Source organism: Mustela putorius, unplaced genomic scaffold, assembly GCF_011764305.1.
Source record: "Mustela putorius furo isolate JIRA1106 unplaced genomic scaffold, ASM1176430v1.1 tig00000196_pilon_pilon_pilon, whole genome shotgun sequence".
NCBI classification, from domain to species: Eukaryota; Metazoa; Chordata; class Mammalia; order Carnivora; family Mustelidae; genus Mustela; species Mustela putorius.
The window spans coordinates 11,768,051-11,907,755 of NW_025421310.1; the positions used below are offsets into that span (position 1 = coordinate 11,768,051).

Here is a 139,705-nt window from a genome sequence, read left to right on the forward strand (position 1 = left end):
TATCTTTATATTATGCAAGTGTGTTAGCAGTTGCTTGTTAGAACAGTTTTAGAGCATTTCCTGTAACGTCTTTTTTAGGTAATGCCAACATCTGTGTCATCTCATTATCTGATGTCTATTGATTCTTAGTTTCTGTATAAGCGGAGACTTTTTTGGCTCATCCTCATATTTTGAATAAATTTGGTTTATGCTCTGGACATTTGAATGTGAGGTTACAAGACACTGGGTCTTGTTTATGTGCAATGAAGAATGTGGATTTTTTTTCTAAATATTTCATTTTTAAGGAAGGTTCAAATGTTCCACTGACTGAGCCAGCCAGGTGCCCCTGGATTTTTTTTTTTAATCTTACAGTTTTCAAAGACTGTGCAGTTCTCTTAAGATCTACCATATGTATGTGTCTATGGATTGGACAGAAGTCTCCCAGCTCCTCAGTTTTCAAAGTTCTCAAGATCCTAAATAGGGCCAGATCTATGTATACCCAGGTTGAGCTCAAGCAGAGGAGTTCATATGACTATGAGTCTTCATTCCAGAGCTTCTCTCTTTTCATTATTGTTCTAGCGGGGGCAAGGGTAATTTATGACTTTTCTTTTCAAAGATTTTATTCATTTGAGAGACAGAGTGAGTGAGAGAGAGCATGAGTGGGGGGGCAGTGGGAGAGGGAGAAGCAGAACTGTAACACTGCATGGTCCCAGTGCAATCAATCAGTTAGGTCTCCTCGGGAGAACACAGGCAAAGGGTCCTAGCTCTACCAGAGGACCCGGACGTAAGGGCCTCTTGCAGAATGTGTTTGCCCCAATGTCTCCAGTTAATAAACTCCCTCCTGACATACTGGATGGTAATTAACTAAGTAGACCTCCTCAGAATAAACCTAGGTTGCTGGAGGAAACACAGGGTGGGGTGCTGACTCTCTCTCTCTCTGTTCCTCCTAATAGATGTGGGAACTTCTCCCTTGTTTCTGGGTTAATGGCTATAATTGGAACCAAGTGTCTCTAATTTTTCTCCCCCAGGATGGGGACTTTCGGGATTATTCCCCAACAGCTGCCCAAACTCCCTTTCTTTCAGAGAAATTCCCTGTCTTCTCTTGCCTGACACAGACTCCTGATTCCACTTTGGAGGAAAAACAAATGTACACCATTCTGCGTCTGCTCATCTGTCTGGGCTGACAGGTTTTAGGACTGGGAACTTTCTTTTTCTGCCTTCTGGCAGCACTCTGTGCCTTCTGCCTCCTCCCCCCTCCTCTTCCTGTTTCTGCACCATCCTGTGTGCCGCTGGCCTTCGGGACACCGTTCACTTCAGATTTCCCCACCAGTGTCTCAGGTAAAAATCGACAAAGGGAAACAAACTGATCGGCTTTTAAAAGAGAACTCAGGACAAACATAATTTGGTGTTTAAACTAATTTAAGTGTGCTGGTTTAATTAAACATGTCTTGAAACTTATCGGCATTATATGTGAAACTTTTATTCTACCAAGATTTACTGAAAGTCAGATGAGCTCATGATATCTGTTGCAGTTTTTCGTTTGTTTGTTTGTTTGTTTGTTTGTTTATTTTCTAAGGTTTATTTGTTTGACAGAGACAGAGAGCATGAGCAGGGGGAGCAGGAGGCAGAGGAAAAGACAGACTACCCACTGAGCAGGGATCCCATGAGGGACTCAATCCCAGGACCTCAGCATCACGACCTGAGCCAAAGGTGGTCCCTTAACCGACTGAGCCACCAGGCATCCTAAAATGAATGGATTTTAAAGGTACACTAGTAGAAGATTGAAATTCTGCTTTCTCTCAGTTCAGAAGATTAAGTTTTCGTAAATTGTTGGTCTACTCTTGAAAATGGAAATGAATTTGTTTTTTTCTTTATCTGCCCAGGAAAACCAGTTTCTCTATTTTGTCTTTTCCGGTCTTTGATTACTTAAAACTTCTCAGTACTAAAGGAGCTAACTTTGCTCACAGCTATATGACCCTACATATTTGCCTTTGGAAACTTAGGTCATTTTGGTCAAATATGTAATTAAGTTTTGGGCTTATAATGATCTGTAATTCTACTCAGGTATGTGCTTTATAGCTGAGTTGTTTTTTTTTGTTTGTTTGTTTGTTTTTTTTTTAACAAACTTCCCCAAGGTTTAAATCATAAACAAAGTCTTTTTGACCAATTAGGCTTGTTTATTTGGTATCCGAAGTTACCTGGAAAACACCAGCAAACAAGTAATAAGCCTCGGGTTATGTTGTCTGGATAAATCTAGCTATTCTGGAGATGATATACAATTCCTAAAGTTGTAATAGGTTTTGGTAATTATGTCATCACTTAACACTGTAATTACTAAAATGTTTTATGTCCAGGGTGCCTGGGTGGCTCAGTTGGTTAATCATCTGCCTCTGGCTCAGGTCATGATCCCAGGCTTATAGGATGGAGTCCGTCATGGGCTCCTTGCTCAGCTGGGAGCCTGCCTCTTCCTCCCTCCCTGCCCCTCCCCCATCATTGCTCTCTCTATCCCAAATACATAAACAAAATCTTTAAAAAAAGTAACCTGAACAAGAATTAGTAACATGGGACTAAATGAACTAAGAAAAGGATTATAGTTTTGTGACTCTTGTTTAAAACATTGCCAGTTCTCTAATGTTTGGTCTTGTAGATTAAAAATACTTTCTCTTAAGAAAACTATGACTCCAGAAATGTAATAAAATATACGTTTGTAAACAAATGGAAAGAGTTTACTTTTCCATCAGAACCCTCTGAAATTCAAAAGGTCTCTCAATATTCTTTCTTCCATGGTAATTATAGTCATTTGCGAAAGTTCAATAAGATTCTGGTCTCCTGGGCTCTTGGGTGGCTCAGTCATTAAGCGTTTGCCTTCAGCCCAGGTCATGATCCCAGGGTCCTGGGATTGAGCCCTGCACTGGGCTCCTCGGTGAGAAGCCTGCTTTTCCCTCTCCCACTCCATCTGCTTGTGTTCCTTCTCTCTGTGTTTCTCTCTCTCTCTGTCAAATAAATAAAATAAAATCTTTAAAAAAAAACTTTGTTATAATTGGACTTGTTTCGCAAACAAATTATTCTTGATTAGGCGATCTCTACATATGAGGGTTATTATAGAGAGAAGTTATATTTCAATAATCCACCTTTGCCGATGTTCATTCTAGTTCTGATTGTCTTTAAAAGTTGCGTGTGGGGAACCTGGGTGGCTCCGTGGGTTGAGCCTCTGCCTTCAGCTCAGGTCATGATCTCAGGTCCTGGGATCGAGCCCCACATAGGGCTCTCTGCTCAGTGGGGAGCCTTCTTCCCCCTCTCTGCCTGCTGCTCTGCCTACTTGTGATCTCTGTCAAATAAATAAATAAAATCTTAATAAAAGTAGTGTGTGCCTAAGCTAGGCAACTTGATGTAAACTTCGGAGTAATGGCCACGATAGCTTTGGCTGCCTCTTTGGTGGGTCTCCAGGACTTCTGGTAGGACTACCACATAAAATAAACAAAACGGCATGTTTACCCAGAAGGACTCGAAATGATTCTTCCCAGGTGCTAAATGCACTTAACTGAAAGTTACGTGAGGTCAGAGAGGGACTTCTCGAAAGCCAGACCACTGTTGATTATCTCCTATTACCCCACCATTTAGGATGTGAGGCGTTTCTTTGCATGTGTTGCTTCAGCATGGCGCTTAACTCTTGCAGGGGACATAACTCTTAATAGGGGACATTTGTGATCAGTTAAATAACATCAAGGTATCACTGTTCTGTTCAATGGAATTGGTAACTGAGGCTCCTACCTAGGAGATGTGATCTCTTGAGCTTGACATTTCTTTTATGCTTATTCTTTTGCATGTGTGATATGTGGATCATCTGCTGTCTGTTATGACTCCCTGCACCCCAGAGCCATTCTGTGGACCCCTAGACCAAACCCTGGATAGATTCCAACAGCATACAGCACACTGCCCCATTTTGGCAGGAAGCAGCCAGAGCCCTCATCATCCTATCCCCTAAGGGCAGTTAAGGATTCTATTCTATTCTATTCCAAAGGAATGAGTGAAAAGGAAAGGGTTAAGGTATAGACAGGGAAGGTAGGGGATCCCTGGCTGGGCTCTGAAACTATTCTTGGCAGGCAGAGGTGCTAAGACACAGTGAACAAGAGAGAACAGAATAGACCAGAACACCTGGCTCCCGGGGTGTTAGGGAAGTAATATTCTTTGGTTGCTACAGTGTGATCACGAAAAATGACTCAACCTCAAAAAAAAAAAAAAGGAAGTCATTAAAGGTGTTGTCAATAGTCCTTGATCAAACCAAACTAACACAAGTATCTCAAGGTCATGAGCTGCCTTGTCAAGTTTTCAATAAAAGACCAGTCTTGACAGTGGTCAAGTGGTCCCACTATGTTGTTTCTCAGTGGAAACCCATTTGGGACCCCCTCACTCTAGAGAGCTTTTCCTGTCCTTTCTGGTCTCACCTTCACTTAAAAAACTTTCACTCCATTCACCCTTTTATATCTGCAAGATTCATTCTTCAACTCTGGGAGACAACATCCCTGCAATCCTACATTACTATTGTAATGAACCTTGCCCTTAGAAGACCATGGACTTAACGCATGTTGTGTGTGTTCTGACTGCTCCACTGTCCTGCCTCTCCCCATCTCTCTCCCTCCCCTTGGGCCTCCCTAGCCCCCAAGACACAACAATATTGAAATTGGGCTCATTAATATCCCGACAATGGCCTCTCAGTGTTCAAGTGAAAGGGAGTCTGAGAAACCAACTGAGGGTTTTATTTTTATTTTTTAATTAATTAATTAATTAATTTTTAAAGATTTTATTTATTTTATTTGACAGACAGAGATTACAAGTAGGCAGAGAGGCAGGCAGAGAGAGAGGGGAGGAAGCAGGCTCCCTGCTGAGCAGAGAGCCAGATGCGGGGGCTCGATTCCAGGACCCTGGGGTCATGACCTGAGCCAAAGGCAGAGGCTTTAACCCACTGAGCCACCCAGGCGCCCCCCCAACTGAGGGTTTTAGAGGGGAGGAGGGTGGGAGGGTGGGTGAGCCTGGTGGTGGGTATGAAGGGGGGCACGTATTGCTTGGAGCACTGGGTGTGGTGCATATCAATGAATGTTGAAACAATGAAAAAACAATACTGTCACAGTTAAGAGGAGCCCAAGAAAACAGGATGACCACGTGTAATGCGGTCTCCTGGATGGGATCTGGGGACAGGAAAGGGATGTTAGGTTCAAAATTAAGGATATCTGAATAACCTATAAAGTGTTAAAAAAAAAAAAAAAAAGGAAGTTAGAGTCACACGTCTCTCACTTTAAATCAAAAGCCGGAAATGATGATACTTATTGAGAAAAGAATGTTGAGAGTGGAGACAGGCCAAAAGATGGGCCTCTTGGCGCCAGTTGGCGAAGTTGTGAATGCCAGGGAAAGTTCTTGAAGCAAATGAAAGGTGCTATTCTGGGGAACACATGGACAATAAGGGAGGGAAACACCCTTATTGCTGATGTGGAGAAAGTTTAATGGTCTGGATGGAAGATCAAAGCAGCCCCAACATTCCCTTGAGCCAAAGCCTCATCCAGAGCAAGGCCCTGACTCTCCTCCATTCTCTGACTGAGAATGGGGCTGCCGAGGACAAGTCTGACGCTAGCAGAGGTTGGTTCATGAGGTTTAAGGAACAAGGTCATCTCCATAACTTAGAAGTTGCAAGGTGGTGTGTGCAAAATGAAACTGTTCTTCTTTTTTGTGTTTTTTTTTTCCTCCAGTTTTTTGGTCCCACTATGTTGTTGCAAAACTCTCCTATGGATTCCAGATGTCTTCCAGAGATGCTTTTGTTTGTGGATAGCTGGGTATTTGTTGATTTTCACCAGGGGGACGGAGGCTGGGTCTCTTCTGCCGCCCTCTCGGTGATACCACGTCTCTGATCTGGGAGTTATTTCTGTATCTCTTGTATGTGCACATAGAAGGTTACATAGAAAATAAAATAAAATAACTTTTTAAAGTTCATAATCTTCTGTGGGTCTCTCTTGTAAGCACCTAGCATTATGGAAACAAATCAACTGATCTATTTCTATTAAATGGACAATAGGCAATTTGGGCTATGGTGTGGAGATAGAACAGCTAATATTTATCTGCAAGTTCTTCCAACTTATCTGAATACAATAGTCTTTTATTTTCTTAGGATTAATAGAGACATAGCAGAGAGAGACGCACCGGCTGATCAACAGGAAAAGATACATTTAAGGAAGAGATCCAGATGTCCTCTGACAGATCCTGGAGATGCTGTCTGATATGGAGAAGGTATGTATCTATCCTTTGAGGGCTCTTGATGGCTTTTATTCCTCTGTATTTCATTGTTGTTCCATGAAATACGGAGTACTATGGCCTTTTTTTTTTTTTTTAAGAAAAGGCTGCTTGTATTTTTTAATAAGATTTTATTTATGACAGAGAGAGAGAGTACAAGACAGGCAGACGGGTAGAGGGAGACGGAGACACAGACTCCCCATCAAGCAGGGAGCCTGATGTGGGGCTCAATTCCAGGACCGTGGGATCATGATCTGTGTCAAAGGTAGATGCTTAACCTACTGAGCCACCCAGGCGCCCTCTGCTTACATTTTCACTTACTTGTTTTTTACTTATTCATGCATCTCATCAAACCAGAAGGGAAAAACCTGCCTGGGCACCCAGATGTATTACTTAGACTTCTTCTCTCCATCGTGAGGTAATATTACCTTGACTCTGACCACACGACTTCATACCTGAGCACAAGCAAGTTTATGGATGTTCCTCCAGCTCTTTCCCTGACACCATGGCCATGCTTTTGACCACCCCATGGCACCAGGCAAGCCCACTAAGCTCCATCCATGAGTCCTTCTGCTCCTCCCCATCAACATGCTTTCAGAGGCTCATGTCTCATCTGTGACCAATTCATGCACATTTTTGCGTTGTCTTAGAACTTGCAGTAAATGAATCGGACCAAAGATTCAGCTACTATTCCCACAGGCCAGGGAATAAGGAGGATCACTGGAGCGAGTTACTTTCTCTGGGAACAATGTTTTCTAGCTTGGGTACTAAGTAATATTACCCTTCTATGATTACTCATCACGAGGATTTGGGTTATATCCTTATTTAAAAGTTGGAAAACGGATACTTAATCCAGAGAGTGAAGCCACAATTTTGTCCCGAGTGTAAGTTCTAAGAAATGGCTTTGCCAGCCTGTGGATTTTTTTTTAAGATTTTATTTATTTATTTGACAGAAAGAGATCACAAATAGGCAGAGAGGCAGGCAGAGAGAGAGGGGGAAGCAGGCTCTAGATAGAGCAGGGGCTCTATTCCTGGACCCTGAGATCATGACCTGAGTCAAAGGCAGAGGCTTTAACCCACTGAGCCACCCAGGCCCCCCAGCCTGTGGATTCTTGTCTCTTTGGTCTCTGTAGTCACGACCAACTCACACTAAATATAGAGCTGTTGCTTTGGGGGAAGTATAATTCATCCAGTGTTGTGCAATTTTGTAAAAGTTCCCTCCTGTTTAGGACCAGTGAAGGATGGCATGAGAGTCAGGGACTTCTCACACCGCCTACATTACTAGTATGTGGTATCGTTATCCAAGTTATGTACGGGTCTGTAGCCAGTCTTCGCAGGTATTATATATAGATGTGATGGACTTAAAGGGCTGAGAGTCCGGTGAGGCATGCCCCCCGAGATGCCATCACTGTCTGCTGTGCCAGGACAGAGGAAGGGTTAACAGTGTGATGTAAGTGGATCCTGGGGCGAACATCAGAGAATGCCTCTCTGAAGATGGAACATCCAATTTGAGCTACTTCCTTTCCACCACAGCAAAGAGACCGTCCCATCACCAAGTTCCTTGCGCACAACCAAATTAAAACTCCCTTGTGTCTTCCCAGGCTGTGCAGGTGCTGCTGCTTTGGAAGCACAGAGGAGCCGTCCCCAGTGCCCAAGGACATGCCAGGAAATGTGAGGATGTTCAGGCACCGTTCTCGGGCCCAATATTTTCATTCAGGGTATAGGTAAGGGACACCATATTCAGTGGGGAAAAGTGAAAAACTTCGGATCTTGTCCCTCTGTCTCATAAAGATTCATGAAAAGCAAAGACATTTAGATTATTTGCGTAAAAATCAGTGTATTTCTTCCTTTTCATCATTTTAACTTTTTTTTGAGATAGTTTAAGACTCATGGGAAATAGCAAAAACAGTAAAAAACAGTAAGAACAGTATAATAGGAACAAAAAGTACACTCAGCTTCCCAAATGATAATATCTTTTATCACAATAGTCATTGTCAAAATCAGGAAATGTACATGATCCAGTACTATTCACTCAGATACAGACTCTGTCTCAAGATGATATTTGAGAGGCTGGAAAATGCTGCTGATGAACACAAGAATTCCTCAGTCACTTCATCCATCCACCCCTTCTCAAAGATCCCCTTTATTTGATTGAACCAATGCCAGATACTGCAGTGCCAGTCTCTAGTCAGCTGGCTGGAGCAGATGATTAAGGTCAAGGCCATCAACAGGATTCCTGCCATGAGAGACATATTTCATAACTATTTGTGGTGTTTGGGTACTTGTGGTACCACAAACAGTATTTGGTCATTTGTGGTGTTTGAGCACTTGAACGAGTGACAATCTGATTTTCAAATTTAATGAAAACTTAAAAATATTTTATTTATTTGTGAGAGAAACACACATACAAACAGGGGATGTGGCAGGCAGAGGGAGAAGCAGGCTCCGCACTGAGCAAGGAGGCGGATGGGGGACTCAATCCCAGGGCACTGGGATCATGACCAGAGCCAAATGTAGATGCTTAGCCAACTGAATCCCCCAGGTGTCCCAAAATTTAAGTTTAAATCGGCCATGTGGACTACTGGCTATCATGTTAGCCAGTGCAGGTGCTGGCCCAAAGGGCGCTCTCTGGCTCCTAACCCCAGTCTTGATCTCAGCAGCCAAAGGAGACCAGAGAACAGCTCTCAAGCATGAAGAAGAAATCCCTAGCTTAGGGCTTTCCAGTTCCATATCTGGATGAGGATCCCCAGTGAAAGAAGAAAACGAGACTGATATCCATCGTTTCCTTCCCTCTTAGCATCCTCATGTGTCTCTCACCACATGGAGACTGGAGGTAGAAGAGGAGCCTTAGTACTACGTGGGTCCTTACAACATATACATAATCTCACTGATGTCCTGGAATTTTAATCACAATAGAGTCCCATTCTCTTGGACACAGCGATGGATGAAGGCAGAATATAAACTAGGAATCTTCTCCTTACAATCTTCAACAAGGTCACTTAGATAAGTGGCCTATCATGAAAGAAAACCTTACAAGTACTAGAATTTGAGAATTGACTGGGTTCTGCTTGCCCCGGGATGGAGAGAGCAATGTGGAGTGGAACACAGAGACACAGCTGAATCAGTTATAAAGAGGGTGAGGTGGAGTCATGGGGGCTTGAGAGAAGGTTTTCCTAAAGATAAAACATGGGGTCTAGGGCTTTTAATGACATAAAGTCGTGCTACAGAGATCGTCCTGTCACCAGACTGCCATGCTGTATTCCTAACGTAAGTTCCTTCTGTTTTCCAGTGAATGTTATGATGAATCAACATACACTGGTTTTGAGACATGGGACAAGGACGTCCGGCTTTCTCTTTCCTCAGATTCTGAAGAAGTGATAGCAGGAGCGCCAACACCACGCAGGGCTGTTACTGAGTCTCTGTCTTGGGAGGGAGCTGTTTCCAAGTAAGGGGAATGATTTCCAAGTAAAGGGAATGATGGTGGTATTGGATTCCCTTCCTTGATATCACAGGGGCACAGAGAATCAGGGGATTTGGGCTATTGATACAGGAATCAGGGGAAGAATGAAAGAGCTTATCCAGTCTTACCAACAAACCCAGAAATTTCTGAAGGAGGACAACCCCCTCTTCCTTCAGGAGGGCGTCTTGAGAAGCTGCACACAGAAAGGCAGCAACTATTGCAAAGATCACTGTGTTGTTGGCTGAGCTGGGAATGAAGTCAAGTAACCAGCTTAGTGCCTGGGAAACTGACTGCTGATGAGGAGGAAGGGCGGGGCGGGGGAGGGGGTCATGAAGTGGTGTGCTGGAAAATGTTCAGGGGGAGGGGGGAGCCTTTTTACGTAGCATTTGCCAATTGCTGTGGGTGACTACTTACATCATGGTGGATTTCTAACTACCAACATGCTGTCCCTGAACAGGACATTGGAAATAGTTGTGCAGTAGCCCAACATTACAGAGTATTTTCACCACTCAGATACCATAGATGGAAATAACTTCAAGAGAGCAGAGTATGGTGGTGTCTTGCTGACTCAGTCAGTGGAGCACGCAACTTGTGATCTTGGGACCCTGAGTTCAAGCCCGACTTGGGTGTGGAGATTACAAAAAAATGAAAAACTAGACTTAAAAACAAAAGAGCACAGAGTATAGTAAGAGATAGTAAAATAGTTAGAAAGTCCTAAGTTTTCAGCATTTATTACCTTTGCTTGTAATATAGGTCTATTTAAATGAAAATTTTATATAATTTTTTTTAAAGATTTTATTTATTTATTTGACAGAGAGAGATCACAGTAGACAGAGAGGCAGGCAGAGAGAGAGAGAGGGAAGCAGGCTCCCCGCTGAGCAGAGAGCCCGATGCGGGACTCGATCCCAGGACCCTGAGATCATGACCTGAGCCGAAGGCAGTGGCTTAACCCACTGAGCCACCCAGGCACCCTATATAATTTTTAATAACCATGTTTAACAATTTACTCACAGAGTTCCTGGTAAATGTAACAGTCAGATCCCATGACATGGGATGGGCTGGCTCCCGCTCACCAATGGCTCCCTCCTACCTCCTAAATCCCAGCCTCAGCCACCCACTGGAACCAAGGGTGCAAAAGCACTGTAAGAGAGCAGAAGGCAGGGCACCTGGGTGGCTCAGTGGGTTAAAGCCTCTGCCTTTGGCTCAGGTCATGGTTCCAGGGTCTTGGGATCGAGCCCCACATTGGGCTCTCTACTCAGCAGGGAGTCTGCTTCCCCCCACCCCCCTCTGCCTGCCTCACTGCCAACTTGTGATCTCTGCCTGTCAAATAAATAAAGTCTTTAAAAAAGAGAGAGAGGGAGAGAGAGAACAGAAGGCAGTGTATTTCCTCTCAGTGTTTTCCATGGGGCTGACATAAAGCATGGCTGATTTTGTAGCCTCAGACAAACCACAAGACTTAAGAGGGCAGGTCAAGGTTCTCTCCCATGATTTGCCCAAACCCTTTTGAGAAAAGAGCTACGAATTCTTTCTTTTTACTCCATTTCTCTGAATATGCATTTTTATTAGCCTTAGTCTATGTATAGTTTCTCTGTGAATCCCCTTCATGCTGAAATGAACAGATATATCAAGGAATTTATGAGGAATTCATGGATCAAGGATTATACGTATAGAGCAAGAAATCAAGAGAATCTAAGAAAACATCAGTGAAAATAGATGACATTTCATGATCCCATGGCATTGATCATGCAATAACTACTGTACCCCCAGAAATCAGTGCTTCTGTCCTCTTTCTATTTTTTTAATTTTTATTTTTTCAACATAACAATATTCATTGTTTTTGCACCACACCCAGTGCTCCATGCAATCCGTGCCCTCTCCAATACCCACCACCTGGTTCCCCCAACCTCCCACCCCCCGCCCCTTCAAACCCCTCAGATTGTTTTTCAGAGTCCATAGTCTCTCATGGTTCACCTCCCCTTCCAATTTCCCTCAACTCCCTTCTCCTCTCCATCTTCCCTTGTCCTCCATACTATTTGTTGTGCTTCACAAATAAGTGAAACCATATGATAATTGACTCTCTCTGCTTGACTGATTTCACTCAGCATAATCTCTTCCAGTCCTGTCCATGTTGCTACAAAAGTTGGGTATTCATCCTTTCTGATGGAGGCATAATACTCCATAGTGTATATGGACCACATCTTCCTTATCCATTCGTCCGTTGAAGGGCATCTTGGTTCTTTCCAAAGTTTGGTGACCGTGGCCATTGCTGCTATAAACATTGGGGTACAGATGGCCCTTCTTTTCACTCTTCGATATCAGCCACAGCAACTTCTTTCAAGATATGTCTCCAAAGGCAAAAGAAACAAAAGCGAAGTTGAACTTTTGGGACTTCATCAGGATCAAAAGCTTCTGCACAGCAAAGGAAACAGTCAACAAAACAAAGAGACAACCCACGGAATGGGAGAAGATATTTGCAAATGACAGTACAGACAAAAGGCTGACATCCAGGATCTATAAAGAACTCCTGAAACTCAACACACACAAAACAGACAATCATATAAAAAAAAAATGGGCAGAAGATATGAACAGACACTTCTCCAATGAAGACATACAAATGGCTATCAGACACATGAAAAAATGTTCATCATCACTAGCCATCAGGGAGATTCAAATTAAAACCACGTTGAGATACCACCTTACACCAGTTAGAATGGCCAAAATTAGCAAGACAGGAAACAACATGTATTGGAGAGGATGTGGAGAAAGGGGAGCCCTCTTACACTGTTGATGGGAATGGAAGTTGGTGCAGCCACTTTGGAGAACAGTGTGGAGATTCCTCAAGAAATTAAAAATAGAGCTTCCCTATAACCCTGCAATTGCACTACTGGGTATTTACCCCAAAGATACAGATGTAGTGAAAAGAAGGGCCATCTGTACCCCAATGTTTATAGCAGCAATGGTCATGGTCGCCAAACTGTGGAAATAACCAAGATGCTCTTCAACATACTCTTTCATCACACCCCTTCTTAGGAGCTAGGACTCTTGCCCTGTGATTCCCCTGGTCTTGATTTGTTCCACCTTTACAACTCCCCAAGACAGAGATTGGATAGAGTTGGTTGTCCTCATCTAGAAAATACCACCTGCCTTACGGCAGATTTGTCCCAACCAGGTGCCAGCTTCATGAACTGCTAGCTCTCCTTATGGATCATGATTATCAACTTTGGCTACACATTAGAATTATTTGGGAAGTTTTAAAAGTAATGATGCTGAGGTCCCATCTCTAGTCCCCTGATTTCATTGGTCTGGGCAGCGACCCATGTATTGGGGCATGGTTAAAGCTTCCCAGGTACAGTTGAGTTTGGGAACCACTGCTATAGGGGCAATATTCTACCCATGAGTCAATTGCTAATTCAGTGTTTTTGTTCCAACAGTGATAGGATATCTGTCAGAGCCATTTATGTATGTATATATGTATGTATGTATTTAATTTTAGATTTATTTATTTTTACCAAATGGCCCCAAATGTTTATTTGACTAAATTCTATTTCATTCAAGGTCATTGAGCACAATGACCTTCCCTGTTTATTAGACTCCAGCAGTTAAAAAACACAAACAAACAAACAAAATAAATTAAAAAACGGCATCCTCATCCAGAACAGTTCAAATGCCAAGGGTGAGGGTAGTTTAGTTTTAATGTAAGATAAGTACATATTTTTTTAAAAGGCCTGTGTCTCTCTGGCCTTATCAACTCTCAGTTCTGATCACTAAATATAGACAAATTTTCCAAAAATCACTTATTTGCTTCTCCAAGGTCTTCAATGCTGTCATTATCTATATCTGCAATTGCAGGGTCATAGGGAAGCTCTATTTTTAATTTCTTGAGGAATCTCCACACTATATCTGGCCACTTTTTCCTTCTCCTCCTCCTCTTCCTCTTCTCATCTTTTTCTTCTTTTTAAAGATTTTTATTTAGCTGAAAAAAAGAGATTTTTGTTTAGTTGAGAGAGAGAGAGAGAGAGAGCACAGAGGGAGAATGAGATGGAGAAGCAGGCTTCCCACTGAGCAGGGAGCTTGATGAGGGCTTGATCCCAGGACCCAGAAATCATAATCTGAGCCGAAAGCAGATGCGTAACTGACCCAGGTGCCCCTATTTCATTTATTTATTTATTTATCTTTTTTTTTTTTTAAAGATTTTATTTATTTATTTGACAGAGATCACAAGTAGGCAGAGAGGCAGGCAGAGAGAGAGAGAGAGAGAGAGAGAGAGAGAAAGAGAGGGAAGCAGGCTCCCTGCCGAGCAGAGTCCGATGTGGGACTCGATCCCAGGACCCTGAGATCATGACCCGAGCAGAAGGCAATGGCTTAACCCACTGAGCCAACCAGGTGCCCTCATTTATTTATTTGAGAGAGAGAGAGAGAGAGAGCAGGATCCGGGTGAGGGACAGAGGGAGAGAATCTCAAACAGACTCCAAGCTGAGAGTGGAACCCAGCTTGGGGCTCCAGCTCATAACCCTGAGATCGTGACCTGAACCAACATTGAGTCAGATGTTCAACAGACTGAGCCACCCAAGCACCACTCTCTTTGCTTCTTTAAGATGAGTTTTGAAAGTCACAAGGTCATTGTGACTCCTGTTACAGCTTCTTCCTCGCTCTAGGAATTTGGGCGATCCTAAACTTTTGTGATACCTTCATCTTTGTTTGTTTTGTTTGGCTCCTTCCATATCTCTTCTGCCTTTTCTTCTCTTCCTCTTCCCCTCCTCTGCCTTGACCCTCACTAAGTGCAGCTTCTTGTTTCTGTGAATTTTCTGCAGTAAGTTTTGCAAACTCTTTTGGAACATTCTTCTCTAAGTGCTGTCTGCATTTAGCAACTTTGGGCAAATACACTCAGTTCACGCTGTTGGTAGTGAACAGACTGCATGGTAAAGGATTCGGGGTGGGTAGCGTGCATCTAACTTGCCTTCAGGTATAGTCCCTCAGATCTCCTTGGCCATGATGCCCACCAGATTCAGAAATCCCAGCAGTCATCTCCCAAACCCAGATGGGAGCCCAGTTCCCTGCTGCTTTTGCTTTTTGCACTACCACCAGCTGAAGTGACACACATCGAGTCAGGGCAACTTAAACAAGAAAAGTTAGGTGTGACCACTTTGGATGCTGGTTTAATAGGAGAAGACATAGAATGGCCAAGCCACATTTGATCTGAGAGATCCCCTTGGTTCTACTCTTCATATATCTGGTTAAGAAACCACTTTGTCCAAGTCATTTGTTTTTGAGAGTCTAATGGACTGTCCAGTAGAATTTTCTGTGATGATGGAAATGTTCTCTTCTGCATCAGCCAATATGGTAGCCATTTGCCACAGGCAGGTATTAAACACTTGAAAAGTGGATAGTACAGCTGAGGAGCTGGATTTTAACTTAATTTAGTTGAATTTAATTTAATTGAAAGTCTCAATGGCTCCTCCTGGCTAGTGGCCATTGTTTGGGAAAAAGAGCTTAGTTATTAATCACATGCCCTTCATTTCATTCAGTGAATTGATTTATTTGTTATTTTTAAAGATTTTATTTTTAAATAATCTTCCAACACCCAACATGGGACTCAAACTCATGTCCTTAAGATCAAGAGTCACGTGCTCCACTGACTGAGCCAGTCAGGCACCCCTTGTGAACTGATTTCTAATCATTTCCTTATTTTTGACACTCAAGGGCCCCAGGCAGCAGTGGATCAGAAAACCAGGAATCTTCACAGTTATTAGAACCAGGTAATTGTCTAATATAGGGTGAAGCCAGGGGTGTGTAGTGGGCTGATGGAAATGTCCTCTGGTCTCCAGGTTGTGAGGGGAAAGGCTCTCCCAGCTGGATGACGGAAACACTCAGGGAGCCAGGGTATGGTCTGGGTGTCTCAGGTTGGATTGTGGGTAACACCAGGGTGAAGGGATGTGCCTTTGCCCCTTCAGCTTTTGTGCTTGTTCCTTTTATGGACTTGCATTTCCCCTGACAACATTAGGTATTAGCTGTGCCTTGGGACCATGTAGGAATTTAGTTGCTGTGGTTCCTGCCTGAGGCGAATATTGTCCCCCCACCAAAGCCATGCAGCCTGGTTACCTTTTTAAATTGGGGGGTGCAGTTTCAGTAGTAACCAAGAACATTCTTGTGCCTTTGTCTGGATTCAAAGAACAATGCCCCTTTTCTTCCCCCTCATACCAGTCTCTCTGATGTCTGGGTTCCCAACAGGACATGTGCAATTTACAGGACACCTTCAGATCATGCCTTTTCTAGCAATCCACATCTGACACATGCAATGTATATTTTTCAGAAGATACTTTCTTGGAAGAGGAGACACTAGTGCCCCTCCAGGCTCCTAAACTTTGTTCTGGGGTTGAACCAGCTTGTCATAATTATTGGTTTCTCGGGCCTGAAGGAAAGGTGGATATGGAGTTGATTGATAAGAGTGCAAGCAAATACAGGTAAGAATTGAAGATGTTGATTGTTTCGAGAGAATTCTCATATAAAGGAAATACATGCTGTGTGATATTTACACGTATGCACCTACGTGATAGGGTACGTGATCTATCTCTTAAGACATCGGAAATTTTGTCAATATTCTCTGTATTCTAGGCACTGAGTCAGTATTTTCTACCTATGTAGAATACAGAGAAATTGGGGGCCAGAGAGCTTCATCAACTCCCCAGAGTTTTCAAATGTGGTGAAAGTCACAGATGGGTCTTAAACCCTATCCACCCCAAACTTCACATTCCTCTGTACTTTTATTCTCTAAATCAAAGTCCTGGTCTTCTCCCAGCATGACTATCACTCTGGCTCCTTTCAGCATCCACTTCCCCATGGCTGGCTTCTATTTGTGGCCAGCGACACGCCTCGGATTCTTGGTAACAGCCGCGGTGACCGTGAGGATAGCGTTGGATTCTTGGAGTCTACACATGAAGTTACAGCAGGAGGAGCAGTGGATGGTGGCAGGCCCACTGTTTGATATCTCCGTGGAGCCCCAGGGGGCCATCGCTGAAATCCACCTCCCTCATATCATCTCCCTGCCAGGTAAGGAGGGGAGAGGGGGCCGTGGGGCTGGTGGGATCATTGTCTGATGGCCTTTGCGGTTGTCTTTCAGCAAATGAGGTCGATATGTCTTGGTTCCACGTTGCCCATTTTAAGGATGAAGGGATGATCCTAGAGGTGCCAGCCCGAGTGGAGCCTTTCTATGCCGTCCTGGAAAACCCCAGCTTCTCTCTGATGGGGATCCTGTTGAGATGCGCCAGTGGGACTGGTGTTTCGGTCCCCATCACTTCCACGGCACTGCTCTATTATCACTTTCACCCCAAAGATACTAAATTTCACCTGTACCTTATCCCCAGTGACGCCTTGCTAACGAAGGTAAGGCTGGCAGATTTTGGAGAAGTGAGAGTTACATTTTCAGCTTATCACCTTAGGCCTTCTGTCTCTGTATTAAATAGAAAATGTAAGACAACGGCTTTCATTGGTAGAAGCATGACTCCCCCTCCATGTGGTCGATCGGCAGGTGCTGACTCTTGAGTCATAGGCAAGAATCTGCAATGGGAATTCAGTTCTACTAAAAATGGAGCTGCCTTTTCTGGCTTTTATGGAGAAGGAAAAAGGGAGATAAGACTTACACAGACTGGCAGAGGGAGTCATGCAGAGATTTCACTGTAGATTTTGAAGCTAATAGTGCCCAATTTATATGCTACCCACCTGCCCCCACACCCAGTACACATACACCCCTCCAGAGCCATCCTCCTCCTGTGCAGGGACATTCCCTCCAGCACATTCGTGAAAGACTCGGAGCCTCCCCACCCTTTCCTCGGTTACTGCTGAAGCAGAGGCGCTGGTCATTGTCACCACAGAGCTCATGGTTTCTTCGATTGAGTACCTCTTCTCTCCCTTCAGCCTTGGTAGAGAGGTTGTTGGTGAAGATTCATTTGATTTTCTTAAAATTGGTGAATTCTCCTAGAACCCAAGAAGAGACAGGTACATGCCTGCTGGTCACTAGCTTTGTGAGTAACTGCAAGTATTTAAAATACAAGAGAAAATATTTTAGTCTGGATGCCAAATATGACTGTTCCTGGGGTACACAGGGAAAGAAAACAGCAGAAAAAAAAAACAAAAAACAAAAAACAAAGAAAGTCATTTGTGGCTCTTCCTTTTGTTCTGGAAACTCCCTGGTTCCCAGCCTGGCCCATGCTGCTCCTTCTTTCCTGGAACCCGAATCTCACACAATCACTTGCTCCTACTTTATTGATTCAGTAGAATCAATGAGGTGGAAATGACCTCACTTTCCTGTCACCAACTTGTAAATCTAATTCTCTGCTGGACTTACTCCCCTTGGCTCCCTCCTGTGAGGACAAGGCTACCCTCTATTTGCATGAAGCCAGGGTTTGAGACATGTCCAGGATCCCTTTCTCTCTTGCCTTTCCCAGGAGGACACCACACCTGGACGGATCTTCTCTCATGTTCTTTGTCAGTCTCTCTTATCCTGGCATCCCATTTCCTTCAGCCACCCCAGATGAACGCTAGCTACCGTATTACAGAGATGCTTTCCTTCTCCTACAGTTTTCATTTTTCTCTTCTTCTTTTTAAAAACCTTTTCATTTATTTTATTTTATTTTTTATATTAACATACAATTTATTATTTCTTTCAAGGGTACAGGTCTGTGATTTATCAGTCTTATATATATAATACCCAGTACCCATTACAACACTTACCCTCCCCAATGACCATCACCCAATACCCCAATCTCCTACCTTTTCCTCCCCTCCAGCAACCCTCAGTTTGTTTGAGTCCCTTAGGGGGGCTCCTGGGTGACTCAGTGGGTTAAGCCTCTGCCTTCAGCTCAGGTCATAATCTCAGTGTTCTGGGATCAAGACCCACATTGGGCTTCTGCTCAGTGGGGAGTCTGCAACCTCCCACACCCACCACCCCTGCTCTCTGTCTGCCTCTCTGCCTGCTTGTGATCTCTGTCAAATAAATAAATACAATATATTTTTTAAAAGTGTCTTAGGGTTTGTCTCCCTCTCTGGTTTCATCTTGTTTCATCTTTTCCTCTCTTCCCCCATGATCTTATATGGTTTCTTAATTTCTACCTATCAGTGAGATCATATGATATTCATCTTTCTCTGATTGACTTATTTCCCTTAGCATAATACCCTCTAGTTCATGTTTTTGCAAATGACAAGATTTCATTTTTTTGATGGCTAAGTAGCATTCGTGTGTGTGTGTGTGTGTATAAATATATATTTGGATATATATGTCCTTCATCTGTCAATGGACATCTGGGCTCTTTCCTTAGTTTAACTATTGTGGCCATTGCTGCTATAAACATTGGGGTGCAGGTGCCCCTTCGGATCACTACATTTGTATCTTGGGGTAAATACCCAGTAGTGCAATTGCTGAGTCGTAGGGTAGCTCTATTTTCAACTTTTTGAGGAACCTCCATACTGTTTGCCAGAGTGGCTGCACTAGCTTGCATTTTAAGCAGCAGTGTAAGAGGTTTCCCTTTCTCCACATCCTCACCAGCATCTGTCGTTTCCTGACTTGTTAATTTTAGCCATTCTGACGGGTGTGAGGTGGGATCTCACTGTGGTTTTGATTTGTATTTCCCTGATGTCGAGGGATGACGAGCACTTTTTCATGTGTCTGTTGGCCATTTGGATGTCTTCTTGGCAGAAATGTTTGTTCCGGGTCTTCTGCCCATTTCTTGATTGGATTATTTTTTCTTTGGGTGTTGAGTTTGATAAGTTCTTATAGATTTTGGATAATAGCCCTTTATCTGATTAGACATTTGTAAATAGCTTCTCCCATTCTGTAGGTTGTCTTTGGTTTTGCCAACTGTTTCCTTTGCTGTGCAAAAGCTTTTTATCTTGATGAAATCCCAATAGTTCATGTAAAGTTTCGCAGGCAAGGTAAACACAACACCAGGCAAGGTGGGCACAAGGCAAGATTTATTAAAGGCGCTCTCCGGTGAAGTTTCAGGGCTCAGGAGAAGGGGAGCCAGGAAAGTCACGCCCGGAAGAGGTGGGAACCCTCTCGCGCATGAGGTTCTGTGACTCTGGGAAGCCCAGTAGGGGAAGTTGCACTGGGAGAGAGTTGGCAGGGGTCTTTTATTGGGCCAAGGTAGGGCATGGGCTCACATCTATATATGGTAGGGTATTTGGTGATCAGAGGGTATGGGGTGGGGGGTCCTGATACTTCTGTTTCCTGCATAGGTATCGGGTTACCTATGGAGACGTGACCTGGGCTTACATCCTTTAGGCGGGAGAGTCAAGGGTTAAGGAAAGGGGGGTGAGGAGGAGGCTGGAAGACCGGCAGCCCCAGCAGTCATTTCTATTGTTCCTCCTGCACTCCCAGAGCCACGGACCCAACAGTTCATTTTTGCCCTCGCTTCCCTTACATTTGGAGACATATGTCTAGCAAGATGTTGCTGCTGCTGAGGTCACAGAGGTTGCTGCCTGTGTCCTCCTCCAGGATTTTGATGGATTCCTGTCTCACATTTAGGTCATTCAAACATTTTGAGTGTATTTTTGTGTCCCGTGTAAGGAAATGGTCCAGTTTCATTCTTCTGCATGTGGCTCTCCAATTTTCCCAACATAACTGGTTGAATAGACTGTCTTTTCCCCCATTGAATAAAGGGGGATTGGGGTAACAGGGTGATGGCCATTGGGGAGGGCATGTGTTGTGATGAGCACTGGGAATTATATACGACTAATGAATCACTGACCTCTACCTCTGAAACTAACAATAATAAAAATAAGTAAAACTAAAAATAAATCCCCTCATGTACAGGGGCATATCCATATATATAACATATGAATATATATATACAACTCTTAACATCGGTTGAATCATATACATGCTACTTAATACAATAAACCAAGAGCTTGTGTGCCATTACTTTTACTTATTTACTTTAAGCTTTGCTCCCTGATTTGCTTCTACTGCTTCTTCCTCAGGCAATAGATGAAGAAGAAACTAAGTTTCACGGGGTGCGTCTGCAGACCTCACCCCCCGTGGACCCCCTGAATTTTGCTTCCCGTTACATTGTGTCCGGTTCAGCTCACCTGGAAATAATACCTGAGGTCAGTAGAATTCAAATATAACTCAAATTTAATTTGGGTTTCAAAATATTTTGTACTTTTGGAAAAAAACATAGAAGACCAGTAGAGGGTCAGTAGTTCAGGTGATTATTCCCTGAACCATATTCTGATAAGAGGAAAGGTAAGCTGAAGACTACCTTTCCTTCCATGGAATAATACTATTTCCTAGAATTTCCTAGAATCGTAAACTTAAAAGATCGTTGACCATTTACCTCTGTTTTTTTCTCAACCGGCCATGAGACTGTATAGTAAATGGGTAATATTTCAGTGGCCAGTTAGTTCACTGCAGGCAAACAGGCCTTTATACTCGCCCCACCAATCCCCTGAAGCTTTAAGTCAAATGGTGTCTTTCCTCTAGGAATTGAAATTATCCTACAGGAGTCCTGGAGAAATCCAGGTGTTCTCTAAAGTCTATGCTGGGAAGATAGAGGAAACAATTGAACTTGAAGTTACTGAGAAAAGACACAAGACTTTGGTCTGGCGTACTTTGGTGAAGCCAGGTAGGTAAAAATATGAGGCTGAAATTTGGGGAGGGGGAGGAAAAAATCATGCACCTCTCCCCTTGGTTGTAGTGAAGTGTGTCAGAGGAGAAGGTCTGTTTATGGTCCCAACCCAGAGAAGAAGAAAAATCTACTGCTGGTTGATAGTCAATGTTGAGTTGAAACAAGTGTTGGCAGTGATCATGGGTGCCTAGGATAGGGATTCCTTTCATGTCCAGAACTGGACCCTCTCATACCTAGCAGGTAGTAAATGGGAGATGCTAAGTATAAGAATCAGAAGGAGCAGAAGGTTGATTTAACTCTATCTTCTGGCCAAGTGTATAATTGTTGTCAAACACAGAGTCTAAGCAGCTGCTGAGGAAAGAGGGACACAAAATTTATCAAAACTTTAAACACGTCAGGGCTTCTAGAAAGAAAACGTGAGAGCATGTGGAAGGCTTCATGGTAAGCACAGTTTACTTATTTCCCAAATGGTGGCTCCAATCTGCAAATCTCCCCCAACTTATATGTGTGTTCAACGTATAAATTCTGCACTATCACAATCCCAGTATTATAGCATTTAAAGTATATCCTCAATTATTGTTCAAATGTACTCATTTAATGGTGGTATTTCGTGTCTAAAATACATTTGCCTAGATAATATATGTGGAGAAGTATGATAATTTTACTGTAGCTTTCACATTTCCTCACATATTTGCTTAGAAATAGAAATAGAAAGAATATTGGGAAAAAAGAGCTCCTCCCTTTGATGCATTTCCAGGCAGTGAGTGACCTTCTACTTATTTGGGTTCCATTAGTATATCCATGTACCAATGGGATCCCTAATATAGGAAATGGAATTAAATTATTTTCGTGTATCACATCAAAAACTAGAGAAACTACAGAAGTGCCTTGCTGGCTCATTCATAAGAACCTGGGCCTCTTGACCTACACATTGTGAGTTTGATTTCTATGTTGGGTGTAGAGATTACAAAAAAAAAAAAAAAAAACCTTAAAAAAAAAAAAGAGAAGAAAAGATAAATAAAGGTAAATGGTTTATTTCATTCTCCAACTTTCCCTTCTTTCCTAGTGGACCTCCACTTTTATGCTGCTCCCTCCCCTTCTCCCCCCTCAGGTGAGTGCAATGTCCACACCCAACATCAGAGGGATGGGTCTGATTTCAGGAGGTTTTGAGTGGTGTGAGGTGGCTCAGTGAGGGATCCTACCTTCTCTTCAGTTACAGAGACTGAGTGCTGTCGGACACAAAGAAGGAGTCTGAGCCACTTGAGTGAATTCATGGGAGGGTTTAATAAGCAGACTCTGAGCATGCAACCACGTCTTATTGGGGAAAATATCTTGCATCTGAGGAAGTCTCAGTGAAAGTAGTTTGATATGGCTGGAGATGAAACTTTAGAGGGACGGAGGACACATGAGACCAGAGGCAGGCAAGAAACAGAAGTTGGAAGCAGAAGGGTGATGGCTGAACTCTTTCGGTCCTTAGGCTGAAGGCAAAGGGGGACTTAGGAAAGGTGGGTAGCAATGCACTCACTGTTCTGAACAGTGTGGATGGCTGTGGGTGTGGAATGGACAGGAAGTGGGAGCCGGGTTAGGAGGCTGTTGTGAAAGTTGAGAACAGGGATTAGCTGGGAATTGGTTAAAGTTACTGGAGTTGATAGGTAGCAGAGAAAGAAATTATTCAAAGTAAGGAGTCAAGGGATGCCTGGCTGGCTCAGTCAGAAGAACATGTGATTCTTGATCTTGGGTAGTTGTGAGTTCAAGCCCCACCTTGGGAGTAGAGATTATTAAATAATAAGAAGAAACTTTAAAAAAAAAATAAAATAAAAGGAGTCAAGATTCAGAGGACGGCATTCTGCCTTCTGTGTTGTTGGCTTTGTCAGTCTCCACACAGTAAAAGTGACAGGCCTCCTGTCCCAAAACAGATCATCCAGGAGGAGAAAGGGAACATCCCCTGATCCCTCTTACTCCTCAGGTGTCACACTGGCTTGAAATGGCACAAACCCACTTCCTGGCCATTGGTATTATTGTCAGGGGGCCCAGAGAGGCAGATGAGCTATAGAAAATCAGACCCCACACCTAGAGTTGTAATTGAGTTCAAACCCAACCACAGATCTTGGTTAAGAACGAGATAAAGATGGGATAGGTGAGTGGCTCAGTCAGTTAAGTGCCTGCCTTTGCCTCAGGTCAAGCTCCTGACGTCCTGGGATTGAGTCCCACATCAGGCTCTTTGCTCACTGGGGAGCCTGCTTCTCCTCTTGCTTCTCCCTCTGCTTGTGTGCTCTCTCTCTCTGACAAATAAATAAAATCTTCTTTAAAAATAAAAAAAAAGTAAGCAGCCTGAAAAAGAAAAAAAAAAGAATGAGGTAAAGATGATTTCACAAAGGAAATTGAAAGGATTTATGTAGGTGGTGAGTGTGTAGCACCAAGAAGATGTTTCTACCCTTCCTCTTCTACAAGCTCTAGAGCGAGAGCTACCTGGTGTCAGAAGGATGAAACCCACCCTCATGTGCTCTCTCTAGAACACCCTTCAGAAGCTGCTGCCAGCCCACGTCTTGAGTCAGATCTTCATTTTGGCCACCATGCACTGTGAAGCCTGACATCTCTCTCCCCCTCTTTGCCCTTTGGCCTGGTGGCATCTTGTATTTAATACCAGAATCCTACTCCTCGAAATCCTCCTCTGATACTAACTCTTCTATGAAGACTTTGCTTGGAAGTCTAGTTATCCCCCTCAAAGTCTATGATTGCATTTTGCAAGAGCTGGAATTGTGGTGATAAAAATAATCATGATGATAAATGCATTTTGCTGAATGCCTGTAGCGTGCTAAATAGTCAGGGTACCTATATGTGTGCATTATACTCACCAGCTCTGTCTAATCTTGTCAATGCACTTTGGCTGGCTTCCCCAGAGAATCATGAAGGAGCATCAGAGCAAACATGGCAATGGCCTTGAAGTAGCAGTCCTGTATGGAACATAGCCTGAGACAGACACACATCCCGCACTCATGGGGTTTCTATTCCAGCAGGTGAAAACAGCAAATCTGATTTCAAAATACAGTGATGGATGTGTTCCAAAGGAAAATTAGAGAGATTTAGGAGAGGATAAGACAGAGGGCTCTTACCTTGAGGGAGTTGAAAAAGTTTCAGAGTACATCCTGGAGAGACAAAAAAAAAAAGTGAAATTTATGTCCATTTAGGAAGATTGAATAGAATTGCTAAACAAATGGGTGAGGTAAAAACAATCAAGGAAGAAAGAACAGGTTAAGCTAAGAACATTTCTGTGAGAGCAACTGAAGTCATTCAAATCAAGGAGTCACAGAATGTACACTTCCAATGACTTTTCAATAGAAACACCAAAACTTCATAGAAACCATATCGTTACATTAAGCTGTTTGGCTTGGCCACATATGACATTAATGATCTGAGCCACTGTTGTTTAGAACAAAAGTTCTAGAGGCATGAGTTGTACACAGAAAGCAGTCATGTTTTTGGGTGCCTGGGTGGCTCAGTTTAGGCATCCAGCTCTTGGTTTTGGCTCAGGTCATGATCTCAGGGTTGAGATATTGAGTCCCCTATCAGGCTCCATGCTGGGCATGGATCCTGCTTAAATTTCTCTCACTCACTCTCTCTCTCTCTCTCTCTCCCTCTGCCCATCTCCCCCAGCTTGTGCTCTTTCTGTCTGAGTCTCTCTCAAAAAAAAAAAAAAAATCCCAAAACCCCAATCATGTCTTTAATGAAGGAGCTGAGGAACAATAAAGCAATGTTATTTGGCCAAGGTCACACGGGTTTTATATGCAGGCACCAAACTGCACCCTGAGTCAGCATGAAGTATGTTCTCTCCAATGCTTCTGGTGCCTTCTGTGTTGTACTTAGCCAGCTAAATCCCTTTCTGCACAGTTTATCAGAAGACTCTTAAGGGTAGGGACTAGTCTACTGCAACTCGACCTCTGGTATCATGCGTACCAATGTATGAACTTCAAGATTGTTAGAAGGGTGAATAGATTAATGTAGAGCAAGATAGAGCTGTCTCTAGGGTTCCAGTGAAAACCAGAAAGTAACAAAGAGGTGCTCAAAGCTTGGAGGGGAGGGGGATTGAAGAAGAGGGATCTTTGAGTTTCCCTAAATTCAAAGACCCCTGAGAATGGACAGCATATCCTGAGTCCTTTGGGACAGGACTGCATAGGCTGTGTGTGTGTAAGATCTGGGCAACATGCAGAACACAATGAGCAACATCTCCATACAGAGTATGTCTTTAAGGAGTGCCTGGGTGGCTCAGTCAGTTAAGTGTCTGACTCTTGATCTCAGTTCAGCTCTTGACTCAGGGTCATGGGTTCAAGTCCCATGTTGGGATCTCTCTTACCCCTGGAGAGGTAAGAGGAAAGAAAAGAAGAAAGAAAGAAAGAGAGAAAGAGAGAAAGAAAGAAAGAAAGAGAGAAAGAGAGAGAGAGAAACATGACATTAAGCTGGGCAAAAGTCCTGAATGCCTTAAGTGATCTGTCCTTTTCTGAGTCTGCAACTCTTTCTTGTGTCCAGCTGAGATCTTTATGAAGGAGAACCGGCGGCACTTGCAGGCCAGGCTGGGGGACCTGAGTGGAGTACTAGATGATCTTCAGGACAGTGAGGTCTTCACGGAGGAAGAAAAGGACCTGGTGCAGCAGTTGCCAACACAGCAGAGGAAGAATGAGACCCTGTTGAGGATGGTGGAGAAGAAAGGGCCCCAGGCCCTGGAGATACTCTTCAGAAGCCTTCAGCAAAGAGATCCTTACCTGATGTCCTACCTCAGCCAGCAGAGTTTACAACAGTGACTCAGGCCAATACTTAGGAAGAGACAATCCTGTGTTCTGCACTGAAAATGGATAAACAGGGGTGCTTGGGTGGCTCAGTTGTTTAAGCATCTGACTCTTGATTTCAACTGCAGTCACTTGGAGTTTGCTTGAGATCCTCTCCCTCTGCCTCTCCTCCCACTCTCACTCTCTCTCAAGTAAATTAAATCAATCTTAAAAGAAAAAAAAAAAAAGGAAGGAAAATGGTTAAAGAGACATGTATCATGGAGTTCAGTGTCCAAGACTAAAGAGGTCCAGGTGACACCCAGCCACCACACAGGTTTTACTGAGGACTGATGTGTAACTAGGCAGATACCTATTTCTGTGTCCTCATATCTTCCCCTAACAATATCTCAAGAGAGTAGGAATATTCATACTAAATATTTTTTAAGTCAGATTTTAAAAATTCCTATTTCACCCATTGACCTATTTCTTGGAAATCTGGGCAGAGGAAGGCAAGACCAGGTGTGGTTATGATTGACGGGGCCCAGGGAGACCAAGTCTCCTCAGTCACAAGAGAAGCAACTCCAGTGAACATTACATCTGAGCTGTTACCTGCTCAGAACAGAAGCCAGGAAGGCTTACGAAACACTCCCTGTTGAGGACGTTCATGACATTGATGAGCTTTCTTTTTTTTTTTTTTTTTTAATACACTGTGTCTTTAACATTTTATCTGTTGCTATTTCTACTAGAATGATGAAGTCCCTTGATGAAATAGAGCTCAGGAGTGGAAGCAAATGCCAACGTTGGCAGAAAAACTTTGGTCTCTGGTATATAGGATGGTACCAGGAACGGGCACATTCTGGGTCACACAACTTCATGGAACAGCTCGGTGGATCGCAGAGGCGGAGTATGGATGAATGGTGTCCACAGAAGCAGCGTGGGGGGAAAGGAGGAGCATCCGGTGGTTGTGAGGGAGGCCCTCCTGGCAGGTATGTCACAGAAATAGGCAGAGCCTGACACTGGGGTTCTGCCATTGGACCCTGCCATTTTGCATGCGTCCCAGCTGCCTTTGGACCAGTGTTTGTGTGACATAAGTAATGCTATCCTCTGACTTTGAGCCTAGTTATTTCCTTGTATTTGAAGTGAGTTTGTGGAAGACAGCCTAGAGTTGAGTCAGTTGGCTTTTGGGGTTGTTTTTTTTTTTTTTTTAACCCATTTTGACAACGTCTGCTCTTAAAGTGACGTGTTCGGCCATTTGCATTTAACATAATTCTTGTGTGGTTAGGATTTAGCCGAGGGCAGCCGCTTTCGTATTTGTTTTCTGTCTATTCCCTTTGTGCTGCATGGCTATCTTTCCTTTCTACGCTTTTTTAGGGCTTACTTGAAGAGTGTTTAGTATTCTACCTTAATTTATCTATTGTGTTTTTTATGGTATGTGGTTTTGCATTTCTTGGTGATTGTGTTAGAGATGAAGAGATACCTCCTGAATGCGTTGGTCCTCATATCCATAGTATGCGAATTAAAGTTGAATCTAGAAACCTTAGCACCATTTTGGCCATGGTACCTTTTATGACCCAGTTGTTTTCAATATTACTCTCTCTATATAAAGGTCCCAATCAGAAGAATGGCCTCTATGTTTTTTACTTTACTTTTTTAAAAAGATTTTATTTATTTATTTTAGAGAGAGATACAGAAAGACCATGAGTAGAAGGAGGAGTAGGGGACAGAGAGAGATAATCTCAGGCAGACTCAGTGCTGAGCACAGAACCTGAGGCAGGGCTCCCTCTCTTGATTCTGAATTCATGACCTGAGCCGAAATCAAGAGTCAGACACTTAACGGACTAAGCCAAATGGTACCCATGTTTTCCAACTTTTTAAAAAAGATTTTTAAATTTGTTTATTTGACAGAGATCACAAGTAGGCAGAGAGACAGGCAGAGAGAGAGGAGGAAGTAGACTCCCCACTAAGCAGACAGCCCGACGCGGGGCTCGATCCCAGGACTCTGGGGTCATGACCCGAGCCGAAGGCAGAGGCTTACTTAACCCACACACCTAGGTGTCCCACATTTTCTTTCAATTGCTGAGCATGTTTTAAAAACCTATGAGGAGTGTCATCTATGATATGTGCCCTGATATTTACCATTTATGTTGTGTTTCTTGTAATCCTGATACTCTACATTTCACTGAACTTCTTTTGGCAATTCTTTTTTTAAGCTTATTTTTTCAGTGATCTCTACACCCAACAAGGGGCTCAAACTCATGACCCTGAAGTAAAGACTTGCAGGCTCTACTGACTGAACCAACCAGGCACACCCACAATTCTTTTAAAGCAGATCTCGTGACTTTGGATTCACTTAATTTCCCTTCATCTAGAGATGTCTTTATATTACTTTCATTCCTGAAAGAACATAATGGCAGTTCTTCTCTTCAGCCATTTATTTCTGGTTTTGATGGCTCCTAATGAGAAATCTGCCATCATTTAGATTGCTTCCCTATATGGAATGTATCATTTTTCTCTGGCTGTTTTCAAGATTCATTTTCTTTGTCTTTAGTTTTCAATAATTAGATTATGACACATCTGGGTATGGATTTCTTTGGGTCTGTCCTATTTGGAATTCACTTAATTCCTGAAATTTGTAAGTTTATGTTTTTTCAGCAAACTTGAAAATTTACCAATATTATTTTTAAAGATATGTGTTAAATATACATATACGCTAAATGTGTCTGTGTGTGGGTGCTCATGTGTGTATTTGCTTCCATGTCTTGGAGATATATATAGATAGTTAGATAGATATATCTATTTAAAAAAAAAATTTTTTTTAACTAGGCTCCATAACCTGTGTGGAACTCATCATGGGGTTTGGCTTGAACTCATGACTCTAAGATTAAGACCTGAGCCGAAATCAAGAGTCATATGCTTAATCGACTGAGCTACCCAGCACCCCTAAGTATATTTTTTTCAATCCTGCATTTCTTTCTCCTCTCCTTGAGGGACTCTGATGGTATGAATGTTAGGTTTTTGTTGTTGTCCCTAAGTTCTCTGAGACTTAATTGTTTTCCTATTATTTCCTCTCGTTCTGATTGCATAACACTGATTTATTTATTTATATTTTTAAAGATTTCATGTATTTACTTATTTATTTAGAGGGAGTAAGAGAGCAGGCACAAGTAGGGTGTAGAGGAGAGGGAGAGAGAGAATCTCAAGCAGACTCCACACTGAGGGCAGAGCCTGACCCGGGGCTGGATCCCAGGACCCTGAGATCATGACCTGAATTGAAATCAAGAGTCAGACACGTAACCATCTGAGCCCCCTAGGCGCCCCTTTCTTTTCTTTTGCTAGCAAATTTCTTGCCTTGGCCTCCTTCTGTCTAAAAAATCTTCCATTTTTTGTACCACTCCTCTGAGCCCATCTCTCTACTAGAAGGGATGCTGCCTGATGCGTGGATCATTGAATAAAGCTAATTAGTTGAATTTTTGTTCTTGAAGGAGGTTATTTCCATGTCTTCATTACTATGAATAATGTGTCAATGAATGTGGGGCTCCGGTAGCTCTTTGAGAGGCTGATTTCATTTCCTCCAGATAGATACACAGAAGTGGGGACAATCTGGTCGTCCTAGTTTTGATATTCTGAGGGAGCTCCATACTATCAACTCACTATCAACTATACCCCTCCAACTGGGCACGAGGGTTTCTTTTTCCCCACATAACAAATAACACTTGTTATTGCTTTTCTTTTTTATAAGATTTTATTTATTTATTTATTTAACAAACAGAGATCACAAGTAGACAGAGAGGCAGGCAGCGGGGTGGGGGTGGAGAAGCAGGCTCCCCACTGACCAGAGAGCCCAATGTGGGGCTCAATCTCAGGACCCTGAGATCATGACCTGAGCTGAAGGCAGAGGCTTAATGACTGAGCCGCCCAGAAGCCCCTGCTTTTCTTTCTGATAAGAGCCATTCTAACAGTTGTAAGGTGATATTTTATTGTGGTTTTTATTTGCATTTCTTTGATTTCATGTACACCCTTCACAGGTGGCTTTTCTTTGGATAGTGCAAGTGCCTGACTTAAACTTTGCTTGCCTGACTTAAACTTTGCTTGCCAAGGCATCCATGTCCAAGACAAACACAGTTATCTCAAGAAACACCCTGCCAGGGGGCCCCAGGTGACTCAGTCAGTTGGCTGAGCCTTTGGCCTCAGGTCAGGATCTCAGGGTCCTGGGATCGTGCCCTATATTGGGCTCCTTGCTCAGCGGGGAGTCTGCAGCAGGTTCTCCCGATGTATACGATGTGTATGGCATGGGGGAGGCATGAGTGGACATCAGAAATGAAATCCGGGGAGGTGTGCTGTGTGGACAACCAGGACATAATCCATTAACGAAGTCCAGGTGGGAAGCATCTGTCTGTCTCCACCCACCAGATGTACATTTCATAACAGGTGATACCTTGTCTTACTCGTTACTGGAATCTCAACCTGCAGAACATCATAGGCACTCAATAAATGCTAGCATAATAAACAAAACAGAGAATGAATCCTACTGACTGCTCCCTGGGAAAAAACAAAGCTCAGCCCCCATTCCTCTTCCTCTCATTCTCCCTTCCAGCCTTGTATTTGACGGCAGGGGGGTGGTGCCTCATTTGGGCTGATACTGCCTCTTGAAGTTTCTGTTTCCTGGGAACATGGGTGACAAGCACAGTCGTTTTACGTAGCTGTTGTGAGGAATAAATGCGGCATGCGTGGAGGGCATTAGCAGAACACTGGACATGTGTCGCGTGCAATAAACAACGGCACCAGTGATGAGTGTGGAGATGGGATTTTTCAGCCAACAACTTTCATGGCCCCTGCTATGGGCTGGCCCGCGCTGGACGCAGAAGTGAGTAAGGCATGGTCCCTCCAGGAGTGCACAGCCTGGTGGGTGCAACAGACACACACACAATCATAATGCCAGGTAGTCGCACCCTGTAATGGATACTTGACACATGATGGACTAAAGAAGCAGAGCAAAGACCCCTGAATTTCCCTAGCAATGATGCTGATGCTGAAGGATGGGGGTGTGTCCAGGAACGCAGCGGGAGGAGGGGAGTTCTAGATAGAAAAACAGCATCCCGCCTTCCCAGAATGAACAATGAGGAACCCAAAGGACATGACAAACTCATTCTTTACTTTGTCACCAAACCTGCCTCCCTGAAATTTGCCAGACATTGGTTCTTTCTCTCCCACTCCTCCCTCTTCTCTCAGGCAGTCTCTCACTTACATTCTCAATCTTATGTCCTGAGGAAATGACAGAAGGGTGATGTACATGTTCCGTATCTGATTGGGGTATTGGTCACACAGGTGATTATATTTGTCAAAACTCATACTAGACATTGAAGATCTGTGCATTTCACTCTATATGGCTTAAAAAAAAAAAAAAAAAGCAAGCAACCAACCAACAAATCAAAAAAAAAAAAAAACAACAACAACAACAACAGTGAATGTAGAATAGAAGTCAGAAATGACAGGTAGTCCAAGCAGAAGAGGACTGTACTCCCTTCCTTCTGGTGTCTGTACCTCTATTAATGCATCCATCATTACCTAATTATGCTAGAGCAAGCTCAACAACATGGAGAACACCCATAGCAGTGCCCCATAGTTTTTAATGTTTACCCAATGCCTGTGTGAGAAGCATGACACTCTACTCACTAACTCTGTGGGCTTTGGACATATTAGTTCCCTTCTCTGAACCCAGTACAATACAATGGGGGTAAGAAAACCAACCTTGCCAGGATTGAATGAGCTGATGTCATTAGTGCTAATGTTATATCCCTTCAACAAATTCCCAAACTGAGATACAAAGAGGCTAAGTAACTTGTCTAAGGTTACAGCTGTACATAGTAGAGCTTGGGTTAATACTAAGTCAACTTGATTGCAAAGCTGTCTTATTCACTGGATGAAACTGATGGAATATCTTATTGTATCTATCACTCTCTTCCCTCCCTCCCTCTGTCCCTGAATGCAAGAGCCCACTGTGCCCATCCACAGTCCCCATAACCTCTGTCCTCACTTTGGACCTCAGTCCCTTAGGATGTCTCTAGGATGGATGGATTCCACCTCTTCAAAGACCCTCTGGAGGCTCGATAAGGATTCATGTTACCAATATGGCATTATGGGCCTGGTCTCTGAAGATCTGAATTCACTTCTGGCTCAACTACACGTATTTCAAAACACCTTACATGGTTCCAACCTCCACAAGCCACGCTTAGCTCATCTGCAAAACGGGATGTACCTGGGCGCTGTTTTCTCAGAACTATCAAGACTCAGAGTTGAGAAGAAAAAAAAAACCAACATCAACCTCCAGTGTAAGGTCAGAGAATCGCCAGCAGTCAGGGCAGGTCTCCTGGTCCTGGTGGGGCTGACCCGAGAGCCCAAGTTCAGCAGAATCTCTGCTACACCCTTTCCACCTCCCAATTTCAGGAGAACTGACTGGAAGAAAGACGTTGCCTTTTCAGAGAGAAATTCATGACCATCAGCTTTCCCCTCCCTTAATATCTTTATGAGGAGAAAGAACAAGAATTTGGGGGGTTCCTGCAAAGGAGACCAGATTAACACCTCCTTGGCCACTGAACTCAGTGACTTACCTTTGTGCTCCCATTACAGGGAACAACATGTGACCCTGATATTTTCACGGGACACAAGACTCTACCTAGAATAAAGACGGTGTGTCCTAGACCCTCCTTCATCCCACTGGGGTAGTATGACCAAGCTCTGGCCAACAGGATGTGAGCGACAGTGACGACATTTAAGCCTGGAAGGCAAGATGGCGGCCATCTTCCTGCAGATGTGAAAAAGGGCCTCAAGCATGGCAGAACGACGAGACAGAAGAAGCCTGGGCACTTATCTGCCCTGGACAGCTTATGTAAGACTGTTCAGTGAGAGAAAAAGGTATTTCTCTTGTATTTAAGGTACTACTCTGTTCTGGGGTTTCCCTGCTCAGTGCAGCCTACTTCAGGAAGTGGGATTATTACCCCCATTCGATAGAGGACAAATAGGAGGTACAGAATGGTTAAGTAATTTGGCCAGCGTCGCAAGGAAGGAGTGGCAGAGCTGGGATCTGAACCTGGATGGTCTGCTTTGAGAGCTGGGGTTGGAGGTTCTCCCAGGTCATCCCTGCCCTAGCCGTTGGGACAGGTCATCTCTTTCCAAGAACTTTCCAGGTGGGGGAGTGGTGACAGACATTCCCACAGCCTCCACCACCAATATGCACTGTTCTCTCCATCCCCACAGTGCTAAACCCACCTCATGCATGTGCTTGCCCAGCCTCCTCCCACCCCCAGCCCCCACCTCAGTGTCCTGCCTCCAGTGCATCCCATCCCCCATGTGGCTCTAGAGGAGTCTCTCTCTCCAACCTCCAGTGCCGTCCCTCCCCCTTTCCTGCTCACATTCCTCCCATGGCTCCCCAGCTCCCACAGGAGAAAGCCCAGCTCCTTATTCTGACCTTCAAAGCCCTTCACAGAATGGCCTCTGGAACTGCATGGTTTCTTCCTCATTTGAGTTCCCGCTCTCCAGCTAGCTCAACCATCAGCAAGTACCAAGGACAAATCACAGCTGACAGCACCAGGACCTCCCTCCAGAGCCTCCTGGAGGACTCACTGGACCCTCACACGCATGACATATACGCTGATCTCCGAGTTCTCCTGCAAACCCATTCCTCTTCCGGGGGTCCTCATCCATGGAAGGTCTCATGGTTCACCAGTACCAGACCAGATCCCCAGGGAGGTCTTCCTCCTCTTCCTCCTCCTCACTACCCCTCCCCTACCTGTCATCCCTATACCCCAGCCCCCTTGCGTTTTCTTTCTGCCTTGTATCCTCCCCTGTGTCCCCACAACCCCTGCCCCAGTTCAGCTCTCCTCTCCCTCTGGATCTCACCCCAGGCTCCTCTCCGGCCTCCTCGCCTCCAGTCTTCCCCACTCTAGTCCATCCCCGCCACGGCCCCAGAAGGCTTTCTTCACCCAGGGCTGATCTTGCCCCTTCTCCTAATCACGGCCACCCTGGGGCTCCCCAGCACCCTGGGACTGCGTTAGCCCCCTGCACCCTCTCCACATCATTCTTGATGTATTTGCCTGTGGGCTTTACATTCCAATGGCAGCCTCTCCTTCTCTAAGCAGGTCCTTAACTTTTCCGCCAAGGAGCACTACCACCTGTCTTCCCTCCGTATGGGATATGCCCTCAGAGCCTCGGTCAGAATTCAGCTCCTGCTTCAAGGCATGGTCCAAACCAGTTCCTGACGCACACACTCTTCCGGACCCTCCCTGCTCGTACAGGCGGAGGTCACCTCCAAACACTGCCCGAATCTCCCCACACAAACAATGGTCTCTCCCAACCAATTCTATCCCCTCACGGGACACACAATGAACCCGCCCACCGCCACCTCCCGCGTCCACACCCGGTGAACTCGCTCATCCATCCACAGGCCCCGCTTTTCTCGACAGAGGTCTTCCAAGCCCCGCCCCACCCTTCAAACTAGTGTCTCCTGAAAGCCTCTCCCCTTTATCCCGCCCTCCCCCCACCCCAGCATTTACCCACGGATCGATGGTCCCGCCCGGCGAAACGTCCCTGCCCTATCCAGGCTCACTCCTTCCCCCCTGTGCTGGAAATTTGGTGTGTCCCGGGATGGCATACAGGAACGGGGACCGGGTGAGACCATTACCCGCGGAAGGGGTGACGCAGAAAGGGAGTCCCAGTTCAACAAGGGACGGACGTGACCGCTGGCTCCCCTGGTACCTTTCAGATTCAACCGGTGTCTCCCCAGACTTCACCACCCGCCAATCGCTGCCTCCACCTCACTTAGTGCTGCGGTCTTCCCCCTTTCCCGCCAAGTACTGGGCGGTTCACAGGAACCTCCACTGACTGGGGAAACTCGGGGCAGAAGCGCTTCCGATTGCCCCAGTACGCATGCGTGGCGCATTTCCGGAAGCCCGGGTGGTGTCTGTAGAGATGTTGATCCGGGCTGACAAATAGTGGGAGACCCTCCCCATGCAACCTCACTAACGGACAGCCCACATCTTTAGTTTCTCAAAAAGAAAACGGGAGGCCTGATATATAATAACGGCAAATTACTGATGGGCTTAGCATGCACTACACAGTATAAGTACATTATTTTAAATTCTCCGACCAGCCTTGCTGAGTTAGTATTATTGCCATTTTCCACATGAAGACACTAAGGTTGGCGGGGGTGGGAGGGGGTGCTCAGCAGGTGCCCTGAGAGAGCGGAATGGGAGCCAGTCCTGCATGACCCCATCCCTACTCGCTAACTGAGAGCCACTGGAAGTGTAGGGACATTCATTGTTTGCATGGGTGGCTCAGTTGGTTAAGCACCCAACTCTTTGATTTTAGCTCAGGGTATGATCTCAGGGTAGTGAGATCAAGTCCTATGCAGGGCTCCACACTAGGCGTGGAGCCTGCTTAAGAGGCTCTCCCTCTCCCTCTGCACCCCCCTGCAATGCACACTCTCAATCTCTCTTGAAAGAGAGGGAGGGAGGAAGGATGAGAGGGAGGAGGAAAAGTAAATGCAGGGGCGGAGGTTTGGGTTGGGGAGGACTCTCTGTTGTGCGTCCTCTGGCAAGTCACTGAATCTCTTGGACTTAATTTCCACAACTGGAAAATGGCCACCATGCCCACCTTCAGGGGTGTTTGTGTGATCATATAGGGCACCTCTTAGCTCTGCCACCTTCAGCACTGGCTTCATTCTCATGCTCCATCAAGATGCTCCCAAGCAGGTCTAGGTCTGACCATTCACATTCTGGGGCTTCTTAGGATTGAGAGAATGTTTAGAAGCCTCCCACCCTGAGCAGACCCATTGGCCAGGATTGGGTCACATGCCCATTCTTAGACCATTCCTTGGCACAGTGGCTGAGACTGGCCCAGACTAGCCATTTGTCAAAATTCACATATGCTGGCAAGTTGTCACTCTGGTGTACTGGTCCAAATGAGGCAGGAAGAGCTCTGAGCTGTTGGCGGGAGCTGGAGGTTGGATTCATTTTTGGCCCCTCCATTCCATCTGGCCCCAGGAGGTCTTGTTGATAGAATGGAAGAAGGAATGCTAGAATACCTCAAGTTCTCTCCCCTCTTTCCCTGAGAAGCCAGGAACTCAGTGCAGAAATCAAAATAATACGTTTTATTCCAATCTTGAAGCACAATAGTCCAGACTGTCCCCTCTCCCACTGGAGAACCTCTAGCCCATCCCACCAGACACCACTCTCATTCAGTCTCTTCTGGGAATGACCAACCAGAAGGTCAAGGGGATTCAAGCCTCTGGGCTTTGGAGACTCTCAAATCACTCCCCTCTTATTCCTTCTCTCCCCATCTCCCATACCTTTTCTTTCTGTGTGTCCTTTTTGATTTTTTTCCCCCTCTGTCCTCCACCCTGGCCTCCTTCTCCCTTGCCTCCCTCTGCTTTTCCCCATTTCTGCCTCTCCTCTTGTCCTCTCTCCTCTGCTCGTCTCCCTGCTAGCTTCTCTCCCCCCCACCCCCAATCTGTCCTCCTACAGTCCCCCTTGCTTCTCTCCTTCACCCCCGCACTCTATGGAGTGAACATTTGCTCCTGCATGGGCTCTCCCCATGTCCTGGTGTCTTCCCCTCCCCAAGCTTTGTCCCCTTACTTCCTTCTGCCCCAACCTGCCCCTGTCCCATCACACATTTCCTCTCCTGAGGGAAACCCTCAGAAGCCATCTTGGCCACCACCGTCTTCCACACTGTGGCTCCAGGGCCTCAGAGACCAGTCAGCCTCCCCTTGTACCCAGAGAGACAAGCGGCCAAGGTGAGGTCCCTGGATGACACAGGAGGTGGCCAGAGGGACTGGGTTGGCCTCCTTGGCCTCAGCCCTATTATCTTTGGGATTGAAGAATGCCCTCCTACCTTTGCAGCGGAAGGTGGCAGGCAGGACCCTGGTGGGTCAGGGTTCTGGAGCTCTCCCCCAGCAATCCCTGAGCAGGTCCATGTGGAATAAGGCTGCCCCTGTGAGGAGGCGTGCTGCGAACAGGTGGCGGCAAGGCAGACGCCGCGCGGCATGGATGGAACAGCTACAGCGGGTCAGAGCCCTGTCTAGGAAGAAGTCCGAGGTGCCATCCTTAAGGGCAAACCCAGCTCCAGTCCAGTGGAAACCGCGGGTACCATGCTGCCGGGCAAAGGCCAGCTCTTCGGCCACCAGTTCTGCCAGCTCCGGCCCACACGCCGCTCGGAACTTGGCCAGGGGCTCCCAGTCCACCTCTTCCTCTGCTGAGGGGCAGCAAGGCCTCTTCGGTTCCCTCGGGCTGCCTTCTTCACCGCCTTCCTGCAGCCTCTCCCCAGCGGCCAGGTAGACTCTCCTTGTTCCTGCCCATTCTGGATCACCCTCAAACACAGTCCCCAACGGGGTGCCGCACACTCCATTCCCCAGCCCTAGACACCTCCTTCCTGTGCCCCCACACTCCATCGCTTGTCCTCCTCTGCTCTTGGGGCCCATAGATGGGGCTCCCTCCCCATTCTCCAGGCCTGTCATCCCTGTGTCCCCCAGCTGGACCAGAACAACATCCTCCAGGTCCCTTCTTCTTTTGACCCCCAAACTCACTCCTCTCTCTTCTCCAATATCCGGCCCTCTCTGCCTCTCCTCTCCCCACTGGGGCCCCCTTTGGTCTCCATTCTCAGGGACCAAATCCCTGGGCTTCTCCAAATGGCGCCCCCTCCAGTTCCTGACCTCCCACCCCCTTCCCTTCTCGGGTTCCAACTGAGATCCCTTCTGATCTCTGGATTTTAGCCCATGTGCCCTCTCGTCGTGCAGCTGGGCCCCCCTCCAGGTGCTCCCTTCAAGACTCCTGGCCCTCTCGGTATCCAACTGGGCCCCCCTCCGGTCTGTGGTCTCCAACACCCTAGCCCTTCGATCCTCCAGCTGGGCCGTCCTCCAGGTGTAGCCTTCCAATCCCCTCAGCCCATGGTCCTCCAACCGGGATCCTCTCCAGACATAACCTTCCGGTCCCTTATCTTTCTCCTCTTCCAACAAGAACCCCCTCCAGTCTCTGATCTCTGGTCCTCTCCACTGCTCATTCTCCCACTGGGACCCTCTCCAAACACTCCCTTCTAGGCCTCTCACTTTCTGGGTCTCCAACTGGACCTCTCTCCAGTCTTGGACCTGCAACCCTCCCCCCATCTCGCTTTCTAACTGAGCCCCTCCCCGCTCTCTGGCCTCCAAACCTCGGGGCCACTCCTCCTCCAACTGGCCACCTCTCCAAATACTTCCTTCTTTCGGGGCCCCTCCCCTGTCCCCGCTCTCCAGGCCCTTTCTCCTCTCCGCCCCTTGCGCTCCCCTCCCCAGCTCGACCTCTGGCCCCAGCCCCCCACCGTCCAGGCGATCAGGCGCCTCCCCAACCGCGTCGGCCCACTGCATGGCCACCAGGTCGCGGAGACACTGTGCCACGCTGCGCGAGGGGCTCAGGCGGCGCAGCAGGCGCCGGCGGTGGCCGCGCACGAGAGCGCACGCGTCCAGGTCCCGGGCCGCCTCGAAGGCTCGGAAGCGCACCCACATGTCGCGCCGCGGGGCCCAGTTGCGCTCGAAGTAGTCCACGAAAGCGGCCGGGCCATGTGCGCGCAGCTCGGCCAACGCCTCGGCGTAGGCGGCGGGCGACGACGCGCCGGCCAGGCGACACAGGCGCGGCCACAAGCCCGGGTCCTCGCAGCCGGCACCGCCCAGTTCTTGCGCCTTGCTGAAGAGCGTCTCCAGGCCCTGTGCGCGGCAAATCTGCACGCGTGCGCCCGGCAGCAGCTGGCGCACAGCAGGCAGCTGCGCCGCCACCTCGGGCCCAGCGGTTAGGCAGCGCACGCGGCCCTTGACGTCGGGCGCGCTCTGCAGCAGCGAGGCCAGCGCGAAGCGCAGCAGGCTTGGCGTGCCTGGACGCGCCACGCAGCAGGCGGCCTGGCGCGCGCGGCCCGCCGCGTCCACACAGAGCACGGCCAGCAGGTCCAGCGCGCCCTGTAGACCCGGCAGCCGGTCCACCAGGAGCATGCGGGGGAAGCGCCGCAGCAGCGCCCGCGTGCGTGACGTCAGGAAGAACACTGTCTCCACCACCGCCTGGTCCTCCACGAACACCAGCTTCACCTGCGGGCGGGGGCGGGGGAGGCAGGGAATGAGGTCAGGGGATGCCAGGCTCGCCTGGCGGTTCCCAGATCTCGGGCACCCACCCAGCACCATCCTCGGGGGCAGTGGGAATTCCTGCATCCCTGCGTGCAGCCATTTATTCTTCCGACCGGTAGGAGGCAGTGCCGGGGAATGGTTAAAAATGCGAACTCTGGAGGCCCATTGCCCCGGTGTGAGATCTGGCCCCACCGTCTAAGAGCTCTGTGATTTCTGCACACAAGACAGCCTCTCTGAGCCTCAGTGTACCTACTAGGACCTGGGTATTCATTCCTTCGTGCACTCAGAGGCAGACTAAAGTAAAATTCGAAGTGGAGGCCTTGGAGCAGCAGCATCGCTTGCTGGGATCTTGACAGAAATGCATATTCTCAGGCCTTCCCAGACCTGCCCGGTCAGAAACTCTTGAAGGCCCCACAGTCGGCGCTCTGACAAGCCCTCCAGGGGATCACCATGCGCTCTCTAGTTGGAGAGCCACTGGCCTAGCACTCAGGTGGTAGACTCTGAAGCCAGATCCTCTAGGTTTGAGTCCCGGTCCCAACCTTGTGGCTTAACCTCTCTGAGCCTCAGTTTCCTCCTTTCCCCCTTTCTTCCCCCAAGTTTCCCTTCTGGAAATGGAAAACTCATTCCTTCATGCCTAGAGGTTCAGGTCCTGTTTAGGGTCTAGAGCCAGACTGCAGGGGCTGAGACCCTGGCGGTGTGGCCTTGGGTAACTTCCCTGACCCACCCCTCCACCCAATCTGTAAAATGAAGAGGAGTATTTCTGTGACTGGAAGGATGGAATGCATTAAATCATTGAGAACACTGCCTGGCACAAATGTGTTAATGTTCAACCAAGAGCGAGCGTTCTCCAAGCGTTTGTCGTCACTGCCATTGTCACCCCGGCTCAGAGATCATGTCCTCAGTTAGGTCTGCTCTAACCAGCACTTCTAACCAATGGAAGTGGCTCTCTCTAGCCACTGTTGGCCATGGCATTTAACCACCCTGACGCATGTCACGCCTTTATTTGCTGATTTGCTGATCATCGGTTTGCCCTTCCTAAGACGGAAGCGCCACAAGGTTAGGGATGTTGTGTTTTGCATTCCTGGTGCTTGCAGGGGCGCTCACGGCCGCAGCTCCATACATCCTGAACGAGCTTGGGTCAGTGCGCAGCGCTATCACCGGCCACATCTCCACAGCCCAGGGAAGAGTCTGCTTTTAAATCTTTGCTTTGTCTCTCTCTCTTTTATTTTTTCTTTTCTTTTTCTCCCCCCCCCCTACTTTGTCTCTTGCTAGCTGTGAGTATCCTGGTCTGAGTCTCACTTTTCTTTTCTGCAAAATTGAGGTAATGTCTGTCCACCATGGTCATGGAGAGGCTAAAACGAGATCATTTGTGTCCAGGCTTGGTGCATATCTAATCCCACTATGATTTCCATGTTACTTGTCTCTCAGCAGCACCGAGGACCGGGAGCCTGCCCCCTTTCTGGAACACAGATCTCTCTGGGCTTCTGTCACCCTGGAGACTCCTGGCTGTCCTCCTTCTGCCCAGGCATCTCCCACGTGGTCTCCTTTGCTTGCCCTCTCCCATCCCTGCTCCGCTTCTAAAAGTTGCAGAGCCAAAGAGCCCATCTTGGCTTCTCTTCTCCTCTTTCCTGTCTCCAGGCTCTGCCAAGGTGATCTCATCAGGTCACACTGCCTTCCTCATCTTTTAGCTGATAACTCCCAGTTCCATATCTCCAGACTCTAGATCCATCTGTTGAACTGCCTGGGCAGGAACATGGCTCCGTTGCCTCGGGTCATGATCTTGGGGTTGTCAGCTCAAGCCCCACATAGGTCTTTCTGCTCGGTGGCGAGCCTGCTGGAGACTCTCCCCCTCTCCTGCTTGCACTCTCTTGCACTCTTTCTAAAATAAATAAATACATCTTAAGGGGGAAAAAGCACTGCATCATTCTCAGCTTTCAAGGGAAAGGAAAAAAAAGATCCTCTAATTAAAAAAAAAAAAAAAGATCTAGTAGAGTCCCAAAAGAACAAGGAAATTGCTTTCCCAACCCAAAAATCCTATATTCAGCATCTTAACTCATATTAGAATTCACTAATTCTAAATTTTATCAAATTTTTATGAAATTGTATGAAAAGTCCTAGAAACCCTACCGCTGGATTAGTTACTGGCCCATTGTGATTGTTTTCAACCATCATGAATTTTTATACTATGACTACTTTGCAATATATCTTCGTGAAGGTCTCCATCTAGAACTGCACTGTCCAAGCTGTTTGCCTTAGCCCCATGTAGCTGTTTACATTTAAATTAATTAATGTTTGACAACCCTTCACCGGCCGTGCTAGTCCTATTTCAAGGGCTTACCAGCCACACGGGGCTAGTAGCTGCTCTCCTGAATGCCACAGCTACAGGACATTTGAACCTCACAGAAAGTTCCTTCAGACAGCCCTAGTGTAGAAATCAGTGCCAAGATAAAAGTTGTCCTAAGTATAACAAAAAGAATGACACCTTTCTATAGTGTTGAGTTCATGTCTGTTTCTTCTGGGGAATCAGGAGTGGGGAAAGGAAATACAGCAAAACGTAGGTGCCTTGAGATTTTCCAGAGCCAGCAAGCCCTTGATGAGTTAGAAGACAACTTCCGTTCTTTAAGGGAAAACTTCGATTTCACCTCAGGTTTTCATTCTAAAGAGGGCACAGAAGCTTTTCTTGCCCAGCCACTGGTTCGTTAAGCAGCATTGACTGAGAGCCTCTTGTGGGCCCAGATGCTGCGCTTGGCCTTGAAGAGAGAGGAGGGACAGAGTCCTGCCCTGTTGGACTGGCAGAAGCTCCAAGAAGTCGCACAACCAGAAGTACCTTGAACCGAGAGGTGAACACCTGCAGGTAATAAGCAGCAGGGCTGGGATTTGAACCTGAGGCTGCTTGGGCCTAGAGTCTGCACTCCTGATCGCAATACCCCCTTGGCATTCACGAAGGTGATCCCACAGGTCTGATTCAAGGGCGTGTGGCTGGCAGATGTGAGGGCTCCCATGAGGGCAGGGTTCGCCTCAAACACCCGGATCGGTGGCACTGGGATGCGTCAGCCACAGCACAGATGGAGGATTCCACAGATGTGAATCTCGGGGACCATGCCACAGAACGCACTCCATCCACATCCCTGTGTTCACGTGATCGGAACGGTACTATTCTCCAGACTGTCCCAAAGAAAAACTTGAGGGAATAAAAGTAATACCTAAAAAGCGACGCATACAGGGCTTCCTACTTGTCTGTTTTTATACAGACATGCACGCGCACACACTTAATCCTCGCACAACCACCTCGACAACCCTACGAGGTAGCACCTATTCTTATCCCCATTCTGCGGACAAACAAACTAAGGCTTGGAGAAGTAACCTGTTGCACCTCATTGCATGTCCCATGGCCAGTGAACGGCACAGCTGGAAGGTACAGAAAGCTCTTAGCACCTCACAAGATAAATCAAACCAGGTTCTAGCTGGTACTCCAGGACTCAGAAAAGAGCTGATTATCTTGTAATCACCCGGACCCTGTGCAGCATGAATTCCCAGCAGTGGGGGAGGGACCAACGTGCTCATTTCAATAGACATTGCCCAATTTTCGCCCACCGTGACTCTACCAGTTTACCGTTTACTATTCATAAAGGTGGCACACTCAGATCAACATTCCTCTTTCTCAGAAGACATAGTGCACCCACGACAGAAGGTACAACATTTCTGTGCCAAGAACCATCTCTGTCCAGAAATCCAGTTGGCTTGTTGATTACCCTGGAGGCTGCCACAAACGAGACAATGGAGACATGACTGAACACCGCAGCCTATCATCGCTGCCTCAGGGCAGATTATAAAAGGTCTTAACACCACCCTCATTGAGGCAGCTGCTCAGTCTTGCCCATAAACTGTGGCGGTGACTTTTGGGTACGCTAGTTTTGTGGGACCCCTCCCAGGACCAAGTGGGTCACCACCACTCAGGGGGTCCCAGGCATTCAGCTTTTCAAAGTAGACCTCTCGGGGTGCCTGGGTGGCTCAGTGGGTTAAGCCGCTGCCTTCGGCTCAGGTCATGATCTCAGGGTCCTGGGATCGAGTCCCGCATCGGGCTCTCTGCTCGGCAGGGAGTCTGCTTCCTCCTCTCTCTCTCTCTGCCTGCCTCTCTGCCTACTTGTGATCTCTCTCTGTCAAATAAATAAATAAAATCTTTTAAAACAAAACAAAACAAAACAAAGTAGACCTCTCAAGGTCAAGTTCCCTCTCACTCCAAGGTGGCTGGAGTTGATTCTGTGTAAAGGTGAAAACAGAAAGGATCCCTGACTGGGACGCTGGGGTGGCTCAGTGGGTAAAGCTTCTGCCTTGGGCTCAGGTTATGATCTCAGGGTTCTGGGATCGAGTCCTTCATCAGGCTCCCTGCTAAGCAGAGGGTCTGTTTCTCTCTCTCCCTCTGCCCCTCACCACTGCTCCTGTGCGCTCTCTCTCTCTCTCCCTCCCTCTCAAATAAATAAATAAAATCTTTAAAAAAAAAAAAAAAGAGGGGCGCCTAGGTGGCTCAGTGGGTTAAAGCTCAGGTCATGATCTCAGGGTCCTGGGATCCAGCCCCGCATCGGGCTCTCTTCTCAGCGGGGAGCCTGCTTCCCCCTCTCTCTCTCTGCCTGCCTCTCTGCCTACTTGTGATCTCTGTTTGTCAAATAAATAAATAAAATCTTTAAAAATAATAATAAAAATATTTTTAAAAAAAATTATGAAAAAAGACAAATATTTCTTAAAAAAAAGAAAGAAAGAAAGAAAGAAAGAAGGGGCTGCTGGCCTTGGGAACAACAAGTGCATGTGATGAGGGACAGGGTGTCCTTACATCTTGCTGCTCCAGAGCCAGCTCCCCAGCCCTCTTCCCCCACATGGCTCCTGGAAGCTGGCAGCCTGGCCCGTACCCCGCCAGGCAACACAGTTTAAGATGACCAGCCCCGGAGGAAGAAATGAAAGCAGCTGACATGTGGCCAGCCCCAACACCTAAAACAAGATAAAAAAAAAAAGTCTAATATGCTACCTTGCAGGGGTGGGGAGCAAGTGGAAATAAAATGAAAATGACAGACACAAATTTCTCTGTATACCGATATGGTGGGGCTGTTGAGTGTGAAGCCACTAGCCATACAGGACTATTTAAAATGCAATTAAATTAAATTAAATTAAATTAAATTAAATATCCAGTTCCTCCACCATACTGGCCACATTCTGAGTGCCTGATAGCCATGAGCCACAGATCATTTCTATCATCATAGCAAGTTCCCCTGGATAGCCCTGAGCCACAGAATAGAGACAGAAGATACATAAAGAATGGACGTTCTGGTGGCCACTGAGGAGGGGACCTGGGGGACAGGAGGTGACAAGGGGACTTTTCACTTTTTGAACCTTTGTACCTTTTGAATTTAAAAGCATGTGAATGTGTTACATATTCAAGAAGTCAATATTTAAGTGTTAAAAAAAAAAAAAGAATAATCCTCTGGCTTTTCTGTCTCTTGGTATTCCAGAACTCCTTCCTCATTTCCTTTAAAAGGATTAAGGTGGACTGAAAGATGGACCCAGGAGCCAACCTTGGTTTAGCTGGACTCTGTGGCAGCCTCCTAACTGGAAGTTTAGAAGACAATGCCTTGACCTTAAAGGCTTTCGCTTGTTGGTGAGCGGCTTCTCATAGTGGGGAGGGGCAGCCCTACATAGGTGTGTGCAGGGACAGCCAAGGCTTATTTATTTGACGGTGGACAGGAGATAACTGATAACAGATAACTGGTCTTCAGCAAAGACCAGCAGCGTGGGGATCACACACATGTACTCCCCAATTTACAGAGCAGTAAACTGACTTCGGTGGGACCCTCAGCTCTCCGGAGGCTAGACCTGCTGGGAAAGGGCCCAAACCTCATTTCTAAACTGGGGAATAGCCAAGCGGGTAAGAGCAGGGCCCTGGATCCAGACTGTGTGGGTCTGAAGTTCAGCTCCATCATTAAGCAGCTGTGTGGCCCTGGGCCAATTCCTTGACCTCTCTGTGCTTCAGTTTCCTTGTCTATCGAATGGGGGACTCCTTCCTCAACATGCTTTGGTATGATTTAAATGAATTATAAAAAGCAAAGCACTTGAGATAGTGTTGGCACACAGTCAGTGCTTGCTAAACATGAACTAAAATTATCAGCGATATGATGATGTGGACAGAGGGCTAGGTTTGGGTTGGTGGTTTGAATCACGACTGGGTCCTGAGCATGAGATGGTGGTTGGGGGAGGGCTCTAGACCCAATTCAGGAGAGTGGGTCACTGCCTCACTACCCTAGGTGGGGACCTCTTCCTTACATGAGAGAAAAGCACAGCCAGGGTGGAAAACCTAGCTTCCCCCCCTTTCTCCCTCCCTCCCTCCCTTCCTACATGTCCACCGACCCCCGCCCCGGCTTTGAAGTTGGATGAAAGCATCAGAAAGATTCCTCATAGAGGAACAACGGGAATGCCCCAGCCTCCGGACCTTTGCACTGGCTGTTCCTTCTGCCTGGAACTCCAATCCCTCTGAAGATAGAATGGGGGTCCCCTGCCTCCATTCTGCCTCTTCTGCTTCATGAGCATTTCCTTAGAGATACCTTCCCTGACCACTCAAATCACAATGGCACCCTTACAGGGGCACCTGGGTGGCTCAGTTGGTTGGGCATCTGCCTCCGGCTCAGGTGATGATCCCGGGGTCCTAGGATCGAGCTCCGCCTTGGGTTCCCCACCCAGCAGAGTTTGCTTCTTATTCTCCCTCTGCCTCTCTCCGGGCCTCTCCCCGCCACTTGTGCTCTCTCTCAAATAAATAAGCAAAATCTTTTGTCCCTCTCCATGTCCTCACCCTATTCTCCTTGACACTACTCCTCACTCCATCACCTTAGGTGACAAAGGTGACCCTCCCTTCTGAGTCTTGATCAGGGTGGTGGGGAAAGGCTGTTTTTACGTTGGGGTCATTCCTCTAACTATGCACTTCTCATCTGTGCACCTTCTATGCGTGTGGTTCGGTTTTTTTTTTTGTTTGTTTGTTTGTTTTTTTTAAGTGGCACTTTCTGTCACCTCCTCTTCCTTGCCCAGCCTTCCTGACATTTTATCACGGTTGGGTGTGTTTGTCTCTTGTTGGTTCCCCCACTACCACAGCAAGGTGATTCTAGTAGCTTCCTCTGCAAGGTAGTCAATAGCCAGAAGAGGCTCTTTTAAATTTCAATGAGTTAAAGTAGAATAAAATTTAAAATTCAGCTCGTCGGTCTAACTGGCCACCTTGCAAGCGTTCAACGGCTCCATGTGGCCAGGGGCTACCCTACCGTGGGGGACTATCCCAGAGCATTTCCCTCGTCCCCTGGGGCAGAAGCTCTGGTGGTCCCTGTGGGCAGGGACCATGGGTGTCTGGCAGGCTGCTGTCTCCCCAAGGCCGCAGTGAGCACTTAGCAAATGATGACAGGGATGTGGGGGCGACAGGGGTGGATGGATGAAAGGAGTGAACGGATGAGTGGGCGGATGAATGAATGAATGAATGAATGACCGACCGACCCCGGAGGCACCAACGTGGCTCTTCCCCCGCCCCCGCCTGCCTCTCCCGAGACCCCACCTTGGCCTCGGGGTCGGTGCGGAAGAGCCCCTCGAGCACGTGCAGGGCGTCCAGGACGCCATGGTCGCGGCCCTTGCAGTAGGACAGCAGGCGGCGCACGTCGGCCGGCGCCACGAACTGCTTGGAGATCTTGTTCGTGGTGCGCACCGGAAGGCAGGCGTTGGCCAGCAGGTGGCCCGGGCGGAAGTAGTAGGCGAACTCGAGCGGGCAGGCCGGGTGCGAGTGGGTCAGCTGGCACTCCGTCACCACGAGGCGGTCCCGCAGGGGGCTCAGCTTGACGATGATGAAGGCCGGGCAGCCGGGCTGGGGAGGCCTGCGGGAGGAACGACCACCGCCGCCATCACATCACCGTCTGCCCTCCTCCTCCTCTCCCTCTCCTCTTTAATTATTTATTTTCTTAAAATTAAGGACTGTGGCAAGCATCCAGAAGAGAGAGGGCCTTCCGAATCTGCCAGCTGCATGACCTCGGGCAAGTCCCTTCAAGCCTCTGTGCCTCAGTTTCCTCCTATGTTGTGAGGGAGCTCATCATCACCAGACCTTTGTCCTGGAGTTGTGAGGATTGAAAGAGTTGATGTATAGAAAGCACTGAACTGTCAGCACCCACGTTGGCCGTGGCTCGGCATCTACCTCCCCATCTCTATCAAAAGCCACGGAATATTTTATTTACCTCGAAAAACTGTAAGAAACAAAACCCTTCAGAGACTCCTGTATCCACTTCTCCTTTAGCAAGAACGGCATGGCCAGTTGAGGGTCTCCGAGAACCCTGCCCCCCCAAAAGTCTTCCTCGGTCCCCCAAAGTAGCCACTTCCTAAATGGGCTATCTAGCCTTTCCTGGGTATGTTTTTAGAGACCCATAAACAGTGGAAAGTGGGTTCCCATGTTTTAAAAGTTTGTATACATGGAAAGGAGCTCAAACTCATCAGTCATCGAGCAAATCCCAATGAAAAGGCCCAGGGGAAAAAAAAGTAAAGAAAAGAAAAGCCCCAGGAAAGGCCACCACCCACCACTGGAATAACCAAATAAACAGGGAGCACAGACTAGGATGTGGAGAGAGCCTAGCACTTAGCTTCTTGGCGATGGGAGTTTCAACATAAGTCGCTTGTCACCACGGGCCGGTCTCTGCTAATTCAGATCACGTGCCCCGCCCCCCGACCCAGTGCTTCCACTCAAGACCAATGCCTGAAGATGGGCGCCCAAAGATTGTGCTAGAATGTTCACAGCAGCCCTGCTCGTATCTGCCAAGTATTGGAAACAAACCGATATCCACGAGGAGGATGGGAAAATAAGTAGGGATACATCCTCAAACACAACCCTAACCTACAGTAAGAATGGACAGGCCATTGCTGTCCCCAGCAACGTGGTCGGATCTCGCGGATCCACTGTGTGAAAGATGCCGGACACGAAAGGTGATAAGCCACCACATGTCAGGCTTATCGAAAGTTCCACAGGAGGCAAAGGTTGGGAGACCAGAGAGTGGTCACCCTTGAGTGGTTAAGTGCTAATGGGGGAGCTTCCTGGCAATGGCTATGTGTATCCCCTTGCTCTGGGTATTGGTTACATGTACATTTTTATTTGGGGGAAATGCACCGAGTTGCATACATATGATGGATGTGCTTTCCTTCACGTGTGTTAATGCTGTTAAAAAGTTTACTTAGGAATCCTTTCTTCTTCTGCTGTACAGTAGGCAAAACAGCCCCTCAAAGATGTTCACGCCCTAGCTGCTGGAGCTGTGTGAACGTTACCGTGCACTGCAAAAGGGACTTTGCAGGTAGGATTAAATTAAGGGTCCTGGAGCACCTGGGTGGCTCAGTGGGTCATGATCTCCGGATCCTGGGATCAAGCCCCGCATTGGGCTCTCTGCTCAGCATGGAGCCCGCTTCCCCTCTCTCTCTTCCTGCCTCTCTGCCTACTTGTGATCTCTGTCAAATAAATAAATAAAATCTTTAAAAAAATAGAAAAAATAAAAATAATAATAAATTAAGGGTCCTGAGATGGGGAGATGATCTTGGATTATCCAGCTGGGCTCAGTGTACCCCCAAGGGTCCTTATAAAGGGAAGACAGAAGCAAGAAGCCAGAGAGGCAAGTCAAAGAGACAAAGAGAGAGAAAGAGAGATGTTTCTCTGCTAGAACAGCAGGAAGCCAAGGAATGCGGGCACTTCTAGAAGATTCTCCTCTAGAGTCTCCAGAATGAACCAGCCTTGCAGAGAGCTCGATTTTAGCCCTGTGAGACCCCTGCTGGACTGGTGACCCTCCGAGCTCTAAGATCACACATTTTCTTTGCCTTAAGCCACCAGGTCTGTGATACTTTGTTACAACAGCAATAGGAAATGGACCCCACTCTCTATATACTTTTGAAACAGGGGTTTCTCACTCATTAGCTTTTCAACATTGTTTCATTCCTTTTGCTGCCTGATAGGCCACTGGCAACTCCGCCAACTGTATGTTGGGCTTTTGTTGTTGTTGTTGTTTTGTTTTGTTGTGTTTTTTTAGAGATTCTATTTAAGTCATCTCTATAGCCAAGATGGGGCTTGAACTCACAGCCCCAAAATTGAGTCGCATGCTCCACGGATGGAGCCAGCCAGGTGCCCCTCTGCTAAATGCATGCTGTCTCCTGTTCTCCCTTCTTAAAAACAATGCTTCGATGACCCCCAACTCTCTTATCCATCTGTGTGTGGGCAAGAGTCTGTCTAAGACAGAGGCTGTCAAGCTGCTGGGCAGGGCCCACCCATTAGCTGAAATCAATCAGGGAGCTACAAACAGCCTTCTAAAAAATGAAAGAGAACAGGGAGGAAAATCAGGGTGCATTTCCCTGGTAAATAACACATATTATTGACATCTGCTTTCTGAAAGGATGTTTTGTGTTTCTCCATGAGGGATGATACTGGCATTTTAGGTAGGAGGTTTATGTTTACAGAGCAGGGATTGGCACACTTTTTCTGCGAAAGGGCAGACAGTAAATAGACACTGTTGCTATACTGTGAAAACAGCCATAGATTGCCTGTCAGCGCATGTGCCTGGCTGTGTTCCAATAAAACTTTATTTACAAAACACAGCTGCAGGATGGATTTGGCCCAAGGTCCTCACAGCTTGTCAGCTCTTGTAACATAGACTGTCTAGGGCTTGGCAAGAAATGAAGAAGCCTGACTCACAGGCAGTGAATGCCAGTAGCACGCCCTAAACTGCTCCGAAATTGTTTCCAAGTGGCCCCTGAGAAGGCTGAGCCTCCCCAGAATCCACCCCAGGTCTCTCCAGTATAAATACTGAAGAACAGTCTTTGTTAAACCAGAAGGGGATACCTGACACGCCCCTTTTCTGCTCCATGCGTGAGGGAAAGTAAAACTGGTTGCCTGCTAGACTTTTTAAATCTACATAAAAAGCTTGGGACTTCTTGCCTTATTTTAAGCAACAAAAATAATGTAAAATTAGAAAAAAGTCCAAGCCACCAAATCGTTATACATAAAATACAAATGTGGAGCCACCCCCGTGGTATTGGTAGAACCAAAAGACATTCCCGACGTGCAGCCCTTTTTGAGCTACCCAAACTGTGGCCCGTTCATGGGACTCTACCTGACCTACCTCCCCTGCTTAACTCTCGGGCTCCTGTGAAACTCTCTAGTCTGGCCTCTTTTAGTTCAGCCCTTAGAACAAGCCCCCACTCAGCGAAGGTCACAACACCAGGGAGCTGTGCATCCTGCCAGAGAATAGCACGTCCCCACAAGGTCCCTGTACCTCACATAATCGTCTACTGTGGCCTCAGAATGCTATTTTTGCAATTTTTCTACATGCAGCCAGGATGAAGAATGCCACCCACCTCTACGTGTGAACTCCATGTGGGCAGGAATCTTTGTCTGATTTGCCTACTGTAATAGTCCCAGCACTGAGAGCAGCCCCTGGCCCCTGGGAAGTGCTCAGTAAACAGATGATGAGGAATGACAGAATCCCACTGTATGAACCCCAGACACCCAGGCACTCTGCTCATTACGTCAAGCCACCCAGCACCCAGTTCTGCCTGTCGTGCCTTATAAACTCATCAGACCATCCACATTTCCCTATTCCCACGGCCAGCAACCCCACTCAGTTCTCTCTTTCTTCATAAAACATCCTTCTCCCTTCTTTTCCCCTAGTTAGCTCCTATTCCTCCTTCACAACTCTGAACCAGTGTCACCTCCTCCAGGAAGCCCTCTCTGACTATCCCCAGGCTTGGGCAGATTTCACGGCACATTGGGATGAGGATCTGATGGAGGCCCATTTGTAATGCATGGTCTTCACTGAATGGGGTGCCCTTCCCCTGTAACCCCCACCATCTAAAACACATTCACCATGCACCCAGCAGGTGCTGAAACAAAGCCTTCAGATGGACAAACAGCATGGCACCTAGGATCACATTCGACTCTCATGATCCATGATTGAAATAAAGATGAGGGGTAGGGGAAGGAAGAGAGAGGGGACTAAAAGCACAGGCTTTGTGGTCAAACCGTGTGAGTCCTGATCCTGGTTTCTCTCTCTCGGCAGCTGGGCTATCTTGGGAAATCACTTTAACCTCTCTGTGCTTGTTTGCTCATACGGAAATTGGGGCTAACAAGAACAGTACCTCCTCATTGAGAGGAGTCCAGAAGAGGATTACATTATGCAAAGTAGTTAGACAAGGGGCCGGTGTAAGTACTTAATAAAAATGAACCTGCTATTTCCCCCATTTTTTTTTTCTCTTCTAAAAGTACCATCACTATGAGCTCGTTTGCCCTCCGTGCACCCGTTTCTTCTTGATCTTTCAGGTCGTCAAGCTTTCTGTGTTCTCAAAGGCTGGTGTGTGTATTCTAGAGAGGGAAGTGCTTAGGGAGGCTGGGGAGGGGGTGGTGGTGGTGTGCAGAGCAGAGGGCTGGAGCTGGAGGGGGAAGAGACGGGGTGGCGATTTGGGGAAGGTTGCCAGGCAATGTTTAGGCAACGGGGCTGGAGTGGCCAGGGAGAAAGCTCTGATGTGTGGTTCTCACATCGCAGCCCCTGCCTCCTCGCTGGCCTCCTGTCTCTCTCCATCAGTCTGTCCCTGACAGGGCCCTGGGAGGAACCTATCCTATGCGTAGAGCTCCTGTTGCTTTCAGTCCCTCCTGTCTCCTGGCTTCCTCCCTGGCAGAACACTGGGGACAGTGCTGGCACATAGCAAGCGCCATATGTCTAGGTCAAATACATACATACATCAATGTATAAACAAAGAGGATCCCTCAAGTTTTCATTTCCTAATAACCTCTTCCAGGAAGCCTTCCAGAACTACCTCGTAAGCTCTCAGGTGGAGCTGGGCTGACCACCCCTCTTTTGTTCTCTTCCCTCCCACTCTCTAACTTCTTTTCTCCCACAATTGTGAGCCCTCATTTCCAATTTTTTTTTTCTTTTTTCTTTTGGTCTTTTTCCCCTCCATTAGGTTCTCAGCTGCTCAAAGGCAGAGGCCAAGCTCTGGGTTCCAAATGCCCAGCAAAGAGCATGCACACAGTAGGCACTCAATAAGTGTTACTTTGAACAAGGAGAGATTCCAGATGGGGCCTGAGCTGCTCACAAGCTATAATGTTCTAGATTTCTCTGTGATGTTGATGTGTGTTTGATCCCATTCTGCTTCCTGACCTCTGCGTCTCTGTTTCTAGATGAGCAAGGTACCAAGAAGAGTACCAAGTACCAAGAAGGGTAACCTCTCAGTAAGTGTTCCAGTAACTATGGTGAAAATCGCTGCTCGAAGGTGCTCACTTTTCTGAGCGATCTGCATCTATCAGCTCATTTAATCCTCACAAAACCTGGAATCGATCAGTACCGGCACTTCCTCCGTTTTCCAAGGCAGGAAACTGAGACCCAAAGAGGTGATGTCACTTGCTCAGGTGATGTCATCAGCTAATCATAGCAGGCCTGGGATTTGAGGCTAGGCTGCTGGCTGGCTGTGCTCTTGACTTCTAGAACAGCTGTCATCTACCCAGCTGCCTGATGTTCCAGAGAGGAGAAACCCGACTTAGACATGTGATGTCTGTTGCCCAAAGACACCCACTTTGGGAGCAATGGGGCCGGTCTCAAGCAGCCTGAAGGCAGAGCCTGCTTTTAAGTGCTCTGTTCTTGGCCATAGCTCTCCAACCAAGGGTCTGAAACTCACATGCACCTACCGGGACCAGGAAGGTGAAACATGAAAGTGGCAGGGCTAAGTGTGAGATAATAGGGAGCAGTGGGGTCTGGGGCAAACCCGAGGCCCCTACCCCTCTAACTGCAGTGGCCATCTGCCACACAAGAATGTGGGTTCAGCCTTTTCCCGTGTTTCAAGAAAAGCCAGAAACTGAAACTTTTATGGGGAGTGTTCTGGTTTTAAAACTGGGGAGAACGATTAAAACATCCTTGGCCAGCTGGGTGTATCTCCTAGCTGTCTCGCAGGTTTTTCATTTGCCCCTGTAGCATTACAGTTGTAGGGAAGTTATCTGTCAGCTTGTTCCTTTAACACCAGCCTTCCTGTCCAGTCTGAAAGTGCTAGGAGGGCAGGGGATCTGTCTATCCTGCTCAACCCCTTCTCACCCCAGTGAATTACCCCTGGCTCCCGCGGGGAACCGGCTCTGTATTCACTGAATCACCGGATGGTCATCCTCTCTTTGTCCCATGGGTTACTCTGCAGCTCTGTCTCTGACCTCTTTGTATATGTCCCAAACCTGGCTCTCACCCAATTTTCTGGTTCTGGCTAGAGTGTCTGGCTCCATGTCTCTGTATTTCTGGAATTTTCTGCCCCCCCCCTTTTGGTTTTCTTCACTGTGTCCATCTCACTCTGCCTCTCTGTAAGTCTGCAATTGGAGCCCACCCTATCACTCACTCTGCGTGCCTCTGTCCTTCCAGCTTATGGGCTGTCTGCCTTTCTCTGGGCCTGTCTTACCTTCTCTGCAAGGTGTACTTAGCTGTTTTAGGTGGCATCTCTCCCTCCCCATCTCTGGGGGGGGGCTCTCTGCCTACTCCTCCCCCTCGATTCCCATCCCCACCCCCAGCACCCAGCAGGGCACGGCTCCTCTCACGCACCCCACGGTGGGCCGGCTGGGCGCGCGCACGTCCTTGCACACGAGCCGCACGTAGCTGTACTTGAGCACGTCGATGAGCGTGTAGAGCGGGGGCGCGCTGGCCCAGCGGCAGCGCGCCAGGTGCATGGAACTCTTGACGAAGAAGAGCGCCAGCCGCTGCTGGCACCACGCGTCGAAGAAGCGGCTGAACTCAGCCCATGAGAAGAAGGCACGCTCCCGTAGCTCCTGCTCCTCCTGCCCAGCCGTGCTGGGTGGGGACTCCATCCTGGGGCACCTGAGTGGAAGAGAGGGGGCATGTGGATATCAGACCCATCCCCACCAGGGGTACCCCACTTTCTCCATTTTCTGCCTGCCTCTTTGGTGCTGGTGCCTCTTTCCAGGCAGGGCCCAGGGTGGGATGCACCCCCATTAATATCTAGATATGAATCTATACTCCATCTTTGGCTTTCTCCCATTTCTGCATTATTCCCGGGACAGCTGGAGCCTGTCATCCTGATCCCCAATTTCAGCTCTGGCACCCTCCTCTGTAGATGTGCCCCTAGGTACATTTGGGGTCCCTCTCCCAAAACATAACAGTAGTGCAGTGGTGGACACCTCGAATGTGTTCTCAACTTCCAGCCAAGACCTCCTTCCCCCTCCGGATAGATCTCCTATACTTGGCCATAACCTCTCCTGCCCCATTCATAGGAAACCACCCCCTTCGATGTGTCTACACTTGGCTGTAACTCGCATCCCTCTTTGCCCTCCTCTAAAGATATCCCATGTCCAGATGTGCTCCCACCTCCATTCAGGGACCCTCATTCCCAGTCACATTCTTCACGCACCTGTGGCTTCCTCCTTCCTGCACGTGTCTCCGATATATGGCTGTTATCCCAGATGTGACGCCATGGGTCGTCACATTCAACTGTAGCCCCTGCCTCCGAGATGCTCCCATATCCAGATGTCCTCCTCACATCCAGTATGTACTTTTCGCCCACAGGTGTGTGCCCCATTCACTTGCGGCCAATTTTCAGAAGTGTCACCAATATTTGTGCCCACCTCCTGCTCAGACGCGCCCCCCAGTCCAGCTGTAGCTCCCTCCTCCCATTTGCAGCTATTGTACTCTCCAGGTGTGCATTCTGGTCCTAGACATGGCCCCTCGTCCTCAGATGGGCTTCATTACCCCAGATGCTCCCCCATGTCCAGCTGCGCCTCGCCCCCCCCCCCCACCTCGCGCAGCCCCTCCCAACCCACTTCCCCCTCCCCAAGTCCTCCCAGCCCCTCTGGCCGCGGGCCCTCCCATCTCCGCTGTCCCACCCAGCTGTGCCTCTCCCCTCCCCCAGATGTGCACCCTTCCCGCCCCTCCCCACTCACCTACCCGCCCCGGAGCGGCGTCCACCTCCCACAATGCTCCGCGCCGAGGCCAGGCCCGGCCCTTGCTCCCGGGATGCCCCGCGCGGCCTCCCGCCTCTCTTCCCGCCATGCCTCGCGCAGCGGCTTCCATTGAATCTCCGTCTTTTCCCGCCAGTCACTTCTCGGCCCCACAGCTATGCCCGCCCACCCAGACGGAGGGAAGGCGCGGACCGTTTCCCATCGTGCTCTGCGGGAGGGCTCACCCTACTTCACCTCTTTCCTAGCAGCCTCCGGCCGGGGAGACTACAACTCCCAGCGTCCTCCGAGAGGCAGCGGCGGCGCTGACGACGCCCGGGCCCCGCCCCCTATACCGCCCCCGCCCGCCAAAGTCTGCGCGCGAATTCCGTGGCGCGAATTGAGGGCTGCAGTCGGCCAACTAGTGGTTCCGGGTGTGACGCGCAGGACAGCGGCGCGCGGGGTCGGCGAGAGGCAGGTGAGGCTGCCGACGCGGGGCTGGGAAACTTGGGGTGGTGCGCGCCTGTCGTACGCTCCGGGCCCGCGGCTCCGCCGGGTCGGTCGGCTGCGGAGGAGCGGGCGTGGGGTACGCTCAGGCGGCCGAGAGCGCGGCGAGGAAGGGAGAGCGCCGGCAGCAGGTCGCTGCAGGGCATTGGTGCGGGGGGGGGGCGGTGTCGGCCGGAGAGAGAGGGCCAGGTAGAGTGTAGAGAGGGCCGGAGTCTGTAGGACTTGGAGGGGTTTGAATAGAGGCCTGGGAGGCGGGGCTACTGCGGGGGCGTGGTCACCATAGCTCGAGGGGCGGGGCCCCGGGGGGAAGACCCCGTGGGCGGAGCCATTGGAAATTGGGTGGTCGGGGAGACTGGCCCTCCTGAAAAGGGGTGGGGGCCAAGTTTGTTAGTGGGCGGGGCTAGACTCTAGGAGGTGTGGCCGGGAAAGGGTTCATGGAGGGGGAGAAGTGGGGTGGGTTTTAGACCGTGTCGGGGAAGGATCCAGCTGGACAGAGGTGGGACAGAGAGAGGTCAGAGGTCTGGTCCAGGTTTATGCCTTTGGAAATGTGGGGAGCCTTTTGTATAGGGAGATGTTTGGCTTTTGGATGCCTGATGACGGGGGCGGAGCCGAGGTAGGGTTGGACCACACTGTTGGAAAGCCAAGGCCTGGGATGGGAGGGGGCCTTGGAGAGAGTAACTCAAAGGTCTGGGTTTATTGTTCTCCTGAAGGGTGGAGGGAGGGCCAGAGGAGCTTGGGGAGCGGAGAGAGAAGGATATTGATGTCCTTAGGTGAGGGGGAGGCTTGAAAGGTAAGGTAAGGCAAGGGGTGGGGCGGGGTGCACTTGGCTGGGAGAAGAGATGAGCAATTAGAAAGGGAGGCTGGCATCTGAAAGCCGAAGGGAATCATTGAGGAGAGACAGTGGGACATGGGATTAAGAACACATCGCTTCTAGTTCTCCAAACCCATTTCATCCTGTTTGAATCTCTGACCTGTTAGCCTCAGGGAGGCATGAGGAAAGGCCAGTGGAGTCTAAGTAAAACCTCCTCATTTCATCTTATCTTAGGATCCCTAGGAGCTTGTTAAGCCTGCAGATCCCCCTTCTATTCCCAGCGCTTCTGATTCACTAGGCCTGGGAGTGGGCTAGAATATTTTACATGTAATCCCAGGTGGTTCTTAGAACTGGCTCTCTGTGTTTCTGGTATCCACCATAGGCTGGCTGTGTGGCCCTGTCGCTTTCCTTCCCCTGTCCCAACTTCCTCATTGCCTTTTGGGGGATGCTGAGCTGTTCTGAGCTTCGGGGGACGAGAGTAGCATACTTAGGGGAATGGTGTAAAATATTTCCCATGGGTGGACGTTGGTCAGGGGAACAGACAGGTTAGGAAATGTGAGCTTTTATTAACAAGAAGAAAAAGACAAGCCTTTTGATCCTCAAGCTGTTTAAAGACCCTTTGGAGGTGTCTGGGTGGCTCAAATGCTTGGACATCTGCCTTTGGCTCAGGTCTTGATCTCCGGGTCCTGGGATCGAGCCCCATGTCAGGCTCTCAGCTCACTGGGGAGTCTGCTCCTCCCTCTCCCGCTGCCTTTCCCCCTGCTTGTGCTCTTTCTCTCTCTCTCAAATGAATAAATCTTAAAAAAAAAAAAAAAAAAAGTAAAGACCCTTTGATATCATGCTCCTTGTCACATGGCCTGCAGGTTTTGAAAGATCCTGCTTATGAACCTTAAACTCGTTAGCAATGATGTTTTTGTTATCCTGATTTTTTAAAAAAAAAAAAGATTTATTTATTTATTTGGAACAGGGGAGGAGCAGAGGGGGAAGGGGAGAGAGAGTCCCAAGCAGGCTCCACACCCATTGGGGAGCCCGACACGGGGCTCAATCTCACGACCCTGAGATCATGACCTGAGCCAAAACCAAGAGTTGGAAGCTCGACCAACTTTGCCCCCCAGGCACCCCTGTTACCCTGATTTTTAAATAAAGGCATACGTATGGGCCAATGCATTCAATACCAGGCACCGTTTTAAGTCCTGTGGCCATATCACTGAACAAAATGAACAAAATCCTTATATTTATGGAACTGCTCATTTTAGCCGCGCACTGCTAAACAGAGTCGCAGCTAGCCCCACATAGGGACTTACATTTAAGCTCATTAGAAACAGATGAAAATCTCGGCTCCCCTGTGGCACTAGCTGCATTTCAAATGCTTGAAGCCACATATGGACAGAGTGACCTCCTTGGACTCCACAGGTACAGAAGGTCTCGATCACACAGAAAATTGTGTTAGAAGCACTACTCTAGAGAGTGACACAAATTCTAATTTGGCAGGTCTCGTTGTGCTAACTGCAGGGAAGGAAGAGAGTGAGGGTTAGCTCAGCCAGCTGGGCGTGGGGGCGGCCCAGCCTGTGCTCTGAGCAGTGGGATGCTGAGCAGTGGGAGGCAGCGCCCTTGGGATTCATGGGTCAGTGAATTTGGGGTTTGAGAAAAGAGGTGAATCAGGTCAATCAACAATCCAAGGGTTTTTGGTTTTGCGTTTTAAAAGATTTTATTTATTTATTTGAGAGAGAGCATACAAGTAGGGGGAGGTAAAGGGAGAATCAGACACCCCACTGAGCAGGGAACCCGACGCAAGAGTCGATCCTAGGACCCTGAGATCATGACCTGAGCTGAAGGCAGATGCTTAACCAACTAAGCCACCCAGGCACTCAGTTTTTTGTCTTTTAAATAAAAAAAATTAAATATAAAAAAAATAAGTGAACTTACTCTTTTCATTGTACAGTTCTGTCCATTTTGAAATGTGTAGAATTGTGTGAACACCATCGCCATCAAGATACTGCAGTTTCATCACTCCAAAAAGTGATTCTCGGGCTTCCCTTCCCTAGGTACACCTGCAGCCATCCGTCCCTCTGCCTCCCTGCAGTGCACCCGACCACTCCTTTTTATTGCTGTGGGAGTGTAAATTAGTTTAGTTCATCCTAAAGTGGGATACTGTTCGGCAAGTAAAAGCATTGTATGCTGTACCATAGTTGGTTCATCCATTCCCCATGGGAAGACATTTGGATCATTTTTGGTGACGATAAACGGGTCCACGGCTATAAACATTGGCTTACAGGGGTTTGTGTGCACATAAGAGTTCTCTGGGGAACGCCCTCGGAATGGGGGTGCTGGGTCATATGGTAAGCGTATGCTTCACCGTCCGAGAAACTGCCAGGCTTCTCCAGAAGTGCCCATACCATGTTGAATTCCCACCAGAAAAGTGTGAGACTTCCCATTGTTCCCATCCTCACCAGCTCCCAATATTGTCGTATTTTCTTTTGTTTTATTTTTAATAGTTAAATAGGCATGAAGTAGAGTCCAGGGTTTTTGACCAGAGCAATTGGATGATAGAAGCTACCAATGCAGAGATGGGAGAAGTAATAGTGTGTGTGTGTGTGTGTGTGTGTGTGTGAGAGAGAGAGAGAGAGAGAGAGAGAGAGACAGAAAACTGGACTTTGGTTTTGGTCCCAATGAGCTGGAATGTTGGTCAGACATCTAGATGTCTGAAAGCCAGCAGGATGCTGGCCAGAAAGCCAGCAGGATGTGCCCTTGAGTTTAAGGGCTAGCGACAGCCAGAGTGACACGGTTGGGGGCCCTGACAGAGTACAGTGAAGCCATCGGATTGGATAAGATCTTAAAGGGAGCAGATATAAACGGGACAGAGAGGGGGCTAAAGATTGGGCCTGGGGGCATAGCAACAGTTAGAAAGGGGTGCCTGCCGGCTCAGTGGGTTAAGCTTCTGTCTTCAGGTGAGGTCATGATCCCAGAGTCCTGGGATCGAGCCCCACATTGGACTTCTGCTCAGCAGGGAGTCTGCTTCTCCCTCCGCTCCTCACCTGGCTCATGCTCTCTCTCTCTAATAAATAAAATCTTTAAAAAAAGTCTTTAAAATAATAATAAAAAAGAATGTTAGCTGCCATCTTAGCTCTCTGTCGCTACTGTACCAGCTCCCCTGCTTTGCCCCTTACAAGCTCTGTGATTCCAAGTATCTTTCTGTGCCTGTCTTCTCGATGGCGACATGGGGAGAAAAATGAAAGATGTTTGCTTGGATTGCTGGGAGGTATTGGTTAACGTGATCATTTTACACTGGGTGTCTCGTTAGCCTCAAGATCTAAGGGCCACCCACCACCCCTTCAGTCCCAATACAGGGGGACCCCTGCCCTCATCACCCTCAAGAATTGGTAGTGTTTGGAGTGCCTGGGTGGCTTAGTTGGTTAAGTGGGTTAAGTGAGTTAAGCCTCTGCTTCTGCTCAGGTCACGATCTCAGGGTCCTGGGATCGATCCCCACATTAGGCTCTCTGCTCAGCGGGGAGCCTGCTTCCCCCTCTCTCTCTGTCTGCCTCTCTGCCTACTTGTGATCTCTCTCTCTGTGTCAAATAAATAAATAAAAATCTTAAAAAAAAAAAAAAAAGAATTGGTAGTGGTTAAGGACATGGACTTGGGAGCTGGACACCTGTCTTCAGATCCTGGCTTCACAACCCATTAGGCTATGTGGCCTTGAGCAAATCACTTGATCTCTGCTTCCTTTGCCTCCTTCATAAAATCAGGATAATAACGAATTGTAGATTTTGTGGGAATTAATTCATATAAAACCTGGTTCCTAGGAAGCACCCCAGTTAATAAAGTTGGTTTTTTCTTTTTACAGAAAAAATATTAAGTGAAAAAAAAATATCCAGGTTTTACATAGATTCTGTTGAAATTTCAAAGGCAGTTATGGAGGATGTCTGAAGTCTGGGAAATAACTTTTGGAGGAGATGGGAGGAAATAAGCCTGGCCCCCTAGCTCTGGAGCTCCCAGTCTGATTGAAAAGATGAACTGTGACGTCATCAGGAGGTCACAGCGTTGGCACAATATGTGTGAGAAGTACTAGTTAACTGCCCCAGGAGGTCAGTAAATGGAGTTTATTCTAGCAGGTGCCCAGGGGAGGCTTCTAGACATCAATCCAGTGCTCAGATCTAGACAGGAGGGGATTGGCTCCTGGGGGTCAGGGAGGGCACTCCCCAGAGGGAGCCTGGAGGAAGGGGGTAGGAGGTTGGATCATAAAATTTGAACAGTTCTGTGGGTCTGGATTTACTGTTTGTTTTAATTGAATGGATAGGAAATATGCAGGGTTTAAAATAAAATCGGGATAGAGCTATGCGGTGACTGGTCTCGTTCACACCCCTACTCCCAGCCACCTAATGTGCCCCCCGTGACCACTTCTGTTGGCTTCCTGATTATCCTTCCAGAGTTTTTGTTTTGCAAACAAAAGCAGGACCAAAGAATAGATTGGTCTCTATTTTCTCCTGTCTTATGAAATCAGTAGCTTATTATGTCCGCTGTTCTGCCTCCTTTTTTTATTTATTATTACTGTTTAAAATGTGACTTAAAATACCTAGAACGTCTTTCTGTAGCAGGACATACATAGAGAATGTCTTCATTCTACCTTTTTTTTTTTTAAACTTTTTATTTTGAAAGGATTACATAGACTTACCAGAAGTTATAAAAATAGTACACACCTATTTTCCCCAGTGGTAACATCTTACATAACCGTAGTCCAGTATCAAAACCAGGAAGCTGGGCCCTAAGCTAGACCACAGAGCTGGTTAAGCTGTGTGTGTGTGTGCACACACGCATGCACGGTTGAACCCATGTATAGATCTGTGTAACCATCACCGCAGTCGGGATACGGAACAGTTCTGTCCCCACAAAGGCTCTAGCTGTGCTGCCCCATTATAGCTGACCCCCCCCATCTTTTGTCCCTAAGCTCTGATCACCCCCGATCTCTTCTTCATCCTAAATTTTGTCATTTGGAAAACGTTCCATAAATGGAATCGTACAGTACGTAACTCTCTGAGATCTGCGTGATGTTTTTGCTCCTCGTTTCTGGTAAGAACATCCCTTAGAAACTGCTCAGCAGCTGGTCTGTATACACCAGTGGGTATAATTTAATGGACTGCCATGTTTCAGAGTTATTTGAGGATATTATGTAATCACCTAAAAACAGTTTTTTATTGATCTTTTTTTTTTTTTTTACAAGATTTATTTATTTTTACAGAGAGAGAGTGTGTGTGCGTGCGCACACAGCGGGGGAGCAGTGGCAGAGAGAGAAGGAGAAGCAGGTTCCCCACTGAGCGGGGCTCCATCCCGGGACCCTGGGATCTTGACCTGAGCCAAAGGCAGACGCTTAACCAACTGAGCCACCCAGGTGCCCCAGTTTTTTGCTGATCTTAAAACTTAACTTCTCCCCCAAAAAACCCCAAACAAAACTGGAAAAAAAAAAATACCTGTAGGCCTTCATTGTGCCTTCCTATTAGATGAGAAGCAGGCTTCATATGATCAGGGAGGCTTCTTATCTTGCTCTGACTTGGGACTTTCTCTTCACTCATAAATCTCGGCAGCAAATCAGTTTGGTCATGAAAATGGGAGGTTTTTTCCTTTTTTTTTTTTTTTTAAGATTTTATTTATTTGATAGAGATCATAGGTAGGCAGAGAGGCAGGCAGAGAGGGGAAGCAGGCTCCCCGTTAAGCAGAGAGCCCGATGCGAGGCTCGATCCCAGGACCCTGGGATCATGACCTGAGCCGAAGGCAGAGGCTTAACCCACTGAGCCACCCAGGTGCCCCCAAAATGGGAGTTTCTTGTCAGTGAGGAAACTCGTGTTTCTGATTTTATGGATTTTTTTTTTCTTTCTTTTTCTCTCTGAAAGAAGGAGGGTTACGTGTTTTGATCTGTGCTCAACCAGTAGTCTCACCAAGGATCTGGATTTCTGTTTCAGGAGCAGCGGCTGGAGAAGAGGAGGAGGAGAGGGGAAGGGAGAATTCTGGCCCATCATGCAGCGAAGTATCAGGTGAGAACCCACCCACGCCCCTGCCCCACCGTCTCACAAGCGCTGAGATCTCTGTTTCTCTGTTTCTGTGCCTTTTCTTGGAAGAACACAAGTTAGTCTGCAAATCAGAATTTCCGGAAGCCGAGCAGTGCAGAACATGGGCCTGGAATCGGGAGGATGGGTGATGCAACCAGAGTTTTTTAGCTGAAGGTTCAGAAACACTGACCTAGTGGTTCACAGTCAGTGTTTGACCCCCTCTGCCCAGGGGACAGCCAGCTGGGCCTGGAGATGTTCTTAGTAGTCACAACTAGGGGGAGAAGGGGCCTTGTGATGGGCTGGGCGTAGTTGCTGCTGACACCCCCCACAATGAAGAATGATCTGGCCTGAAACATCAGTGGTGTCCAGAGTGGGAAAGCCTGTCTTACAAGCCGGCTTCAGGAAAACCAGACAGGGAGTTACATGGCTTGTGTAGTTGAAACCTTCCAGAATTAATGACCTCGGGGTTTGGAATTCGAGAGGGTGTTCAGATAGGATGGTGGAGGGGCTGCTCCTAGAAGGAGGGGATGGATTCTAGACCGGACACCGACACCCCCTCTTTGCCCCAGCTGAGACCTGGGAGGTCACAGATCACAGGCTGCGTTTTTCTCATGTGATGACGAGTCTGGGCATAGTCTGTCCTGGGCTCATGGTGCCCTTCCATGGCTTTTTTGCCCCTGGCTGGGCTGGGCTGGGCTTGATCAGTTGATTGACTGACTGACCACTAGTTATGTGTTAATTTTGGACCGGTTTTAAACATACAGAAAAGTTGTAGCAATAATAGGGCCCATTCTTGGAAACTGGCACCCGGCTTCCACCGTTGACATCTCGTGGCCTATTGGTCACAGTGAGGGACCAGCATTGTTGCGTTCCTGTTAACCACACTCCACACTTTATTCCGACCTCCCCAGTGTACCTTCTAATGCTGTTCTCTGTTCCCAGGACCCAGCTCGGAGTACTGTGTTACGTTTAGTTATCGTGCCCCCTCGGTTCCCTCTGGTGGTTCCGGGTGACAGTTTCTCGGACTCTGTTTGTCAGGATACCTGCAGACGGTCCCCCAATGTGTCTGATGTTGTTCTCATAACTAGAGGGGGCTCAAGGCAGCGAAGCAAGGTAGCCTCTCATCCCCTCATAGTAGGGATGCAGAACATCCCCGGGTCAGGAGAGTGTGGGTGAGGCCTCTCCACCTTACCCTTCTGTGGTCCCTCGTCAGTGCTCAGTTCTCTGGAAGCCAGCACTCGGGCTGGCCAGTCTCAAGCGGAGGGACAATACCTTGCCTTAATGATTTTTTCCAGCGCACTTCACACCTCCTGACCTTTTCTGTTTAGTTATTTAACAGCTGCCTCTTCTACGGAGTCAACCCCTTGAGGGTGGGGACTTGCTCTCTTTGTCTCCACTGACTCCCCAGTGCAGAGAGGCTTTGGCATATCGGAAGCACTTACCTGATTCTTCATGCAGTTATCGTTCCCATTTTCCCCTCCTTCTGTGCTCCTCCAGGTCATTTTTCTACCCCAAGAATGAGGGCAAAGTGAAAAAGCCAGAGAAGGAGACCTCCAACAGCGTCAGAGAGACGGAGCCGCCTCCAAAGTACGTAATGGGACGAGGACATGGTGAATTTGTTCCTTTGTAAGTCAGGACTCCCTTGGCTCTAAGCGTGTCAAACCCAGCTCAGAATGTCTGGGAGTCCTCAAGGGAATTTTTTGACTTCAGTAATTGGGACATCGAAAGGCATAGATCCGGCTTCAGGCACAGCTGCATCCAGGGCCTCCGCCTTGTCAAAGCGAGTTGGCAAGTCCAAGTTCCGGGAGTAAGACAACTGTGGGCAGGCATTCAGGAGCAAGGTGCATGCATCAGTCCTATCCCTTCCATTGTCTCGGTCAGGACCCATCACAAGGCTGTTCCCACCTCCAGGGGAGGCTGGGAAGGATAGTCTCAAGCTGTGGATGGACGATTAAGAATGTATGTTAAGGAGCACCTAGAAAAAGCTCATGGGATGCTTGAATGAGAAGGAAAGGAATGGGACCTAATGGAAGGGCTGGAACATTCGGGAAGGACCCCCTCTATGCCTGCCAGAGCACCCCCATTTTCCCACCTTCCAGGATGGCACTGAAGGAGCGGAATGGAGAGGTGCCTGAGAGCGATTCTCCAGTGAAGAGGCCGGGGCGGAAGGTGGCCCGGGTCCTGGGCAGTGAAGGGGAGGAGGAGGACGAGGCCCTCACGCCCTCCAAAGGCCAGGTAGGTCCCCACAAGCCTGCCCACCGTGACTGGAAGAAGCCATCGTTCCCAGCAGCCTCTGACGCGGAGTGTAGGCCAGCTGCTCAGTTGCTCATGCCCCAGGTGGTGGACGAGTTGAGCGACCGTGCCCTGGAGCAGAGGGACGGCCTGGTCTGCGCAGTTCTGCTCCACCTGTGCTCCGTGGCCTGGGGCAGGCTCTGGCCCTCGGTCTTCAGCCGCCCCACCGGTACCATATGCCCCCCGGAAGCACCTACCGTTCGGGGTGACTCTGAGCAGGAAGAGTCCACCTATGGATCTGAGAACAATGCATGAGCCAGAATTAGGGCTCAGAGACCCATCCCGTCTCTCCTATTGTCAGAGGGCTTTTCACCTTTTCCAGAGACCTTGACTTGCTTCCTTCTTTTGCTCCAAAGTCACCCAGTGGGCAACCGATTGGTGACCTTAATTCTCTCTGCAGCCTTAATTGCCCTTTGCCATGTAACCAAATATATTCACGGGTTCCAGAGACAAGAAGGGGCCATCTTTAGGAGGTTGGACTTTTCCCCGTGGCCTCTAGGGATGTGTGGAATAGTTTTGAGCAGGAGAGGGACAGAGGTGGCTTTGGGTCCTGAGCCTTCCCAACATCCTTTTGGGGCCTCCACCCATCAGGGTGCAAATAGAGAGAAACCACATGAGTGATTTGAGCAGAGAGAGTTTAAGACAAAGAATTACCAACTAGGTATGCAGTTCTCAAGCGGGTCACTGCAGGAGCGAAAGAGAACTGGAAGGCATCATGGAGGTGGCAGCTGTGGGGGGCAGCTGCCACCCTGGGAGCTGTGGACCTGGCAGTGAGACCTTCAGATGCCAGTTGGCGCCTGCTGGGCTCTCTGAGCTTACAGGTGGTGCCTGAGGGCCTGGTTAGATCTTTGTGACAGGCGCTGGGTGGCAAGTGACAGCATCCATGGGGCATCACGTCTTGGGCCCCGTGAGTGTTGGAAATGCTGTAAATTGGAAATGCTGTAAATCAGATCTGCCTGTCGCAGGCCCCTCTCATGCCTTGTTGTGGTGCTGCCTGCCCTGGAGCTTTCTGCCAGAACAGGAAAGGGGTTTGCAGAGTCCCAGCCTCATGAGGGGGAGTGGACGGGGTAGGCATGAAGCTGTGAGACTGTCACTTAATAACGGGCAGAGGGCCCTGTAAGATGAGTTAGGGATTGAAACTAACATACAAATAACGGGCTTAAACAAGGTAGGAATTTATTTCTCCTTCTGATGAGCACAAAAAGTCCAGGATTAGCATGGCAGTCTCTCAGCGTCAGAGACGCAGGCTGCTTCTGTACCATTATTTTTATCCTAGATTCCCTTGTCCAAGCAAATGTCCATTTTTGGCTAGTGAGAAGAGCGAGGCATTCCATGGGAAGTGTACACCCTTATCCCTTGTATTGCACTGTGTAGAAGGCTCCTGGCCACGCCTAGCTGCAAGGGAGGCTGGGAAGTGTGGTTCTCGGGCTTCCAGCCATACCTAGCTGCAAGGGAGGCTGGGAAGTGTGGCTCTTAGACTCTGGCCTGCACCTAGCTGCAGGGGAGGCAGTGAAATGTGGTTTTTAGTTGGGCCATTATATGTTTAGCTAAAAATCAAAAGTTCTGTTACTTTAGGAAAAAAGAGAGTTGTTATTGTTGTCCTTGATGGGGACATCTGGCGCCATGAAATTTCACAGGAGGGTAAGGAGGCTAAGGCCCGGGTTAAGAGAAGAGGAGCCCTGAACGAGGACAGGGAACTCTCTACCCCCAACTGGAAAAGGACAAGGAGGTAGCTACTCTTTCCTCTCCTCACTCAAGAATTGCTTTTTCTTGCTTTCCAGAAGCCTGCCCCGGGCTCTCCACAAGTCTCCCCTCCCAGCCCTGTCACATTGCCCGAGAGCAGCCCTCCCCTCTCCAGCACCTCTCCTGTGGACATCTCCCCAGCAGGGATCCCGAAGCGGCGGACGGGTGAGGACACACAGGCCCCTGCCCCCTTCCCTTGCCTGTCTTTGTCCCTGCAAGGATTTCTGCACCAGGCAGCCAGCCTCGTGACAGCTCCAATCTTAGTGCTGTGGTTGAGAGCGTGGCTTCGTCATCCACTGGCTGTGTGACCCTGGGTAAATGACTTACCTTCTTAGAAATCAAAGCAAAGCTTCATTACTTTATCTGTAAAACAAGGATGATATCAATGACAGCATTTCTCATGCAGAGATTAAGAGGAAATATGCGGAAACTACTTGGACCTGGGCCCGGCCCATAGCGAGTGCTCAGGATGTGTTGGTTATTGTGACCACGGGTACGGCCGTGAGGGAGGCAGCACGGCTCGCTCTGGGAGCACAGTGAAGAGGGAGACTTGCAGAAGAGAGATTCGCCCAGCTGAGCGCTGAAGGACAAGGAAGGGTTAACGGCAGAAGGAAGTAGACATTGAGAAGGCCCTTCAGGGCACTGATGGCTTGGTGTGCTGGTGCTTAGCACAGCAGGTTGGGGACCCCCAGTGGGGACACTGGAGAAGGTCCATGGAAAGCCAGCCTGAGGAATGGCACCTCTGTCCCCCGGGGGATCCCCCCCGAGGGATCGGGAGTGTTTTGAACGGGGTGGGGAGGCACCGGTGAGAGACCCTCACGTGATGCTTGGTGACAGGTGTGGGAGGTGCGGCCGAGGGACCCAATGTTCAGTGCTGCAGCATTTTCGTTAAGTGTGCAAGCGGATGCCGGATTGAGACAGCGAGGACTCTCAGGCACGTTTAGAAGGACGTGGGTGCATAAATCTTCTTCGGCTTTAAATTCTGTGAAATCCAAACACAGATCCGCTGTCTTTGAGAAAAACTTAGCGCCCAGTTGAGATGTGCTGACGGCACCTTGGGCTTCGAAGACAGCACGGAAAAGAGAGCGTTCGTTATTTTAACATTGAAAACGCAACACGTTGGAGTTAATAGTGTTTTTGGATACATTGGGTTATATAAACTGTGTGATTAAAACAAAGCGTATCTGGATTTTTTTCTTTACTCAGTATAGCTCCTGGCAAGTTTAAGATCAGGTCTGTGGCTCACCGTCTATTTCCATGGGGTGGTGCTAGTATGAGAAACAACACACCTGGGGGCGCCCGGAAGGCGCTGTCAGAAGAGCTCACAGCTTTTGATCTCGGGGTTGTGAGTTCGAGCCCCACGTTGGGTAGAGAGATTACTTAAAATTTTAAAAAATATATATACATAACACAGCTGAAACTAAGAGATAGTACGTGAATTACACTTGCATAAAAAACTTAAAATAAGTTTTTTGGGATTACAAAAAAGAAGAAAAGGAGTCTCAAGGGGTAATGGGGCTTGGCACTGTAGGAGCACAGAGTGGATAACACCTGAGCCGAGCCATGGAAGGTGGGGTAGTGTTGACCGGGCTGAGGCAGGGCTGGTGGGGGAGCCGGGCAGCCATGGGCAGCCTGCAGAGCTGAGCCACGTGGCACTCAGGGTGGCACACGCTGGCCTCTTTCTGGGGGATCGAGTACAGTTTGGGGAGCAGGGTGAGTTTGAGGACAGTGTGTGGTGGGGCTGGCCCCCAGAGGGCCTCGCGCACTAGGCCAGGAGCCTAGGTTTCGTCCTGGGGCTACTGGGGTGCCACAGGAGGGCTGCAGAATAGGGGGAGGGGCTCATCATGAAATAGCTGAGTGGCTCAGGGCGTGCCAGAAGCTCAGGGCTGACCCTGAGGTTGCTCCTGGGGGCAGGGGGTGTCAGGGAATTCTTTTAAGAGGAAAGGACTTCTGCACTCTGGTGTGGAGGGCCCCCAAACAGCAAGTGCCAGGGCCCAGAGTTGTGTTTGGGAACAGCAGGACTTCAGCCATGCTGGGAATGCAGGATTGTCAGGTGTGGGAAGTTAGAAAGTCAGCTGGAGAGAGGTGAGGTCGCACAGCAGCAAAAGACTTGCTTCTGGAATGGGGGGGGGGGGATGTGGCCAGCTTTCTGCGTAAGGGGGGACAGTGCCAGCAGCAGCTGATAGTAGACCCCTCTGTGACCGTGCAAGGGAGCTACCAGGTCCAGGAGGCCAGGGACAAGGGGACCAGTGACAATAAAAAAGCCATAGCCTCAGTGAGTTCCTCACCATGCGTGAGCACCTTGCTTAGAGGCCTCTAGAAGTACCCTCTGGAGCTCCAAAACAAGCCTTCAGACACACGGCGTGTCTTTGGGGGGTGCAGAGAGCACGATGGTGAGTGATTCGGGGAAGGGGACACGGACAGCAGAAGACGGATGTTCAGGGCAGCTACCGCGTTTATGTGCCAGGTCCCATCCGTCACGAGCAAGGGCCCCTGTCAGGGCCTGTTGCTTCCCTACTGCATGTGGACTTCTGAGGCTCTGGAAGAGCCATCAGAGACACACGCTGATGGCAGATCCCAGGGGTGCTGATGAGGCCCTAAGGGCAGCTGCTTGAGTCGGCTTGGTGTTGGGCCGAACATGTCCTAGCATCACTTACACTTGGGGATTGTTTCCGTTCTGTGCACTCGGGAGATGGAGGCACAGAGATTAAGTAACCTGCTCAGGGTCACACAGCCAGGAAGCAGCAGAGCTTGAAGGATGAAGTGTGCCTGGGGCAGAAGGGGAGAGGGTCCTGCAGCCTTCTCAGGGAGCCCCATCATAGTGGCCTGAGCTCATTGGGACGGGGTTGGGGAGTAGATGGGCCCACAAGGTCAATCATGCTGAGCCCTTTGTCTTCCCAGCTCGGAAGCAGCTTCCTAAGCGGACAATCCAGGATGTCCTGGAGGAGCAGGCCAAGGACGAGGACAGAGAGGCCAAGAGGAAGAAGGAGGAAGAAGGTGAGGCACCAGGAGGAGGGAGAGCGAGAGAGTTGGAAGGTGCTTGGTGGGGAATCTGGAAGGGTGGGGGCCTCTCCCAGAGGCCAGGCTGTGAGGATCCCCGGTCTGATGTCTGTGTCCCTGAATCCGGATGTGTCCGTCAGAAGCCCACACGCCAACACAGGCATTTGGGTTATGAGAGCGTTTTGAAATGCAATCATTTGGGCCACTTTAATTTAGGATTCATTCATAGGCAGTTTCCCATTTTTACCCTGTTTTTCTGTTTGTGTTGATGGAGAATGTTTTCCTCTCCACGACTTCTTTGTTCTTAGAAACGTGACCAGGAGGCAGAGATCCCCAGTCTTGCAACAGCACCCTTAGTGTCTAAGTAAATTGATGATGGCCCCTTCGGGCCAGCACCTCAACGGTGCCATTTATTAAGTAGCTATGTCCGGACAACTGTTGATGTTCTAGAAACTTGGGCATTTGATAAAAAGGCACTTGTCCAGTGAAAGGAAAGTACTCTTCTTTGTTTCATCCTTAATCACAGTGAGTTTCTAACTGAGGATGTGTCCTGCTCTCCGCACAATTGCCCAAACTTTGGAATCCCCCGTTCCCCGTTCACACTGGTTTTTGTGCAGCCACGGGAAGGAAGCCCAGCCTTGTGGACAGGTGAGGGCAGGAGCTGCAAGGCCATGGGGGCTAAGGACGCTGAAATCTGGAAGACCTCGAGCTAGTAGTTCCCGCCGTCACCAGCAGGTGTCCCCAGTGTCCCCTGGAACAGGAAACAACCACTGGTCCCGTGGGGCCCGTGTGCTGCCTTGACTTACGCCAGTGTTTGTTTACTAAAAGCCCCTCGCTAGGCTCCCCGTCTTTTAGTCCGTATCCACCGTTGCTGTGAATTGTGCATTTTTAGCCAGCGTCAATGTCTGGGGCCATGGGAGGGCAAGGAAGCTGCTTGGTTTTTCACAAGTTCGCTTACACAGTGTGTATTGTTGTCCTGGAAGTCTGGGGTTTTTTTCCAGTTTAAAACATACTTCATTTTTACCTACATCAAGTTATCATGTACATTTAGAACTCTTCCCAGTCGTATCTTGCGGTGAATAATTTTAGACGTTGGTAAGAAGACACTGGCTGGTTGTGTCTGTCTCTGGCTGCCCAGGCGCTCATGCACAGGGTGGGGATTCCGTGGACGCCCGGCCGTGCCTGGGGCTGGGCAGGAGCGGGCTCACCCCTCCCGTCGCTTTACAGACATGCTTGATGGGCACAGGAGCAAATTGGGGGCGGGACGTCTCGGGAGTTGAAATGTCCCTGGGGATCAGAATAATTCTTTTTTTGCCATGTGACTTTTCTGTTATCCAAAGCTGAGACCCCACCAGAAAGCCTCACAGAGCCTGAAGTGACCCAAAAGAAAGAAGCAGAGGGAGGGGAGCAGCCCGTGACGTCCCCTGAGCACCCAGAGACCTGTGAGTTTCCAGTCCCCCAGTGGCCCCGGCTCTCTGGTTTTGGGTCGGATATCTTACAAGGCCAGTTTATTTTCTTTTTAAAAAGATTTTTATTTATTTGAGAGAGAGAGAGAGAGCACAATCTGGGTGAGGGCCAGAGGGAGAAGCAGATTCTCCATTGAGCAGGGAGCCCTATGCGGGACTCGATCCCAGGACCAGGACACTGGGATCATGACCTGAGCCAAAGGCAGATGCATAACCGACTAAGCCACGCAGGTGCCTTCCTGAGGCCAGTTAATTTTAAGTAAGACTCAAAAGTGTTGTTAAAATGCAAATTCTAAGGGAATCAGAGGTTTTACTGCATTCGTTGTTTATTCGTTGTTTTTACGGCTAAAATCCACGCCTCCCCCCCCCATGCACATGGGAAAGAAGAGCCAGTCATCCCTCAACAAAATACTTGTATCTTTGAGAAATCACAGGTACTAAACGTTACTAACCGAGGGGTAGTTGATGAAGTTAGCCCAGCGGAGCTGCGGGTTTTTGAGGTTCCAGCTCCAGCCGGGTGCCTGGGAACCTCCTATGTGCGACACAGCCAAATGGGGTTGTGGATGCGGACCGTACTTGATTTCCTGCCAACTGCAGCAGAAGTGGGAATATTTTCTTCCCACTGAGATCATGCTGGGATTTCTTTTTAAACCATTGTCCGTAAAGTCTCCGGTCTCAGGCCGGACGCTAGGGAGAACTCTGTTACTACTGACAGAAAGGCATCAGACTCCAGGGGCTCAGCGCTTACACACAGAAAGGAAAAGGGTGGAACCACGGGTGTTTTCTGTCTGTGGAGTCAGAACGCTGTGGGCGACCAGCGAAGTCCCGGGATGAAAGTTGGCATCCCCAACTGACGTCTCTCGCTTTAGCGGCAGATTCCCCGCCGGACAGCACCTCGGAGCCTGAGGTGGCCAGGAAGCAGGAGGCTCAGGAGGAGGACCCAGCCAAGCCACCCCCCAGAGCTCCCAAGACGGTCAGCAGCTTCTTCGGTGAGTGTCTGCTGCCCCTCGGCTCCCGGCCGCGCAGGGAGGAGGCAGGCGGGCCTTTCCCCAGAGCGCACCCTGCCCCGTGGAAGGTCTGACCCCCGACTCCTGGCTTCACTGGCTGGTGGGGGCTCTCAGGAGGGGGACCCACAGTTGCCTGACTTCATTCCCAGCCCCCCGGAAACCGGCAACCAAGAAAGAAGGGAAAGAAGAGGGACCTGGCACTCCAAGACAGGAGGAGGCCAAGGGGTGAGTCCATGTCGGCTGTCGAGTGGGGAGGACGGGGCGCTAAGGGGAGGCCTGTGGTGGGTCCAGGTAATGCGGATTTGATTCATTTACCAAAGAGACCAATGAGCATCTGAAATTCTTGCAGCTCGAACCGTCGGTAATTACGGTAGATTATAACAATGACAGTGTTTTGGGCATTCTTAATGTCATTTTTGTGTCCCAGTTGAGACTTTACTGGGGAGATTGAAAGGCGCTGTGTCAGCATGTGACGTCACTCTACGAATGGTCGGCTCCTTTTCTCGCACACTGATTGTGCGTTGCATACGGGATGGTTTCTTTTAGGCTGTGTTACTTCCAATTCTGCCCTGCTCCTGTGGAGGTAGAGGAGAGGGTATTTTAGTCATTTTATGGGCATTGGAACAATTGACCCCGAGGGGTTAGGTTGGCTTCCCCCGGTCACACAGGGAGGCGGTGGAGCAGGGCTGGGCCTGGGACTCGGGTCCCCCTGAATCCTGGGTCTGGGCTTTCCCTGGCTTCTGCCTCATCTTGCCTCCAGGGTATGTGCCTGTGCTTACATGTCTACGACTAAGTTTCTCTGACAAAATCAGCATCCTGCTATGCACAAAGCTTTCTGTCTTGCTTTTTATTTCATGGGATTTGGTGATTTCTCTTATCCCATTCCCAGCCCAATCACTTGTCCATCTCTGATGACTGCCTAAAGGAGACCAACACACCTTCAGGACCTCTAGGCTCCTCACCTCAGAAATGGGGACATACTGGTGACAGAAAGCACACATTTGATCCGCTCTTAACTGTGGGCCAGGCACCGGGCGGCGTGCCTTCTGTATCCTGACGCTTGGAATCCCCCAGGCACCACTGTGTGTAGAGTCTGCCGGTCTCCCCACTTCACAGATGGGAAGAGGGAGGTGTTGGAGCAGGACGGTACTCTGGGTGGCTAGAAAGCCCAGCTCCGCCTCACCGGCCGTGTGACCTCGGGGAAGGGACATAGCCTATCTGGGCCAGTTTGCTCCTGAGGGTTCGAAACATTTGACTAGGGTCTGGCCATGGTCAAGTTCAGCAAGTTGAAGCTGCTACTGTTGTTATGAATTTACTATTAGTGCCTCACATATGTCCCAAAGGAGGAGTGTACCCCCCCCTTGAGATTCTTGGTTGTGGAATTAATTAATTAATTAATTATTTTATTTGGGTAAGAGAGAGCACGCACAAGCAGTGGGGAGAAAGGGGGAGGAAGCAGACTCCCCACTGAGCAGGGAGCTCGACGCAGGACTCGATCCTAGGATGCTGAGATCATGACCTGAGTTGAAGGCAGATGCCCAACCCATTGAGCCATCCAGGTGCCCCCTCGCTGTGGAATTCCTTAACCACAGTACTCTGGTATCTCATAATAACAGCAGGCTCACCAGGACGGCTACCACTTAGGAAAGGCTGAATGTGTCCAGCTCCCCGTGCACAGCCGTGCACACTTCCGGTCCAGCATGGCCACCCACAGTCTGTGCGTCGGGATCAGCCGCAAGAGCCTGAAAACCTCCAGAGGCTTCTCCAATCCTCCTGGGCCTCCCTGCATAGCTACAGGCCTGAGGCTGGGGAGCCCATGTTGTTTTAAAAAGGCTCCCCACAGAATGCTCCAAGGAGGAGAAACGCCCGCCATCGTGTCTTCTGTCACCCTCCTGATGGCACATGGTGGTAGGGACTCCCAGGAGCCGCGCTGGACAGAGGGCGACAGTGTGGCTCGGAGATAGGAGGTTGCTCCCTTGGGACACGGCTGCTTAGTGACGGCACAAGGATGTGAGCCCAGAGGCGTCAGACTGCAGGGGCTGCAGCACAGGGCCCCCGGCAGGGCCAGCATGTGGCATTTCCAGGGGCGATGGTGGTAACGAGAGGTTCAGCATGCTGTCTCCAGGGCCGTGCTGCTTACTAGCTGTGTGTGAGCTCCTCAAGCACTTGCCTGGGAAACAGGGTTAGAAGAGTCCCTGGTGTAGCTGGGAGCTAACAGGCAGGTGCCCTGAGCATAGTGCCTGGCACTTGGAGACATCTCGGGACTGCACCCTTCTGCTCTTCTTGCCATTCCATCAGGAGAGAGTGAGGCAGGGCTTGGGTGGGAGGCCCGAAGAGGTTTCTGGCCTCTTAGAATGGCCCCCAGAAACCAGGCAGATTGTGTTGCTCCATTTCATCCACACCAACCCCTTTCCCGTTTCTCAAACACATCATGTGCGTCTCTGCCTCAGAGCCTTTGCACTTGCTGTTTCTCCTGCTGGGAGTGCTCTTCAACCTGATACCCACTCTGCTCACTTCTCATGTCATTCTGCCCAAATGTCTCCTCCAGCCTTTTCCTCAGAAGCAGCACCTGCCATCTTGCCTTCCCCTAGCGTGGTTTTATTGTGGTTTTGGAAATTTTTTTGATATTAAAATTATTTGTTTCTATGTTTTGGGGTTTTTTCCCCCGACTCCCTAGCTAGAATGTGAGCTCTAGATTCGCGGACTTTGTTTTCATTCCCTTCTGTGCCCTCATGCCTTGAGCAGTGTCTGGCACATAGTAGGTGCTCAGAAAACACTAGCTGGAGGAATGGCTTCTCTTTGACCCAGGTGTCTAATCTCCCTGTTGCCTCCACAGACCCCCGGACCCCCCCAGCTACAATCCTGCCAAGAACAACTACCATCCCATCGACGATGCGTGCTGGAAGCCAGGCCAGAAGTGAGGCTCCCCCCGCCCCCAGCGGTCCCTCCGCCTCTCCCTGTCACCTGGTGCATCTCCCCAGAGGCCTCCATTGGAGGAAGCCATCAGACCTCTCAAGTTCCCATTCTGGGGACAAAGACCACCGCCCCAACGGTGGAGGGAGGCAGGTGGACAGACAGATGGATGGCACGGGTTATACACGCTACCCTGTGTCTCTCTTCCTTCCCCAGGGTTCCTTACCTGGCTGTGGCCCGGACCTTTGAGAAGATTGAGGAAGTTTCTGCTCGGTAACTCATCAGGCCCACCTGGGCAGGCAGGGGCAGGTGGGGCGGTGGGGCAGGTGGGGCAGTGGCTCTCGCTGCTCGGTCCCTTCGCCTCTGCGCTTTCCGCTTCACCCTCCCACCCTCTCCCCTGGAGTGGCTGCAGGGCCTTGTGGGCCACCGGCCCAGAGGGCCACACTTCTGTCTCTTTCTGTGGGTCAGAAGGAGGCGTTAACGTGAGCTCAGGTTCTGGAGTGGGGAAGCCGCCTCCTCTGATGGCAGGAACTTAATCTCCCCTGGGCAGGGAGAAGTAACTGTAGCCTCGCTGACCCTCTTGCCATCAGTGTGAGGAGGTCCGGGTCTGGATTCTAGTGGGAACCCCAGTCCCGGCGAGTGTTAGTCGGGCCGCTGGCACACTGGGCTGCCCGGCTGCGGCCCTCCCCCTTCTCCAGGCCCCTAGTCCCTGGCCCCCTGGTTCTCAGTCCCAGGTGTCTAGTCAGTGTCATCAGGTCCCTCCCCCACCATTCTGGTTCCTACCTGCGCATCAGCCTTGTTTCCAAAAGATCCTTCCATGTTGGTCTAAGTAGGTCTCAGCCCTTTTAATCTGGCTCTGTGGGATTCCTTCCTCTTTCACTTCTCAGACGTGAGCGGAGCATTTAGGCTGTTCCCAGCACTTTGTTCTCGTGCACGTGTGTCTCTCTGAACACGGGAGGAATGTCCTCCGGGACAGAAGCCCCACAGTGGAATTGCAGGGCACGGAGGGTGCGGGAAGGGCCTCAAGCGCCAGACCTGTGGGCTGCAGCAGTGGGAGGGCCTGGTTAGCCCAAGCCCTGCCCAGGGTGGGCACATGGATCTGGGAGTGGGCCCCGTTCCTCTGCCTCCTGGCCATGTGACCGTGGGCCGGTGGCCTGACCTCTCTGAGCTTCGGTCTCTTCACGAGACACGTGCAACTCGTCCGTGTTGAGGTTTCACCGAGATCCGTGGAGCAAAGAGTAGCACAGCTGGCTGTTCGGTGGCCAGAGACACTGTCCAGTGTCCTTGCGTTCAGAACCGCGGGCGACTGTCCAAACCCCAGATGTGCCCCAGTTGGAGGGTTTTATAATTTTTTTTTAAATCTTCTTGAAATAGTTTGAAACTTAGAGAAAACCTGCAGACACAGCATCATCAGTTCCCCTGTACCCTGCACCAGCGGCCCCTGACGCCAGCCCCTTCCGCCAGCATCAGGCCGTGGTCGAGACCAGGACGTTAGCGTCAGCACGTACTGTGAGGTGACATCCAGACTTCACTTGGGTTTTGCCAGTTTCCCCTTTTGCATTGTCCTTGCCCAGCCAGGACCTGCCCAGACCCTGACCCCTACCCACGGCAGGTCCTCCTCTGCAGCCACCAGTCTGATTCCTGGTTACGCGGCTCCAGGGCCATCTGCCAGCGCCTCTGCTCCACACTTGCCGCCTTCCCCTTTGCAGTGAGCAGGCGTCCTGGGGGCTTTCCTTTGTGCCTGTGCAACGACCCCATTTCTCCTCAGACTTGCACCGCTGGTTTTAGCATCCATAGGAGTGTCCCAGGGCTGGCGAAACAGATCGCCATTGCTTGGGGACCGGAAACAACAGATACGTGTCCTCTCAAGGTTCAGGAGGCCAGAAGGCCAAGATCAAGGGGTGGGCAGGGCTGGTTCTTGCTGGAGGCTCTCGGGGGAAGCCTGACTCGTGCCTCCCCCAGCTGATGGTGGCTGCGGGCATCCGTGCCTGTGGCCAACGTCACTCCAGTCCCTGCCTCTGATTCCACAGGCTCTTTTTCTCTGTGTGTCTTCTTGTGGGTTTTATACGGGCACTTTTGTTGGATTGAGGGCCCACCCATCTGTGATGATCTCCTCTTAACCCCGACCTCAAGTTACACCTGCTAAGCCCCTCTTTCCAAGTGAGGTCCTGTCCTGAGGCTCTGGCGGCCCTCCGTCTGGGTCATGCCGTTGGTCTGCCCGTAAGTCACGTGTGTGGTGTCTGCCCCGCACTGCTTTGCATTTCTCTTTCTCGTGCCTCCCCCGTGTGTTCACTGGGCTGCTTCTGTAAGGGAGACTTGGCTTCCCTTTCCAGTGAGGCCTTCTCAGCCACAAACGCAGCCATGCAGAAACAAGGTTTTACTCTTTGAGCCGGCAGCCAGCGCAGGGGTGGGAAGCGCGGGTCCTCGGGTAGACGGCCTCAGCTCACGTCTCAGCCTGGTTCTCACTGGCTCTGTGACCTTGGCCGAGTTACATGATCTCCCTGGGCCTCAGCTGCTTCTTCTGTAAAGTGGGGGTAATATCAGTATCTCCCTTGTGGCGGGGCCATGAGTGTTCAGTAAGCACCCCCCTCCCCCCACCCTGTCTGGCATCTCAAAAGCCCCCCCCCCCCCCCCGACAGCAGCTGCTGCTCCTCTGGATGGCTGTCCCCATCTTGGTCGTGAGCATGGAATGGGCTCACCTTGTCCCCAGCACCTGTGGTACCACCTGGACCTGGACTGGAGCTCCTCCTCTTCTTTCCCGGGGTCCTTTCTACCTGCTCCCTGCTTTAACACCAGAATGCCAGGAGGTCACACCTCTGCTCCCCTCCCCCGACCCAGGCTCCGGATGGTAGAGACGCTGAGCAACTTGCTGCGTTCTGTGGTGGCCCTGTCCCCTCCAGACCTCCTACCCATCCTCTACCTCAGCCTCAACCGCCTCGGGCCGCCCCAGCAGGGCCTGGAGCTTGGTGTTGGTGATGGCGTCCTCCTCAAGGCGGTGGCCCAGGCCACAGGTAAACAGGGTGTGGTGGCAGTTCCAGCATTGGGGAGGGGGGCTCCGAGGAGGAGGGTGCAGAGGTGAGGAGGAGGTGAGAGACACGGCGGGAGCTCTGAAGGTGGGGAGAAGGGCCGATCGGACAGACAGGTCTGGTGGGAGGAGCGTGGGGCGCTGGTCCAGGTGTGGGAGGCTGGGCGGCATGGGGCAGGCCGGGGGACAGGAGGTGGCTGGGAAGATGGGCTGCAGAGGGAGCGGGGTGAGGGCACTGGGACCGAGGCCGGGGCCCAGGGACACGGCTGAGCCTGGAGCGCCAAGGAGAGATGTGGGGAGACCATGAGCGGGGGCCAGGCCCGGTGTGAGCAGAGAGGACCTGAGACAGACATGCGGCCCTGTGCGTCGCCCTTACCAGGGGTTCCCTCCACCCCCAGGGCGGCAGCTGGAGTCTATCAAGGCCGAGGCAGCCGAGAAGGGCGACGTGGGGCTGGTGGCGGAGAGCAGCCGCAGCACCCAGAGACTCGTGCTGCCCCCGCCCGCTCTCACCGCCGCCGGAGTCTTCACCAAGTTCCGAGACATTGCCCGGCTGGCTGGCAGCGCTGTGAGTGGGGCAGGCTGGGCCTCCGCGCCCAGACCCTCTGCCCTTTCCCTGGGCGACCCAGAGGCACACATGTGGCCAGGGGGCCTCCAGTCACGCTCTCTGGGGCTGGGTTGCTTCGGGCCTGCTTGTGGGGGGGGGGACTCCTGCCACAATCCCGGCACCTGCTCCGCAGCTGCCATGTGACCCCACACCAGATAGTCTGTGCTTGCTCGAGGGACGGAGGGAGGCGGGCTGGAGCTGGCTTTCTTCGCACCTCCCAGGATGATAGGAAGTGGGAGTGGGGAAACAGCCAGGGCCTATTTTGGGGGACCAGCCAGGAGGAGGTGTGGGTCCCTCCCTTCGCCCCAGCCACTGACTGCTCCACCGGCCTTCAGTCCACAGCCAAGAAGATGGACGTCATCAAAGGCCTATTTGTCGCCTGCCGCCACTCAGAAGCCCGATACATCGCCAGGTAGGTGTGGTCCTGGGAGGCTGGGAGCGACGGTGGGAGGGAAAGACCAGCTGTGGTAATCCCACTGCGACCCCGACCGCCCTCACACTGGGCCCTGAGGGGCTGGACTGGGAACACAGGGTCCCTTTCCCTGGGCCACTCCCCTCCTCAAGGCCCGGGGCTCGTGGCCAAGCAGTGCCAGGGTTGATGAGCATTGCCTGCCTGGCCTCAGCGGAAGCAGTACAGGACTGCGGGCCTGGCGGTGGCCGTGCAGGTGGAAATGAAACCATGGGTCACCCCCATCACAAGAGCGTTTCTCGGGGGCCCAAGTCGGGTGTGGTTCCTCCCCAAGGTGCCGCCAGGCAGGCCTCGTCACCCTCAGCCGGGTCTACAGATGGGGAAACGGAGGCCCGGGGACAGTATGCCTCGTGCTAAAGGGCAGTGCCTCAGAGCCAGGCCTGTGGGGGGGGCGGGGCAGGCTGTTGAGTAGCACACTCTGGGCCCCTCCGGGGAGGCCCTGTCCTGCTTCCCAGCCCACTGTGTCCTGGCTCACTTGCCCTGAGCCTCACTGAAATTCCCCAGAGGCCCGCTGAAAGACAAAGACATCACGGGATCCCTGGTTCTGCCTAGGGAAGGCCGGCGGCCATGGCTGTTAGGGGCTGGCCTCCGTTTCCTCGTCTGCTCAGTGGGACTGCATGATCTCTCGGGTCCCTTCTGGCCCTGAAGGTGGTTCAGGTTTCGAGGAGAGGGTTACAGAGTTGAGGTGGGGGAGACGGGAGGAGGCAGGGGCAGGGAGTGGAGGGCAAGACAGTGAGGGTGGCCACAAGCCCACTCCCCCTCTTCTGCTGTCTCCCCAGAGCCCTGAGCGGACGGCTGCGTCTCGGGCTAGCAGAGCAGTCGGTGCTAGCCGCCCTCGCCCAGGCCGTGAGCCTCACGCCCCCTGGCCAAGGTGAGGCCCTGTGGTCTGTCCCCACACCCAGCACCAGAGTCAACCGGGTAACCCTCCTTTCCCCGAAATCCACACGGCCTCGCTCCTCTCCAGGCTCCTTCCCTGGCAGCCTTGTTTCTGTTCCTTGTTTCACTGACGTTGCCTGCTATGCCCCCGGGGTAGCCAGAGGGTCAGCAGGTCCCCAAGCCTCTGCTGGTGGTCTGTTCTCAGAATTCCCCCCGGGCATTGTGGATGCTGGGAAAGGCAGGACAGCAGAGGCCCGAAAGATGTGGCTGGAGGAGCAGGGCATGATCCTGAAGCAGACGTTCTGGTGAGATCCCGGGCTGTGGGCAGAGTGGGAGGGTGGCGGGAGACAGAGGGGCGGCAGGCTCAGCCCTGAGGGCCACGTGTGACGTGGCAGGTGACAGTGACTATATCGTGGGGCAGGTGACAGAGCAGGGGTAGTGATCCAGACGAGATTGGTGCTGGGCATGAGGCAGGGGACCGTGTTAGGACCAGGGACATGGGAACAGGGAGCAGGGAGGGGTGCTGGCCGCAGGTGCGTGCAGCAGACATCTGAGAGCTCCCAGTGAGACCGCACATGCGCAGAGGCTGAGAGAACCAGAGCAGGGTTAGTGACCAACGCGGAATGAGGGGTTAGGACATCCATGGGGTGACAGTGAGGGCTCCAGGGAGGGGGGGCTTGGCCACAGCGAGGCGGTAAGTGCCCAGAGAGAATGTCAGCGGCAGGAGGGCCCAGGAGCATTTTTGCAGATGCCCTTGGGGCACCTGCCAATCCCCCACCATCCCGGCCAGGGCCAGGGCAGCGGTCTCCACTCTGCCTACGGGGGGGATCTATAAACTGGGGCTCCCTGGCCTGCCCCCAGCCAGCTCCGTCAGACTCTTGAGAGGCAGGGCCTGGTCTTGGAGAAATTTCTGAATCCATCCTTGAGGGGTTCTAACGTGTAGCTCAGGTAGAGGGCCCCTGGTCTCCTGGTGACAGGGAGGGGTGACAGCAGGCCCAGAGCAGGGGAGACGGAGCGACGTGCAGTGGTGCTGAGTGGGGCAGTGTGACAGACGGCCAGAGTCGGGGATGTGGAGGAGTTGGGGACGGGTGCGAGCAGACCCCCGGACGAGGGGAAAGACTGGCAGAAGCACAGTTTGCAGCCAGAGCACAGGGTTTCCAGGCTGCCAGAGTTCTGGAAAGACAGCTGCCGGCTCATGTTTGCCTCTGCCCCAGTGAGGTGCCCGACCTGGACCGGATCATCCCTGTGCTGCTGGAGCATGGCCTGGAGCACCTCCCAGAGCATTGCAAGCTGAGCCCAGGTACCAAGCCACTGGGTGGGGGGCAAAGGGCATGGGGCAGGGTTTGGGGGACCTGCCCTCCTGCACGCTCCGCACCCTCCTCCTGGCATAGCTTCCTCTGTCCCGCCAAGAACCTGCAGATTCCTCCTCTTGCCTCCAAAACTGAATCCTGTTTCCTGTGCTGAAACCCACCCGTCTTCTGTTTGGAGTCCCAGTCGGATGAGGCGGGGTGGGGGTTAAATGCTGGAACAGAGTTATTACGCTAAAAGGCAGTAGATTGGGCCAGACAGAATTTCTCACACGTAAGAGTCCAGAGGAAGGCAGGTGATCAGGGAGGACACCGTGGCTGGGCTCCAGGGATCCCCTCTCCCCTCACTGGGGACTGAGTTTCCTCTGTTCCGTCACTTTATTGTCTCAAGGTTTTCACCTTAAGGTGCGTGACCAGAGGTGGCTCAGGTTTCTAGATCATAGAAGAGGGAGAGAGAGAAGAGGGGTGAGGGCGTGACCCAGACCTTGCACTTACCACTCCCCATGCATCCTAACCAGCATCCTAATCACAAGGACTTCCCTTCCTGCAGGGGAGGCTGTGAGTGTCCCAAGCTGGGAGGCCAGGTGAGGGCGTGTTCTCCCTGGGACACAGCCAGCTGTCTCTGCCACACACACCCCCATCCCACACACCCCCATCCCACACATTGCTGGCGCCTCCCCCAGCTTACTCTCTCACTCCGCCCTCCCAGGGGTTCCCCTGAAACCGATGCTGGCACACCCCACCCGCGGAGTCAGCGAGGTCCTGAAACGCTTCGAGGAGGCAGCTTTCACCTGCGAGTACAAATATGATGGGCAGAGGGCACAGGTAGGGGGGCGGGAGGGAAGGTGCCCAGGAGTGGGGTCTGTGGGCGACTCAGACCTGAACTCAGACTGTGTCCTGCCACAAACTGCCCGTGCGACCTCACACTTCTCAGGCCTTGGTTTCCACCTTCACATAGTGGCTGTGTCAGTAACCACCGCGAGGGCTTACTGGAAGTCAGTTTGATTGGACAAAATCGTCCAGATCTCTGAGCCACAGCAGTGGGAATTGAAGCAATGTTGGCTTTGCCCGCCCGTGCCCTGTGGTTGGGGTTGTTCACTGTACCAGCCGTGGTGGGAGGCCCCTCCTTAGCCCACAGTGTGCTGGCTATGTACGAGGGTGTCCCCACCCTGCAGTCAGGGACATCCTTGCTTGGGTCTGTAAGGATGCTTGTCGTGCTCATCATGGGGGCAGATGAGCGCATGTGGCAGGTGATGCTTGGTGCTCTGAGGCCCTAGAAGCAGCGAACGAGACAGATGGATCTTCAAACTGTGATACTGAAAAAATAAGAAACAAAAGGATTTATAGTAGCAGCAGTGATCTTGAAAATACATATGTGTTTTAAGTCACATATGCTGTATCTAGCACACATGCAGTTGTCGTACGAGTAAAACAACATATTCGTAGGTCTGCTTAAGGACTGTGACCAGGCTCTGTATGAAAACACAATACATTCAGATATTTATGGTTTAACACTCAGGCAAATCCGCATAGACAGAGCAAGACACCGGAACCTCCAGGGTCGGGGGCGGGGGGTCTGTGGGTAGTGAGGATGCGGAAGGATATGGCAGGGGCTTCCATGAACGGGTGGGAGGCGCCATGTGGATGGAGGAGATGACTTCCTCCAGTCTCTGCACTGATTCCTCCTCCAGAGCTTCTGGAACCTTCTGCCGGTGAAGGTAGGGCTAGGGCCAGCTGGGATAGGCCAGGCTCTGAGTCCCCCTCCCCTCTCCCACTGCCTCAGATCCATGTCCTGGAAGGCGGGGAGGTGAAGATCTTCAGCAGGAATCAAGAAGACAATACCAGCAAGTACCCGGACATCATCAGCCGCATCCCCAAGGTGGGCATCTGCCGGAGTTGTGCAGTAGTGTTCCTTTGAGGGAAAAGAAGTCCTCCCAGTGGAGATGAAGAGTAAGGACAGGCATTCGAGCATGATTAGCATTTGCAAAGGCCCTGTGGTTGGAGGGGCCTAGCCAGTCCATAAAATAAGAGAGACTGGCCTGCTGGGGTGCAGAGTCTGGGAGGGCCAGAGGCTGACCCAGGAGAGCCCCCACAGCTTTGGGGAGCTGGAGATGGTTTTTAGCAGGGATGCACTGCGATCAGACTTGGGGTTTGCTCAGAGCACCCTGACTGCTGTGAGGAGAGTGGGTTACACACAGGGTCCATGCAGGAGCAGGGAGACTGGTAGCATGATGTGGCCTTGGCTGGACTGGGCTCAGTAAGATGGGGGACTGGTGGTGGCTTAGAGATTTCAGAGAGGAGTGGACAAGTTCCCGGAGAACTGACAAAGGCCACTGGGTTTCCAACTTATGGGACCAAGTAGTAAGTCTCAGAAAAGTTTGTTTTTCCCTTCCTATGGGCATTGAGGGTGTGTATTCATACATGCGTCTCTAAGTTGGCATCAGTTCATCGGTGGATCTCGAGAGCTGTGGAAGGAAAAGAACATTTGTTTTTCTGGGCCTGTCTTTTGCCCTCATCTCCTACCTCTTAGTAGTCCCAGCTCTCTCTTTTCACCTTTCAGATTAAACTCCCATCAGTCACATCCTTCATCCTGGACACAGAAGCCGTGGCTTGGGACCGGGAAAAGAAGCAGATCCAGCCATTCCAAGTGCTTACCACCCGCAAACGCAAGGTAGCCTCCATTCCCCTCTGCTGCCTGCCATAGTCACACACTTTCTCCTCTTCCTCCCAGCCCTGCCCCGACCCCAGAAGAACAGAGTGTCCACTGGGATGTGGTTCTTGCTGCCTTTTACAGGGTGGCTGCCACAGCTCCAGCCATTGCATTCTCATCCCAGCATGCCAAGTACAAAGGGGGAAGAGCCCTTTTCCTATGTCTCTGTTTCATCGTGAAAGATCAGTTCCAGGAGGCCTCCCCACAGTCTGTGCCCCGCAAACTTCTTTTCCCTCAATGGCCCGAACTCTGTCCCATCAACACCATTAGCTTGTAGCTAATGTACAGGGAGGCTGGGAGAGCAAATATTTGACAAAGGGGAGTGAAGTTGTTGGGATTAGCTAAGAGCCATCACGATGCAGAGCCTGGAGCCGGGAGCATTGTCACCCTCACGGGTGTGTGGCCTGTTGGCTGGAGAGAAGGGGAGAGTGGTAGGTGACAGGTGTCTGCCTGGGGCATGGTGGGAGGCACACTGACCATGCCCCTGTCTCCATCCCCCACCCCTGCTTTCCCCTCTGTGCCAACCCAGGAGGTGGATGCAGCAGAAATCCAAGTGCAGGTGTGTCTGTATGCCTTCGACCTCATCTACCTCAATGGACAGGTGAGTTCCGGCTGTGGGTCTGGGGGCAGGTGGGGGCTGTGTGTGAGCTTGGGAGCCAGAGGTCTGTGGGGCCACACTCAGGCAGCAGTTCTCAAAGTGTGGCCTGAGGACCCCTGAGGGTATCTCCAGGACCCTCGCAGGGGAGTCTGTGAGGCCCCACCCACCTTCCCCAGCTCCGCAGCTGGGCGAGGCCAAGTTTCCCCGCGAGGCCACCATCTGAGTGCACATGCACACGTGAGAGCCCAGCTCCATTAACAGCCAGACATGGAAGAGTTTGCACAAACATAAACTAATGCCACCTGTTCCCTAATTTTCCCTAACGCGGGCACATTTCATAAAAATTTGTTGTTGGGTTAACATATGGGAGGCGTTGATTTTAAATGAATTAACAAACGCCCAGATTTCTCACTTTTCACGTAGCCAGTATAAACACGCGATTTCGTCGCGGGTACTCCGTCGCTGCTCTGGTACATATCCAGAGATGTAACCCACATATACTCAAGCTGTCTGGAGTCGGGGGTGTCCCGAGACTGGAAAGTTTGCCAACTACTGCTCTGGGGCTGGGGTAAGAATCGGAAGCCAGACCACCTCTTTTTACATCCCAGCTCTCCCTTCCTGGGTGTGCAGCCACAGGCCAGTGACCTAGCCTCTCAGGGCCTCCGTTTCCTTATCACTACTGGGATCAATCACCAGAGTCTCCCCTTAGGAGAGTCTCAGAGTGAATCTGGACGCAGAACAGATGAGTCTGGGCTGTTGAGATAAGTTCCATGCCCTTGCAGGGATGGAAGAGAACAGAAGGAGTGAGCTCCCCATCTCAGGAAGCATCCTACCTCAGCCTGGTGGAGGAGGGCCATGCCTCCCCTGGGGCTGGATGGGCGAGAGCTAGGTGACTTCTTCCCGCAGCCTGCCCGATGGTTTGTAAGAACAAGGCTTCCTGCCAGATTCAGCTTGGAATCGGTTTGCTTGGTTTCCAGCAGGGCTGTTCTGAAATCAGGGGAGTGCACAGAACATGAAAGGGGGCAGTTAATAAGGTCACAGAGAGTAGATTAACTTCCAGAAGGTTGGCAAGTCTGTTTCACCATATAAAGCAAACAGTGTTCTCCCACAGTGGATCTGGTCTCAGAGCTCGGCAGACGAAGGCCTGTGGGCCCGATCTGTCTCAGCCTTTTTTGTCTGTAAAGGTTTGATGCTCCTGTCCTCTGACTTCTGCCCAATAGCCCACAGTTGAGCGGTTGCAACAGAGGCCAAGTAGCCCACAGACCCGGGAATATTTACTGTCTGGTTCTTTGTAGGACAGGGCTGCTGACCCCTGGATGAAAATGCAACACATTCTCAGAAACACATTGAGGTTACATCCCTGTGGTCGTTGGCTTCCTTCTGGCTCTGTTCAGCCGGTGTTGAATGAGGAACCGTAGCCCTAATAACAGGAGTCTGTTCCCGTCTCCAGTCCCCGCGCCGCTCTTGACCTGCCCTTGAAATTGGTCCTTTCCCTTCTCAAAATCCTGGTGCCGGCATGGTTCCTCCCTGTCCAGCCGGTCCATCGGGAGCTGTGCAGTGGCTGGTGACTCTCGGGTGTCCTGTCTGTCCCAGGCCCCGGCTTCTTCTCATCCACAGTGATGTCCCTTTGTCTCTCTCTTCCTGCCCCACCCCCAACCCAGTCCCTGGTGCGCGAGCCACTTTCCCGACGCCGGCAGCTGCTCCGGGAGAACTTTGTGCAGACGGAGGGCGAGTTTGTCTTCGCCACTTCCCTGGACACCAAGGACACGGAGCAGATCGCCGAGTTCTTGGAGCAGTCTGTGAAAGGTGAGGGTGTCTGGGGCCGGCCGCCGTGTGCGTCCCGCATTCCTGCCCGCCCCAGCCCCAGTGCCTTCTGCAAGCTGGCTGTCCTGAGCCGCGGCTTCACAAAGGCCCCTTGTCCCTATCTCCCTCAGACTCCTGTGAGGGGCTGATGGTGAAAACCCTGGATGTCGACGCCACCTACGAGATCGCCAAGAGGTCACACAACTGGCTCAAGGTGAGCTGGCCCGGCTGCCCTTCCCACATCTGGCGATCTTTCCACACCGGGTTCCAGCCCCCACCTCACCCCATGGGTCTCGGTCCTGCCTGGCTCTCAGTCCAGCCAGCCTGAGGCCGCCCCTCTAAGCACTGCCCCCACCTGAGCTCCATGGAGCTACATGACGTTTCTGTTCTCTGCGTGGGCCGTCTGGGTTGAGTGGGGACAGCAAGAAGGGAGTCAGCCAGGCCGTAGACGAGATGACATCGGGGTCGATGAGCATCGTGAAGAAAGCAAGTCGAGGTCAGGGGCCAGTGAGGATCTTGCAGTGCTCTGGTCATGGGGTCTGGTCTGATCCTCTCCCGAGCTGATGCTTGGGTCAGGACACGGATGACAGGAAAGGGTCAGCTGCCTGGAAATCTGGGACAGAGTATCTAGGAGAAGGGTGGAGGGAACAAGTGCAAAGGCCCTGAGGTCGAAACAAGCAGGGAACGAGGCCTTTGAGGCGTGAGGTGAGTTCGGGATGGAGAGCAGCTCAGATCAGACAGCACTTTGGGGTTGTTATAAAATACTCTGGGTTTCCCTTTAATGGTTTTGAGAAACCAGTGAGGTTTTAAGCAGGAAGTCCCATGGTCTGATTATCATTTTGCACAAGATATCTGGCTGGCCGTGAATGGCAGATGGTGGGGGGTGGTGCTGGGCAGAGCAGGTGCCTGTGGGCAGGCACTTTCGCATCCGCTCTGGAAATCCAGAAGCTCCTCCCGCGGCCAGTTTCAGCCCGGCGGCCGTCCTCGGCCTCTGCGGGAGCTCTCCCTAGACTCACGCCAGCCCCGGCTCCACCAACCGCGGAGCCTCCAGCAGCGAGGTCCGCCCCTTGGCAGCGTCCCCTCACCTCCTGCCTTACCTTCCCAGCTGAAGAAGGACTACCTCGATGGTGTGGGCGACACCCTGGACCTCGTGGTGATCGGCGCCTACCTGGGCCGTGGCAAGCGGGCCGGCCGCTATGGGGGCTTCCTGCTGGCTGCCTACGACGAGGAGAGTGAGGAGCTCCAGGCCATATGCAAGGTGCGGGGAGGCAGGAGGGAAGTAGGGTCCACTCCGCCTGGGGAGTGACGGGGGGGGGGGCGGGGAACAAAGAGGCTCTCATGCCGTGTGTAGGATTATTTTTTTTCTAGGTTTTGTGTGCTTTTTCTGATCCTGTAAGTAACACTTGCTTCACGTAGAGAAATGCACTGTCATAGAGAAAGTTTTAAGGAAGCTACGTCAAGAATCGAGTTCAGCTGCGGGTGAGGATAGCTGACGAGGGTCTTACATTTCTCTCACGTAAGGAGAAGTCTGAAGGGGGGGGGGCAGGTGGCTCTCCGATGTCACTGGGGACCCAGGCTTCTCCCCCATGCACAGGGGTTTGATCATGGGCTTCCAACCTCATCTTCATAATGTGGCTGCAGGAGCTCCAGCCTTCATGGCCGTGCACGCTCTAGGCAGCAGGAAGGAGGAAGGCCTTGAGCAGAGGGATATGTCCCCTGTATCAGCCTCAGCCAGTGAGCAGCTTTTGTGGCTTGGGCCAGAATTCTGCTCCTTGGCCCTCCCCCATGCACAGGGCAGCTTGGAAAATGCGGTGGTCTGGGTTTTTGTTTAAAGCTACGCACATTGTTAACCCAACAAACGTGAGGCTTTTGCCACGGAAACAGCATAAACTGTTACCCACAACTCCAATGCTTAGAAATAACCACTAGTAAGAAAAAATGTTTTTAAAGATTTTATTTATTTGACAGAGAGAGAGAACCCAAGCACAGGGAGTGAGAGAGGGAGAAGCAGGCTTCCCACAGAGCAGAGAGCCCAATGTGGGGCTCGATCCCAGGACCCTGGAATCATGACCTGAGCCAAAGACTGATGCTTAACCAACTGAGCCACCCAGGCACCCCAACCACTAATAAAATTTGAGGGACTGTCTTATTAACACCTTTACAAAGCTGTGATCTTTGTATAACAGTAATTTTTTCCCCTGCTTTTTGTCCTAGAAATACCGTGTTTTAAATGTCATCAGATACATTTAAGTAACATAGTGATAAAAGATGTTAGACCGTTTGCCCTTGTCTTTAGGACTTCTAGAAGCACAACTCGAATGTGTTAAACTTAAAAATAAAACGGTCCTTTATTTTACCAGCAAAAATGGGTTTATTCAGAAATAACAGAGAATTGCAGTTGGGGACGTGCAAGCTGTGGTGAAACCATGGGCTCATCCCATGAAGGAGAGGAATGTTATTTTATGGAACAGAAAGAGGCAGGGGAAGGGGTTGTTTTGAACAAAAGTTCACTGGAGAGGAAAAAGAATAAAGGACCAACCTGGGGTGGGGTGGGGACTACTTCTCTGAGGGCTAAGTGGCTGGGGTGGTTGCTTTCTCCTCAGAGAGCAAAATCTGTCTTTCCCTGCGGGGGCCTCTACCCTGGGAGCCCATCATGGAGGCTTGGGCTGGCCTCTGTCATGGCCAGTCCTTCCTGTAACTCATGATCAGGGGCCTCCCTCAACCAGCCCCTGACCCTGCATTAGTGAGGTGACCTGGGATTTTTCACAAACACTTGTGGAAGAGTGTTCCAAGAGATGGGTGCGCTCCGCGCAGCTGGCCGGGTCCCTCGTGGCCAGCGTGGCTCTCACGAGTGACTCCGCACCGCACAAGGTGCTTAGCCCCAGGGAGCCATGGCAGAGGTGGCCTTACCCGTTCGGATGTATCGCGGGGCACAAGCCCGGCTCTGGCTCACACTCTCGACCCACGACAGTGTTCTGGAAGAGCTCTGTGCCAGAGAAACCACCGAAGGCTCTCGACACACAGAGGGCTTTCCGGTTGGCATTTCCTATCTGTGGTTTGGAGACGTGCATCTTGCCATGTCTGCCGGCAGCCGAGTTTTTGTTAGGTTGGACAACGTGGGTAGGTGAGGGAAAATCTTCGGCAGTGTGGAGATCGGAGAAGACAGCCTGCTCCGGGGCCAGTGGGCTATGGGCGAGCCTGGGGACCGGATGGAAGGAGCCAGGGCTTCTCCAGCAAGTGCCAAGTGATGGGTTGCGGGTGGGCAGGGGACCGCCGCTGGGAGAGGGGATCCCCATCCAGGCACCCCCACCCCCGGCACTTCCTCTGTGGTTTCCGTGGGTTCTGGCTTGGCCGGGGTAGGGTGGGGGCCTCCCCTGTGCAGAGCTGGGTCCTTGGCGGCAGGAGCCCCGGGCTGCACGGCTGAGCCACTGTCCTCCCCGCAGCTCGGAACCGGCTTCAGTGACGAGGAGCTGGAGGAGCACCACCACAGGCTCCAGGTGAGGGGCACAGCCTCGCCCCCTGTCGCCTTGTGTGTGTGCAAGGCTCTGGCCCTTCACCCTCATAGGGGCTGCAGGTGCTGGAACAGGCTCAGGAGACCCACATGTCCAGGTTCAAGTCCCAGCTCTGCCAACTGCTAGCCCAGGGTGTGGGTGAGGGAACCTTTGCTGCCCTGAGGGGAGGGGATAAGTCATGGGGAGCACTCTCGCGGGGGTCCCTGAGTCTGCCCTGAGTGAACCCCAACAGGACTGGGGAAGCCCCTAGTAATTGGGACTGTTGGTGGCACGGTCACAGGTATTTTGCGGGTACAACTCCCTTTCCTGTGCTCTCTCTGCTTCTGTGACAGTCTTCAGTTTTCTCTCTGTCTCTCTGGCTCTTTTGTTCATTACCCCCATCCCCGCCCAGGCTTTTCCCTTAAGACATGCCTGTGTCACCGTCTGTACTCGTGCCCCATTTTGTCCCCTTACCCGTCTCCCCGATCCCCAACCCCCAGCCTTGACTTGGAGACCCGAGACCCTGTCCTCACACCCACTGCCGTTGCCCGCAGGCCCTGGTGCTGCCCAGCCCGCGCCCCTATGTCCGGGTGGACGGCGCCGTGGCCCCTGACCACTGGCTGGACCCCAGCGCCGTATGGGAGGTGAAATGCGCTGACCTGTCCCTGTCCCCCATCTACCCCGCTGCCCGGGGCCTGGTAAGTAGCCGGGGCCCTGCGGGCCGAAGGCAGCAGGAGGGACCTGGGGTCAAGCTTCTGGATGGGAGATGGAGAGCAAGACGGGAGATGGAGCCCACGCCTGTGCCCGGGTTGTAGTAACTAGGAGAGCTTGAGCTCACATTTTTTGGGGCACCCAACAACGGGCTCCACGTCTCAATGTTAAAAAAAAGAGAGAGAGAAAGAAAGAAATTCCACAGGTGCAGAAAGTAGACACTGAAGTTATTTTCTTTAATACCAATAAGCTCACATTCGGCTCCTCAGCGTTTTTGAAAACACAGTTCTTCTGAATGTAAAGCTTGGGACACTTCCTGCTGGGCAGTGACGTTGGCTGGGGCCCATCTTTCCCGACCGTAATTCGTTTCCACACTGCCAGGTTTTTAAATCCCCAGGCTGATCTCCCTGACCAGTGGCTCCGCCCCCCAGGCCAGCTCCACGGCGGGCCCGGCGCTCGGGGAGGCTTGAGTTCAAAATGTGTTTCCTTTTCAGTCCCCTCAGACTTCAGGCTCTAGCTAGCGTGTACCTCTCTGATTGGGAGTGGACTTAAAATTTAAAGGCAGAACTCGGGTTTGTTTTTTCACCCAAGATCTAGTTATTTTAGAGAGAGAGTGCAGGGGTTGGGGGTGCAGAGGGCGAGAATCCCAAGCAGACTCAGCCGAGCGCAGAGCTGGCTCAGGGCTCGACCTCACAACCCTGAGGTCGTGACCTGAGCCCTAAACCAAGCACTGGACGCTCAGCCGACTGAGCCCCCCAGGGCGCCCCAGAACTCGCCTTTTTACATCAAATTTCTGTCTTAACATTTCTCGCTCAGGCTCCCTGTTAGGCAGTCAGGGTCCCTCGGTGACAAGTAGCAGGAGCGGCGTAGACGGAGCTTCCGAGCGAAGCGGGCGCCCTGCTCGCAGGCCGGGCCCTGCCCCACACCCTCCCATGCTCACGAAGCACTGAGCGAGCCCGGCCTGCAGCTGGGTGGGGGTGGGTAGAGCCCCGGATCCGAGGGCGCTGGGCCGGGGTCACACAGCCCCTGAGCTGGGAGCTGGGATTCGAACTGTGCTGTCCGGTTCTCAAACCTACCCCGGGTCTCTGCTGCCCTGCCCCCGGGTGACAATAGGACGGCAGCCGAGGTCCCAGCTGCTGGCTCTTAAGCTGTCATTGTGCTCCAAGTGCTTTATTTCCTTATTCGGTCTTGACAACCCGTTGCTTGGCCCCGTTGTATGGATCAGGAAACCGAGGCCAGAGGGCAGGCACGGGGAGGAGACCCGGGCTGGGGACCTGCTGCCGGGAGCGGCCTGTGGCCTGGACCCCAGGAGCATCTCCACCCTCGCCCCCTCCCCCAGGTGGATGGTGAGAAGGGGATCTCCCTTCGCTTCCCTCGGTTTATCCGCGTCCGTGAAGACAAGAAGCCAGAGGAGGCCACCACCAGCGCCCAGGTGAGGCCTCAGCCGGGGTGGGCTTGCCTGGCCACACCAGCTGCTCGGTGGAGGGTTCTGGAACTGAGGGTGGGGGGCAGCCCTGGGGCTTCTGAGCCCCTCCGCCACTGCCCGCTCTCTGCAGGTGGCCTCGCTGTACAGGAAGCAGAGTCAGATTCAGAATCAGCAGGGCGCGGATCTGGACTCCGACCCGGAAGATTTCTACTAGGCTCCTGCCCGCCCAGGGGCTGGGGGCCGAGGGTGCAGAGGGGCAGACACGCAGATGTCCTCTTGCTCGGCAGACCTGCTGTTGCGGTCGGGGGGGTCTGGAGTGTCACAGGTGTGCATGCGTGTGTGCGTCTATGTGTGTGTGTGTGTGTGTGTGTGTGAGGGGGATGGGTTAAGCGGGGTCTGGGATTTATTCGATCATTTTCTTCAATAAATAATTATTGAACACCCGGCGCTGTGTCAGGATGTGTGCTGGGCTCTGGGGTGCAGCCCCAAGGAGCTCCCACATGGGTGGCATGTGACAGGCCCCATGCCAGCACCTTTCCATGCATTTCCATGGTGCTGGAAACATCTCATGTCCACACAGCCAAGCAGGACGGCCACTGGCCGTGCCCGACCACTGAGCCATGGTGTGTTTTATTTCATTTTCATGAATTTTCCTTTAAGCAGCCACATGCTATTAGGAGACAGCAGAGACATGCTACATGCTCTTAGGAGACAGTAGGAGACAGCGGTGGCCTTGACCATAAATGTTAACTCCAGTAACCCGCAGCGGTCCTGCCAGGCAGGCAGTGGGGGGTGGAGGGCACAGAGCAGGGATTGGGCATCCAGGCCCGCACCGGGGTTCTAACCCAGCAGTCCGGCTCCAGACCCCATCCTCGTGGGAGACAGTCAGTGCAGTGACTGTGAGACCCCCTCCCCAGCTCTACGGCCCACCGACTGGGGACTGCTGATTCTGGGGTCTGAGCCGTGAGGTTTGGTCACCCATAGATCCCCAGCCCCGTGGTTCCCAGACAGAACCCAGTCTTCCTGAGGAAAGCAGGGCAGGGGGCATGCTCTTTCTCCCCCAACGCCTCTGCAGACACCCGAGAACACACGCACCCGAGCAGCTGTGGCCGCCTGGCCCTCTGCCAGGGCTGGGCGGGGACGTCCTCATTCACCAAAGACCCGTGCAACAATTTTTATACCCCCATTTGACAGGTGGGGACACTGAGGCAAAGGGATGGAAGTTAGTTTCCCTACATCCTCTATCTAGGAGACAGAGGGCCAGGATTCGGTCCGGGTGGTCTGCAGGAGGCCCTGTGCCCAGAGTGCCTCTCAGGGGGAGCCTCATGTGGCCCCTCGAGGGTGTGGAACCTAATCCCCCAAGCAGTGAAGGTCTGGAAGTGACAAGATCCTGCCGATGGCTGGAGATGCAGATGGTGAAGGGATGACCCTGGGGTGAGAGGTCCAGGGGCTGGGGGCAGCAGCTAAAACATCTTTCCTTGGTGCAATGCTTCTAGAACTTGTCGAGACCCATCAAGGGCAGAAGGTGCTCGGAACGGAGTCCTGGGAAGTGTGTGCAGAGCAGGGGAGGGGACAGGAGCGCTCATTCATTATTGCGCATGAATCGAATATATAATTTCGAATTGTCACATTACTGATGATGTTCATTTGAATCATTTGATGAAGATACGGTCTGCTCGGTGTCCCCCCTATAAAGCGATCCTCCTTTGCAATTAGCATATTGTAAGGGGTACCTTGTGCGATGTAAATAAATACTACCACACCTGGCACTCTTACTGCTGACCGTCTGGATTCCTGGTTTCCTGTGTTACCCTGTATGCCCTGTTGTTGTTTATTTGGATTTTCAAATTGCCCCTTATATGGCCGGGGAGCTTCTTCCGGCTGACCTCTGTCCCTTTGCCGGGACCCCACAACTCTGTCCTTGCTTTACTGCCCAAGAGGTTTTAGGGTCATCTTAGACTTGCTCTTCCTGCTCCAGACGTGGGAGCAGCCTAGTCTCCCAGGACTCAGGCCCTTTTCGTGGGGAATGGTATTTAGAAGTCAAGCCCCGGATGCTGGAGGTGTCCTCTTAGCTCGATGACATCCCCGTGCACCCATGACGTCTGTGTTTACTATTATGTCCCTCTCTCTGTACCGAAACCCACCAGTACAAACCCGTGCCTCTGATTCTCATCCCGATACTGCAGACTCCTCCTTTCCCCCCCTTTCTGTACCCGTGAGGAACCTGATTTCCCTTTCTCTGTCGTAGAATCCTGCGTGCCACCCCTCTCCCTTCCATGCCCCTACCCTGTGCAGCAGGACTGCCCTTCTGGCCCTGACCCCGCATCCAGGCCCTACACCATGCTGCCCCCGTGAGTGGACATCCTAGGGACCTGCCTTCAACATCTTCTCACTCAGCTGCTGCTGCTCCCACAGGGCCCGCCAGGCTCCTCTCCCCATGCCCCAACACTCTGTGCCCCGCTGTCCCTAGAACTCCTCACTGTGTGGGCACCCCCTCACTCCCACACCCGATCTGAACTCTGGCTCCCTGTCCTGATTCCCTCCCAACCCCACCGGTAGAGACCCTCAGCGCCTCCTTGGGCTTTCTTTCCCCAACCCCCTCGCTCGCTCGCCCTTAATTGCTGTGGGTGGCCACTTCCTGAAGTCGGACTGTCACTGGGCTCAGTGATTGCTGCTCCCTGAGGCCTTGGGCCATGTCCGCTACATCTTCACAGGCCTGGAGGCCGGTGGAGACCCGGCTTGGAGCAAGCACCCTGCAGGCCCGCTGGAAAGCGAATCAATAGGTGCCCTCCGCTCTAATCCCCGGTTTCGAGACCATCCAGTTCTATTCTGGGGATAAAAGGTCAGAGGCTGAGACTGGCGCCCCCTCCACGTCACTCAAGCCAGATGGGGAGGCAGGAACAGCTCTGATCCCTCCCCATCCTCGGGAGAGATTTCTGCTCCAGCTGTCACAACTCTCGGACACTGGGACCCGGACTGAGGGAGAGGCCCAGAGAGGCAGGAAGACTTGGCGAAGGAGTGCCAGGGAAGATAAGGAAGCCCAACCCGCCAAGGGGGACGGGAAGGAGGGGGAGCTGCCTTGAGCCTGGTGCCCGGTGCCCCGTGCCCTGCCCCTCCATGCAGTTTCCCATGGGCCCCGCCTGCATCTTCTTGAGGAAAGGCATCGCCGAGAAACAGCGGGTGAGATGGCGGGCAAGGCAAAGGGAGTCCAGGGTGCGGGGTAAGAAGGGGCGTGACAGGTGCAGGGGCCGGGGGCCAGATGGGGGGCCCAGGCAGGGGGTGCATGCCTGAGAAGGTAGAATTTGGGGAGCTCGGAGGGCCAGTGAGGTGGGTGAGGGTGAAATCAGAAGTCAGCAGCAAAAGGGGGAGAGGGAGACCCACAAATAAAAGGGGAACTGGGGTGTCCCTGTTTGTCACCACCCATTCCCTTGGACACCCAGAGCAAGGACGATGATGACACCAGTGGCCACTTCACCACGGCGCTGCTGCGTGCCCAGCCCTGCGCAAAGGGCTTTGCTTTCCCGCTGTTATTTCATCCTGTTAAGCCCACGAGGCCATCCTTGCGTTCCCATTTCACAGATGCAGATGCTAAGGCTGAGTCACAAAGCCCCTGCCTTACGCAGTTACTGAGTGGCAGGGTCCATTCAGATCTATTTGATTCCAGGGGGCTTACCTTTCCTTGTTAGGCTTTCAGATGATGGGTGGGGGGAGGAAGGAGATGAGGGGAGAGACAATAAGAGAAGTTGGGGGGGGCCTAGAATAAAGGGAGAAGCCTGAGACTAGTGGGGCTCCCCAGGTGGCATGCCACATACCCAGGGACGTGGCGCTCAGATGGGAATGCTGGTCCCATGCAACTGAATGCTGGTCCCATGCAAACGGCTTCTAACCCTTGGGAGAAAGAATGGGGCCCATAGGGAAAGAATCAAGGGGGTATAGTGGAAAGAATTTTGGCTCAGATTTCAAGTCTCAGCCCTCACTGCACCTGACCTTGAGAAAGTGATTCAGTGTCTCCCTGCCCCTGGAAGGGCTCTGCCACTTAGGAGCCGTGTGACCTCTGGCCATTTCCTTAACCTCTCTGTTCCTCAGCTTCCTCTCAAGGAAGATGGGAATGCTGTTTGGTCCTACCTCCCCGGGTGGTTCTGAGATTTAAATGACATTGGCGCTCAGAGCACGTTAGCTGTGATTCCAAGCCTCGTTTTCTTGTCCCAGAGAAAGGAGGGGATTGGATGCCGTGGCATCGAAAGCCTCTTGCAGCACAATGGGAGGGATGTCTGTTCAGGAAAGACAGAGGGAGAGAGTTCAAGATTCCGGGATAGGAGAGAGGAAATGGGAAGTGATGAGAAAGAGGGTGAGAAACCATCAGGGTGGGAGTCAGGATGTGGGAGAAGGAAGAGGAGGGCGGGGTGGGGAGAGACAGGAAAGGGAAGGGGCTGCTCGGAGGAGGGAGGGGACGCGTTTAGAGAAGTGGATATTGGCTCCCTGACCCTCTCCAAATTCCCTCTCCCTGCATTCCTTTCCAGGAAAGACCCCTGGGACAAGATGAGATCGAAGGTAACCTCTGTCCCCGAATGCCACCTCATTGTCATCCACCCCTAGGCTTCTCCCTGTGCATCTCAGGGTAGACCCTTCCCACGCAAGCTTCATCCCCCTCTCTCTTCCCATTCAGCCGTGATGTTGTGCAACTCCTCATGCTCACTTAGGAGCCTCCCAAAGTGTTTAGAAGACATACCCATCCCTAAGTATCTCAGAGACCCAGGAGAGACACATGTATGAGTTTTTGGGTTTTTTTGTTTATTAATTTTTTAATAAAAATATAATGTATTTTTGTCCCCAGGGGTACAGGTCTGTGAATCGCCAGGTTTACACATTTCACAGCACTCACCATAGCACATATCCTCCCCAATGTCCATAACCCCACCACCCTCTCCCGATTCCCCTCCCCCCAGCAACCCTCAGCCTGTTTTGTGAGATTGAGTCTTTTATGGTTTGTCTCCCTCCCGATCCCATCTTCTTTCATTTTTTCTTTTCCTACCCCCCAAACCCACTTCCTCATATCAGGGAGATCATATGATAGTTGTTTTTCTCCGGTTGACTTATTTCACATGCATGAGTTTTAAGTTGAATCAAAAACTTGACTTTTCTTTTGGTGGTTTGAAAGCTTCGCATAATTTCAGCCCAGAATTTGGAGGACCGCCATGCCGTCGCTTTGCAGTGTCACGGATCATTTCTCTTGTACATTTTGGTCTTGCATGTTACAATCTCCAGCCACATTTCATACATCACTCCTGTTTGAAACTTTTGTTTTCAAATATGCCTTCTCCTTTGCAAAGTCTTTAGTTGGTGACTCCCTGACGGTTTCAAGGGATGCCAGTTCCTCCCCATGGACTGTTTCAGGTTCCCCCAAAGTTCTTCTCTCTTAACTTTTCAGAGCTTCGGGAAGCATTTCTTGAGTTCGACAAGGACAGAGATGGGTTCATCTCCTGGAAAGATTTGGGGAATCTCATGAGGACGATGGGTTATATGCCCACAGAGATGGAGCTCATTGAACTGGGCCAACAAATCCGCATGAACTGTGAGGCCAGGGCGGGAAGAACTGCTGGGAGTGGGGGAGGGCTGTGGTCGAAGGGGGAGGGATGTGAGGCTAAGCCAGAGAGAAGGAAAAGGGTAGGGGTCCCTAGGAGTCTGGAAGTAAGGACTCCAGGATAGACTCAGGGAGGCAGTGTTGGAAGTGGATAAAAGGGTGACTCTTCAAGGCAGATTTCGGTTCAAGACCCACTTCTATCATTTACTGATGGTGGTACTTTTGAAATGTGGAGTCAGCTCCCATGCTTGAGTCCGTTGCCCCACCTGTCAGGAAGAGATGATGTCACTCCTTGTGGGATTGCGATAAAGGAGCTGATGCAGGTCAGGCTTAGCCTCCAGTAAGGGGTGATTTATGGAGGTCACAACCACAAACACCGAGATGCATTGGTAGAGGGCAAGATTGGAACCCAGTTTATCACCGGAATCAAACTTGGGATGGATTTCAAAGCTCATTTTGAGAAGGAAGCTTGGACAAAATTGCTCTGGGCTTTGCTTCCAGGCGTACCACAGAGTAAATGAGGCTAGGCATGGATGGGATCGTGTTCCTATCCGGAAGGGATTTGGCTCCCACTGAATTCACTCTCCCCCTTCTACAGACCAACAGATGAGCGAACGTAGATCTGAACCAATTAAGAGATTTGCCCAAGGTCACAGGGACAGCTAGTGACTTCCATCCCACACACCCAATCCATCCTGGTTGGGATTAGAGGGACTCTGTGCCCAGGTTGGCTGAGAGGGAAAGTTCTCAGAAGGCAGGGAGATCAGAACAGTTCTCCCTGTTGAACAGACCTCCAGACCTCAAAGGGTCCAGTGGGGTCATGGGGGGTTGATTCCTTGGCATCTCACTAGACCTGCCTCTTCTGTCCTCAGTGGGTGGCCGTGTCGACTTTGATGATTTTGTGGAGCTGATGACGCCCAAACTGCTGGCTGAAACAGCAGGGATGATCGGTGTCCAGGAGATGAGAGATGCCTTCAAGGAAGTGAGTTAAGGGTTTCATGGTGTCAGTGCTTGAAGGAAACCTCAGGGTTCTATGACTGGTCTTCAAGTGTAGACGGAACCCACCCAAACCAAGTTTTTTGGGAACTATAATGGATGTATAGGGAAGAAAAATGACATCTTCCAAACACTTGCAAAGCACAAGGCCCTCTACACATACTCTCTAGTTTATACATCATATGGAACAGTAGGGGTAAGTGACTCCTTACCCCAGTTATGCATATGTGAACAATGAGGCTTATGGAATTTACAAATCTTACCCAAGTCCTGCAATCCCCAGAACACACATTAGGACCTCTAATTTCCGTGCCCATAATGGAAAGAAGGAATCCAATAATTTGAGATCCCACAGGGGAATGCAAAGAGATAATCTGGTTTAACCCACTTGTAGAGATGCTTTAAAAATGAGATCCAGGGGGGCGCCTGAGTGGCTCAGTGGGTTAAGGCCTCTGCTTTCGGCTCGGCTCGGGTCGTGATCCCGGGGTCTTGGGATCGAGCCCCGCGTCGGGCTCTCTGCTCGGCAGGGAGCCTGCTTCCTCCTCTCTCTCTCTGCCTGCCTCTCTGCCTACTTGTGATCTCTGTCTGTCAAATAAATAAATCTTTAGAAAAAAAAAAAATGAGATCCAGGGAGGTGAGGGGCTTGCTGAAATTCGCTTTCATCCCCTAATAAAATGCGTTTCTCAGGAGCGCCTGGGTGACTCAGTAGGTTAAGCATCTGCATTTGATATATAGCAGTGTGATTGAGGAACTCATTTTTTTTTCATTTTATCTAATTTTGATTACTTTCAATTCGATTATTTTTTCAATTTTCACTTACATTCAACAGAATATAAATTCAATTTGTGTGAATTTAAAAACAAATACACAGTTCAGTTACTGGGAAACATTCCTTTCAGAAAAACTTGGGTGTGTGGTCTACCTTTTCTTTTATTAAAAAAGATTTTATTTGTTTATTTGAGGGGGGGGTGAGCAGGGGCAGAGGGACAGGAAGAAGCAGTCTCCTTGCTGAGCAAAGAGCCCAACATGAGACTTGATCCCAGGACCCCGAGATCATGGACTGAACTGAAAGCAGATACTTAACTGACTGAGCACCCCAGGCGCCCCTGATTTGTTTTAAACAAACATGAACACAAGGCTCTGATGTATAGACCATGTGGGGATCCAGAGGACCAATGGGGGGGGCTGTCATGATGGTCCAGGCAAGAGATGATTGTGGCCTTGGCCACATTAGCATCAGCTGACTAAGGAAGGATAGTTAGCTGCCCCACCTGCTTGGGATGTAGAACATATGAAACATTCCGGTAGATCGGTAAAGTGTTTGCAGCATGGAGTTTTGAAAAGAGTTCATTGATTCAGCATACCAGGTGGCAGGCACTGTATGGGGCTGGGCACAGGGCAGCGAATCGGGCAGTGAACAAGGCTGTGCTGATGACCACCTTCGGGGACCTGACCCGCCTGTACACCATGTGCAAAAGCACTTATCTTAATTCCTGACCCACAGTTAACTGGTCAGTAAACACTGCTCTTGGGATTGTCGTACTTGTGGCTGACATCACCCCCCCTGCTTCCGTCAGTTTGACGCCAATGGAGATGGAGAGATCACCCTCGGGGAGCTGCAGCAGGCCATGCAGAGGCTCCTGGGAGAGAAGCTCACACCCCGTGAGATCTCGGAGGTTGTGCAGGAGGCCGATGTGAACGGAGATGGTACCGTCGACTTTGAAGGTGACGTTACATGGGGATAGCCACTGGTAGACGCTTAACCCTCTGAGCTATCCAGGCACTCTGACAAAAGCTAAATTCTTAACCCAATATTCAAGTGCATCCACAGTCTGCCCCCACCCACTCCACACTTCAGCAAACTCTCTCTGAGCTGCTGTGCTCTGGGGCACACTTGTCCCCTGCTCTGTGTCCCTCAAATCCTATTCCTTTTTCCCTGGTGTTCCTTCCACTTCCTGCACCTTCCCCATCAGTGCATTCTTAGGTCTCATCTCTCCCTTGGGAATCGGCACAGCAATGCCTCTGCCAAGAAGCTTCCCTTCACCCTTAGCTGGGTGTATTAAACCCCACTCTGTGGTCCTACAGACGTTTTCCTGTTCCTCTCCCTTCAAAGGGAGTAATCTCTGAAGACTTTGATGCTCTGAGTTGTGTTCGCCTTCCGGGCCGTCAGATTCCTGTCAGTCCCCAGAGGGAAGTTTGGTAGATATTCATTGCATGACCACAACTTAGTAAACGTTTGCTGGATGCCTGCTGGATCTCGCCAGGGTCAGGTGTGCAGGGGACACCACTGGAAATCTGGACAAGGTTGGAGACAGATCCCCAGGCAGGGGAGGGACAGACTGACCTCAGGACCTGGGTGGGGCCCTGGAGCTCATCTGGCATGGAGTCACAGAGCAGTCAGGGTCACCCTGCCTTCATTCCAGGCTTTGCCACTCACCGTCCTCGTGACCTCAGGCTCACTGGTCAGCCTCACTGACCTCTGTTTGCCTATCTGTAAAAATGGTATTTTCTCCTCCAGGATTAGTTGAAAGTATGAGATCAGATAATCACAGTTATTATTGAACACTTCGTGTGTCTTATAAGCATGATCTTGTTTAACCATCTGAAAGACTATAGAAGGCATATGGCCGTCCTGTGACTCCCAGGTTGGAGATGAAGAAACCGAGGTACACCGGGGACTTGCCCGCAGATCCCCCATGGTTCCTGACACACACACATACAGTAAGGGCTCAAAAGTAAAGCTGGCCGCCCTTACAAATATGTGTCTCACCAGGGACTTTTCTTTGCAGAGTTTGTGAAGATGATGTCTCGCTGAGAAGGTTCCAGAAGCCCCATACCCCCCTCCCTGGCCAACATGGATCAAACATTTGCTGAGGACTGAATCCCCCTGGGCCCTTCCAGGAGAGAGGGTGGGAGGGTGTATGGTGATGGGCCCTGCAGAGAGAGCATGAGCTGAGGTTAGCCTGGAGCGGTCACTTTGTCCAGATAGCACTATGGGGTGAGGGGTACCTCTCTAGAGTGAGATTAAGAAGGAAGAGTCTACATATGGAAATGAGATTGGGACTAGGGTTAGTGTCACTCCCCCAAGACACCTTTGACTTTTCATAATCCCCAATGCCTATGTCTCTTCCCCAGCATCCTCTTGGGTCCAACTCCTGAAAAAGTTCAGCCCGTAGTCCACACTTCCCCCTTCTTGCTTCCAATCTCCTCAGTTTCTTTCTGCCAGTAAGAGGGGGCATGCTGATCTTGGGGCTACAAATGGAATTCCTGATAAGACTGGGCTTAGAAATGGTTCATTAAAGAGGCTTTCAAAAGTGAGCTTAGCCCGTTTTGTTCATTTCTTAGAAGCTCAGTCTGCTTTTTCCCCTCTAGCCTCCTACTTCCTTTTCCTTGTGTAAGATACTCAGGCCACTGAATTAAATCATAAATCTGGATTATCAAGGTTTAGGGCAAGCTGATCCCCAGGGGAGTTAATCCCCTGCAAAATGTCATCAAGCAAAGGTGGGGGGGGTGGGGGGGACGGGGAGTTCTCAAATTCCAGCTCAGCCAGGTGGTGTGGAAACCATTCCTGAGAACCCCAGCCCCCCTGCATTGGGCCACACAGGGAACTCCGGGATATGGCCTCTGTTAGGAGGGGCGTCATGCCAGTCCCCACACCCTGACACTGACCTGCGCCCTGTCACCGGAGGGTCTGTTCCTCCTCACCTTTACCTGAGAGCAGGATGCTCCAGGAACGCCAGGTCCCCAAAGTACAAGATTTGTGTCCCACCTTCCAGAAAGTTTTCCTCACATCTGAAACCCACTAAGTAGATGTATATAATAGGTCATCCAGTTCAACAGCCTTGTTTCGTAAAATTAAAATTTCGTTTTTGCCCTTCCTTCCTCCCTGTCTCCTTCTCTTCCCTCCGTGCCTTCCTCCCCTTCTGCGCTGCATTTATTCAACAGTGATATATGAAGTTGTTGCTGTAGGTGCTCTTCCAAGCATGGGGCTCCCATGATGAATGAAATACACCAATCCCCGCCCTCCTCCCAGAGAACTTACATTATAAAGGGAGGAGACAGACACAGAACAAAATACATGATTAAATATAATCCTAGTTAGTATGGTCGAAGTTGGTAAGAGATATGGAGAAAAACGGAGCAAGAAGGTGGTTTAAGGGGTCTGAGAACGAGCAGGAGTCCCCATTCCATGCAGGGACATCAGAGAGTCTACGGAGCACCAGGGGCATATCCAAAGGAAGAGCACTTCCAACACAGTGTAGAGCAAATGCAAAGGCCCTGAGGCAGGAAGGTAGTTGGCTGTGTTGGAGGAATGGTGGGAAGCCATGGTGGTCGGACAGAGGTAAGGGGATGGATCAGGGTTAAACCATGATGATGCAATGTTCTAGATCTGCACTGTTATGGTAGTCACTCACCACATGTGGCTACTGAGTTTTAAACCTGGTGAATGAGGCTGAGAAACTGAATTTTATTTTTATTCTGCTAAATCAACATTTTACAACACTGATTTTATGAATGATGTCAGGAGGGCAAGGGGAAGGGGATTCCGCGTAAGCAAGGCACAGAGGCTGGAGTCGGGAATAGGGCAGGGGCTGGAGTGTACTGAATGAGGGGGCAGAGGCAGGAAGTGTGTGAGGGAAGGCTGGAGACAAGGACGAGGCACATGTAGGATCTGGGGGGCAGGAAGGCCAGGTTTCCTGTGGCATGTTTGTATGTGACTGGCGTGTGATGGTTCTTGAGCCATCGTGGAATGAGATCTTTGGGCTTCTCCAATGTCTATGCAATGTCATTTTAGACAATCAGATTGGTACCGTGTGGCTGAATGGTTAAATCTATCCCCGATGTCTGCAGGCAGTGTGAGATAGTGGTCACAATTGCTCAGTGTTTTATGAAAGAGGAGGAGGGGCAAGAGGGGGGAGGGGGAGAGGGAGAACAATAACACGAGGATGCATCTGGGCTCACAGGGAAACAGACTCTGTAATCAATTACTGATGTCTGCCACTGGCATAGGGGAAGGATAGTCAAGGTAGGATTGCAATGAATTTTCTTTTTTTTTTTTAATTCTTTATTTAAATTCCTATACTGTTAACATATACTGTATTATTAGTTTCAGGGGTAGTATTTAGTGATCTGTCAGTTGCATGTAACACCCATTACATCGAGTGCAATGACTTCTCTACATTCTCTACCTTCTGTTTACTTACGAATTTATTTATTACTGATTTAACAAGTATCTACAAATGCTCCACCCAAATCTACCATTTCCCAGAAAGAGAGAGCAGGCTGCAGTTCCTTCCTTGGGCTCCTGGGCTGAGAATCTGACCTCCCCCCATGAGACTCACCAATGCCGTCACCAACGCTTCCTTCACCACATTCCTGTCCCTCCCCATCTCTCTCATTCCAAGAGGTACAAAAAGCAGCCCTGGGGTTAACTGTGGGCTCCTGTGGTTATGCCACATTTCCCCTCCGTTTTTCACAAAGGACCAAGTGATCAAGCAAAATGGCGAGCAAGGTATTTCTAAAAGCGATTAAACTTGAAAGACTCAATGAAAAAAACAAAGCAGGTTCTAAACTTGGTATGTCCGTCTTCCACTGAAGATATTTTTCCTCCCCTGGAAAATAAAATCACAAGCCAGCATTCAGGTAATAGGTATGCACTGACTCAAAACACAATGTGAATACCAAAGTACTATATTGGTTTTCAAGACTGAGTCAGAAGATGAGGAGCTGAGACACCCCTGCCCTTCACCTGGCTCACAGGGGCTGGAAAACACTGACCATGAGCACCTCAGCCTCACCTCTACTAATAGGTTTGGTGAAAGAGGGGCCTGAAGAAGATAGTTGTGCTCTGGATGTCCACTAAAAATGTTCTTCTTTCTAGCCACAGCCTGGGGATGACTTGTGGGTGTTCTTGGTTTGGGTTTGGGTTTTGTTTTAGAGAAAAGAGAGAGAGAGAGGGAGTGGGGGAGGGATGAGGGGAAGGGAGCACAGAGTCCAACTCAGGGCTCAATTTATGACCCTGAGATCATGACCTGAGCCAAAATCAAGAGATGCTTGACTGACTGAGCCACCCAGGCACAACAACATGTGAGTGTTTTTAAATATCCACCCTGTTAGGATGGTACCCAGAGCCCCAAGGCCACTCCTTTGCCTCTCCTCTACTCCAGGAAGATAATTTTCATGGCCAAGCCAAAATTCAGGAGTCATCCATAAGCCACATGCGTCCCAAGGGTATATAGTGCTAGAAACACGAGAGTTGTCCCCACATCTGAGGGAAGGGCTTCTGTTTGTGTTTAAATCCCAGAATCAGAGTGATTAGGTCAGTAGAACCAGCTATTTGAGAGTTTCCACAGGCCTTAGAATATTGAAGCCAGAGGAAAGAGCTACAAGGGAGAGTGAGGTGGATCCTGTGGAGAGATTGGAAGACTTATGCATGGAGGTGGGGGAGGGACCCACATGATGGGGAGCAGAAATGACCCCACCTTTTCCTCCACTGGCTACTTAGTGATGGGGTTAGCAGATCAACAACCTGGTGCCATGTCCTCTGGGGACTGGAGAAGTCCTGGTGGTTTCCTTTCAAGCCCATCTTTTCTTCTCGTGCTCTAGAGAAATTCTGTTTTTCTTGCACACCCAACGCCTGCTGGTCCTAAAACCTGGCATGGTAACTTTCAGGGTCGGAAAGAGTTCGTCCACCTCCTTCTAAGTCAGGAAGCTGTCCCAGTCTCTCCCTACCCCCACTTCACCTCACCTCTGGGTCGTGGAGCTCATCCTGTTGGGAACCTCAGTGAATCATGCTGGAAGGACACTGCACTGCCCAGGGGTGCATTACGCATCTCACCTTTGCATCAACAATACACCCAGGTGCGGTCCCGGTCATAGTCATAAGACGTTGCACACCACATAAGGTTCTGCTTTGTTCCTTTGTTGGTACAGTTAAAATAATTCTTGTTTTTATAGTTGAATGGGAAGTGGCATGGAAACCCAGGAACCAAGGAGGAAATTCCTAGGGAGAAGAAAGGATAGGACAGTGGTTCTCCCTGTACCTTTACACTGTGGTGAAGTCTTAGGCTTCGGAGCCCACCCTAAAATCAAAATTGGGTCCACAATACCTTTGCGTGTGTTGTTTGGGTGCTGCTCAGAGGCTCCCATTAGTAGAGAGAAATGCTGACCCAATCCTAAATCTCACAGAGATTTTCTTCCCTGGGAAGCTATTTGAGTTTAGTTCCATGGGGTGTGGAATGGGGAACAAGGACAGAGTGAAAGCACAAGGGGTCCTGGCAGGGGCAGAGACAAGGACAACATCATGTCACCAAGGGAACCAGGGAGCGGAGCGGAAAGCACGGAGAGGACGTAATACAGGGGCTCCTCTTTAATCCCAGATCCTCAGTGTGTGAATCCTCCACATGCTAAAATTTATTTGGAAGCCAAATCAGTACTGGTGGGATTTCTGTGGCCGTGTGGGGACACATAGTGCCCACATTCTTAGCTGAAGCCCAGCAAGGTGCACCCTGCCTCTTCCGTGCAAATATCTAGACCAGTGCAGTGCTGGAGAGCTGTCCAGGGTCCTGACGTGCAGGCAGGCTGCCTGCAATGTGCCTTGTGAGGAAATGTTATATTACATTTACAGAAAAATGTTCTATTTTCGTTCCTTAAGGGCTTCCGCCCTGATCATCCACCAAATCTACATTTTTTCTCCCTTGTTAGCAAAATTATCCAAAACATGCAATGGCACTGAAAGATTGCCACATGACCTTTTCACGTCCTCCTAGAGTATTGTCTGAAGAGTCCCTAACAGTCACCTGATTCTCCAGCTCAGTGTCATCAAACTTTTTCTAGAAGTACCAGATGGTAGGTATTTTCAGCTTCGTGCCTCATACAGTCTATTTCTTTTATATGGGTCCCAAGTAACGAATTTCACATACTTTTGCTTGTCACAAAATACCATCCTTCTTTAGACTTTTTTCTTTTTTCTTTTTCTTTTTTTTTTAAGATTTAATTTATTTATTCGACAGAGAGAGATCACAAGTAGGCAGAGAGGCAGGCAGAGAGAGAGAGAGGAAACAGGCTCCCTACTGAGCACAGGACCCCGAGATCATGACCTGAGCCGAAGGCAGCGGCTTAACCCACTGAGCCACCCAGGCGCCCCAGACTTTTTCAATCATAAAAAAATGTAAAAATGATTCTTAGGTTGGGGAACAAAAAAAAAATTGGTCCAGCTCTGGCCCATAGGCAGGATGGGATTCACAGACCCCCTACTCTAGGGAAACAAGGAACTTCATCTCACTTACTACCTGCTGTTGCATTTGTTGGAGGCTCCAACTCTGGAACGTGTAGAAAACTGATACATTGTGAATGATTTTTGTTCCATAGAGATGCCAGTAACTTCTGTCTGGCAGACAAGATAATCACAAAGGTTTGATTGCCCATTATACGTTAATGGATTTGATAGCTAACTTAACAGTCTTGCTTGCACTCAACATTCTTCTCTTCACTGACTTTATGTGTTTCTTATAATGTCCCCTGAATTAGCTTCACTATCCTTCTAGTTCCCTTATTAATAGCCTTTTTTCTTTAAGTAGGCTCCATGCCCAGTGTGGATCCCAATGTGGGGCTTGATCCTATGACCCTAAGATCAAGACCTGAGATGAGATCAAGGGTTGGATCCTTAACCAAATGAGCCACACAGGCACCCCAGATTTTTCTTTAAACCTTAGGAACATCTGGGTGACTCAGTGGGTTAAACCTCTGCCTTTGGCTCAGGTCATGATCTCAGGGTCCTGGGATGGAGCCCCCCATATCGGGCTCTCTGCTCAGCAGGGAGCCTGCTTCCCCCTCTCTCTACCTGCCTCTCTACCTGCTTGTGATCTCTGTCTCTCAAATAAATAAATAAAATATTTTTTTAAAAACCCTTAGCATGTGCTTACTCTATGTTTGTATAAGCAAGTGTTAGGTGTTTTGCATTTTGAAAATCTGACACTGGCCCCCTTCTCTTGGATCTTCAGCAGCCTGTACTTTGCCTGTCACACAGTTGCATTGTTTATGCTCTTCACCCATCAGATCCATGAGGCAGAGACCCTGAATTACTCATCGCCAATATGCCCACCTCCCAACATATGCTAAGTAGATGGATGAAGAAACCCACCCGTGCCCACCCAGTCCCCTTCCCCAGTTACTTGTGTCGGCGCAGAGGCTCCACTTCCCATCCGCATCCATGTTCTCTGTGGTTGGGCACCAGAGTTTGTTGCTTTCATTTTCAACACACTCAGAGATCGTGCTATTTCTGTAGATGGAGGGGAAGATGCAGGGCTTGCTGAAAGAATTTCCCCCATACTCTGAAAATAATCATGGAAAGGTCCCAGGGACGAGAAGAGACAACAAAAAGAGCTTCCATTTATCACACATGAACGAGGCACCACGTTTTATCTCATGAAAGGCAACATAACATTGAACACACCCAAACGAGTTCCTGGTGATGTTATCAGGTCTACTTTGCATACAAGGGAGAACCCAAAATGTCAACCACTACACAGTTTACTGTCTATTTGAACAGAGGCTTTGTGTTCTATGGGCTTCATCAACAGAGTTATTGTGAGATTTAAGGATAAGGGTGGTAGGGACAAGGATACAAGTGATGGATGGCTGGGCCAAGGATAAATTAAGGTGTTCTATGGGATTAGGATTTTTTGAGAGCCAAGGGAAGAACATAGTGAAGATTTTATGAAGGAATAAGTATGCTCCATGGATAGGTGCCTCACGTGAATCTTCATCCCAATGGAGGCAACACTACTTAGTGAGAAACATGGACACCACCGCCATATGGACTTGAATTCAAATCCTAACTCTGACATCACCTAGGAGTGTGACCTTGGGCAGGACTTAATTTTATTGCAACCATTTATTGAATAGAGAAGAAAATGGCATCTTATAGAGCTTCCATGGAAAGATTCAATGGGAGGTTATATGTAGAGGTCATGGATCAGAGTCTAATACAGAGAGGGCTCTAGAATGAATGGAGGTCATTAAGAAGTGAAGAGATTATTAAGGTGAAATGTTAAGGAAAGGTCCAGCACTTGGTGAATCTGTTTATTGGCAATTCTGGCAACAGAAACACTTGAAAACCAATGTGAGCCCATGGTTTTTATTCTCAGGTTAACTGGATTTTCCATGCTGACATTGGGGTCTTGGGGGAGTGTGGCCTCAGGACATTCTTGTCTCCTGTGGTTGTCCTAATGTACTCTCCAAGAAGGCATTTGGTTCCTAGAAGACTGCTCCCATTCTTCTTCTCTCCCCTGTGCTACCATCCCCTCAGGAGGATCATTGTTATTTCCCTCCTCCCCACCAAACACCCCATCCCTGCGCCAGTGCCTCACCATTGATTTCACAGTATTTCCACTGCTGTTTCTCATCAAAGCTGGAGGTGACAGAACACCACAGCCTTCCAAAGAAGCTGCCCTCCATTATGCAGGTGTTATGGGACCTTCCTCGATAGATGAAGGGGAAGATGCATCGTGGGTAATCTGTACAGAAAGAAGCCCATGAGTGGTTTCACTTTCTCGGCCATTCATGGGACAGTCATCTAATCATCCTTCCATCAGAAAAGATTTTATTCACTCATTTCATCAAGCATTTCATTAAGAAAGCCTTTTCCTGTACTTTCATCCTCAAAACTTCCCCAGCGAAGTTCCCAATCTCAACCATGGTGTGCTGTACAAACAACATACTTCACTGTGTCTTAAAAATGAATCTCTTAGAAAATGACCTATAGGAATAAAGTCAAGACAAAGAATTTTGATGGTTTATGACCAACAAATAAAGCCAAGACCTTGACATACAAGGAATGCTGCCATTACCAAAAAGAAAAATTGTCAAGTGTCAGAGAGGTCAAATACAGTAAAATTATCATCTAGGTGCTGGTGTCTTATGGCAACTTCCATAGACAGATTGAATTTCCCACCACAAATGTAGGGCTACAAATATAGTTTGTATTTGTTTATAATGTTTATACAAATATAAACATTATGTTTATAGTGGGTGGATTTACTTACACTAAGTGAGGGAATCAGGGTCATTTGGAAATGATGGAGGGGTTTTCATAGACGAAGGGATGAAGGAAGACTTGGAGCAGGTGGCATTTGAGAAGAGGTTCTCACAATGTGGCGAAGCCAACCATGCAAAAACTGGGGATAATTGAGGTCCAGACAGAAGGAATAAAAGTGTGAGAGTTCAAAGACAGGAAGGAGTTCAAAATACTCAGGAAGCATGTCAGTCAGTGTCGCTGGAGCTCAGCAGGCAAGGAAGGGAGGGGAAGATGGGGACAGGAAGGGCAAGGTCAAGTGGAGCTTTCCAGACCAAGGTGAGGGGTCTCCTCGTCTTGCCCTCCTTCTTCTTGCCTTCCTCCAACTCTCCCCACTCCTCTTCTTCCTCTTTCTTCCAGCTGAGTCGTAGGAGTTCTTTTGGATATTTCAGATATTAACCCCTTATCAGATACACGTTTTGCAAACACTTTCTCCCATTCTAAGGTTGCCTTTCATTTTATTGATGGTTTCTTTCTCTATACTGAAGCTTTGTAGTTTGATGTGGCCCCACTTGTTTATTTTTGCTTTTGTTGCCTTTGATTTTGGTGTCAAACCCAAAAAATCATTGCCAAGACTGATGTCTCACAGATTACTCCCATGTTTTCTTGTAGGAGGTCTGTGGTTTTACATCTTGTGTTCAAGTCTTCAATCATTTTGAGTTGATCTTTCTGTATGGTGTAAAACAGGGTCCAGTTTCATTCTTTTGCATGTGGCTATGCCATTTTCCCAACACCACTGTTGAAGAGATTGTCCTTTCCCCATTACATATTTCTGGCTCCTTTGTCATAAATTAATTGACCATATATGCATTAGTTTATTTCTGGACTCACAATTCTGTTCCATTGATCCCTGTGTCTGTTTCTATGCTAATACCATGGGTTTTTATTACTATAGTTTTGCAATATAGCCTGAAATCAGGGCATGTGATACCTCCTGCTTTGTTTTTTCTTTCTCAATATTGCATTGGCTATCTGGGGGTCAGGATATCCCTCTAAGTGTGCCGGTGAGCCACAGAGGGCATGAGCAGGGAAGTAGCCTTGCCTGACTTCACATCCCAAAAAGGTTTCTTTGACTGATATGCGGAGAATCTATTGGAGGGAGGTGAGGGGGATTTGGGAAGACCGGTTAGGAAATACTGGCTGGCAGAGTTGATGGTGATTCAAGAAGGATGGAGACAGAGGAAGCAGATGCTCCCCAGAAGCTGAAGCTAGTATCTACTTTGAAGACAAAATTAAGTCTAGTTGGTGGGTCACCTGTGGGGTGGGAAGAAAGAATTAGGGATGACTCTGTTCTTCTATTTACACAGTAGTGGCACATTGTCCTTATTGAGGAAGCCTGCAAATGAGCAGAAAAGCATCTGCACAGTAATATATGTTTAAGTGATATGAATATTGTAAGCTAATGTCACTAGGGATTGCCATGGATATCTGTTTCTGATCTCCATATTCCACTCACGAGAAGCGTCCTGTGAGGCAGTACTTAGAAATGACCATGGAAAACCGCTTCCCCACCACTATTCACAGGGAGTGAGATACCCGCCAGTATGGGTTCAAAGAGCAGTACTTGGTTCAGAAGCCAGATCTGAGGGAGAAGATGCAAAAGATGCCTTCATCTAATAGGAGCCCTTGGTGACATGGCTGAAGGGGTTAAATCAAATGCAGGTTGTTGACTCTCAGGGCCTTGACTGTGTCTAGTATATGCAGTTCTGGCAGAGTTTTGTCCCCTTTTGTACATCTTATGCATGTTTGGGGACATGTTCCAGAATTCAAAAAAAAAAAAAAAAAGAACCCCTCTAATTTTCAGGTTCAGTTTCTGCCAGTTGATCCTGATTTGCATTGTTTGAGCAATATTTTCAGCCAGGGATTGTACTGCTTCCAGGTCTGGTTTGGTTTTTTCTGTGTAATGGGGCTTCTTTGTAGTCATTTTTAGCTCTTGCAATCAAAGAGATTCTGCTTGGAGGTACAAGAGTCTGGCCACTTTCTAATATCTTGTAGGTTAGATAGGGTCATGGGTGCTTAATTACTTTACAACAATATTGCTTCTTTTTATTTCTCTTCTTCTGCAGTTATGGAATTATGTTGATTTATTTTGAGGTTAGGAATTTAGAATAGGTAATGTTCTTTATAAATTTTATTTCGGGACAGTAAAAAGGGTGTTATATTTATTATCAAAGGGAGAATTCGATCTAAGAGAGTCAAGAACAGTGGTACAGGGAAAAGTAGGTTCTAAATATTCAACACCTGGTTACTAGTAGGAACAATTAAAATGTCCAACAATAGGATATTGGTTAAAACAAAATGCCCTTTGTCCCGTGCACAAAAGATAGAAATCATACAATTACAAAAATGTCTTGGGCTTTGAGAAAAAAGTAAACAGAGTCTCTTAAATCCCTTCTCAAATCCCTTATACTTTGTCTCTGTTTTTCCTTATTAATTTAGAAAATCAAGAAAGAGACAAAGAATACGGTGGTTCAGAGAGCTCCATTTTCAACACTATCGTTTTTAACATCATTACCCCATTATTAGCATCCAGTGCTTGGTCTCCTACAGCATTTCTAGGCACACAAACACGTATCATAACTCGTGTGCAAAAATATGATCATATTATACAAATCCACACATTCTCTTTTGTGACCCATAATTTGAGGAGGCCTCCTGAGGGGACAGCATGGCACTACTCACCGTCCACCATGCAATACTTCCACTGCCCATCGTAAATGGCTCTGGTTGCACACCAAGGGGAGAGGCTATTGGTTTTGATGCAAGAAAAGTAGGAAGACCCCTTGTAGATGAAGGGAAAGACACATGAATCTTTCTGATCTGGAAGAAAGAGAGACAAAACAGAGGGGCTTCATCACAGTCAAAGAGCCAAGGATGAGTTTTGGTTTGGTTCCCATGGGGGGGGGGTCTGAAGGTGACATGTGAAGTCTTAGCATCGAGCTTTCTTGTGACATATAAGGGCATGTCCAGCTTTGTTGAGACCAAGAGTACAGGGAAGGAGTCTCATAAACCATGAAAACAACCGGGATAAAGTTGTCCTCAGACCAGCAGAGCACCATCAACATTACAGCAAACACATCTGGTAAAGGTCATAATATCACGGTAGGTAATGGAAGGACACACATTAACTAATTCTGAAAAGCAATTTCATTTTGCAGTGCTCTTTTCAATCTTTCTGATGACAAAAGAGAAAACTTCATTTTAATGCTGCTATTTCTCTACCATGTCTCTAATTTTGAATAATCTCCCTTTTAACAACAACAAAAAGAGGGCAGGTCACAAGCTCAAAGCTGTATTGGGACAATAGCATCTAGTAGAATCTAATAATAGGATTTTGTTTTCACAGTATTTTTGTTTGCAATTTCTATTTATGGCAAGTAGTAGCATTTTTATAGATTATAGACCTGATGTTAACTATCCTTTAAAATAAGGGTGTTGGGGCACCTGGGTGGCTCAGTGGGTTAAGCCTCTGTCTTCAGCTCAAGTCATGATCCCAGGGTCCTGGGATGAAGGCCCACATCAGGCTCTCTGCTCAGCAGGGAGCCTGCTTTCCCCCTCCTCTGCCTGCCTACTTGTAATCCCTCTCTCTCAAATAAATTTTAAAAATCTTTTAAAAAAATAAAATAAGGGTGTTAAAGTGAAGAAGAGATCATATCTAAAGAAGAAGGTGGAGCCAGTGATGCTGGGGTGCAGATATGGCAAATGTTGAGGAGGTGGTACTTGGATGAGGAAAGTTAGAGAAATGCAACCCTTGGCCTTTGTATTCCTCGGTGTGAGGACAGGGACTTTGTCTTTGACGCAGTGTATCCTTGGAAACTAGAACAGTCACTTGCTCATAGAAGATGCTTAAGAAAGAACTGACAAAATGAAGATGGAAGTTCAGAAAATGCCACGTGAAAAAAAAAAAGCTAGACAGATTTCCTTAATGCAGGACTCATTAGCAGGGCCAGTATGCAAATGAGAACTGAATTAGCAAGAGGTGTATGGAGTATCTTAAATTGTCCTTTTCCCCAATCCCTTGATAGCTTTGGAGAATAATGTTCCCTGAAACACATCTTAGGAAATTCTATTCTAGGGGCTCAGATGTTAAGTGTCTGCCTTTGGCTCAGGTCATGATCCCAGGGTCCTGGGATCGAGCCCTGCATCGGATTCCCTGCTTGGCAGGAAGCCTGCTTCTCCCTCTCCCACTCCCCCTGCTTGTGTTCCCTCTCTCTCTCTCTCTCTGTCAAATAAATAAATAATATCTTGAAAGAAAGAAATAGAAAGAAAGAAAGAAATTAAAAGAAAGAGAGAAAGAAATTCTAGCTCAAATTCTTCACATCATGGAGAAGGGAGTAAAGACCCATGTAAGATAAGGAATCATTTCAACTTAATGCCTTTTTTTTTTTTTGAGCAGAACTAGAACGAGAACTAGAATTTTTTATCTAATGGTCCAAAATCATAGCTTTTCTCTTTGCCTTCATCCTGTGATTCCCTCCTCCTCTCTCTTTTTCCCTCCCACAAGGATATAAAGAAGGCTTACTATGATAAAGACATTCTGATAGGTTATATAGTGTGTGTGCATGTGTGTGTATGTGTATGTGTGTGTGTGTGTTCCTATTCCAAACACGGTGAGACAAAGCTTCCATGGACTCACTAAATGGGTTCCTAGCTCGAACCTATTTTTTGACTTTCTTATAGTTAGGTGGGGTCACGTGACTCAGTTACAACTCATGTGGGTGGAAATGATGTTAGCTACTTCCTTGCTCCCAAGCAAACCTCCATGCTCCTTTCTTCTGTCAGCTGGATATACAGCCATGGTTCTCAATGGAGAAAAAGACATTAGACAAAGTTTGGAGGCATTTTGGTTGTTACAGCTGGGAGAAGGGGATACTGGTAGGTGTACAGCTGGGAGAAGGGGATACTGGTAGGTGTACTCCTGGGATCTACTAGGTAGAGGCCAGGGTTGTTGCTAAACTTCTTACCATGCACAGGTTCCACAACAAAGCCAACTGGCCCCAAATGCCAACAGTGGCCAGGTTGAGAAACTCAGATAAAAAGGATGACCCTGCAGAGAACCTTGAGGCTCTAGGGGCTGGAGGAGCCATGATACAGAAGGATCCTGTGTCTCTGAATCTCAACGGAAGAGGCTTCCCACCACACATCCACATCGAAGGGCTAGCTGAGTTTGATGTGAACGCTACTGAGTTCAGCCACTGACGTTTGGGGATAGTTAGTCTGTTACCAATACAGATGAACAAGACATCCTCTCTACCTTCAACCTAGTAGCCCCATCTCTTCTGGATCAGATTCTTAGCCTGTATGATCTGACCTAAGCCATCATAAGGGTGGATGAGGGATGTCCTGGGAGGGGGTGGAAAGGCAGACCTCAATCTTTGAGCTTCGCTGGTGGGTTGACGCAAGTAGAGGCCTTGAACTCACATTGCGCTTTCAACCTCTGGGTCTCAGAACTTTCTGGTCTTGGTTTTATACAGTTGAAATCAGTTAATATTTGGAAAGTGCTTAGAAGAGCACATGACTGCTACCCAGCGAATGTTAGCGATCGTCACCATCACCGTCATCATCATCATCATCAATGATTCTCAGTCAGGGACACCACCAGAGCATAGGATGCTGGTGGTGAAGTGAGGGCAGGCAGATGCCCCCTTGACCCAGGATTAAGATTATCCTTGGGAGTTGTTAGTAAGAATCAACACATAATAGATACTATTAGCCATCTGCAAAGTAACCCAGCAGATGGTCTGATCTTCTTAACTGGGTTGAAATCCTCTCTCATCTGGGCCCTGCTGACCTCTCTGTTCTCACTGTCTGATTAACATTTCCTCGACCTTCCTCCATGCTCTTTCTTGTCTTTGGCATTTGGCTCATGCCCTCACCCTGCTCTTTTCTTTCTTCCTAGCCTTATTCCCCATTACTCAACCACATGACTTGGTTCAGTCCAGATTAATACTCTTCCACACTCTTCCAATACTCTGAGCCAATCTTTATCAATATACTTACCAAATAGTCAAAAAATACAGTTATCTGTTTCCATGTCTATCACTCCCGTTTGCTGTGAGGTCTCTGAGTATAGGGCATAAGTTTATTTACTGCCATGTTTCTGACCCATTGCACGGTGCCCGGCCTTTGGGAATCACTCAGTCAATGTGTACTGAATAAGTTAACCATAAATATGTGCCAAGTCTCGCCACAGGAATGTGGAGGTGGTCTCAGGAAGGTATGACCAGAATGAGACAAGAACTGGGAAATCTGGCATGGTTCCCTGTCTGAATAAACTCTGGGTTCTTAGCCTTTTGGGTCTCCTCAGTTCTTGTGAGAAGCCAGACCTTCTCTCGGGAAAACGCTCATAATTCCCTGAGGCAGAGACTGCTGTGGATTCAAAACCAGCTTCATCTTCCTCCTAAACGTACTGTTCAAAGCCACATTTCCCAGACTCCCTTGCAGCTAAGCATTCTGTGAGTTCAGGCCAGTGGAAATGGGAGAAAGGAACAGATATCACTTCCTGGCCAAAAAAAAAAAAAAAACCTCTCTTCCAAGATTATCACACTCTTGGCTCTTGTCTATCAGCTGCAAGCAAAGAATCCACACAGCACCCAAAAGCCCTCGGTGTTGGTGGAGAGCCCCATAGCGGAAGGTGAATGGACCCCTAAGAAATAAAATGTTTCATGCTAAGCTGCTGATGGTTTGGAGTTTGTCTGTTTCAAGATCTGTTCTCACTACCCTGGTAAGTGCACACCTTTTTTTTATACCAATCCGGGATTTCATGGACTGTAGTGCCTGTCCAGTGACCTATATTCCAAAGATATTAGAAATCTCTGGAATATAGAATGTGATCATTGAAAAATGACTACATGGGGGCACCTGGGTGGCTCAGCCATTGGGCGGCTGCCTTCAGCTCAGGTCATGATCCCAGGGCCCTGGGATCGAGCCCTGCATCGGGCCCCCTGCTCGGTGGGAAGCCTGCTTCTCCCTCTCCACTCCCCTGATTGTGTTCCCTCTCTCACTGTGTCTCTCTGTGTCAAATAAGTAAATAAAATCTTTTAAAAATATTATTTTAAAAAAAGAAAAAGGGCTTCATGGAATCCAAGTGCATGAAAATAGGAGTGTTTCTTGAGGGAGGCCTGGGTGGCTCAGTTGGTTAAACCTCTGCCTTCAGCTCAGGTCATGGTCCCAGGATCCTGGAATTGAGTCGCTCATCAGGCTCCCTATTGAGTGGGGATCCTGCTTCTCCCCCTGCTCCTCCCTCTGCTTATGCTCTCTCTTTCTCTCTCTCTGACAAATAAATAAACAAAATCTTTAAAAAAAAAAATGAGGGTTTCTTGAGCCTATCCAAGGGAAAGGGCTTGTCAGGTAGAAAAGGATATTCATTGTGGAGAATTGTTTCACCATAGCTTGAGTGAACTACATATAATCAGGGTCTCTCTTGGTTCTGCTTCTGTGTTTACCATATGATCTTTGGGGAGCTGATTTAGATTCCTAGATATATTAAGAGCATGGACTCACACCCACTAGAATGGCTACTGGGTTTTTGTTTGTTTGTTTGTTTTGGGTTTTTTTTTTTTTTTGACAGAAAACAAGTGTTAGCAAGGATGTGGAAAATTTGAAACTTTATGCCCTGTTGATGGGAATACAAAATGATGCAGCTGCTTTGGAAAATAGTGTGGCAGTTCCTCAAAAACTTAAACACAGAATTACCATATGACCCAGCAATTCCCTTTCTGGCTATATCCCCCCAAAGAATTGAAAGTGGGTTCTCTTGGGGCGCCTGGATGGCTCGGTCATTAAGCATCTGCCTTTGGCTCAAGTCATGATCCCAGGGTCCTGGGATTGAGCCCCGTGTCAGGCTCTCTGCCCAGCATAGGGCCTGCTTCTCCCTCTTCCTCTGTCTGCCACTCTCCCTGCTTGTGCTCTCTCTCTGTAAAATAAGTAAATAATTTTTTTTAAGTGGGTACTCAAGGAAGTACTTGTAACACCTAATGTTTATAACAGCATTATTCACAATAGCCAGAAGATAGAAACAATCCAAGTCCATCAATGGATGAGTGGATAAACAAAATGTATGTGTATGTGTGTATACACACACAGTGAAATATCATTCAGCCTTAAAAGGAACGGGAATTCTGACAGCTGCTGCGACATGGATGAATCTCGAGGACACTATGCTCAGTGACACAAGCCAGTCACAATAAGACAAGGACGATTTGATTCCACTTTCATCAAGTATCTAGAGCGGTCAAATTCACAGAGACGGAAAATAGAACGGTGGTTGGCAGAGCTGGAGGGAGGGCAAGTGTGAGTCGTTTAATGGGTACAGAGTTCTAGTTTTGCAAGCTGAAAAGAGTGCTGGCTCTTGGTTGTACAACAAAGTCAATGCTGTTCTACTGAACTGTGTGCTTCAAAATAGTTGAAATAGTAGATTTCAGGTTCTGGGCATTTTACCACAATCTAAGAAAAAGAGTGGAAGATCTGAGTTGGAGTCTGAGGACTCAATCTATTGGAATTATAGACACCCCTCCTTTTATGTAGAGAAAGAGGGAGACTGAGCGTACGAGTGGTGGGGGAGTGGCAAAGGGAGAGGGAGAGAATCCTCAGCAGGCTCCATGCCCAACTCAGAGCCTGATGCGGGGCTCAATCTCATGGATCTGAGCTAAAATCCAGAGTTGGATGTGTAACCAACTGAGCCACTCAGGCACCCCTAGAGCCCCCTCCTTTTAATTAACACATCTGCACTTCCTTACCATGTGCTGACCGCCATGAAAAATGCCCATGTCCATTATAGCCCCTACCCACTTATCTTGCTTCCCACATTTTCAGTTATCCATGGTCAAGGCAGTCCAGAAGCAAATGATTCTCTATTCTCCATCTCCTCTCTACCTGACTCCAGCAATCTTTGCTTTGGCCCCATTCGTTCTTTCTGGTTTCCAAATCCTCCCCATCGTTTTCCAGTATACTCACTTCCACTTGTCTCAAAGGAGTAGAGGACGAAGGTCGTCCATCCCAACAGGTAACTGGACCATGGGTTCATCTCAACTGGCCTCTTCTTTCTGGTCTCAAGGAAGGGAAAAAAATTTTTTTTAAATATTTTATTTATTTATTTGAGAAAGAGAGAGTGTGTGTGCCCAAGTGGCAAAGGGAGAGGGAGAAGCTGACTCCTCTCTGAGCAGGGAGCCTGACACGGAGCCAGGTCCCTGGACCCCAAGATCAAGACCCGAGCCGGAGGCAGATGCTCAACCAACTGAGCCACCCAGCGCCCCAGGAAGACAAAAATTTTGCTCCTATGTGTTCCTTCTTCTTCCACTAATTCCAGGGTTCGGTGTCACACATGCCATTTTACTTCCTACCCCTAGAGGGCAGTGAAGAATAATTTACTCTTACAGGAAAGAAAAAATATATCCACAGTCATTACGGAGGGGTCCTTGTGCTGGGAAGGAGAAACATAGTATTCGCTGAGCACCAGGCTAGGAGCTCAGCGATTACTATGTTTCTCCCTTCCAGGCTAGGAGCTCAACACACACTATGAAATGAAATGATAGCTAGTTTAATCCCATTTTACAGATGAGCAAGCTGAGGCTCAGAGAAGCCAAGTGATCTGCCTCAGTTGGTTACACAGCGAGGAAATGGCAGGATTCTAATCCATGTAAGTGGCTCCAAAGGCTCTACTCATCATGGGGGTCTTAACAGTAGCCTTAAACCCTCCTCGTGCTCACACCCACCTCCAGCTGGATATTAAAGTACCTTTATGATCCCCATTTACCATCCTCCCCAGCCTTAACTTCTACCTCCATTTGCCTCTGTGCCCTTTGCTTAATGACACATAGGTGTGCCGTTCTCCACAGAAACAGCAACCCAGGGTTGGAATGGGTGGTCTGGTTTTGTGTCGAGTTTCAGTTACTATTACCGCTCCTGCTGTCTACCTGGTATTGAGCGCCTGCTGTATGCCATCTTCTAACGACCTGATGAGCAGGCATGACCAGCTCTGTTTACAGAAGAGCGAAATCAAGATTTCAGAGGGTAAGTCTAACCCTAACTTAACCGAGCACCGCAGATGGTAGGTGACAGACTTCGGGTTCAACGGCAGAACTGTTTACACCAGCGTCGGAGTTCTCAAGTTCAGTAAACCACTTCCCCTCTGTGGGCCTTTGTCTTCTCACCTGCAGAGCATAGGTTCATAACTCCTGGCTCTGGGGGAAGCCGTGAGGGTCCAGGCGGACCCTGATATGAAAGTATGTTTCCATTGTCAATTGTTAATTGTGTTCATGAATAATTAAGGCAAAGATTAGGGAAGCTCGGAGAGACATCAGATGACATCAATTCTTAAAAACAAATCTGAATGATGGGTTGGGAAAACAAAATCCCAAAACCATTGATTCCAGCCCTCCAACAGGACCAGGGTCTGAGCACCAGGGTCTCTGAACATACCCTTTCACTTGGCTTTTTGCTACATATGGGAGCATTTTCTGATTTCTCTCATTCTCTTTAACCACAGCACCATGCCCCAAACTTTTTTTCTGAGTAATGCCTCATTCACTGCCTACCGACTCATGACTAACCCTGACTGGTGGGTCAGACTCCAAGGTTGGACACCCCCCCCCAACTTTGATTGTGAAGGCTAGCTTGTCCTGGCTGAAATCCTGACTCTACCATTTACCACCCGGGTGACCTTCAGATTTACTTAAATTCTCCAAGCCTTAGGTTCATCACCAAAAAAATGGGGCTACTGGGGTGCCTGGGTGGCTCAGTTAGTTAAGCACCTGTGTTTGGCTCAGGTCATGATCTTGGAGTCATGGGACCGAGCCCAAAGTCGGGCTCCCTGCTCAATGGGGAGTCTGCCCCTTCTCCTGCTCATGATCTCTCTCTCTCTATCAAATAAATAAAACACTTTTTAAAAAAGATTTTATTTATTTATTTGACAGACAGAGATCACAAGTAGGCAGAGAGGCAGGCAGAGAGAGAGGAAGGGAAGCAGGCTCCCCACTGAGCAGAGAGCCCGATTCGGGGCTCGATCCCTGGGATCATGACCTGAGCCGAAAGCAGAGGCTTTAACCCACTGAGTCACCCAGGCGCCACTAAAATACTTTTTTAAAAATGGGGATACTAATCTTACCTACCATTTAGGCTTGTTATGACTAAGAGAGATCATTAAAAAAAAAAAAAAAACAGGTAATACTGAGTGCTATACACTATTCTAAGTTCATTATGATCCTGATAGTACCCCAAAGTGGGAGGCACCAGTATCATCTCTGTTGCACATTTGGGGAAATGGAGGCACAGAAAACTTAAGCGTCTTGCTGAGGATCACAAACCTCGAAAACGGTGGGGCTCCTACCTGAATTCTGACAACCTAATACCAGAAACTGGGCTCTTAGCTGCTGTGCGACGCTGTCTTCAGGCTTACCTCATGTGCACTAAGCCCACCAGAAGTATCAGCCAACATCATCGTCCATACCAGACCTCTCCAGGCAAATTTCACTTCTGAGTGTCAAGATTGTATTTTCACCTTCCTCCTGGATATGTCCATCTGGATGGCCCTCAAGCACCTCAGATTCCAAGACTGGGCTCCTGATATAAAGCCCCAAATATCCCTTTCGCCCACCCCACACACACACATGACTTCGCTTAATTGCACTATGTTTCTTATGGTCTGAATGTTTTTGTCTCCCCCAAATTCATAGGTTGGAATCCTAACCCCCAAGTGTTGGCAATAGGAAGTAGGATCGTTGGGAGTGATGAGGTCATGAGGGTGAAGCTTCATGAGTGGGATTAGTGCCCTTGTCAAAGGGACCCTAGAGATCTCCCTTGTGTATTCCACCACACAAGGACTCAGTGACGAGGGGGTTATCTACCACGAAATGGGTTTTCCCCAGACCCTGGATCTGCCAGTGCCACGGTCTTGGACTTCCAGATAACCGAACCACGAGAAACCTGCTATTTCTAAGTCCCCCGGTGTATGATATTTCTGTAACAGCAGCCCAAACGGACTAAGTGTTCTTCCCCATCTCTCAAGTGGTCAGCCCAAGAGTAAAGCTTTCTCCATGTCATGTCTTAGCAATCATCAAAGCCCCGGTAGCTTCTACTTCCTGAAGGGCTCTTGAAACCAGCACCTTCTCTCTGTCTTTCCTGCTCCTGCAAAGCCAGGCTTTCACCTTCTCTCCCCCAAGCAGTGGTCATGTTCCCTCATGGATGTCCTGGCCTCCAGGCTCTCCTCTGTCCCATCCACAGGGCTGCAGATTGGGCCTCTCTTGGTGCTTGCTTCAAAGCATTCGTTTAAATATTACTGAGCCTGCAACATGCGTAGTCTGCAGAGCTCAGAGATGAGCGACAGCTGTGTGTGAGACAGGCCTGGACCCTGCCTTCGTGGGGCTGGCTGTCTGCGAAGGAGATAGGCAGGAAGGAAATAAACCAGAGACAAGCATGAAACTCTTGCTCATGATCGTGGTTATAAAAGAGAAGGACCAAGGCTGCCATAAGGAATAACTGGGGCAAGGTGACGTCTGGTCAGGAGGTCAAGGGAGGCTTTTCTGAGAAGATGACACTGAAACAGGCTTGCAGGAAGTGTGGGATGTAGATGTGAGGGGAGCCTGGGGCAGTGGCAGCTCTTCTGGGCCAAAGAGGCAGGATGTAAGAAAGAGCTAGATGTATTTAAGGATCACCTGGAATGCCTGAGCAGGGAGGAGTGAGGCCTGAGAGATGCTTGATAAGGTGGATGGAGGCGGACCCTGCAGAGCCACCCTTAGATTCTAAATGTAAATGGAAGCCACTGGAGAGACTAAAGTGGGGGCAAGTGGCATCCATTAATTCATAGTTCTCCATCCCTTTTGTGATACAATACACAGTCCCTACCATGGCCTTCCCTTCAAAGTTTATTCTTTATCACTCTTGTTCTCCCTTGATCTGCCTCAGCTACACTAAGCTTTCCACTGCTTCCAGCACAGGTCAAGCTTCCTTCCACCTCAGGACCTTTGCACTTCCTCTTCTTTCTACATGGATGCTTCCCCTTAGGTATCTGAGGTGTTGTATGTATGCAAGGAGCCAATAGGAACTGATAGTCTGGAATGTTAATGAGTCTCCTTGGATTGACATTTGGATATTAATAGAAAATGTTTGGGGGTGGTTCAAGACAATGGTTGAACCATAAAGTGAGCCATAATAGCCAGACACCCACGTCTGGAACATTCAGGTTAGGACCAAGCTATTCTCTGAGCACTGGCACATTCAAACGTTGCAGAGGACCTTTTGTCCTGGGCCGTGGGGTAGTTGGAGTTGGCATCCTGCCATTCTCACCATAGTTTTGGTTGATAGGATCTCTGAGAAGTGAGAATGAGCAGCTGAGGACAACTGTGAGACTCTCCATTTAAATGTTTTACCATAGATGTGTGTGACTTTCATAATTAAAAATAATAATTATGTATATGCACCCATATATATGTACATGTGCACATGTTACAGGTGTGTATACTTACACATATGCACAAATACACACACATTATATACATACACGTACAGGTGTTTGGATGTACACATGCTCACACACTAATGTGCAAATGGTTAAAATTTGGATAAAGCAATATGAGGCCATTCAAAATTACGAAATTGAAAATCTATAAAATCTATATAGATGTCTGGCTTTAGAATGTTAATTTTCAGAAGGAGCTATGTTGGACCAGATCTAGCAAACACCCACAGAGCAAAGCACAGTGCTAGGGTGCCAGCATTTCACAGGGATCACATCCACAGCCCGTGTGGATACATCCCCGGAAGCTGGCAGAGTGATGGTGGGCAGGGCACTTCCTCATCCACAAAATGAGAATCATACCTACTCCACAGAGTTGTTGGATAAAAGATATAAAGTACTTAACACAGTGCCTGCTGTAGAGAAAGATCACAGTAGATATTGGCCATTAATGGTATGATGATGATAGTATCAGCCAGTCTTCTCTTCACCATGTTAGGCTTGTAGTAATTAATTCATTAAGTAAGTTTATTTGGGGAATGTTCTATTATAGTCTTCTTTCTTTTACTTTTTGTTATTTATCATCTTCCAAGCTTTTCTGAAAATGTTACCTTCTAGGGCCACCTGGGCGGCTCAGTTGGTTAAGCATCTGCCTTAGGGTCAAGTTATGATTTCAAGATCTTGGGATCAAGCCCCACATCGGGCTCCTTGCTCAACAGGAAACCTGCTTCTCCCTCTCTCTCTGCCTCTCCCCAGCTTGTGCTCACTCTCTCTCTCTATGTCAAATAAGTAAATAAAATCTTTTTTTAAAATGTTACCTTCTAGGAAACGCTTTTCTTGCTTAATGATATTCTTCATTGTTAATATCATTTTATCCATCCTTCCACCCTCCACCCATCCTTCCATCCATCCATCCATCCATCATCCAACCATCCAATCATCCAACCATCCATCCATCCACCATCCATCCTTCCATTCTTCCATCCACCCATTCATCCATCTTTCTATCCATCCACCCATCCATCCATCCACCATCCATCCTTCCATCCAACCATCCAATCATCCAACCATCCATCCATCCACCATCCATCCTTCCATTCTTCCATCCACCCATTCATCCATCCTTCTATCCATCCACCCATCCTTCCATCCATCCATCCATCTATCCATCCACCATCCATCCTTCCATCCATCCACCAACCCATCCATCATCCTTCCATCCATTCCTCCACCATCTACTTTTTTATCCATCCATCGAATAAGTATTCCAGAACCCTACCATCTATACAGAGCAGTGGCAACTACCAAGAGGAACTGGATGTGATTTCTGACCTCGGTAATCAGAGATGAGACATGGGCACCCATATCTGTCACCCAACATGGAACAGCAAGGCCAGGTAGTATTAAGGTGCTAAAAGGGTCACCAGGGGGCAGCCTAGCCTACCACCTCAGCTTGCTGGTTCTCTTGAGCCAAAATGTCACAGTGGAGTCATGAGAAGAAGATGGCACTCAACCAACCAGGGTTGATAGCCCACCTCTCCCATTTATTTCCTGGGTGGCCTTGGGAAGATCATTTGACCTCTCTGATTTCCAGTTTTCAAGTTCTCATCTGTTAAGTGGAGATAAAAATCCAACTATGGAAGGTATTGGGAATTACAAGAGCTCATGGACGTAAGGTCACTGAACTTTAATGTTGCTTCAAAACACTGAGTCCTTCCATTCCTTGGCCGCAGATGATGACTCCATGTGTGAAACAAAACCTCTGTGTGAGACCTCCTCACACATGCACACGCACGCACCCCTTCTATTACGTATTTGGACTGCCTTTCGAAGGAGCAGTAACAGGACCTCAGAAAGATGTCTGAATCTCAGCTTTCTGCTCCATAAAACAGGGAGAGTGAGCCTTACCTTAGAGGGACAGTGCAAAGATTCATGGGACCATGAAGACAGTAGTTGACTACCAGGAACTTAATAGGCAATTTGTCCAGGCTAGTTCTCTTCTTCCATCTCCTTTCCCCAGACTTGGGGAACAGATAGCCTTCCGTAGCTTTACATAGCTCAGTCAGTCTGAAGCCAGCCAGAGGTGGCTTCACCCACCCCTTTGAGTTGCCTAAAAGAGAAAGGAATCTGCCCCTTATGGCCCCCTTCCCCACTTTCTCTGAACTTTCCTTCCCAAAGCTCCAGGGCACCATCCAGTATGGTGGCCACTGGCCACTTGTGGCTCTTGAGCACTTGAAATGTGGTGAGTTCTCATTGCCCCATGTTGTAAGTGTAAAATACTTACTGGGCTCTGGAGATGAAGTATGGAAAAGAGAAACATAAAAGTATCTCATTAAATTTTTTGGTGTTGATTATACATTAAATGATAATATTTTCAATATTATGATTCAACAAAAATATAATTAAAATAAACTAAACCTGTTCTTATTTGTTTTTTAATGTGGCCACTATACAATTTACAATGATATTTATGGCTCTTGTTCCATTTCCTCCAAAGGACAGCATTGCTCTAAACCCTCCTTCTTTGCTGTGGGGGGTGGGGGGGCAGGACCCACTTCTCACACCCCTCCCGAGTTTCTAGGTTGAGGTGTACCTTTGAGAGAAGTCCTTCTTGGCCCTAGCTGTCTCCACGAGCCCTCTTTAAGGTTGTGCTCCCCAAATCTCTGGATTGTTTGGGGATAGGCCCGACCGTTTTGGCCCCAACCTGTCTGTAGGAAGACACTGCAGCTCCCTAAAGGAAGGTTTGCTGTAACTGGTTACAACTGGGGAAATTTGGATGGGATAGCCCCATGGTTAATGATGCCCCAAGATGAGCTCATGCATATCCATGAGGCCCATAAAATTCAGTCATGTGTACATTAATGGGATCGTGCAGGGACTGGTATCATGAGCAAGAATATTTTTTTAAAGATTTTTATTTACTTACTGGACAGACAGAGATCCCAAGTAGACAGAGAGAGAGGAAGGGAAGCAGGCTCACCACTGAGCAGAGAGCCCGATGCGGGGCTCGATCCCAGGACCTTGAGATCATGACCTGAGCCGAAGGCAGAGGCTGAACCCACTGAGACACCCAGGTGCCCCAGGAGCAGGAATATTAATTAACAGAGAAGAAAGTGCTCCTGGATATGCAGCTACAAGGAAGTGGGCAGGTTTTAAGTGAATAATGCGAGACCAAGTGCCCTAGAATTTTCTAGTGAGAAGGGAGGTGTGAGCGAATCAAACCACCCGCTCTCTGAGACACATCATCTCATTTTCCCTCGTTTTTAAATCCCATTCTACCATTCTGAAAATTTTGCCAGAAGTCCACAGCCCTGTCTTGGTATCTTTCAGGACTGACACCATTGAAATTTACCAAACATTAACACTGATCACAGGTAGGACCTCTTGGTTTTAAGGATGAAGAAATGGGGGCTCAGATGGGCTCAGGGACTTGCTAAAATCATCCAGCAAATATGTGAGGAAAGTGGAACTTGGAGCAGCTGAGTCTGGGGTCTCATGTGATTGTCACTTTGATGCCAGGTTCTCATCTCACAGGTTTGGGGGTTTTTTTCAGATAAGGGGTTTAAGGTCTCCGATGTCTGACATGGCAGCCTCCTTCCTGCCTTCCTCCTTCCAGCTCCTGTCTCTGTCTCCGCTCTGTGTCGTGGAGATCCACTCTCTCAGCCTCTTCTGAACCATCTTTCTTCCCCCTCTCCCTTTTGCTCTAAGCCCCGTCTCCTCTTCCCTCCTCTTTCTCTCTCTTTCTCTGGGTGTTGTTCGGTCTCCTTGTGTCATTCTGACTCGAATGTCTCACCAGATACATGTGCACACTTGTATGTATACGTGTGTGTGTCCATAAACTCGTGCATTTGGCTCTGTCCCTCCCTCTTTCTTTTTTTCTCTCAGTCCATCCCCCTGCCTCTCTTTCTCTCTCAACCATGCTTTATTTTATTTGTCTTTGAAGGTTTTATTCTTCAGTCATCTCTATACCCAACATGTGCTCAAACCCACAACCCCAAGATCAAGAGTCGTGTGCTCTGACAGAGCCAGCCAAGCGCCCCCAACCACTCCTTATCTTAAAATAAGAATGTAGGAGTGCCTGGATGGCTCAGTGGGCTAAAGCCTCTGTCTTCGGCTCAGGTCATGATCTCAGGGTCCTGGGATCGAGCCCCGCATTGGGCTCTCTGCTCAGCGGGGAGCCTGCTTCCTCCTCTTTCTCCGCCTGCCTCTCTGCTTACTTGTGTTCTCTCTCTCTCTGTCAAATAAATAAATAAATAAAATCTTTAAAGAAATAAATAAAAGAGGAATGTATGTTGGAATCACTGGAGAGCTTTATTTAAGAATAAAGTCTTCCAGGCTCCAGCCTCGACCTACTGGCATTTGTAATTTTTTAACAGCTCTCTTGAGATATAACTGGACACATTTCCTGTCTGATGACAAGTTTGGAGACAGGCATACACCTGTGAGACCATCACAACAATCAAGGTAACAACAGGTCCATCACCTCCAAAAGCTCCCTCCCATCCCTTTGTTTGTGTTTGCTTTGTGTGCAAGAACACTCAACGTGAGATTTCCCCTTAACAAACTGTTAAGCACATAGGATAGTGTTGCTGGGTATGGACACTGCGTTAGCTAGTTAGCTAGTTAGCTAGAGATAGCACATGTCCAGAACGTACTCATCTTGGGTGGCTGAAACCTTATACATGCTGAACAACAACGTTAGAGACCTCATCTCTGCCTCGGAACCACCAATCGAAAGGGAGCCCCGAGCCCTCCTGCGGGGTCTTCCAGCACCACGCTCTCTCATACACACAGAGCGAGCTACCATCCTCTTAGCTAGGATGCCAACAGGGCTCTCTACTTCAAATGACTTTCCTGGTACCATCCATTCCTGCTTAGGGTGGAACCTTCATGAGGACAAGGCTGGCTCTCTTTTCCTCAGGCTTCCCATATACTGAGAGATAACAGGGCTTGACACACTGGTGGCGGCAACAGTGGGTGCCAATGGCACGTCTAAGGCAAGACAGGGCACAGTGGGGACGGCGAGGCAGAGAGCGTTCCTTGAAACGTTTCCTGCCTCCTTCTGTGGTGAAGAATTTTCCTCAATTCTTCCCCTTCGGAGGTACAGAGGAAAAGACAGTGAACTGGCACTCAGCCAGCCCTTCCCCCACTAGAACTTATTTAATCCCCCCCCCCACAAGCCCTGTCAGGCAGACACTATTAGTCCTGTCTTAGAGAAGAGGAAGTTGGGGACCAGGCTCACACAGCTGCTAAGGACTAAGCTATGAGCCGGCATGCCCGACCTCAGTTGCAGGACACCCTCCCATTCCCCCGACCAGGAGTGAGAAGATGGGCACCCTGAGGCTCAGGTGAGAGTGGGGCAGCAGGGGTAGGTGTTTGCATTGTCTAGGACTGACTTGGCCTTAATACCTAGCATACTCAAGGAATTCATGCAGATCATAAGAAAAAGGCAAAGAACCCAGTACAAATGTAGTCAAAGGGAACAAACAGGAGATGAATGCTGAATGGCTTATTTTGCAAGAGAGGAAGAAACACTCAATCGCATTAGTGTTCAGATAAACGCAAATTTAAGTAAAAGGGAGGAATCATCTGGTGTGAATTAGACAGAAAGTTTGGTTTTGACCATGTTATTTGGCTAAAATGTGTATTCAACTTTGACCTTTGGCCAGACAGTCCAATTGCCTCAGCCCATATCTTCCCTGGAATCCCCAACTGTTTGTTTGATCAATGACTTTTTTTTTCCTTTTCATTTTTCCAAAGAAGACAGACAGATGGCCAACTTGATCGGTGATTTTTGTGATCACGTCAGCTGTTTTCATTGTTAATATGCACAGAATGCGTTTTAATAGGTAAAACATCAGTAACACTAATGAGGCATGGTTTCCGATTCATTTTTCATGTTTACATTTACATTTAGATATTAAATATTAGATATTAATATTAAATTAATATTAAATATTAAATTAAATATTAGTATGCATTCTAGACATAAGGAGCAAACAAATCTTGTGTACTTTATATGTAGAGATTACAGCAGTGAGATGTGTAATTTGTTATGCAAGAGCAAAATGTGACCATAATCAATGTTACTGTTACAAAATAGCTTTGGGAGGGCCATTAATTTTGTATAAAAATTAGTTGTTAAAAACTTTCAGGGGCGCCTGGGTGGCTCAGTGGGTTAAAGCGTCTGCCTTCAGCTCAGGTCATGATCTTAGGGTCCTGGGATCGAGCCGCCAATCCGGCTCTCTGCTCAGCGGGGAGCCTGCTTCCTCCTCTCTGGCTGACTCTCTGCCTACTTGTGATCATTGTCTGTCAAATAAATAAATAAAATCTTAAATAAAAAAAAACTTTCAAACAGGCATATAGAATAAGGGAATTTATTTACAGGAAGATTAAGAAAGTTAGATTGTTAACTTTCAGAAGAACATTGTTGTCGGAGGCAGGCCCCTGGCCAGGGCGGCCTCCACCATTAAAAGATGGCGCCTGGCTAGTTGCCAGGTTAGGATTGCCTCCTGAGACTAAGCGGAACGCCCAAAGAGGAGGTAAACAGCATTGGTTGCTAGCGAAGTTGTTCATTTAGGTGCACAGCCTGATTCGCTCGCTCCTGTACCCTGCTCGCTGATTGGTCATGTAAACGTATATAAGTGTGTAGACTTGCGGAAATAAAGAGAGAGAAGAGAGAGAAGATGCATCCGAACCAGGGCGTCTTGTCGTCCTTGCGGGGTGAGGGCGATAAATGGCGCCGGCACCCGGGAACTAAATAAAGGAATCTTGCAAGGTAATCCGCAGGAAAGCGGGGAGTAAAGGTCCACAGGTAAGTGGGGACATTAGCCACGTTCAAAAGTGGGAATTCAGCGGTAAAGCGGGGAGTAAAAATAGAAAAACCTTGCAAGGGAGAAGTCCGCAGGTATGCGGGGTAAAACCACGACAAAGGTGGTGGGAAACTTGTACAAGACCGCAACAAGAAGCGGGGCGGCCATAGAGCTGGGATTTTCTTATTAAAACAGCAGGTAAGCGGGGAAGGGACCACGATCAAAGTGGTGGGAATCTTGTACAAGTCCTCAATAAGAAGCGGGGCGGTCTTAGAGCCGGGATTTAGCGGCGAGTCTTTAACGTCCACATAAAAGCAAAAACTGCCTGAGCCTTTTTGAATATAGTGGAAAAGGCGGCTCCAAGGTTCCTAGATGAAGGCTTGCTAAACATACCTCAATGGGACCACTTAGGGGAGGATTTGAAGAAACAGGATGCTTTAACTCTTCGCCTCAAATTTAACATAACAAAAGCACAGGCACGGGACATAGTAGTCTCCTGCAGAAATTGCGTGATCTTACTACCTGCACCGTCCTTGGGGGTTAATCCTAAGGGTTTGTTACCTAATCATATATGGCATAGGGATGTCACACATTTCAGAATTTGGAAAGTTAAGATATGTTCATGTCTGTAGATACCTGCTCTGGAATAATTTTCGCCTCGGTGCATACAGGGGAAAAATCCAGAGATGTTATCACCCATTGCCTACAGGCTTTTGCGGCATGGGGAAAGCCACGCCAATTAAAGACAGATTATGGTCCAGCCTATAGCCCACAACCCTTTAAAGCCTTCCTACAACAACTTGACATTCACTTGATACATGGAATACCCTACAACCCACAAGGACAGAGTGTTGTGGAGCGTGCGCATCTTACAATAAAAAATGCGCTTTATAAACAAAAAGGGGGAATAGGGGACACCTTCAGGTCCCCTAAAGATAAGCTCAACACCATTCTCTTTATTTTGAATTTTTTAACGTTGGACAAAACGAGTAAATCAGCTGCAGACAGACATGTAAGTGATGCTGTCGCTTCCCCTAAGCCTATAGTACTTTGGAAGGACATCCTCACAGGAAAGTGGAATGGACCAGATCCAGTGTTAGTATGGAGTAGGGGGTCTGTATGTGTTTTTCCACAGGAAAAGGAGGCTCCAATTTGGATCCCAGAACGGCTGGTGCGTGCAGCCTTGCCTCCGAACACCAGTCATGATGCTGAAGATGCTGATGATAACTCTGGGGATGCTACACCTCCTGCGGCAGACTCAAGGCAGAGAGCTGTGAGCAGTGGTTAAAGCATGGCTTATCCTTTACCAGTGACTAACTCTTCTCTCATATTCCCTCCTCTCCCTTTGATGCATGGCAGGTCTGTAACTTGCTAGGAGCATGTACTGATATCTCAGCAGTGTCCATGTTAAATGGTGGCAAATTCCTCAACTGTTCTTATATGCGTCTGGCCACCATTCCTTTTCCTCGTAACAAATGCTAGTGAGCTGAATGATACGTTGAATTGCACTAAGAATTGCTATCTTTCCCAGTGCTGGAATGTCACGGCCTTCAAGCTGGCTGTGATTATGCGTATCCCTACCCATGTTCCTATCCCAGTTTCCATTCCAGAGGACAAGTTACCGGTGGTGCTATCCAGAAAGAAGAAAGATTTTGGTATCACAGCTGCCATTGTGACAGCATTGGCTATATCTACAGCAGCTGCCACGGCAGCAGCAGTCTCGCTTGCTGCAACTATACCCACTGCAGAAGCTGTGAACACCCTTGCAGAAGGAACGGCGGCTGCCCTTCAAACATAGACTCAGATCAATGCACATCTGCAAGCAGAAATCCTGATAGTCAACACCAGAGAGTGGATTTGGTTCAAGAACAAGTGGACATATGGGGGGCCCTATTGAGACTGGGATGTATAGCACCCTTCCCGGCAATTTGTGTAACTCCCATAGCCTACAGAATGTCTCCCGACAGCTCTCCCAATACTTGCGGGGGAATTAGTCCGCAGAATTCCAAAACTATACTCAGCACCTGGTACTAGGCATAACAAGGATAAATAACACCAGAGTTGAGCTTGCAACCCTTCCAGAGATAATCAAAACATTGCAAGATGTGTTAACCTTTACGAAACAATGGGCTAGCATAATTGGTCTGATGATAATCCTCGTAGTGGGCCTGATTCTGCTAGTATTTGGAGGCGACAGCAACATAGGCAACAGCAAGCCATGGTGCAGGCCTTGTTAGCCATTGAGGCTGTGACATCCCCCCAAGTGTGGCTAAGTATGCTGGATCGGTAGTCAACGACGGGTAAGATTGGTGGGGGAAATAAACCAACCTAAGACAGGACGCAGATCATTGATATCTGCCGTCTGATGACGGGTAAGGATATTCCCCGCCACTGACAACCTAAGACAGGCACGATCCCTGCCATAAAAGAAAAAAGGGGGAGATGTCGGAGGCAGGCCCCTGGCCAGGGCGGCCTCCACCATTAAAAGATGGCGCCTGGCTAGTTGCCAGGTTAGGATTGCCTCGTGAGACTAAGCGGAACGCCCAAAGAGGAGGTAAACAGCATTGGTTGCTAGCGAAGTTGTTCATTTAGGTGCACAGCCTGATTCGCTCGCTCCTGTACCCTGCTCGCTGATTGGTCATGTATATAAGTGTGTAGACTTGAGGAAATAAAGAGAGAGAAGAGAGAGAAGATGCATCCGAACCAGGGCGTCTTGTCGTCCTTGCGGGGCGAGGGCGATACATTGTATCCCTTTAGGGTAAAATACTGGGATGATTTAAATGATTATAAACAAGGCAGAATAAGCAGAAAATAAGTGTTTATGTGTAAATAATTGCTCAGTACTCCACATTCATACTGCTAAACAAAATCTTTAGGAATCACATTTCTTCCCTGTAGGCCACCTGTCTTCCAAAAAATCCTGTTTCAGAACACTTTCAATAGTATGAACATAAATTAAAAGCATAATGACAGTTTTGGCACTCTTGCTGGTAACCGTGTGCAATCATCTTTCTTTCTAGATATAATAAAAATATTGATTTTTAATGAGAGACCCTAATACATTTTGTTCTCACCAATCAAACCTCTCCCCTCTCTCTCTGCCTGCCTCTCTGCCTACTTGTGATTTCTCTCTCTGTGTCAAATAAATAAAATCTTAAAAAAAAAAAAAAGAAAGAAGAAAAGAAAAGCAGGAGGAGGAAGGGGAGCTGAGAGGGAGAAAGAGCCCTACGAGAAGGGAGGGGAGGAGAGAAGGAGGAGCCTGGGGGAAGGAGGGGGGGGGGAGGGAGGAGGGAAGTGAAGTAGGAAGGAGGAGGCGGCCGCGGTGTTGGCTATAAAGCCCTGAGGATGAGCAAGTCGCAAGTCGACCAGCAGTTTCTGAGAGGAGCAGCATGGCCTTGCCGGTGGGGTTCCTGTTGCTCTGGGTCTGTGGATTTCACCGTGTGGTCTGTCCTGACTATGAGGGTGAGTCGCGATGTGACACGTCGGGGGTGAGCATTGACAACTCGAGTCTTGGGGTGCCTGGGTGGCTTCGTGGGTTAAGCCTCCGTGTTCGGCTCAGGCCATGGTCTCAGGGTCCTAGGATCGAGCCCCGCATTGGGCTCTCTGTTCAGCGGGGAGTCTGCTTCCTCCTCTCTCTCTGCCTGCCTCTCTGCCTACTTGTGATCTCTCTGTCTCTGTCAGATAAATAAATAAAACTTAAAAAAAAAAAGGAAAAGAAAAACTGAGTCTTGCACATTTTCTGCCATATGTAATCCAACTTGAGTGTAAGAGCCATCCTAATTCCATGTACCCTAAAAGAGAAAAAGATACCCTCTCTATTTTTCTAGTATTTCTATTGAATAGACACACGCCACTGGTGGGCCTTAAAAACACACACACGGGGCGCCTGGGTGGCTCAGTGGGTTAAGCCTCTGCCTTGGGCTCGGGTCATGATCTCAGGGTCCTGGGATTGAGCCCCACATCGGGCTCTCTGCTCAGCGGGGAGCCTGCTTCCTCCTCTCTCTCTGCCTGCCTCTCTGCCTACTTGTGATCTCTGTCTGTCAAATAAATAAATAACATCTTCAAAAAAATAAAAATACTAAAAACACACACAAATATAAAAAGGTTTGACTAATAAAAATGAAAGAATCGGAAGGCAAGCTGGACGAGCCCATTGGCAGAGTCGTGTTCCTTCATAACCGCGTGTCTCCCGTCTCCCCTACCATATTTTAAATGCTTTATTCGAGGCTTTGAAGATGGAACTGAGTTTTGGCAAGTCTGTTTTAGTCCTTTACCAAATCGTGTGGCCTTCAGTGATTGCGGATGACCATATAAGAAGGGAATTTCATCACAGAAGCATTTCCTACACATCTGGTGGGGGCGTCACGCAGACCTGGGAAAACAGTTATTTTGTGAAATTCTTTCAAAATGATGGTCTCGCAGGTCCTACGTGGAAGTATCCGCCAGGACACGTTTGCATTGAAAAGTAAATCGAATACAGTGTGGATAAACGTCTTAAAAAAAAAGAGAGAGAGAGAGAGAGAGAGGTTCTTAGTGTGGCTGTGACCACTAATTTCTTACGTGTTAGAATGTTCTTTTTGTGCTTATGGAACAATAATACTTTTGTCTAGGACATTGATTTTTTCATGAGATACCACTTTTGTATGTATGTTAAAAAAGAAAAGAAAAGAAAGTATAAGGGTCAGAAGCTGGTTAAGATAGTCCTAAAATTTCTCCACTTTCAGTGCCTGGCCTCCTGAATTAGGAAGGTCACATTTTCCCACGTGACGCTCTCTCGATGCTGCCCAGTCTCAGTGAATGAAGACCCACAGGGCCCAGGCACGGTCTTTCCACTTACGTGGTGCTCAGCACACTTCTGAGTCTTTGGAAATGTTGCTCATTCACGTTGTCTGTCTCCACACACAAGTATCTGCTCCCCCGAGGTGAAGAGGGCCCCATTGTCATCTCTGGGGGCCAGCCACCCGGCCTGCGGGCAGTAAGATGCCTTCGAGAATAAGGGGCATTCTGCTCCCGGAGACAGAACATGAAAGCATTGGATTTTAGCATTTTAGAAGCAAAGAGGTAGGAGGCTTGGATCGCGCTGGGGGCACACGGTGTAGAGAGTAAGTGGCAAGAGTGACTACACCTGTGAGCCCACTGGCAGGTGAGGAGATGGAGAGGAGACAGATGAGCTGTGTGACCCCAACCGCCTTCATGCCTCGGGCAAGCCTGGAGATACGACTGACCTGGCAAGACTTCACAGAGGGTCCAGCTGAGTGATCCCGTTCTAGGACTAGACGCTGGCGGTGTACGTGGGTAACGTTTCCATGGTTACGAGCTGTTGGGGCGCACTCAGGGATGACACGACAGGGGGGTCCCTTACAGGAGGACCATCCAGGCGGGCAGCCCCTGACATGCAGCATGAACCCCCAAATTCTGGAGTTTTCACCTGCTGCCTGTTACCATTTCATGCTCCTGGGGGAGACACTGCCCGTCGGCCCACAGCTGAATTTCAGCAAACGCTTGTGCTAAAATACAAACCTTGCATTGCAAAAGCCTTTATCATTTTATGGGACCGGAGGGCAGGAGAATGATAGCCCAGCGCTCCCGGGGGGACCCCACCGGCCCAGAGCTGAGCAGCCTCCTGGCCACCTCTGTCCCACCTCCCTCCAGCAGGGGCTCCCATGTCCAGCCCCAACCTGGCTTCTCTGACTCCACCCTGAGTTTCTTCCGTGACCTCGGGCCAAGCTCTGCGTTCCCACACCCGACACAGGAGAATGTTTCTTGCTGCCCCCTCCCCGACGGATGCTGGGAGGAGGCCAGGTTATTATTATTATTATTATTAATACCTACCACCAGCAGGTATTAGAGACACAGTATAAGTGTTTGGATTTAACTGCTAACAACATTCACGGAGGGCATCTGTTTTGGATACCTCATGTGAAGTTTCTTCTGCCTCTGGCTTATTTCCTTTAGCCTGATGTCCTCCACGTCCATCCCTGTTGTTGCCTACGGCAGGAGTTCCTTCTCTTTGGATACTATTTATTTATTTATTTAATGAGTGTATTTCTCTCTAATTAATTTCCGCGGCACGCAGAGACTGCCTTCTCCTGATCCACTGTCCACCCGTCCGGGGATGGACTTTCGGGTGGTTCTCCCGTCCTGGCTATTAGGATTCAGTGAGCGTGAGAATACAGAAAGCTCTTCAAGATCCAGATTTCAAAGCTTTTGGGTAAATACCCAGAAGTGGGATTGCCAGGTCACATGATAGTTCTATTTTTAATTTTTTTGAGCAACCTCCGTGCTGTTTTCCAGAGCAGCCATGCTGTTTTATATCCCCTCCCCAGCATGTGCACTCTGTAATTCTTTGCCATCATGGTTAGGTCAGGTTTCCTTTTAAAAACCTTTAACTCACTGTATTATGGAAATATTCCCACATACTCAGAAGAATTGTCTATGCTGCACCCCTGTGGATGGCAGACAGAATTTCTAGGGTGAAGCAGAATCATATGCTAAGGGCACCTGGGTGGCTCAGTGGGTTAAAGCCTCTGTCTTTGGCTCAGGTCATGGTCTCAGGGTCCTGGGATTGAGCTCTGCATCGGGCTCTCTGCTCAGAGGGGAGCCTGCTTCCCTCTCTCTCTCTCTGCCTGCCTTTCTGCCTACTTGTGATCTCTGCCTGTCAAATAAATAAATAAAATCTTTAAAAATAATAATAATGGGAGAAGATATTTGCAAATGACAGTACAGACAAAAGGTTGATATCCAGGATCTATAATGAACTCCTCAAACTCAACCCACACGAAACAGGCAAAGATATCAAAAAATGGGCAGAAGATATGAACAGACACTTCTCCAATCAAGATATACAAATGGCTATCAGACACATGAAAAAATGTTCATCATCATTAGCCCTCAGGGAGATTCAAATTAAAACCACATTGAGATATCACCTTACACCAGTTAGAATGGCCAAAATTAACAAGACAGGAAACAACATGTGTTGGAGGGGATGTGGAGAAAGGGGAATCCTCTTACACTGTTGGTGGGAATGCAAGTTGGTGCAGCCACTTTGGAGAACAGTGTGGAGATTCCTCAAGAAATAAAAATAGAGCTTCCCTATGACCCTGCAATTGCACTCCTGGGTATTTACCCCAAGGATACAGATGTCGTGAAAAGAAGGGCCATCTGTACCCCAATGTTTATAGCAGCAATGGCGACGGTCGTCAAACTATGGAAAGAACCAAGATGCCCTTCAACGGACGAATGGATAAGGAAGATGTGGTCCATATACACTATGGAGTATTATGCCTCCATCAGAAACGATGGATGCCCAACTTTTGTAGCAACATGGACAGGACTGGAAGAGATTATGCTGAGTGAAATAAGTCAAGCAGAGAAAGTCAATTATCATATGGTTTCACTTATTTGTGGAGCATAACAAATATCATGGTGGACAAGGGGTGTTAGAAAGGAGAAGGGAGTTGGGGTAAATTGGAAGGGGAGGTGAATCACGAGAGACTATGGACTCTGAAAAACAATCTGACGGGTTTGAAGTGGTGGGGGTGTGGGAGGTTGGGGTACCAGGTGGTGGGTATTATAGAGGGCACGGATTGCATGGAACACTGGGTGTGGTGAAAAAATAATGAATACTGTTTTCTGAAAATAAATAAATTGAAAAAATTTAAAATAATAATAATAATAAAGAAGAGTTCTCCCTTAAAAAAAAAGAATCATATGCTGAGGACTTGATATGTGTAATAAGTACGTTCCTCATAACAATCCCATGAGGTAGGTACAGTTATGGCCCTCGTTTTGTAGAAAGGGATCTGATGCACAGAGATGTAGAGTCATGGATCCAAAGTCACACAGTTAGCTGGGGATGAAGGAGCTAAAGAGTCTGAGAAAGTGTATTTCTTTTTTTTTTTTTTAAGATTTTATTTATTTAGGGACTCCTGGGTGGCTCAGTTGGTTGAGCAGCTGCCGTCGGCTCAGGTCGTGATCCCAGCATCCTGGTATCAAGTACCGCATCAGGCTCCTTGCTCCGCAGGGAGCCTGCTTCTCCCTCTGACTCTGCCTGCCACTCTGTCTGCCTGTGCTCGCTCTCTCTCTCTCTGACAAATAAATTTAAAAAAAAAAAAGATTTTATTTATTTATTTGACAGAGATCACAAGTAGGCAGAGAGGCAGGCAGAGAGAGAGGAGGAAGCAGGCTCCCCACCTAGCAGACAGCCCCAAGCAGGACTCAATCCCAGGACCCGGAGATCACGACCCGACCCCAGCGGAACGCAGAAGCCCAACCCACTGAGCCACCCAGGCACCCTCTATTTTTTTTTTTTTTAAGAGGAAGTGTACTGCTTTAGCTACACCTCTGCACCATCAGTTTACATTCTGAACGTGTCCTCCCCCTGGAATCCTTCCTACTTGTAAGGGTGAAAAAGTAAGTCATTTCTAAATGTCTTCTTCACATTGTGCTTCCTGCTCTGGGGGGTGGGGGGGTGCTTCATGTTCAGTACCAGTTGCCAGTTCGACATTTATAGGCAAAAACATAGCCATCAAGATCCTGTCTCTTTCAGTCTCAGAGAAGAGCGTTGAAGATCTGCAAGCAATGGACAGGCCATTTATGATGAAATGCCTTAGCCCTTTCTGGGAGGTTTCTTGGCATTTCAATACTTGCAAGACATCAGAGTCTCCTAAACTTGAATTCCGGAGCCATTTTTAGTGGATGTAAGTTCTCTACTGTTTGCGAAAATCGATTGCGAATTTGAAAGAGTCTTCCATCTCATTGGGGAGAAAATAATAATGATTACTGTGAGGAGAGAAATCCTTTATCACCGAAATAAAACAGGTGCCATGTGATAACATGGAGCCCCAGAAAATACAGTTAAAACAAAAGGAAAAATTACAAATCACCCACAATTACACTACTGAAAGAAAGCACCACTGAAATTCTGACGCAGCTCCTTCAAAATATTATCCTTACTGGATTATAATTTAGGAAAATATTTGCATTTCATTCTAGTCTAAAGGTTAAATCTAGTGAAATAAGTATTTGCTAAAATTTGTGTCTTTCGGGGCACCCGCCTGGCTTAGTCGGTGGAAGGTGTAACTCTTGATCTCTGGGTTGTAAGTTCAAGTCCCATGTTGGGTGGAGAGATTAATTTAAAAATAAAATTGTGTCTTTCAGATGATGATCCTCCAGCTGTAGGTGAGTTGATAAAAACTCTTAGAGTTGTTTTTTTAATTTGGCAATAAAATATAAAGTCGTTCAATATTATGCTCCTTTTCCTGGCAAGAAATCATATTTTATGTCCTCATATGTAAGATTACGTACAATCTATGTTAAGAATAGTTAAAGAAAGGGGAGCCTGGGTTGCTCAGTCAGTTAGGCATCTGCCTTGGGCTTAGGTTATGACCACAGGGTCCTGGGATCAAGCCCCACATTGGGGTCCCTGCTCAGGGGGAGCCTGCATCTCCCTCTGCCTCTGCTCCTCACCCTGCTTGTGCGCTCTCTCTCTCTCTCTCTCTGTCAAATAAATAACTTTTTACAAATATTATTTATTTATTTATTTATTTATTTATTTGACAGACAGAGATCACAAGCAGGCAGAGAGGCAGGCAGAGAGAGAGAGAGGGAAGCAGGCTCCCTGCTGAGCAGAGAGCCCGATGCAGGGACCCAATCCCAGGACCCTGGGATCATGACCTGAGTTGAAGCAGAGGCTTAACCCACTGAGCCACCCAGGCACTCCTCAAATAAATAATTCTTTAAAAAGAATAGATAAGGAAAAAGAAGAAGAAAGCAATTATAATGCTACTGTCAATTTTACTGTTAATATTTTTGAG

At 49.1% G+C, this 139,705-nt stretch overlaps 5 protein-coding genes and 1 long non-coding RNA gene across 12 annotated transcripts; 3 read left to right on the forward strand and 3 right to left on the reverse strand.

Annotated features, from left to right (window-relative positions):
* Positions 1-1,160: 1,160 nt before the first annotated feature.
* On the forward strand, positions 1,161-27,924 carry LOC101692196 (caspase recruitment domain-containing protein 8-like). Its single transcript, XM_013064127.2, has 12 exons — positions 1,161-1,317; positions 6,137-6,255; positions 7,860-7,982; positions 9,548-9,703; positions 15,419-15,474; positions 16,029-16,179; positions 16,542-16,765; positions 16,836-17,098; positions 20,690-20,815; positions 21,192-21,333; positions 22,403-22,447; positions 25,861-27,924. The coding sequence occupies exons 2-12, from the start codon at positions 6,212-6,214 to the stop codon at positions 26,130-26,132; spliced, it is 1,602 nt and encodes a 533-aa protein (XP_012919581.1). The 5' UTR covers positions 1,161-1,317; positions 6,137-6,211; the 3' UTR covers positions 26,133-27,924.
* Positions 22,602-35,241, reverse strand: LOC106007328. 4 transcript variants are annotated; one of them, XR_006605815.1, is made up of 3 exons: positions 34,774-35,232; positions 24,192-24,482; positions 22,602-23,238 (listed from the first exon to the last, which is right to left on the reverse strand). It is a non-coding gene; the product is annotated as an uncharacterized LOC106007328 (long non-coding RNA). The 4 variants fall into 4 exon arrangements; XR_001182035.2 differs by lacking the exon at positions 22,602-23,238 and adding an exon at positions 23,618-23,667; XR_006605814.1 differs by lacking the exon at positions 22,602-23,238 and having other exon boundaries at positions 23,674-24,368; positions 24,450-24,482; positions 34,774-35,241.
* Positions 35,242-36,523: 1,282 nt separating this feature from the next.
* ZSWIM9 (zinc finger SWIM-type containing 9) lies at positions 36,524-55,361 on the reverse strand. 3 transcript variants are annotated; one of them, XM_004767452.3, is made up of 4 exons: positions 55,185-55,361; positions 53,829-54,101; positions 46,805-47,117; positions 36,524-39,192 (listed from the first exon to the last, which is right to left on the reverse strand). In XM_004767452.3, the coding sequence occupies exons 2-4, from the start codon at positions 54,089-54,091 to the stop codon at positions 37,018-37,020; spliced, it is 2,751 nt and encodes a 916-aa protein (XP_004767509.1). In that variant the 5' UTR covers positions 54,092-54,101; positions 55,185-55,361; the 3' UTR covers positions 36,524-37,017. The 3 variants fall into 3 exon arrangements, with proteins under 3 accessions (XP_004767509.1, XP_004767510.1, XP_004767508.1); XM_004767453.3 differs by having other exon boundaries at positions 55,181-55,361; XM_004767451.3 differs by lacking the exon at positions 55,185-55,361 and adding an exon at positions 54,652-55,163.
* A 31-nt stretch (positions 55,362-55,392) lies between these two features.
* Positions 55,393-92,420, forward strand: LIG1 (DNA ligase 1). Of its 2 annotated transcripts, none has more exons than XM_004767454.3 (28): positions 55,393-55,652; positions 62,447-62,518; positions 64,031-64,120; positions 64,633-64,768; positions 66,607-66,733; positions 69,470-69,565; positions 70,909-71,010; positions 71,904-72,023; positions 72,191-72,266; positions 74,878-74,958; positions 75,171-75,227; positions 77,793-77,965; positions 78,378-78,544; positions 78,919-78,995; positions 79,832-79,923; positions 80,134-80,233; positions 81,143-81,228; positions 81,945-82,060; positions 83,019-83,114; positions 83,796-83,906; positions 84,475-84,546; positions 86,205-86,349; positions 86,478-86,560; positions 87,452-87,604; positions 89,790-89,843; positions 90,392-90,535; positions 91,888-91,980; positions 92,105-92,420. In XM_004767454.3, the coding sequence occupies exons 2-28, from the start codon at positions 62,502-62,504 to the stop codon at positions 92,186-92,188; spliced, it is 2,748 nt and encodes a 915-aa protein (XP_004767511.1). In that variant the 5' UTR covers positions 55,393-55,652; positions 62,447-62,501; the 3' UTR covers positions 92,189-92,420. The 2 variants fall into 2 exon arrangements, with proteins under 2 accessions (XP_004767511.1, XP_012919496.1); XM_013064042.2 differs by lacking the exon at positions 55,393-55,652 and adding an exon at positions 61,828-61,878.
* Positions 92,421-95,091: 2,671 nt separating this feature from the next.
* CABP5 (calcium binding protein 5) lies at positions 95,092-101,366 on the forward strand. The gene is made up of 6 exons (XM_004767456.1): positions 95,092-95,154; positions 96,495-96,525; positions 97,403-97,546; positions 98,428-98,537; positions 100,129-100,276; positions 101,341-101,366. Exons 1-6 carry the CDS (start codon positions 95,092-95,094, stop codon positions 101,364-101,366), a joined length of 522 nt encoding a protein of 173 aa, XP_004767513.1.
* A 4,030-nt stretch (positions 101,367-105,396) lies between these two features.
* Positions 105,397-118,659, reverse strand: ELSPBP1 (epididymal sperm binding protein 1). Its single transcript, XM_004767457.3, has 5 exons — positions 118,581-118,659; positions 112,308-112,445; positions 108,922-109,068; positions 107,725-107,883; positions 105,397-105,554 (listed from the first exon to the last, which is right to left on the reverse strand). The coding sequence occupies exons 1-5, from the start codon at positions 118,648-118,650 to the stop codon at positions 105,397-105,399; spliced, it is 672 nt and encodes a 223-aa protein (XP_004767514.3). The 5' UTR covers positions 118,651-118,659.
* Between the last annotated feature and the right edge of the window lie 21,046 nt (positions 118,660-139,705).

What these genes read in the sequence shown, in the direction of transcription:
- LOC101692196 (XM_013064127.2), top strand. Translation starts at nt 6,212, where the DNA reads ATGTCCTCTGACAGATCCTGGAGATGCTGTCTGATATGGAGAAG. An exon ending in TGCTGTCTGATATGGAGAAG is followed by an intron (nt 6,256 to 7,859) that starts GTATGTATCTAT and finishes GTGTCTTCCCAG; the next exon opens with GCTGTGCAGGTGCTGCTGCT. An exon ending in TTCACAGTTATTAGAACCAG is followed by an intron (nt 15,475 to 16,028) that starts GTAATTGTCTAA and finishes TATATTTTTCAG; the next exon opens with AAGATACTTTCTTGGAAGAG.
- ZSWIM9 (XM_004767451.3), bottom strand. Translation starts at nt 54,761, where the DNA reads ATGGGAGCATCTCGGAGGCAGGGGCTACAGTTGAATGTGACGACCCAT. An exon ending in CAGGAAGGAGGAAGCCACAG is followed by an intron (nt 54,102 to 54,651) that starts GTGCGTGAAGAA and finishes TCTTCCACTCAG; the next exon opens with GTGCCCCAGGATGGAGTCCC. An exon ending in GCACCGACCCCGAGGCCAAG is followed by an intron (nt 39,193 to 46,804) that starts GTGGGGTCTCGG and finishes CCCCGCCCGCAG; the next exon opens with GTGAAGCTGGTGTTCGTGGA.
- LIG1 (XM_004767454.3), top strand. An exon ending in TTACCACCCGCAAACGCAAG is followed by an intron (nt 83,907 to 84,474) that starts GTAGCCTCCATT and finishes GTGCCAACCCAG; the next exon opens with GAGGTGGATGCAGCAGAAAT. An exon ending in TCATCTACCTCAATGGACAG is followed by an intron (nt 84,547 to 86,204) that starts GTGAGTTCCGGC and finishes CCCCCAACCCAG; the next exon opens with TCCCTGGTGCGCGAGCCACT.
- CABP5 (XM_004767456.1), top strand. Translation starts at nt 95,092, where the DNA reads ATGCAGTTTCCCATGGGCCCCGCCTGCATCTTCTTGAGGAAAGGCATC. An exon ending in CCAACAAATCCGCATGAACT is followed by an intron (nt 97,547 to 98,427) that starts GTGAGGCCAGGG and finishes TTCTGTCCTCAG; the next exon opens with TGGGTGGCCGTGTCGACTTT. An exon ending in TGAGAGATGCCTTCAAGGAA is followed by an intron (nt 98,538 to 100,128) that starts GTGAGTTAAGGG and finishes TGCTTCCGTCAG; the next exon opens with TTTGACGCCAATGGAGATGG.
- ELSPBP1 (XM_004767457.3), bottom strand. Translation starts at nt 118,650, where the DNA reads ATGAACCCATGGTCCAGTTACCTGTTGGGATGGACGACCTTCGTCCTC. An exon ending in CTCCTTTGAGACAAGTGGAA is followed by an intron (nt 112,446 to 118,580) that starts GTGAGTATACTG and finishes TCTTTCTTCCAG; the next exon opens with ATCAGAAAGATTCATGTGTC. An exon ending in GAAATACTGTGAAATCAATG is followed by an intron (nt 107,884 to 108,921) that starts GTGAGGCACTGG and finishes GATTATTTTCAG; the next exon opens with AGTATGGGGGAAATTCTTTC.